Source organism: Glycine max, chromosome 1 (assembly GCF_000004515.6).
Source record: "Glycine max cultivar Williams 82 chromosome 1, Glycine_max_v4.0, whole genome shotgun sequence".
In the NCBI taxonomy this organism is placed as follows: Eukaryota; Viridiplantae; Streptophyta; class Magnoliopsida; order Fabales; family Fabaceae; genus Glycine; species Glycine max.
Window position 1 is genome coordinate 42,864,302 of NC_016088.4, and position 121,170 is coordinate 42,985,471.

A 121,170-nucleotide genomic window follows, 5' to 3' on the forward strand; every position below is an offset into this window, starting at 1 on the left:
TTGGACAATCAACCCTCAGATGTCCAGGTTGATTGCATTCAAAACATTTTGGTGTTTGGAATGACTCTTCAATTCTTCTTTTAGGTTTGAAGTTTGGTCTTCTTTGATTTCCTCTCATTCTAAGAAATTTGTTGAATCTTTTGACAAAGAGGCTAAGATCTTCATCTTCATCCAAGTCAATTGAATCTTCTATGTCACTTTCTTCTTGGATTGAGAATGAAGCTTTAAGCGTTATTCCCTTCTTCTTCCTATCATTTTCTTCATGTTGATTTAGTCTTTGCAACTCCATCTCATGTTCTTATAATTTTCCAAAAAGTGTAGCAAGAGACATAATAGACAAATCTCTAGATTTTGTGATGGCTGTTACCTTTGGTTGCCACTCTCTACTTAGACATCTTAACACTTTATTAATGAGATCCTCATTTGGAAATATTCTCCCTAATGATGCAAGATGATTCACTATATGTGTGAATCTTTTCTGCATATCTTGTATACTTTCATTTGTCTTCATCCTAAATAATTCATACTCATGAGTTAAAGTATGTATCCTAGATTGTTTAACATCAGTTGTGCCCTCATGTGTAACTTGTAAAGTGTGCCACATATCCTTAGCACTCCTACAATTTGAAACCCTAAAATATTCATCCATTCCTAGGGCAAAAGTAATGATGTTTTTAGCCTTTAAATTGTACTGCACTAATCTTCTTTCATCTTCAGTCCACTCTTCTCTAGGTTTTTCTATTGTTGCATTTCCAGCCACCATAGTGGGTACATAAGACCCTACTTCTACGGCTTCCCAAATGTTTAAGTCTATTGCCTCAATGAAGATTTGCATTTGGGTTTTCCAGTAATGGTAACCCTCTCCATTAAAAGTAGGAGGCCTATTAATTGAATTTCCTTCTATGAATAAGAAGTTTGTTGAGGCCATTATTCTTGAAGCTTATAAACTTTATACAAGAATGAAGCTCTGATACCACTTGTTAGACAAGTGGCCTCAGATATCTTAAGAAGGGGGGCTTGAATTAAGATATTACAATCTATTTTCCCAATTAAAATTCTACTTTGATTTTAATGCAAGTTCCAAGTTCCCTCAAAGATGAGTTTCTAAAAGATGATTCAAAATAAACAATCTGAACATAAGTGTAAAGCAACAATAAATAAAGGATTTGAAGGGAAGAGAAAGTGCAAACTCAATTTTATATTGGTTCAGCCATACCCTTGTGCCTACGTCCAGTCCCCAAGCAACCCGCTTAAGAGTTCCACTATCTTGTAAAAACCCGTTACAAGTTCTGAACCACACAAGGACAACCCTTCCTTTGTGTTTAGATTGCTTTACAACAAGAGGCCCTCGGTCTCTTAATCCCCTTTCAGAAGTATGAAGAAAAGAAGAAGAAATCTCTCTTGAAAGAGATAGATTGTACAATGAAGAACTCAAATAATTCCTTATTGAATTGCAAGTGTTTTGGCCAAGGAATGTTTTAGACAAATTTGCTTTTGAGAGAATAAGACTTTTTGTTCAGAAAAAAACTCTTAGCAAATTCGTGTTCCAAATCATATTTATATGGACCTTTGATGGTCATTCAAAAACCATTTGAATAGATTTGACTCTTGGAAACTATTTTCTGAAAATCTCCTCTAGTAATCAATTACAAGACTTGTGTAATCAATTACAGGCTTTAAAATTAGAATTCAAACGTTCAGTAACTGCTGGTAATCGATTAACATCCAAGTGTAATCGATTACATAGTGTAAAATTTGAATTCAAATTTCCAATAGCTGTTATAAATAGTTTTAACTGGTGGTAATCAATTACAATCCTTGTGTAATCGATTACATGTTTTCAAAAACATTTAAAAACATTCTAAAAGCATTCCAGGAAGCATTTTGGCCACTGGTAATCAATTACATCCTATTGTAATCGATTACCAGTGAGTAAATCTTTTGTAAAAACATTTTAGCTTAAATTCTTTGGCCAAACCTCTTGTTGTTTCAACTTGGAATTTCCTTCCTAAGACTCTAGAGATTATCTTGATCATATATGTTGAATTTCTTGGCTTCTTGTCTTGAATGAAACTTTGAGAAGTGCATGATCCTTTGGTATCATCAAAACATCAAAATAACTTGAGAAGCACATGATCCTTTGGCATCATCCAAACATCAAAATGACTTGCTTCTACAAAGTATTGTTCTAATGACTATCTTTGGACCCATAAAATTTTGGGCAGATTATCAATCAATGGAACATATGCTGTTAGAAAAATTCTTGTTTGATACTATTTATGGTTTGGATGTTGTTACATAGTTAGATGTTTTTGTTAAAATTAGTTGTGAGAGTTAGTTTGGATCCTTGTATAATTACTGCTTTTTGTATTGTAATTGAACACTTTTTCATACTCAGATCAATCGAATGGATAATTTCCCTCCCAAATTCTCTCTATTCATATCTCTCTAGTTCTTTCCATTAATAGAACTAACAAGCAAATTGCATAGGTCATCAATGGACAAACATCCAACTGGGAGAGTCCCAGCAAAGTATTTCATGTTCAACAGCATTTGTTACAAAAAGTATCAAAAAGCAAACTCAACTTTTTCCTAAACACTTGAACAAGAAAATAAAAAGTAGAACAAATTAAATTTATTTCATAAGTTAAAATCCAACTCGTGCACTTCTACTTTTAGACAATTTAGATGATAGAACTTTCATATTAGAGCCTACAAAGAAGTTTATTCAAACTTTGCCTATAACTGGAAGTTAAATAGTTATCAAAAAGCTGCCTCAACAATAAGATTTCTTTTTTCAAATTTCACAAAAGAAAAAATAATAACAAAATGGCCCAATTACAAGCATGATGCATATTTTCTTCAAGAATGCCTAAAGTACTCATAGTGAAACCTAAGTGAACAACATTCCCAACCACGTACCTCAATAGATTGTATCTTTGAGTGAGTGATGAAGAGGATTCAAACTTTTTGAGACCATGGAATGCTCAAAAGAATTTTCAGAAGTCCAAGATGCTCAGAATCAGAAAAGAAGCAGCCACGTACCTCAACAGATGCTCACAAGAATTTTCAAAAGTATAAGGAATGCTCAGAATGAGAAAAGAAGCAACCGTGTACATCAATCGTTGATGTCGGACTCCAACGGATGCTCAAACGCATGGCAGTGACAAACCCTAACTCGTGGAGTATTTGCAGGTTTAGCGGCGCCTATGGTGACACGTAACGACTAATGGTGAGGAGGAGACGGTGGTGACAAGTCACAAACTATAGTGTTGTGAGTGGCAACGAGGAAGGTCTTGCTGGTGAGGGAGAAAGGGTTTGCGAGACTGAGCACGCGGGGTGGAAAAGTGTAATAGTGAAGTGAATGGGAACCTTTTACCCACATAAATTTGTTGATCAGTATTTTTATATGTTTTATTTATTTATATATATGTCGAGGTAGAGGATGTCACATGATGAATATCTACAGGGAAATAAGAACAAATGCAGAAATTTACCTTAGAATAGTCCAAACCCCCGTAAATGTCCCCACCTAGCATGTCCATACTTCTATTATCTCATTTCTGACTCAGCACAAGCAACTCATCAAAACTAGATTTGATTTCAACACCTTGTCAATATTCAATAGTTCAAATATAGAACTACACCAAAATAATAACTGAAATGAAAATGACCTCTTGCACTTTGTTAACAATCTTCCCAAGCCCCAATAAGTACCACTAGCAACATTTGTCCCACTAACCCTCTCAAATTTTCCATTCCCGCAACCTATATCAACAGAAATTGGAAATACAAATCAGAACCTGTTAGTCTTTTGGCTCATTTTTGGAATTTGGATAGACTTCTAAATAACTACTTACAAGAGAAGAAAATTGGATGATAAAATGGTTCAAACTTCTCCCACAAGTTTAAATCACCATATGTAGATCGATCAACTTTTTTAAAAGAACCCTCATTTAACTTTTTCAAAAGCTAAAATTCATAAGTTAATTTTAACCTTTAGGAGAAATTTGATTCAGTTTACCTCATATTTTCTTCTCCTACAAGTGTTGGTTGTGAAGTTTATCCAAATTTACTTTTTAGTAAATAATATCCAAAAAAACCAAAAATTTTGGTTAAATTAGGAATCAATACAACATGTACCATGATCATACTAACACCATATCCAATATTAACCAGAATATAAGGGAATTGTTAGACAAGTGGCCTCAGATATCTTAAGAAGGGGGGGTTGAATTAAGATATTCCAAACTATTTCCCCTAATTAAAAATCTATTTCACTTTTTAACCAAGTTATGAATTCCCTTAATGACAATCTTCTTAAATATTAATTCAAATGAAACAGTTTGAATATGAATATAAAGCAATAATAAATAAAGGAGATTAAGGGAAGAGAAAATGCAAACTCAGTTTTATACTGGTTCGGCCACACCCTTGTGCCTACGTCCAGTCCCCAAGCAACCCGCTTGAGAGTTCCACTATCTTGTAAATTCTTTTTACAAGTTCTAAACACACAAGGACAATCCTTCCTTTGTGTTTAGAATTCCTTTACAACAAGAGACTCACAGTCTCTTAATCCCTTAGAGAATGAGAAGAAGAAGAAGAACAAATCTCTCTAGAAAGAGATGGATTTTACAGATTGAGCACTCAAATAATTCCTTAATGAATTGCAATTGAATTGGCCAAGGAATTCTTAAGAGGATAAAATGAATTTGCTTTTAGAGAGGATAAACACTTGTTGTTCTGAAAATCTCTCAGCAATTTCGTGTTTGAGTCACATATATATAGACCATTGGTGGTCATGAATAAAGCCTTTGAAAAGTTGTGACTCTTAAAATTATTTTTCTGAAAATCCTGTCTGGTAATCGATTACCGTAATTGTGTAATCGATTACAGCTTTTAAAATTTGAATTAAAACGTTCAGAAACTGCTGGTAATCGATTACCATATATGTGTAATCGATTACACAGTGCAAATTTTGAATTCAAATTTTAATAGCTGTTGTAAATCAGTTTTGGCCACTGGTAATCGATTACATCCTCTGGTAATCGATTACCAGAGAGTAATTTTGTTGAAAAACACTTTTTAGCTTAAAATTCTTGGCCAAACCTTTTGCTAATCCAATACCCTTCTATTTTAATATCCTTTCTAAGACTCTATAGACTGTCTTGATCATCCATCTTGATTAACTCTAATTGCTTTGTCTTGAGTAAATCTTTGAGAAGCATATGATTCATGTAATCCTTTGGCATCATCAAAACTTTCAGCTTGATCCTTTGTCTACAGGAATAAATCAATAGGTTCAATTTGAGCAAACTCTTTGTGCCCCTCCATGTGTGTCAAAGCTTCTTGACGAATTTCCTACTAAGTGGTAGAACTTGTAATCAGATATTTGGATACATAATAGTAAAACATGATTTTGTTGTTTCACTGTCTGTTGTATAAAAAGAAACAAAATGTATACTAGGTGTTCTTTTTTTGTAATTATTTGTTGAAGCAAGAAATAAAAACATAGAATGTTTTCTCAAACAAAGCAAGCCATGAACATTTTCCGTATAATTAATAGGAGAAATGAATTTTTTTTTTTTTACTTTGGTCCCTTAGTAAAATTCAGTCATTAATTAAAACTAGCTTTTATGGCCATACATTCTTCAAAGAATTGCAACTGGTTAGATTATCTCCTTTTTGTGAATGAAATGCATGCAGTTTTCTAGCAAATCATGGGATTTAGCTTTAGTAAAGTATAAAAAAATTGGAGTACTTTAGTGCTCCTTAGTCAAGGTTCTAAAAGTCTACTAACAATTGTTGTTCGCACTCTCTTTACACAGAGGAAGAACACACAAGCACACATCATTATTGTCTCATATTTTGCATTTTCTATGTTTCTTCAGTGAAGGTTCTTTCTGCTTTATTTTTACTATTGTGTAATCACTATCTTCGCTGCTATATGTACAATTGTAAAGATACCTCTTAATGGTAAGGGATTTTATAGTCTATCTTTCATAAAATCTCATCTTCTCAATTTATATTTTGATAGAGTGCTTTTGTGTTCTTTAATGTATTTTCCAATGATAAAAGTGTATCATTGTTGAAGCAGGAGGGACAAAGTTTGTTGAGTGCTATGTCTGTAATCAACATTGACACTTGAGTAAAAACTGTGCTAAAAATACTCACAACATTAATCCAAAGGTATTATTATTTCCTTTAGTGTCGTTCCTTGTAAAATATAAAATTATATTAGTTGAATCAACAAAACTTGTCCCCTGTAGGTCGTGTCTAATCTAATACAACTATTTATTTACACTACGATGGTTGTTGTAAAATATGTGGTGGTGTGACACATTTGGCAAAGAATTGTCCTACATTCAAATTAAATGTGCATCACAAAATAAAATGATTATGATGCCAATAAAGAAATCGAATCAAATTTCAGTTGCCCTTCATTTTGCTTCCTATAGGTTTATGTGTGGCATGTAAGCACTATTTTGTAAAGATTGCCTTGTGTTTTGTACGAGAAATTTATCAATAAGTTTTTGAACAGACCAATAATCATATATAAAATTCATGTTGTTACATATGATATGTTATTATAATTAATCTTGTTATGGCAATTGTTTTCAATTTTCAATGTTTAACAATTGGTTTTGGTTGTAGGTACAAGTATTGGACTGGCCTAGGAAGTTAAGTCTAAGTTTTATGTTGTTGTTGGTTCACTCAACAAAAAATCGTATATACCGCTGGCAGCACCGTAGTCGTTGTTTTTGTTAGTGAGCATCTTTCTAGATATGAGTGTAATTGTCATACTTATGTGCTTGTTACATGTTTGCTCTTCTATGTCTACTATTTAATAATAAAGTTATGTACATTGTGAGTGACCCATAGTTTCCTGTTTGAGTTTCAATACAATGATTTATATAGACAGTTTGGATTAATCGTTGTATTGAATCTTGAATTGTTCATTTGGACAGTTTGGGAATAGTCATTTTTTATACTTTATTCATACTTATAGGTTAAGTATGTTGTGTTAAATTTGATGCAATTTTAGTTTACTACATATTGCTTTGCTCTCTGGGGGCATACATGATGGTGGTGACTACATGTCACCGCTTTCATGTCGTGTACTTGGAGACCAATGCAAAATGCTATCGAAATTTCATCAAATTTAGCATAACATGTTTAACTGGTACGTATGAATCAAGTATAAAAAATATCTTCCTAAATGGGATAGGACCACACCTATTTTATGAAAAAGTGATATTTGCATGCATATTGGATAACATAGTCAATACCAGAAAACATCAAACATGGATCGAAGTTGGATGAAAGCATCACGCATAAGTAACCAATATGAGAATGGGGTTGAAGAATGCTTGCAATTTGCATAGCAAAATGCACCAGTAATAGGTGGAAAATATTTTTGTCCATGTGTACAATGTGGGAATGGGAGACGATACTCGATGAATGACATAAGATCTCATCTTATATGTCATGGGATCATTCCAAATTATATAAAATGGATATGGCATGGGGAATTTCCAGGAATTGCAACAGTCCCACAAAATGAGTCAGTTGATGTACAAATTGGAGATCATATAGAAGAAATGATTTGTGATCTTGGACAAGAGGGTTTTCAGCAAGCACATGCATCTTATTATGATAAATTACAATGTGATTCTAAGAATTCATTATATTCGGGATGCACAACCTTCACACGGTTATCGACGGTGTTAGCTTTGGTGAACTTGAAGGCAAGATTTGGGTGGAGTGACAAAAGCTTCACTGAATTGCTTGCATTGTTGAAGAATATACTTCTTGAAGATAACACGTTACCCAAAAAAGACTACCAAGAAAAGAATATTCCCTAATGATTGCATTTTGTACAGAAATGAGTTTGTCGAAATGCGCAAATGCCCACATGTAGGATCTCATGGTACAAAATGAATGATGACGCATGTAGTGATGATGCAACCGCAAAAAATGGTAGTCCAACAAAGATGTGCTGGTATCTTCCAATAATTCCAAGGTTTCAGCGATTGTTTACTAATGGACATGATGCAAAAAACTTAACATGGCATGCAATTTGTAGACAAACATATGGATTGCTCTGACATCCCGTTGATTCTCCCCAATGGAAGACAATCGATCATTTGTATCCTACTTTTCACAAAACCCAAGAAACCTTAGGCTTGGTCTTACTTCATATAGAATGAATCATTTTGGTAACTTAAGCACCAACCACAGTTCATGGCCTATTTTGCTGATGATTTACAATCTTCCTTCATGGTTGTGTATGAAGCCAAAATACGTTATGTTGTGTATGATGATAGCGAGTCCAAGAGAACCAAGAAATGATATTGATGTGTATCTTACTCCCTTGATTGAAGACTTGACAAAACTGTGGGTACACGGTGTTGATGTGTATGATAGGAATGTCCAGTAGACCTTCAGGTTTCATGCAATGATATTTTGCACCATTAATGACTTTCCAGCTTATGGTAATTTGAGTGGATATAGTGTCAAAGGACACCACGCATGTCCTATCAAAAAGAAAGAGACAAGTTACATCCAACTGAAACATGGAAAGAAGACAGTATATGCAAGGCATTGAAGATTTATGAAACCTTATCACCCTTATCGAAAAATGAAGAAACCATTTAATGGAATCCAGGAGATTGAAAGTGCGCCGAAACCACTAGCTGGACACCAAGTTTTTGATCGGGTGAAGGACATCATAGCTATATTTGGCAAGACACAAAACAAGGATGCATTTGAAAACAATTGATTGTTTGACATTTTATGGACCTAAGAGAATACCAATTCATTTGGTACCCACAGAGCAAGCAATTAAATTTTATCAGGTATTGTGATTCACTCTGTTTAGAGAAACTATAATAGACTAGACTCAATAATGTTGCTTACATCTGGCCTAAATTGTAGTTCACAAAACACTTGAGTTGTTTGTGCTTACAAAGTTGAGAAACTAAGTTTATTTTCGATTCTAAGAATCATTGGAAAAACAATTTGCATTTTTTTTCATGTAATTTAAAAAATTGAGAATGCCATTTTATATGGGTTTACTGCCATCAGGTTGTAGATTTTTTGCTTATGTTTACTAGAACATGATACCTGAACAAAAGAATAGTTAGGGGTGAAGAAGCTATTTCACTTCAATAATATTATATAGCCTGCGTCAACATACTTAGGTGGAATTTATATATACTTCTAGTTATGTATATGCGGAGTTGCATTAGACTCTGGATTCTCTCTATTTTCACTGCCTTGCCTCTTGCAAACTGACTTTATCTTTGTTTGTCGTGGGCAAATTTGGTCCTATATTCTGAATTCTCTTTCTATATGAAAAGTGTGGTAGTGATATGCAAAAATATTGTTATATGATAGATCTATTAATTTTGATTGGTCATCCATGAATATTTTTCTCCACTCATCTCTTTGTGTCACAAAAATGGACAACTATCTTGTTTGATTGTTGATGAATAAAAATATGATTATGATAGCCACTAAAACTTAAGGAACGAGAATATATATAATTTATATATGTATGTGCATGTTGGTATATTATTGCATGTCAATGAAGCAAGGAAAAGGTAGAGAAGCATTGAGGGGGTTGTGAGGGTCAAATATAGTTTAGTATTTACATACAATGCAATCACAAATCAAACAATAAGAGCTTACAAGGTTTAAGTTATTTATAGTTGTTGCAATACCTTCTACTATTGAAGTTGGGATTGTGGCTCCTATGACTGTCTTGGTTCAGAAGCTTCAAAATGCCTTGTCCTCCTTGGAGCGTTTCCGTGCTGTGCTGAGTCATTCATCTAGGTCATCTAGTGGGAGTGCACGCCTCTCCTCTGGACTAAGTGTTTTATCTCAGCCCTTCAAGTTGTGACTTTCTCAAGCCCGGGCTGAAAAGTCACTTAGGGATTATTCATCCAATATTGTATTGGTTGATCCATTGGGAAGTTTAGCAATGATTGAGGAATTTGTTTGGCCTCATATCCAATGAAGTGAATTTGGTCAAAAGTCCATTGTACCCACTAGGAATTCTAAATCTGGGACAACTCATGCAGAAGCTGGTGTATCCTTTCCTACTACCTGTCGCCATTCTACTAGATCTAGATCATCTGTTAATATAGGTGATACATCTAGAAAGGAAATAACTCAAGATAAAAGTACAAGCTCTTCCAAGGGTAAGGGAAAAGTTGTATTAAAGCCTGCACAAGAGGTGGCAAGAGGACCTCAGACCAGAAATGCTACTCCCAGAAGAGCAGCTTTAGATAAAGATGCACAAATGAAGCCTGTAAACGATGACTTTACTTCTAAGGTATACCGATGGAAACTGAGTTAGGGGTTGTTATGAAAATTATTTGTAGAGAATAATTGCTATATAAATCAATATTAGAAACTCAAATATTTGTCTTAGAAAACAGTAATGTATTACAAATTGCAGGATGGTAGTTATGTATAGAAAATAACTACTGGTAGTTATGTATTTGGAGTATATGTATTTTAGTATATGGTTTTAATTAGGCAGTTTAAATTTATTTTTAAGTTCATGGACAGAGAGTACTGTGTGGGAGACTTCTATCTCTGGGAAAGTAATTGTTGTTTTTGTATGTGATAGGAGACTCTAGTCTTTAGGACAGCAAGAGTATTTTTTTGTTTATATGTGATAAGAGACTTTTGTCTTTAGGACAACAAGTGTATTGTTGTATTGTGTGATTTAAGTGTCTTGTATATATTTTAAGCAAAGGCTAAGGCACTGTTTAAGGAAGTAAAAAGGGAAAGTTTTTTATGAGGATGCGTAAAATGCATTCCCCCTATGATTTTTAAATGTGCTCCCATATGATTTCCAATTAAAACTTTCCTCTTCATTTCTTAACTAGTGCCCAAAGGGCACTAGTGGACACTAGTTAGTAAGACCCTATATTTTATTTCATTACTTGATCATTCGATGTTCTATCATATACTTTGAAATCCTAATGATGAGTTTACAATGCTACAACTCTTTTCTTCTGTTAATCTATAACTTTCAATAATTTAGTTTTTGTTGGATGGTTTTCTTCTTTTGCTCTCCACTTCCTTCTAGCTATGTATGATATGATTATGAATGTTGTTGTTTTCATGTTGGTTTAAACATTGAAATATGAGGAGAATACTTAATAATGTCAATATAAGGTGTATAGATGCATTATTAGATTTTGCATCGCAAGCTAGAAAAGACATATGGAATTTCTCTGTAACTTTGGACACACTGAATTTTGTTGTTTGTAGATCCTTAAAATGTTTTACCTTTGTCATTTAGTTATATAAATGGCTTTTGGTTATAATTATCTATTTAGATGTATCTCTTATCAGAGAAACACTGCCAAGGTGTTCTTTTTATTATTATGTTGAACAGATGTTTTTTTGCACCATTGATTTCTTTACATACATTAAAATTAAGTTGTTATAATATTTCCCTTCAAAAGTGTTAAGTTACTAAAAATGTGAGGAACATTGTTGATCCTCATCCTTCTTGCATTAAGTGTGTATGTGTCATGAATTTTTGTATGGTGCCACTCAAAAAGTGAAAATCTATTACTGTTTACAGTTTAGTTTAGTTTTTGATTATTTCTTCCAACATTAAAATTTTCAATCAAGAAGTTTTAGTTTGTATGACTCTCATTTGGGAATATTTTAGATTATTTATGGGTGGGTTGCATATGTTTTCTATTTAGGTTATACTTTCTTGATTTGTTTTTTATTGCTTTTGATTATGGCTGTGTTTACGTGCACATTGTTTAGCTAGGTTCTCATGGTTGTTAAACTGGTGGAAGGATCTTTACAGTATAAAATACAAACCACATTCTATATGCAGTTGATAGGGCTCAACTTGGCTGCTAAACTCATCGTTTTGTTGTTATGCTTTGGACTAAATCATGAACCTAATCCAAGTATCTTGAAGTATGTATATATTAGTCATTTGTTTTTCGTTTCTATTTTTACCCTTCTATTGACATTTTTCATTGTCTACATTATAGGATGAAGATTTGGATATATCCCCTGTTGAAATTGATGAGGCATTGGTGATTGAAGATGACGATATTTCTGATGATGAAGATGATGACCACGAACATGTATGTTATATGTTATGTACTATTTTTTCTACTTTTCTTATTTCCTTGGTGATGAGTATCACATTTAAGTAATTATTGTGTTACCGTAATTTTTTTTTTGCTTTTCTAACAACACCCCCCCTAACTTTTTTACATTTAACACGACTTTTAATATATTAAAATTGTGTCTTTAATTTTTAACTACCAACGCGGGTGTCCTTCAATCTTGTTTACATTTTTTTCAAAATGATATGTTGATGTCTTTCTATCATTTCTTTGTTTTCTATTTTTTCTTCTTCTAGGTATAATGATGCAATGAAGTTTTAGTTTATTATCTTATGCGAACTATCCAAGCCTCTGACCAATAGCTCAATCTAGGTGTTTTGTTTCCAAAATTTAAAATTTAGCTACCATCATTATTGTTAACCAAGATTGAACGTTATAGTTAAATTCAATTGTATCTATTCTTAAAAAATTGGTGCTTGTTTTATTTTTATCGATGCAAGTACTGAGGGATGGTTCTCTTCCTGTTTGTTCACCCAACAACATACACGATGTGAAATTAGGCAACTTAGCGGAGGAGTGTAATGTTGCTCCTGCAACAAGTGATGGCCAGACTAATGCTGCCTTAGGTTCTAGTAGCACAGCTAGTACAGTCAGGGGATCAGACTCTGCTGATTTTAGGAATGACTATGCCTTAAGCTCAAGAGGTGCAATGTCATTTGTTGTTGTTGCTATGGTTGGACTTAGATCTACTAATAACAGAGGTATCAAGGGTGGAAGAGATCGACTAGGGCATTCGTTGTTTGGTAGTTCTAATGATCCTCCAAAGTTGATATTTACTGCTAGTGGGAAGTAGCTTAATAGGCATTTGACTATTTATCAGGCAATTCAAAGGCATCTTGTGCTAGATGGTGATGAGACATTTGCTAACAATAGTGACTATGTATCAAGTGACGGAAGCAGGTTGTGGGGTCATATTTATACTATAACTTCTCAGAGGGTCGAGAACTAGACAGATAGGACTCCCTCTGGAGGTTCAACTGTAGAAGCAAGCTTCATGATGATGATGAATCAAGATTGATTCAAAGATTTTTGATGATAACAAAGATGATGACAAAAAGCCCAAGAGAATGAGTTCAAGATTGAGTGAAGAACACTTCAAGAATCAAGAGAAATTTGATTTCAAGATTCAAGAATCAAGTTTCAAGAATCAAGAATTAAGAATAATCAAGTTGAAGATTCAAGAATCAAGAAAAGACTCAATCAAGATAAGTACTAAAAACATTTAGTAGCACATGAATTTTTCACAAAACCTTTTACCAAAGAGTTTTTACTCTATGGTAATCGATTACCAGTTTACTGTAATCGATTACCAGTGGCAAGTTTTGTTTTGAAAAAGCTTTCAACTGAATTTATAACGTTCCAATCAATTTCAAAATGGTGTAATCGATTACAATATATTGGTAATCGATTACCAGTGTGTTTGAACGTTGAAATTCAAATTCAAATGTGAAGAGTCATATCCTTTCACAAAAATGCTTTGTGTAATCAATTACAATGATTTGGTAATCGATTACCAATGATAAGTTTTGAATAAAAATCAAAAGATGTAACTCTTCCAATGGTTTTCAAGTTTTTCTAAAGGTTATAACTCTTCTAATGGTTTTCTTGACCAGGCATGAAGATTCTATAAAACCAAGACCTTAACTTGCATTTTACAACACATTGAATACATTCATTACAATCTTTTACAACCTTTGAGTCCCTTTGAACATCTTCTTGAATTTCTTCTTCTTCTTTATTTGTCAAAAGCTTTCTAAAGTTTTCTGGTTTTTCCAAACCTTGAAAACAAAACTTGTGCTATTCATCTTTTTCATTCCATTCTCCCTTTGCCAAAAAGAATTCAACAAGGACTAACCGCCTGAATTCTTTTTGTGTCTCTCTTATCCCTTTTCCAAAAGAACGAAGGACTAACCGTCTGAATTCTTTTGAGTCTCCCTTCTCCCTTGTCAAAGAATTCAAAATGACACAGTCTGAGAATTCTTTTGATTCTTCCCTTTTCCTAAAACAAAAGATTTCAAAGGACTAACCGCCTGAGAATTCTTTTGTTTCCCTTTCACAAAGTTTCGAAGGACTAACCGCCTGAGAACTTTGTCTTAACACATTGGAGGGTACATCCTTTGTGGTACAAGTAGAGGGTACATCTACTTGTGGATCAGTTCTAGTGGAGGGTACATCCACTAGGTTGTTCAAAGAGAACAAGGGAGAGTACATCCCTTGTGGATCTTTGCTTGTAAAGAAATTTACAAGGTTGAAAAGAAATCTCAAGGATCGCAGGTCGCTTGGGGACTAGATGTAGGCACGGGTTGTTGCCGAACCAGTATAAAACTCTTGTGTGTTTGTCTTCTTCTTCCCTACTCTTTTAATTTCTGCTGTGCACTTTAATTATTGCTTTTACTTTTGGTTAAGTTTTTATTTCTATTCTTTACTTTCTTAACAACATAGTAAAAGCCTAAGAAGGGTAGTTTTTTAATTAGTAAAGGTTCAATAATAATTAATTCAATCCCCCCCCCTTCTTAATTATTCCGAGACTACTTGATCCAACATCAACCTCTAATGCTTCAAAATCTTGCAAATTTGGGTTTGTATCGAATTCTAGTTCTGAAGTAAAGCTACATCAGACATTTGTACTAGATAGTATTTTGCAGGGAGAATCATCCAAGTCATGGTATACTCCATTTTTTCTTAATATTCAGCGTGTTAACTATCTATAAATTAAATTAAATTCACCATATCATAGAGTGAAGGTTAGCATGTGTGAACACTAGTCTCTAAGCTTGGAAACTGATTTATAGTTAATAGGCTGCAAAAGATCATTCTATTAGCATAAGCTTTTGTTACACCAAAAGGTTTAAGTATTTGATATTTCAGGTTTCAATTGTTTCTTTTTGGCTTAATTTTGAATTGTAAGTACATCAATTGATTCTTTTTAATTTTCAAATTGTTCTTTTTAAGATTTAGGTGCAATAAATTTTTTTAAAAAAATAAAAATAAAATCACATCAGTTATTCCTTGAAATCGTCTTAGAAGGGAGTCTCTTCTAAGATGGTTATATCAAAAGACCGTCGTAGAATGTTCAACATTCAAAGACAGTTATGGGCTCATATCCGTCTTAGAATGTAACACATTCTGAGATGGTTTTGACCTCAAAACCATCTTAGAATGTGTTACATCCTAAGATGATTATGACCTCAAAACCATCTTTAAATGTGTCACATTTTAATATGATTTTGAGGTCAAAACCATCTTAGAATATGTCACTTTCTAAGACGGTTTCCAACCCGTAACCATCTTTGAATGTTGAAACATTCTATGACTGTCAAAGAACCTTTGTCATAAATGGAGACAACATCTACGACGTTGGATACGATGACTATTAAAAAATCATCGTCGAATGCATAACATAACTGACGTAGAAGAGCGATTTTCTAGTAGTGCATGGTCCATTTTTAGATAAATATTTTCATTATTAGACTGAAATATGCAAATATCAAGTAACTTTGATATGTAGATATTCTTATTACAAGTAGTGGTGATATCCAAATATTTTCATTAAATCGGGTAACTAAATCTCGTGATTTGTTGCACATATCCATTGAGATTTTGTGATGGCCAAAACTCTATAAAAGGAGTGCATTGCTCTTTCTTTATGTCACTGAACCTGTTTCAATTTCAATATACATCATTGCATATGAGATAATGAGTGTTAGATATGGACGCTCCAATGTAATATATCTAGACTCCATTATTTTGATGATAACAAAGATATACATACTATAATACGCTTCTATGATAAAAATCCTATCATTATGATTTTACAAGTAATCATCCAAAGGGAGTTGGAATTTGTTTTTATTAATAACTTAATTCGGTGTCCAACACGCTATTATAAATCAAGCATCCAACCTTTATGAAAATCAATGTCAATACACTGAATCTTGCTTTGCACATTTAAAGGAAATAACCACTTACACTAAGTGTTTTATACTAAGCAAAGAAAAATCTATTTATGTATTGAGTTCGTGTAAGCTAGCACGATACGAATATTCTTATTCGTATCTTTATGATTTCATGTTGTCCCTTATTATTTGAATTTCAAGTATACAAAGACAAAGACAAAATGAAAGGATATCACAGTGATAAGAATCAAATCGTACAAGTAGTAGAACAAAGAACTGCAAACATAATGTATTGTTGTCCCTTCTTTCTCTCTTCCCGATGAGTTGCCACGTAGCAGAAAAGACAAGTTGTTGATAATGAAATTATTTGAGAAAGGCTCAGATCCTACAATGGATATTTTTCTGAAGCCTATATAAAGACTCTCAAGCCTAAGAGTGAAGCACGAAGAATTATTACAAGTTATCATATTCACTAAGTGCTCATCAAATATTTATTGGAAGAAAAAGTCTACACAAGCTTAATTGGTTATCCTTTGTTGTGCAAAGGTATTTTGTGTAAAACAATTGTGTACCGTTATATCCTTTATGAGAGAGTTGAATTGTTGTATTCATTCAAACCTTTATTGTTTGTGAAAGATAAGAGTGACTTATTAGTGTGTTAAAAAATATTTTGGTGTTAATACTAGTTATAGCCAGTAATGGTAGGATTGAATACTTGTTTGTAATTAATTTGATTAGTAGAATCCTTTACAAGTTGTAAAGGTTGAGTAAATCATTATAAATTAAGTGTTTCTACTTCGCTCTTTATTATTTAACTTATATTATTTTGAACATATATTTACACACTTGGACACACAAATTTGCTTTTGAAAACCTTTGTTAAAACTATTTTTTTATATCTATTGGAAACATTTGAAACCTGTTTTGACATCTTATTCAAACTCATTTGTGAAAATATTATCCATTTCAAAAAAAAATTACTTTCTTCTAACACACTATTCAACCTCCCTCCTTTCTAGTGTGATATATGTTATTTTAGTGAGAGTTTAAAAAAACCAAGTTAGAATACGGGTTACGACAGTGACATTGAATCAAGGAGTGAAGGAATCAAATAGCAATGGTTGGAGGTTAGTATTCTCATCTGATAATGTTTCCGCCTAAGTTTTTATTTGAACGTGTTTCTTTATTATTAACATGTTTAGATCGCTTTAGAAATTCTTACAAACTATTGCAAGGTTGTTCTAAGTAAAAGGCAATGAAAAGCTTCAAGCTAGATGGATTGTGGGGATAAGGAAAACCCTCCTCCAAAAAGTTTTGAAGATGCTTGCCTTGCCCAAGAGATTTAGACTTAAGAGTTTTGATGTGTAAGGTAAATAAGTGTCAGGAATATGCTCTATTTGTGGTCAATTAGAACACAAAAGTGAAGTTTGTCAAGGTAAACCTTGTCCAGTGTCCACTTTATTATATTCAGGAAAATGATAGGTCCTCATCAAATGTGATAAGTGCAAATTTACATCCTTCGCACAAGCCAATTTGGTTAATCCTAAATTTTTTATATCTTAAAGTGTTAAGCTGCTAAGCAATCAATAATGATTACTACTAAACGCTTAAATGTATAAATTTGATGCATTAGCAAGATAAGCCGAATTGTATAATTTGATATATGCCACTATTGAGGAACACAATGCTAGATTAGTCAATAGAATCTCTCTCGCAAGCATGAACATGCATCACCTATCCACATTCCATTAATATCAGATTGATTTCCAAGAGTTTAAATTCTAGAAATTAGACCATGTGTTTTGTTGACGAATTTAATCCATAGTCTTTATATTCATTTAAAAGTACATTTTTTTAACAATATATTATAAATAAACTTTTAATTTTTTATCAAATAAACTTTTTAATTTAACTGATAATATTTTTGGTATAATACTATAATATGATATTTTGAAACATATATTATAAAATATATCATACTTTAATGTTTAAATTTCATATTCTTTTATTCTACTATTTAACTATATATATTATATAAGTTAATAAATTGGATTGACTCAATGTTATCCTACATAAATTCAAACAAATGACTTAATAATATAGCTCATTTGGCAACACACTTGAATTTGTGAGAGAGAATTTGGATTCAATTCCCAAAAAATAACGTCTAAGAGAAGGACAATAAATTTTAAATGTGGTTATGACCCGAATTAACGATTATTCTCATAGTCTACCTAGAGAACTAAAATTTGTGAAAATACCTCATGATCCCACCGAAAAAATCAAATGTCTTAATTAGGGTGATTAAAAAAATCAAATAAATGATCCTGTCAAAATTTCAGATAAGATGAGGACAAAAAAAGAATCCTTCCACCCCGCTTTGAACATTAAATTTCTAAAAGAGCACAATGAGAAGCTCAGTTTCAAGTAATTACACCAGGCTCAATCCCCTTGCCACCACAAAAGGCTCCACTTGGATTAATACTTAGTTAATGCCTTTCTTGCCAACTCATCCAGTGGAAGTTTAGAGCAAATTGTGTTAGGATGTGCAAAGCCAAGCCATTGAAATTATCATGTCAATGTGTAGGAAATATTGATAACTTATCCATTGAATAATATTTTTAATTTGAATTAATTTTAACAATTTAATCATATTTAGGCTTTGAACTTCTCATATACCCATAGTTCCTTGATTAAGTAACTAACATTTAAATATATATATCTTGATTCTGGATAGTAAGTGCTAAAACTTCGCCAATAAACAGTCTAACCACCAAACACGTGCAAACTCATTATGAAGTCAATAAGTAGTTTCAACCATCCCTCCAAAGTGTAGGTGGATTGCTTAAATGATTAAACGGATTTATACAACGAAAGAGAGATGACAAAAATAAAGATCCAAATCTACAAGTGTACAATTGAATTCTTCCAAAACATTTTTGTAGAAACAAGTAGGCAAGTGGTTAAGAGAATTTTTTTTTCCATCAAGACCAGAAACTACATAAATATGAAACAGCAAACAAATATCAAACGTCCAATAGACTGTTCTAACTGAAAACCATCTCGCAAAGGGAAAGAATTTACATTTGAAAAAATAATTCCAATCTTACACGATTCGGTATGTGATAAGGAGAGGCATCACCAGAGTTTAAGATGTCAATAATCGTTTAATGCCAGTTTTCTGCTCGGATGTGAGTCTAGAGGGGAACTTGATATTGAACTTGATCCTCAAGTTTCCCTTTTTGGAAGGTTCCTTGGGAATTGGCATACCCTCTCCTTTAATAACTTCTTCGTATATCGGACTAATGACGGAGTTGGTGGAGACTGTAAGATTCCTCCCATCAAGTGTCGTCAGCTGTCCTGTGTAACTAGTCAGAGCTTCAACAAGAGATATCTTCTGTGTGACAACAAGATCATTGCCATCCCTTTTGAAGACACCATGAGGTTTCTCATCAATAATAAAAACAAGATCAGATGGTATAACTCCTCTTTGTTCATTTCCTTTCTCGGGAAAAGTTACTTTTGTTCCTCTCTTCCAGCCCGGCTTGATCTCAATGGTTAGAATTTCCTCTACAGTGATGGGCCTCCTACACAATAAGAAAACTAGTAGATTACTCGCTTGGTCACTATATCACTTTTAATATACCTAATGCCAACTAATAAAAACAGGGGGAATGACTTTTCCTTGTCTGTGTAAAGTAGTTGATTATAAAATAGTTTTACAACTGAGTCATTATTTTCTGGCACATGGATTAAGTCAATGACATGACATGCAATAAATATTAAATACCCTTCTATTTTCTGGCACAGACTAGTCAATGACATGAAGGAAAATTTCCATGAAACGAGAACCATTTATGATGAGAATTCACTGGTTGACATGAATTATCTGGACTGTTAGACATATATTAAAGAAATATGCATTGTAGATAAACATGCCAAACTCCTAATGTTTCTCAATTAACACAAATTTTAGTGTGTTTTTGCTTATATGCTCGCAACCTCTCAAACTTAAGTTTGCTCCACAACAACCATTGCTTCTTAGTTTTGGTGCATTGGAACTAGTATTAATCAATTTGTAAACACAGTTTTAATTTGCAAGCATAAACAAGAAAATTTGAGGTTTCAACAGACACACACACACATATTATAAGCCAAAGATCTCAATCAGATGCAATGAGTGACTAAAACATTTGCACCTATAATCTACTGAAAATACACATGTTTCACTAGAGATATGGGGCCTAGTAGAATGTTCTAAACCTCCTCATCAACCCTTAAACCAATATCTCTCAGCCAAGAGATTAATCTCAACTATCAATTGAATCCCAAAAAATTCCGTAACCTAATCAATGATGTCTTCGTCTAAATGCCCACTTTAATAACATCTGTAACAAGTTCTCACTTGATGGCTAAAACAGCACACAAAAGTGGCATTTGATTTCATAGTTATATTCAGATGCAAAGCCCAATTTCTATCAACTACAGTCACAAAGTAAGCCAGGCAAATACTAAGTTGAAAACTTCTCAACCAACCAAGTTCCAACAATTCAATCAAATTTCAAAATTCATTTTTAACAGTGTTGTTAAAAAGTGGCGATGGCTGTGCCATGGCAGATTGCGGTGGTGGATTTCTCACAGACTGCCATTCTATGGCCATCGCATGGTGGATTTCACATGGTGGCTGCTTTTCATGTAGTGGCCATGGCAGTAGCAACGGACATTGAAGAAATAGTGGAGTGTGAAGAAGATGAAAAAAGAGAGACAGCAGCAGAAATCAATGAGGGAAAAAGAAAAAAATGAATTTTGGGTCATTTGACCCAACCCAAACCAGACCTAAATTAAAAACCCTAAAACCCAATCCGCAAGTTGGCCCTCAACCCCTCCTTTTTTCCGTTGGAACTTTGTGACTACTCAACGCTACCTTGCAAGGAAATTTTATGTGTGTGTGTGCCCACCATGCTTCTGCGACGCAATCCGCAATATTTATATGGCAGATTTTCGGCTGACCACTATGATCCGCCTTCGATAACACTTTTTTTTCAATCATTTGGATACACATATTCTTCAATCATGCCTTAACCATGAGTCCAACACCATACTCTTTATCACAAGTCTGATAGATATAAAATCCCCGAGTCGTTATGAATAAGGAGAAAACTTAGATACAATAGTTTATTGTTTGTATTGTTCTCCAATCAAAAATGATGTTTTATCTCACTAATCAAAGCTTTCATCTTGGTAACTAAAACCAGCAGCGATTTCTGAGATAAAACACCGATTTTGATTGGAGAATAACACCACGAATACCTTTAGTAGTATTATGTATCTGAGTTTTGCCCTATCAATAATGGCATATGACCGTCAATGTACCCACCGCCAACAATATACTATCATAAATGACCTCTTCTTTTACTATGAATGGGCCTAAACTGAATATTTGTACATGGCTAAATTCCCTTTTATATCTTGAATGCCAATAAACAAATCATTTATCCCTATCCCAACTTTCCAAGCATGTTAACCTCTACATTTATGATTTAACATCCTCATTTTACTTGTAGATTCATTCACCTCAATATTTTGGGGTACTGAAACAACTAGCACAAAGTGGTATATACTCCAAAGAGTTAACAGGTCACTCTAGATTAAAACAGTAGTAATATGAGTCTTTTAACTAAGGACCAGTGTTATTTACGTGGATGGTGTCACATGGCAAAAGGCCAAAATTCCACCATATAAACACGCCACTGCCCCTTATGGTGCCGCCATGGCAGGCCTCCCTTCACAAATAACCTATGGGAGTTGGCAAAAAGTCCGCCATGACAGCTATTTAACAACACTGCTAAGGACAATCATATCTCCTCAACTTTTGCATTTATGGAACATAAATGACATTACTTTTGTGCTGATGAACATACCAAATAATATGGACCAACAAAGGCAGGAAGTTATAGGATGCACATGATCAATTGAAAAATAATAAGATAAATACACAGCACTTATATATATAGCAACAATTCCGCCTACTGAATAGAAAATGATAAAATATATAGTAGTAATAATCTATATCTGTTAGAAGCCACAAAAGGATTTTTGTATGAAAAATGAAAGGAAACAAATCAAACTCTGAGCATATAGTGAAAAGTTGATTACTTTGAGCCTACAAAACTGTAAACATATATTTCAATTTCAAATCTACCAAAATTATCAGTATCAAATACAAAAAGAAATATATAACAAAAGCAAATGATCAAAACTGAATTGGAATTTAGTAAGACAAGTTCATACAACAACAATCACATTTACAGCAAGCAACTTCATATGTTCTTCATGAAATTAAGAAAAGGAAGAAGAGAATAAGTTAAACAAGATAGATAGCTCACCCACTGGCATCAATCACATCCCTGGAAATCTTCATTTTTTTGGTAGTCCCTTTGTACAAATCCTCCAAACTGCATTGCAATGTTTTCTCAATCGGCGCACTTTTCCTTAGCACATTGCCAGGGCCTTCGCCAGCCGCACTCCTACTAAATGAAGCAAAAAGGTCATCCGCAAATCTGGGATAGCCAGATGGACCGGCACGGCCACCCATATCCCCCATTCCATAGGGACTTGAAAATCCAAAAAACTCCGAGAAAATATCATCAGCACTTCTTGGGTTGAACCGGAACATCGTGGGTCCGCCATCACTGCCACCGGAAAATCCACCAGCACCTGGGGGTGGCACCTGCCCTTTCAATCCCTCCTCACCATACTGATCATAAACACCCCTCTTTTGCGGATCACTCAAAACCTATTCACGAATCAAATCACCAGCAAAACCCATGATTCCAATTATCCAAATCACAACAAAAATTATTTAAAAAATTGCAAAATTGGACACCCAAATGATCAAATTGTAAGAAAGCATAGAAAAAAAATGGAAACTTTGATAAACCCATCCGCTTGTTTTCACAACCCAATTGGCAATACATTGAGATTGGATGGAATAAATATTGATGTAAAATCCACAATTCCAATTCTCCAAATCACAATTAAAAATAATTCAACACCTAAGAACTCTAATTGAAAGAAACAAACAAAAACATTGAAAACTTTGATAAAAGTTTTAACTTTTTTGCACAACCCAATCGGCATTACATTGAGACAAATTGATGGGTGATAAAAAACATACATCATAGGCTTCTGAGATTTGCTTGAATTTGGCTTCAGCATCCCTTTTGTTGTTAGGGTTCTTATCAGGGTGCCACTTCATAGCAAGCTTGCGATAGGCTTTCTTGAGATCCTCATCACTGACATTTCGATCCACTTGAAGAAGTTTGTAATAGTCCACACCCATTTTCCGATTTGCCTTGGCCGGAGGAACGTGCGCGTAGTTAAGAATCACAGGTGGAAGAAAGAGACGAAACAAGTCATATCACAAAAACTTGCCAAGATTCTTCCACGAAAGAAAATCTTTCACCCAACAATTTTTTTGAAATATTCCAAAATTACCCCGTTAGTTTCTTGTTTTTTTCTTTCATTATTTTCTTTACCATTTATTTCATTTTGGTTTCCTTTTAGCCGAGATCCTCCTTCCTTGTTGTGACCGGTCTTCGTGGAGGTGCATTACTGCGATGATTCGTTGGCAACTCATAGTTGTTATTGTGGTTGGTGTTGCAGTTTAATGATCGAAGTGTGTTTTTTTTTTTTTCGCAACTTGGGTCTGTCTATGTGGATAAACATACAGATTTGTAATAATAATACGGATGATGAATATGTATAACCAAAAATTTTAAAAATATATTTTTAATATTTTTTTAATAAATTTAGTTATAATTTTTTATAATATTTATGCAAATATTATTACATTAAATAAATTTCTGTTTTTAATTTTATTATAATTAATTTTGATTTAATAATTTTTTTTATATATATAAATTTTAAATAAAAATTATAAATTTAATAAAAATTTATATAAACCAAAATTAATTATTAAATTAAAATTAATTATCATAAAACTGTAAATATCAATTATTTTATAATATAATTAATCTATTAACTTGATTGATTAGAATGTTATATTAATATTATAAAAGTTTGAAATCTCATACTTATATAGTCTAACGGAAACAAGAGTCTTGTAGTAGTATTAGGGCTAGTTGTCCATCAACTTTGGAGTCATATGTCTTTTCCTTTTTTATCTTTTAGGGTTGATTTGCAATGTCAAATAAAATAACAAATAAAGTACAAAGTAAATTACATTAAATACTCCTAAGATTTCGAAAAATCATACATATATTCTATGTTTGTTAAATCTTTTTTTTAAGGGATGTTTGCATAATTATATAAAGTAGTGTTATGTGTGATTTAAAAAAAGTTCAGGAAATGAGAGTATGATTTATAGAATATAATATAAATTGGGTTCAAATATTAAGATTATTGATTTGTTAAAATTACATATAATTTTCTAAAAAATAAATTTTAATTTATTTTCTACAAATTATGAAAATTATAAAAATATATATATATTTTACTAAATTATAAAAAAAACTTATACTATTTTAGAGTAATATATAAAGAATGTGTTATGTGTAATTTGAAAAAAAAAATCAAGAGGTGAGAGTATAATTTACTTATTGAATATAATACAAATTAAGTTCAATAATAAGATTATTGTTTTGTTAAAATTACATATGATTTTCTAAAAAAAATGCTTTTTTACAATTTATGAAAATTATAAAAAAATATACTTTTTACTAAAATTGTACTATTTTATTGATGCAATTACTTTTATATATAAATGTTATATATATTTTGACATAATAACATTGTATATATATACTATATGCAATAGGTTGAATATTATAATGATTATTATACTATATTATATAATTTAATATATATATATATATATATATATATTAATATTCATTATATTGCATATATAGAGAGAGAGATTTATCAAGATGCTAGACAATCATCATAAGATAAGAAACATGTTAACTTATCATATCTCCTGATAGCACAACACAAAAAACTTAATTATTCTTTATGATATAATATGATTATCTTATTTTATTATATCATGACTACCAAACAAATCGATATGGAAAGAAATATTGAAATGGGTTAGATTATTATAAACCCCAAAAGTTTTGTTAACCAAGTTGACCTTGTAAAGTGGTCAAACTTATAAATACATCCTATCTATATATAGCTATCATATAAACAAAAATTTTAGCAGCAAGCTCCATGTACCACATGTTTTTTTCTTACAGAATCATGCACAACATGTTATGATGGTCATTTATTTTCTTTTAAATTTTTGTCTTTTAACATATACATATTTTTTGTTATATCTTTTAACATTTACTACTTACATATCTCTCAATATTTTGGCTTCAATCTCCGACACTTTCTTAGAGTTCAGAGTTGCATGGGTGTTACCATGTTGTTTGCATCATCACTGTCGGTGCTTCTCAACTCTCCTCTTTGATGGTGCTCTTGCCATCGGAATTGGTGGAGATTTCTTCACCCATCGGTTTTAAACGGATAGCCATATTCAACCCGAACCCGTCCAATAATCACCCCTTGTTATATGATATAGATTTACTAATTTCACTCCCCTATAATAAAATAACCCTCTCACCGATTATTCCCCGTATATATTCCCTTATAAGTTATATATTGTGAAAATGTTGCAGAGCAAACACAATGATATATAATAACTTGTGTATCGATTGGCGAAAAGAATTGCAGTTATTCCCATTTTCCTATTAAGGTTCAACCAAAAAATTGTCAAAAGTGACTAAAATATTTCTATCAAATTCACAATTGAATAGTTATTCCTATTGGCCAAATGATTACACTTAGGGGTGGAAATGAGCCAAGTCAAGTCAAGCTTTAATAGACTTGAGTTCGGCTTGAGTTGAATACGTAAGACTTGAGCTTGACTCATTATTTGCATAGGGTTTTTTTTTAAGGCTCGGCTCGGCTTACATAAAAGTCTGGCTTGGCCCACGAGCCTATTTAAAAGCTTGCTTAAAGACGTCTTTGATTAATTAATTATTTTAAAACCTAGTGAAATATTAACTAAAAAAAGAAACTTATAAAATTTTATATAAGTAATGTACAAATCCAAAAATAATTGATAAACAAAATCATATTGAATTCAAGTCGTTAAAGCACAAAGCATATCAAAAGAAAATAAAAAGAGCATAATATTAAAAAATGTATGGATTAGAGATGGTTTACACTAATATAGCCAAACAAAAATTATTATTAGTTAAATTAACAATTTTTAATCCAATTTTTGAATATATAATTATATTAAAATATTTTTAAAAAAAATATATCTACAATAATTTCATCTTAGTCTACTCAAGTTATATCTTATATACTATTGATCGAGGTCGTACCCGAATCAAATAAACATTAAAAATGCAGTATCTAGGAAGTGATCCTAGGTCGTCTCCCAACGAGCAATGATCAACCAAACGTTCATAACAGATAGTAATAAAACGGTAACGAATTGGGGGGTTGTTTGTTTTTGTAAATTAAACAGCAAGTAAATTTGAATTAGAAAACAATAGAATTAAAACATGTTTCCCCTTGATTCACAAGCAAGTCTCTTATTCTAGGTTACGAGAATTTATCTTTAATCAGTTCAACCACTTAATCCAACCCTAAATTAAATTACTAAGCGAAAATTAACATAAAGTTGTCATTATGTGATTCAATAACACATACATTAATTAATCATGAACGAAACTGATCATTAAGCATGAATGTAAATTAAGCGTAGAGGCAATTAATCAAGCACTAAGTATACATGGATTAATAGCAACAAATACAAAGTAATTAGTGAAATGGAAAAACTGATATGTATTCAATAGTAATAACAAAACATCAAAGAGAGTTGTACTTGATCCTCAAGAGAAAACAATGTTGGAGACTTAGCCTTCCATTAATCAATAGAAATGAAACTGTAGATTGAAGCCGAAACGAAATTGGAGAAAACGAATTTTATTCTACGTGAACAGTGTACATGAACAGTAATAAAAATTGGAATTCTAAAATCCTAGAATTATTCTCCTCTCCGAAAAAAACTCCATAAACTAAAACTTCGGTGTTGTTATATAGGTCTCCAACCCCAAAGCTCACAAATCTATTTTAAGTCCAAGCCCATAAACGAAATAAAATAAAATCTGGACAAGATAAGATAAGATTGGATGAAATAAAATCTAGATGAAATAAAATATGGATAAAATAAAATCTAGATAGAATAAAATTTGGATAAGATAAGATTTGATAAAATATAGTTATTATTATTATTATTGTTAGTTAAACAAGTCGGCTTATCAAGCTTAACTAGCTTTTTTTATAGGTTGAGCTTGGCCTTTTTATCTAAAAAGGTTTTTTAAAAAGCTTGAGCTTGACCTTTATACTAAACAAGCCGAGCCGAGCCAAGCCTTACATAAGCCGAGCCAAAAGCCTTCGACAAACAGTTGGGCTCATTTCCATCCCTAATTACAGCCTATCCAAGGCTCACTAAATAATACAAAAGTTATCTTTATTTTCTTTCTAAATTTTCAGATTTATTCTTAAACTCCTGATACATTTTCTAAAAATGCATGTGGATAATCATAATTATTATTGAATATATCATTTCACCACTGGTTGGATTTTACAAGTTCAATTACTGCATCTCCTCTATACGTCATTGTATTGCTACTTATCGAATCTTCAACCATATTTTCACTGTTCATTTTTAACTTACTGTTTCCCATTACAAATTAATTCATTACTACGTTTCAACTATTCGATGATTGTAACCCGAAAATAGTTATTTTTTTTCCATGCAAATCCTGCAAACAAATGTTGTCTTCATCCCTAAATGTGATCATCCATCCTGTATGAAAGACCTGCGCCTCATATCCTCTGAATGTGCTTTATAAAATCCTATCTAAGGTTCTGGCCAATCTCCTCAAGAAGGTTATTGGGGAGCGCATCTCAGGAGCAATCAGCTTCATTGAAGGAAGATCTATCTTGCACAATGCCCTCATAGCTAATGAGATTGTTCATCACATGAAGTGTAAGGGAGGTAAGCATGGTGAAGTAGCCTTAAAAATTGATATTTCTAAGGCCTACGATCGGGTTGATTGGCATGAGTGTATCTTATGTTGTGTGATTAGGCATGAGTGTATCTAAAAAAATTTGTTAGTGGGAGCAAGAAATAGTTTTAAATATTTTTATAAAAGTAAAATATCATAAGATATTATAAAATATATAATATTATGATAAAAGAAATTTAAAATACTCTACAAATTACAATTGATCTCTTTACATTTTTATACTTTTAAAATGTTCTATGGTTTTTTTATTATCAATATTATCAAAAATATCTTTTTTATGTATGTAATCAAACAATCATACAATCTTTCATCTCCTATACAATTTTGTATTCTATTCTTCACGAAATTCATTAGAGAGAAACATCTTTCAATTGTTACGCAAAATTAAAGTTATCATGACAAGAAAGTATATCATTAGATACACAATATGTTTTATAATTTTCACCAACATTTGAGAAAGATCAATAAAAGTTTCAAGTTCACTTTCAAGTCCCATAAGTTCCACACAAGAAAATTTTAATTTTCTTAAAACATATCCTATAGTCACAAGACATTTCCTTCCTAAGTTTCCATTTTTTTCAATTGTTTTTATTTCACTTTCTTCTTTTTTATACATCACTCTCTAGTTGTTGTTCTTTGATTCTTCTAATATTTAATTATACTAATTTCTAGTAATTTTAATTATCTACTATTTATTGCATCTTATATTATCTTATATATAAATAAAAAATAAATCTAACATCTTATATTATTTTATTTATCTTATATATAAATATAAGATAAAATAATATATTTAAAAAAATAGAAGATAAAATAAATATTCTATTTTGTCTTATCTAAATTATACATATATATTTTCTATCTTGTCAGTTTTTTATAATAAATATTATTATTATTATTCTTTTTAGATGTTACATTAAACATATGTTCTATGTGGTATTTTTTTTGTATTATTATAATAATAATGAGAATTTAATTAACTGATTTAAGGTTTGGGTTTAAACATATAATTTTTGTATTGAATGTCTTATTTTTGTTTAGACTTTAGGTTAAAAAAATCTAATAAAACTATTTAATTTTTTATGGGTATAATTATATATATATATATATATATATATATATATATATTAACAAATAAAAAAAATCTGGTGGGAGCAATTGCCCCCACGACAGAGAACAGCTTGGGCCCCCACAGCACATAACCTGCATCCGGCCATGCTGATGCTATTGTTCCATGCAGAGGGATTCGTCAGGGCGACCCTCTGTGGCCGTATCTTTATATTATATTGTGTTGAAAGTTTGACATCTTTGGTGGAGAAAATGGAGAGGAGGGATAATTTTCATGGTATTAAGGTAGCTCGTGGAGCACCGATTATCTCCCATTTACTTTTTGCTGATGATTGTTTTATGTTTTTTAGAGCATCTTCACAGGAAGCTGATCACATGAAGTTCATTCTTAACATGTACGAGACTACCTCTGGCCAGACCTTAAATCTTCAAAAATCTGAGGCGTACTTTAGTGGGAATGTGGACCAATCAACTCGCCAGGATATTCTGTCCCACATTAGAGTTCGGGAGGGCTAGTTGAATGCAAGATACTTGGGGCTGCCATCCTTGATTGGAAAGAATAAAAGATCAGCGTTTAAATATATCATACTCGTGGAGGGGTAGAGCCATATCTTTTCCCTCATTCGCTTTGTGACTAGCTCTAAAAGATGATGAATTCCTTTTGGTGGGGCTCAAGACGCAGTGATCATAAAGGTATTATTAACTGTTTGTCTTTGGAAACTTATATGGCTTTAATCTCACTCTTCTAGGGAAGCAAGATTGGGATTTGATCTCCACCCGAGAAACTATGATTGCTAGGATTTTCAGAGCCAAATATTATCCAAGACGGTACTTTTGGATGCGAAGGTTGGTACAACACATTCAGTAATCTGATGCTTGAGGGGGAAAGATCATGGAATGAGAATCTTGTCCAGATGTTGTTGTTGGATGAAAATGAAGCCAATGATGTGCTGAGAGCCCCTATCTATAATTGTATTCATTCAGATATCAGAATTTGGGGCCATGAGTCTAATGGTAATTACTGTTAGGAGTGCATATAAACTATTTATGAATAGTATTGTTAATTCAACCAATGCTCTTGTACCGGGCAATTGGAATCTCATTTGACAGCTCAAAGTGCCTCCTCGTTTGAAGCTTTTGTTGTGGCGAGCTTGTAGGGGACATTGTTCCTACACATGTCCGGCTTAGAGAAAACCGTGTTGACTGTTCCTCGGTATGTATTCTTTGCAATTCTGGTCTGGAAAATTTGTGGCATCTTTTATTTGGGTACGAGAAAAGTCAGTTGTGGTGACAAAAATTGGGTTTATGGAGTGTTGTTTTCCTGTTTTGAACAGCTGCCAGTCAACAAAAGAAGCTATCTTTGAGCTTATTGCCTCTCTTCAGCAGCCTAAGAAAGCGTTATTCGCTGCAGGGGTATGGAGCCTTTGGAGGTCCAGAAATGATCAATTATAGGACAGCAATTCTATGTATGCTAAGCAGACAGCTACCCGGGCGATTCAGTTTCTGCATGATTGGAAAAAAGCTAATGATATGGAGGATCGCAGGTGTGGTTTTACTCCATCAAACCATAACACTCGCTGGGCAGCCCCTCCCACTAATTTTTTCAAGTGTAATGATGATGCTTCTCTCTCTAGAGGCTATTTTGACTGCTTGGGGAAGCAGCCGAAAAGATGATTCGGGGGCTTTTGCTATAGCTCGAACTGGGTGGGAGACTCCCTGCATGAACATCATTGAGGGAGAAGCGATGGGAGTGCTTAAAGCTCTCACTTGGTTGACTGAGCTTAGCCTTACTCATGTTATTGTGGAATCTGATTGCAAAGTAGTTTTAGATAAAATTAACAACTTTGATACTGATGTTACAGAAATAGGATGTCATTGCTGAGTGTAGAAGATTTTTGTGCAAAATCCAACTATAGGGTAAAATTTGTAAAGAGACAAGCTAACAATGTTGCACACCTGCTTGCAAGGGGAGCAACAAATTAAGCTAGGCTCAAAGATTATCATTATATCCCTTGTATTTACCAAACTATCATGAATTGTCAAAAAAACACAAAAATAAACAAATTTGGATGACAGTATACATTTTTCAAAATGATGCTTATAAAATTAACACATTTTTGGGCAAACTTTATTTCGTACCACTACATAATGGAAAAATTAATAATAAGCGTATTTTCGTATTTAAATATGAAATCATAGCAAATAAATTAAACAAAGAGATTGTAGTAACTTTCGCAGTTTCAAAAGCAAACATAATGGTACATAAAATATGGGCAAAATTACTCCTCTGAACTGATCCTTGTCTTAACCAGAGATACAAGATGAGTCAAAACTAACGCAAGAAAGATATCCACTGGGGGGAATAAACATGTATATATACACATTTTAATAGGAACACAGTAAGTTCTAGCAGAAAAACAAAATTTGGGGCCAAAATAGGAACATATTTCATTCCAATATACATTATTCCACCTATACATTTACACGCCAGGCTGTTGCCTAATGCAAAGTTACAAAGAAGGGGTCAAGAGCACATGGCCCAACTATTTAGCTATCTGAATATGTTAAATTCAGCAATATTGGCTCTTCATTCCTTTGTCTGGAGAGAGCCCACCGCAGTTAGTCTAGGTTAGGTCTAGGCTAATTCAACCTGAGACTGACAGTTGATTAGTAAATCACACCACTCCATGGTTGCTTACAGTTTAGCTCGCTGTAGATGATTCTTTAGATTTTTCTGTCGCTGTGTCCTTGTCTGAATTGCTTGTCTCACCAGTCTGTGTCTGACTAGTTTGTGTCTGACTAGTTTGTGTCTGAGTAGTCTGTGTTTGACTAGTCTGTGTCTGACTAGTTTGTGTCTGAGTAGTTTGTGCTTGACTTAAAACCTGAGAATCGGAAGCAAGTCCCAGAACAACCAGCATAGCCCTAAACACATTCAAAAACAGAGAATCAATATTGTTGGCAAACATAATAAGCACGGTAGCTACCCCCACCCAAAAAAAATAATAATAATAAAACAAATTCACCCTCAAAGAAATAGAGTAGAAGGGGAAGAAAAAGGTAAATTCACAGCATTGTTGTGCCTAGTGAAATCTTGAACCTTGGAAGTTTAGATTGTATATCTGGCTGGCTTGCATGCGCAATCAATGGTGCCTTCAAGGCTGCAATTCTATTTAATGTATTTTCCAATTGTGCTGGAGGCAGCTGCTTGCAAGAATACACCACCAGAAAACGCATTAGAAATTTAGAACAGACATTTTAAAATCTAAAAAGCTCTCAGAGATACCATCCAAAAACCAGAAATGCTAAAAAGAATAGGGTATATTGGTACCCCAAGAAAAATAATAGAAGGGTATATAATTAATAAGCATTTTTTTCTTTATTCCTTTTGGGTTCACTTAATGTGATAATTAAATGCGAGCAATTATTTAAAAAACAAATTAAAAGCAACTGCCTTTTTCATTTTATTAACTCTTCTCAAACCCATTTGGTATACAGAAGTGAGGCGTCTAGCAGAGAATCAAGCTACCGCAGTCATATTTCAATATTGTATCATTAATCTAGCATGCATAGAGCTCCCTCAATAGTCACAAGGAAATGTAAGAAAATCTTACGATTTAATAGAACAAAGTAAAATTTGAACGTAACAGCAACATAGTATGATGTCACTCCATTATGTTGTGTCCATGTTGGTGCTTATGGCTTGGAACAGAATACTGATTACAATGGAAGCAGCATTATATTCTTAAATAATATACTTATGAAAGCTATTAGGATTGGGCTAGTGGTGAGCAGCCCAGGGAATTTGAATGAGGTTATTATAAGTTCAACTCTCATTACCACTGTTATACCCAAAAAAGGTAAACACCATATTTATGTTGTTTTACAGTTAACCCTAGAAATCAACAGGAAAGTTTCTCTGTTGCTACTGTTCCACATATTTCATGTCAGCCACTTGATGAATCTTCCTATATGATACTAATAACTGATATTTTTGTCCTTGCCTAAGTTATCCATTCATCATATAAAATAGATATGGTATGTAAGGGTGCAATGATGAACTGAGACAGTGAAAACTAATTTGGAATGTTACATAATGCAGAATATAGATTACAACTGTGCCATAAGTTAAAAAATAATAATAATAATAATAATAAGTTCCTGATAAAAGGAGTGAAGAGAGATAATACCTGAAGCAAAATGCCAAATGACTGTGGTTTTGTCAACTGCACACACTTCAAGAATCCCACCCATAACTTTGGGTATTTCCATATCTGCATCAGTTCATTTGATGTAAGTACACTGAACAATTGAATAAATTACAAAAACAGATAACAATAATATATTCACCTGCTTCATCACAAGGCGAGAAAGAATCCCCATTATAAAGTCCACCTATAGCAATTTATATAAGTCAATAATTCGTACAAATATATCAGATTCAAACCAAACAACCGAAACAGATATAAGGAATGATGGTAAAATCTTGTCAGTCAAAAATAAGGAATTAAATCGAAGGTAGCATATTAACAGGGAAATAGGTAAAATATAAATGGCTAAGCTTTGATGAATATATATGTGGGGCTTCAAAACTAGAGCTATATTTGTAAGTTGTAAACAATCAACTACCAGTTGGATTCCTAAATCCTGGCTCACAATAACAACCAAACGTGTTGCTTAGCATTATTACATTTCCAAGGATAAGTAAGCTTCTTACCAGTGTCGGAAAAGCACCAATTGCTTGTAATACTGTACGCATGAACAGTAAAGGAGGAGGAATCTGCTCAACCTGCAGGGAACATCATTTGTCTTGTGAGATCAAATAAGTTGAACATGCATTCCAAATATATAAAACAATTTCCACAAAACACACCAACTGATTCAATACTCTAGCAAGAACTTCTTGAGTAAAAGTTTGCCACTGCTCAAAGCAAGCATTGCATGCGTCTGTGACCTGCATATAAATAACCTCAGTTGTGCAAAATGTGTCTTTGTTTAATAAACCCGATGCATAAAACCAATCACCATCAGATACCTACCTTTTTCAAGGGAATTCCATCCTTTTCAGGATCAATTCCATGAATTGCAATTAAAACTTCAGCCGGAGTAAGCACTGGACCAGATTGTGATGATCCCTGTAAAAGAACTCGGCAATTAATTCAATTACAAAAATGTACTCAACAGTTCAGAACTAATTATTTATTAAAATACGGTGGAGAGTACATCCCACAAACTTTGCTGATTATGGAAGTTAAGACTTCAGTACAAGTGCTAAATTTCAAGAGTGTAGGGCCAATCCTAACAAATGAGGTATTGTTCATTGGATTTTTATGACAATTCAATACAAATAACAGTACTTTCTAGAACTATAACCATTATTGTGCCCCAAACACTACTTTGGTAGGGACCAAAATAGCGGTTATCCTGCTACCACTATCCTGCTATAGCATTTTAGGGGGGCAGCCACTCTGTGCCACTATCCACTACTGTGGTTGTTGGACCTATCAGACCGTTATCAAACCACCCGCAAATGTTTAGTCCTGCAAACTTCACATTCAAGATATCTGGCCCTTGGTGTGAGGGAGTGTGTTGGAGATCCCATATCGGCTAGTGATATGGCCAAAATACTGTATATAACTGGGGGGACAACCTTCACCTTACAAGCAGATTTTTTAAGGTTCTAGGTCCACTTAAGCTTTAAGGGACACATGTCTCCTTAAGTCAACAACTCTGACTAATGACTGTAAAGGAATAAATAATACCTGTAATATGCGCCCAAGTGCTGCTTGGAACTTCTCCAAAGGAAGATTCACAATGTGAGGAAAAATGGGCATTACCTGTCAAAAGAATTGTTAAAATATGTCCACCAAATGAAAAGCAATACCATTCAAGAAAATTAGAAAGCAAAAGACAAAGATATGCCTAAAGATAAAAAGGTCTTGCATAAAATCCATCAATGAATTCAATTTTTTTCTTGATATAAATAAATTATAATTTTAATTGAAAAAAAAAACGCAACAAAATTGACATCCAATTGAAAGAAAAATAGGGAGAACCTCATCATGCGATAGGAATGGTAATATCGGAATAAGAACCTCTGCATCCTGTATAGAATCAACCAGTTATTAACCATAATCCTAAGTTTCAATGTGAAACTGATAAGGCTAACACTTTAAAATACCTTGAGTTTTGAATCATGCAACCTTTTCACGGTACATATTAAATCCTTAGAAGGGACCGTACCATCTGTAAGTGTTTGCAATACCTGACATGGTCAACATAAAATTCACAATATTCAATGTATTCAAAATTCCAATACTCATTAAAAATTATATAAGGCAAGAAAATAAACCTGCATTAGAAGATTCTCGCTTCCATTTGGGGGATCTGAAATAATTTCAAGTAGATCTGAAGATGAGCCCATAGTACGTACTAGTATTGGAATTTGGCAACGTACTGCCTGCAGCATACAATTAATGATATAACCCAGTGACAGAACAACAAATAGTTGACAATATTCACTAGATCCCATATTCCAAAAACTGAAACCTGCTTCACTGCCTTTGATGTGCTTCTATAGATGACAAATATTTGGCGAAAGAGAGAATGTTTCTGTCATCATAAAGCATCAATATGTAGTATTTTTAATCAAATAACAGAACATGTGTTACAGAACATAAAAGCATGCATACTGGGGGAAATAAAGCAATACCTTTGTACACAAAGCAAAATACAATGACATGCACCTCTGAGCCTCAGAAACTGAATCTGGAGAAACACTCTCAGATGTGCATGATTGACGATTATCTGAGGGGACATCTTTAGTACTGCCACTCAATGATGATTGTTCGTTTGGAACCTTTTCAACATCAGGTCCCTGAAAATGAAAAGGGTGAAAAAGGAAAAAAAAAAACTATCATATCAAGTTCAACAACAAAACATGACACAAACTTACCATCCAGAGGACTCTAATTTAAAAAAAAAAAAAAAAGTAAATCCACGGATATGTGAATACCTTTTGTGAATCAGCAAAGGAACCTTCAACATCAGTAGCTTCAGTTGCATCGCCACTCATCACGGAGAAAAGCATTTCCTTTGAAAAATCTTCTATTTGCTTAGAAATGGATGACAGAGGATAAAGCTTATTTGCCACCTGCAATAAGAGCTCAAGTTGTCAGACATTCTGTTATGCAGTCAAATAAATGTTTCAACAGAAATTTAATGCTTAATGTACCAGACGTATCGCCTTCATACGCACTTCTTCCAGGTGATGCACTGCACTCTTTAATTGGAAAAGGAAAAAAAGTCAAAATTAAGGAAAAGATCAGATGTAAGCCAAAAAAATTACAATTACAAGAGGTCGCAAGGTTTGAAAATTCAGTTTCTACAATTCACGGAGAAAAGCAAGGGACAGTATCATTAAGCCATCCACTTAATGTTCAATTTATACATATGAAGAAAGAAAACCAATGAGGAATTATGACCAGCAACCACAACTAAACAAACATCAAAGTTTGTATGATAAAAGTAGGAGAAAAAAACCTGTAGAGCAATTTGTAAGCAAGTATCTCGAATGGGAGGCCTTAGAAGAATCAAACTCCATACAGTACTTAGACCTTGAGTAACTCTATCCGCATTCAGTGAGTGCAACTCCTTTTCACCTTTATCCCCATTTCCAGGAGAACACATATTTTCTAAAATTTTCAGAACTGATTTTGGTAAATAAGGAGATTCACCAAGCAATTTACTTAATGATTTATCTGAAGGTGGAAAGGAATCTCTAAGTGCTTCTGCCTGCAATTGAAGTAAACCAAAAGCTCAACTCATGCCTTGCTAATGGACAAAATCAAGAATAAAGAGGCACAGACCACTGTAAGTAGGAATTTTTCATATACAGAAGCTGCAGTTGTGGAAGAAAAGAAGTCAGGCTCCTCTTCAGCCTCACCAAATAATCTGTAGAGGACACGCAATGTCAACTCATGTCCCTGAGACGTTAGGTAACCATTGTCAGCATTTATAAATAAATGCACCTTGCACATAATAGCCACTAGCTTATCGGATTTATTTAAACCAAACAGCAATGTCCATCAAATCTGTAACATATTATATGTCCAACTACAAGACAGATAAACTCGATTTATACTCATACCTGATTTAGCTCTATAAACAACAGTGCCCATTACACTTACAGAACAATACATATTAACTCTAAATCTAATACAACTGAACATGTATTTGACAAGTTGAAACCATGTTGATAATGTATCTCTAATGACTATAAAAGACCAGCTCCCCAACTTCAGATTTGCAAAATACTATTGACCCAAGGAAAAACCTACGTGTTCAAAACCAGTTTTTAATTGATTTTAGAGAAATGTAAATCCTCTTTCTAATGACTATAAGTACTATCGTCGGATTCAGAAACAGGAAGTAAAGGAAGCGTTGAAAAGAATGAGTAATGGTAAGGCGGTGGGGCCAGACAACATACCTATTGAAGTGTGGAAAACTCTTGGAGATAGAGGTCTTGAGTGGCTCACCGAACTCTTTAACGAAATTATGAGGTCAAAACGCATGCCGGAGGAATGGAGGAGAAGCACGTTAGTGCCAATCTATAAGAACAAGGGGGATATACAAAATTGTGCAAATTATAGGGGAATCAAGCTCATGAGTCATACCATGAAATTATGGGAAAGAGTGATCGAACGGAGATTAAGAAAGGAGACTCAAGTTACTGAGAATCAATTTGGTTTCATACCGGGAAGGTCGACCGTGGAAGCGATTTATTTATTACGGCGGGTGACGGAGCAATATCGCATGGCCCAACAAGACTTGCACTTGATTTTTATTGACTTGGAGAAAGCATATGATAGAGTGCCTAGAGAGATTTTGTGGAAAGCTCTAGAGAAGAAAGGGGTTAGGGTTGCATATATTCGAGCTATCCAAGATATGTATGATAGGGTATCGACTAGTGTTAGGACACAGGGTGGAGAGTCAGACGATTTTTCCATCACAATTGGTTTACATCAAGGGTCAACCCTTAGCCCCTACCTTTTTACCTTAATTCTGGATGTCCTCACGGAACAAATCCAAGAGATAGCGCCGAGATGCATGCTTTTTGCAGATGACATAGTCCTCCTTGGAGAGTCGAGGGAGGAGTTGAATGAGAGGTTGGAAACTTGGAGACGAGCTCTAGAAACACATGACTTTCGCCTAAGCAGAAGCAAATCGGAGTATATGAAATGTAAGTTCAACAAAAGAAGGAGGGTTTCTAACTCAGAGGTGAAAATAGGAGACCATATTATCCCTCAAGTCACACGGTTTAAATATCTTGGGTCTGTAATACAGGATGATGGGGAAATTGAAGGGGATGTGAATCGTCGCATTCAAGCAGGATGGATGAAATGGAGAAAAGCATCGGGGGTGTTATGTGATGCAAAGGTACCGATCAAGCTAAAGGGAAAGTTTTATCGGACTGCGGTAAGACCGGCGATTTTGTACGGAACAGAATGTTGGGCGGTCAAGAGCCAACATGAGAATAAAGTAGGTGTAGCGGAGATGAGGATGTTGCGGTGGATGTGTGGTAAGACTCGACAGGATAAAATTAGAAACGAAGCTATTAGAGAGAGGGTTGGAGTAGCGCCTATTGTAAAGAAGATGGTGGAAAATAGACTTAGGTGGTTTGGGCATGTAGAGAGAAGACCGGTAGACTCTGTAGTGAGGAGAGTAGACCAGATGGAGAGAAGACAAACAATTCGAGGCAGAGGAAGACCCAAAAAGACTATAAGAGAGGTTATCAAAAAGGATCTCGAAATTAATGGTTTGAATCGAAGTATGGTACTTGATAGAACATTATGGCGGAAGTTGATCCATGTAGCCGACCCCACCTAGTGGGATAAGGCGTTGTTGTTGTTGTTGTTGTTGTTGTTGTAAATCCTCTTTCTCAGAAAGGAAAAACAAAAATTTATAGGCAAATTAGGATGGTCTATCTTTTTAACATTAAATTGATAAAAATGAACATAAACAAATATGAAAAAAGAAGATAACATCCATTACTCTTTATTTCTTTTAATTATGGGGCAAGGACCTGGAAATAGTGTCCTTCATTGTTTTACTCACGTCAAAGCTAATAGTTAAAGAAATTGACACAAACAGTAACACTTGAGACAAGAGCTCACCTCATGACCAGTGTAATCAATCAAAATATGCTTCTGTAATAGTTTCCATGGGTCTAAATCCAAGGGAAACTGCAGGAACAATAAAAAAGAGTGCACAGTATCAATTATAAAGTGTCCGTAAGCAAATACACACAGGTGCACGCACACACATGCACATACTATTAAATGAAGCTAGCATTGATTTTGGGATCTTAGGGATGTCTATATTACACCATTGGAAAGTGAAGAAATCCATGGAGGTGAGAGAGAAAGAGAAAAAACTGAAAAGTTAAGAAACTGTTATTGTATTATGAATGAGTTAGTTACAACTGAATACACAGTGGCGTATTTATAGAGGATTCTAACTACAGAAGTAGTTAGTCTAAATAACTAACTGTTATGCAGAGTCAGCAATGACTCAGCTGCTAACTAACTAACCGTCTGTGTCTATTAGAAAGCATTTAAGAATAGAGAGAGAAAAAATAGTATTTGATTGTAAGCAAGAAGAAAAAATCAAATATGAACAAATAACAGTAACTATGCATTAGACTAGTGATGAATGAATATCTAGATCATATTTAATATGCTTGAAATTAAGAACTGTAAAGCAGTTAATATGAAAACATTTAATATTTAAATCAAAGAATCATGGTAGACTATAACAGTAAAAGCTTAAGGCAATCATAAATCATGATCAATCCTATTTGTATTATAAAAACAGAAATTAGAGAAGGGGGTCTCCAGATCACATGTTCTCCATTTCTCATGGCTCTAAGCTATTATAGTAAAAATATATATATATATATATATATATATATATATATATATATATATATATATATATATATATATATATATATATATGAAGACTATTGTAACCAAGAAGCCTAAATTACAATGATCTCCAGAGAAGTTTGCTCAAAATCCACCCACCACCCTATCTAGCTTAAGAAGGCTATAAAAAGGGGGTATATGTGTTTGAAAAAAATTAAAGAGATATGCATCTGATGCAAATGTAAAGTGGGACAGGTTAGTGAAATTTCTGAAACTAAAAGGCAGGTCAACGTCATATCAAAAAATTTCCGAGGTCATTGTAGTTTCCCCTAAATGTACCTGCAACAGAGGGGAGCTTCAGAAATTAAAACCATCGTAAATTTTATCAACAGGAAACAACAGTTACAGAATACCAAAGAGAATAAATTGAGTTGGATCTTCCACGCTTCTAATGACTGAAAAAAGGTTTAAAATATACAGGTTCCTATACAGATCACTTAAATATTTGTTATTATACAACTGAAATATAAAACTGGGAAGTTTCAAGAAGCTGGAATTTTCACCTCAACTCCTAAATAAGCAAGTATCGAAAAACGAACGTTGGAGCCTCCAGCTACAGCTATTTGCTTATATGCATCAATAATACGCATAAAACATGACTGTTGCAAACGATCCTTTTGTTCATCTTCAAGGTCAACAACAGGAGCAATCATCTTTGGCAAGACTAATCGGGGAGGCACAACTGAAGTAGCTGTTGAGGACACCAAGCTATTGGCATCTCTAACAGCCGCTTTTGGGCTCAGCTCCTCAGATCTATCTGTTGATATTGATGGAGCTAAGTTCAGAGGTGACCTCTGATCCAAACTTGTATCTTGCTCTTGACTGCCATCTTCTTGGCATATTTCAGTGGAAACCAATAAGGAAGGAGCAAAAGTTTGTGACACAGCATCACTACGACCAAAAGAATCCAGGCCAGGGATTCCACTCTCTGAGTTTCCAACATCATGGATGTCAGGATCAGGAGGCACAGTTGTGCAGCCATTCTCTACTCCAGGTATACTGGCATCAGAAGATGGAAAATCAGGAGGCGATGGTATATTTTCAGACTCAATATTCATGCCAGAATGCACAGGACCAATATTTGTAGCAGTTTCAGCAATTTCTTCCTCCACTTGTGACTTCTGCAATATTTGTGTACATCAAAGTGTTGCTCAAAAGATGATTCTCAGAAATATGATGTATAAAAATAGACCAATTAAACCATTACAAATGAAAGGGACTGGCAGTAAATTGAAAAATAAAAAGGTAAGGCCTAAACTAAAAAACCAAAAATACCATATAAATAAATTAATAATTATACCACTACCTCTTTGGACACTGATTGATGTGCATCAAGAAGGGAAGCTATTGGCGGGAAAGTACTAGAAAGTGACATAACAGCAGCAACAAATGATGCTGGATATTTAGCCTTGTCATCAGAACCAATCATACTAATGTCTTGCAGCTGTTCATCATTTCCTTCAGCATTAGGGTAATACGTAGGTAGGTTTTGCATATTTGCCATCACCACCTCAGCTAACAAGTCAGCAGAAATACTTGAGATGAGAATTTCCAAATGTCCAACAGCTTTTTCACCTTGAGCAATCAAAGCACCAAATGTGGCAACAAGTTGCCGTACAGGCCCATTATCCACAACTCCTTTTGAAGGAGCCTCATCCTGAGAGTAGGCAGTGGTACATACATCTAACTCCTTCTTAGGTTCTTCCAAAGCAACAATTGTTGTCCTGACACGTTTTCCAGGAGTTTCTTCATCTTCAGATAAATCACCTCCAATTTGTGATCCTGATCGTTTTCTTGCCAAAGTATTCTGCACTGAATCGCCAGAATTTGTTGCAGGTTCCTCTTCCTGAGAAATAAAAAAATAAAGAACACAGTAAGCAAAAAATGAAGAGCAATACCTCTTCCTGCAGCTGGACAGTTTCATTATATATGAAGATTACACTCAATGCTTTTCTTTTCATTCCATTTTATTGGAGATACCAGGAGACTATAATAAAGTTGGATATAAATAACTAATGTCATCTTAATTTTCTAAAGCAACAAAAAACAAAAAATAATGGAACAAAACCCATTCTCAAAAAACAACCAGTGTTGTTAAATGGCGGCCATGGCGGCGCCATGGCGGATTTAGGTGGCGGATTTGCGAAAAAACGCCACCGAATAGCGGTGGCGTGGCGGGTTTGGGATGGCGGCGCCATGGCGGCCGCCATAGCCATGGCGGTCGTGGCGGTTATGGCGGGGTGGCGGAAAAATGGCGGGATTTGCTTAGTTTTTGTCCGCGGTAGGAGTTGGGCCGACCCGACCCAACCCTACCCGGTTATATTTCCATTAAATGTTGTCCCACGCCGCACCCAACCCTTCCCTCACCTCTGCGTCCTTCCCTCACCTCTGCGTCCTTCCCTCACCCCGCCGCACCCAGCCGCCGCCGCGACAGGCGACACCCGCACAGTCCGCGCACCCAACCGCCGCCGCCCGCGACACCCTTACACGAAGACGAAGGCCATCTTCGCGCGAGCCCCGGCAACGCAGCCTCCCGCGACCGCGACGCCTCTTCTTTCTGTCTCGTGAAGAAGACGAAGAAGACGAAGACGCAGACGCGGGTCAGCCAACCTTGATCTTTTTTTTTTTTTTTTGATTTGGGCTTTTTGCTATTTGACACACCCCATTTTTCTGTTTACAACTTTTTTTTTTCCTTTTGCTATTTGACACCCTTTTTACTGTTAACAGTCCCTTTTTTTTTTTTTTTTTCGTATTTGACACCGTAATTTTTTTTTCCTGTTCAGTCCCTTTTTAGTGATTTTAAATGGCTGAACCATCATCCGATGCTGCTACTGCAAGTGCAACGAGGAAAAATAAGGCAGACCCAGGCTGGAAATATTGCCATTCACTAGTGGAAGGAGATACAAACACCATTGTTTGTAATTTTTGTGGAAAAATCACTAAGGGAGGAATAACCCGAGCCAAACAACACCTGATTGGGAAGTCGGGCAACGTTGCAGCTTGCAAGAAAACTCCCCCAAATGTAGTTGAAGAGTTGAAGGAATATATGGCTACAAAAAAAAGCGGGACCACTTACAGTACTTCTGGCAGTGGTAATATGGCAAATATAAGAGATTTTGAATTTGGTGAACCGATTGGATGTGATGGAAGTGAAGAAGATGAGTTTGCGGATTCTTGTAATGCTGCTGCAAGTGCAAAGACAAAGTGTGGGACTAAAAAAGGACCAATGGACAAATTCTGTAAGAATCCAGAAAATGCAATCAATCGGAGAAAAATGGAGATGCTGAGGCAAATGAACATAAGAGAGTCAATGGATAAGAATGAAGTATTGAAGGTGCATCAACATATTGCTCGCTTTTGGTACCAAGCAGGTTTGTCATTCAACCTCATTAAATTGAAAAGCTTTGAGAACATGGTTGCAGCCATTGGTCAATATGGGCCACATTTGCCCATTCCTAGCTATCATGACATCAGAGTTCCACTCTTGAAGAAGGAAGTTGAATATACTGAAAATTTGATGAAAGGCCATAGGGAGCAATGGGTCAAGTATGGTTGTACTATTATGTCCGATGCATGGACTGATCGGAAACAAAGATGCATCATTAATTTTTTGATTAACTCTCAAGCTGGTACCATGTTTTTGAAGTCTGTTGATGGCTCTGATTTTGTGAAGACAGGTGAAAAGCTTTTTGAGTTGCTTGATGCCATTGTGGAGGAAGTTGGAGAAGAGAATGTTGTTCAAGTTGTAACCGATAATGGGAGCAACTATGTTTTAGTGGGTAAGTTGTTGGAGGAGAAAAGGAAACATATTTATTGGACTCCTTGTGCAGCTCATTGTATTGATTTGATGCTTGAAGATATTGGGAAGCTTCCCTTGATAAGGAAGACCATTAGAAGGGCAATTAATCTAGTTGGGTTTATCTATGCCCATTCTAGTACCTTAAGTTTGTTGAGAAATTTTACAAACAAGAGGGAATTGGTGAGACATGCTATTACTAGATTTGCCACTTCTTATCTAACCTTGGAAAGGCTTCACAAAGAGAAAGCCAATATTAGAAAGATGTTTACTTCTGATGAATGGACCTTGAACAAGCTATCTAAGGAGCCTAAGGGAAAAGAAGCTGCAAAGGTAGTGCTCATGCCTTCTTTTTGGAATAGTGTGGTTTACACTCTTAAAGTCATGGCTCCACTTGTGAAAGTGCTTCGTCTTGTGGATGGTGAAAGGAAACCAGCCATGGGCTATATTTATGAAGCAATGGACAAGGCAAAAGAAACAATTATGAAGTCTTTCAACAACAATGAAAGCAAGTACAAAGATGTGTTTGAAATCATTGATAAAAGATGGAATTGTCAGCTTCATAGGCCATTGCATGCAGCTGCCCACTTTTTAAATCCAGAGTTCTTTTATGACAACACTGACTTGGAGTTTGATTTTGAGGTCACCAATGGTTTGTTTGAGTGCATTAAGAAGTTGATTCCACAATTTGATGTGCAACAGAAAATTCTAACCGAGTTGCATCTTTACAAGATTGGTGCTGACCACTTTGGTTCCGACTTTGCAATGGCTCAAAGGAAAACCCATTCTCCTAGTAAGAAACTTTTATCATACTATTTTTTTTATGTATTAGTGTTAGAATTCAGAATTCTAAGTTATGCTCTTGGTTGGTAATTGGTATTGCAGCATATTGGTGGCGAATGTTTGGGTCACAAACTCCAAATTTGCAGAAGCTGGCTATTAAGATTTTGAGTTTGACTTGCAGTGCTTCAGGATGTGAAAGAAATTGGAGTGTGTTTGAGCAAGTAATTGTGACAAAACTCTAACTATACTTTTTAATTTTATTTAATTTTGATGATCAAGTTATATTTGGAGTATATTTGAGATTGAAATCAACATTTATTTGTTATGTTGTAGATTCATTCCAAAAAAAGAAATAGGCTTGAGCACAAGAGGTTGCATGATTTGGTGTTTGTCAAATACAACCAACAATTGAAGCAAAGATATAATGCAAGAGATGAAATTGATCCAATTTCTCTTAATGATATTGATGTATGCAATGAATGGCTCGTGGGAGAGATGGATCAAGATGATGATAATGATGCTGGAAATGATTTGGTATTTGAAGATGATGATGCTCTAAATTGGGCAACTGTGTATCAGGCTTCGGGGGTTGGAGAGTGTAGGATGTATACTAGGCGGAAAAAGCAAAAAACAAGTGTTGCTGCTGCCCAAACTTCTAAAAAACAGGCAATGGTTGTTGGATCTTCATCAAGGAAGCAAAAAGCAGTCCAAGAAAATGATGAGGATCTAGATGTTGAGGAGAATATTGATGTTGAATCTGAAGAAGAAGAAATCATGGTCAATTTTGAGGCGTCTGATGGGGAAGAGGGAGAGGGAGATGCTCCATTACCATATGATAACAACGAAGATGATTATGTTGGGATTGGAGAAGATGATTAGAGCCTCAACCTTCACTTTGCACTTTGCATTATGTTTTTATCATTTTCTTATTTTGAACTCTTTAATGAGTTTATTTGGTGTTGGTACTTGATTATTGTATGAACTTATGAAACTTTTTTAGTTTATTTGAATGCAATCCTTTGTTTTTTTCAATTTCAATGAGTTTATATATATGTTTTTTTTTTTTTTTTGTGTCCGCTATGACATCCGCCATTTTCCGCTACGCCATCCGCCATATTTTTATGGCGGATTTTTGACTTTCCGCCATGAACCGCCATCCGCCATTAACAACATTGAAAACAACAGAAATTTTGAAACTGAGTACCATCTATCTCTTCTGTAAATAACAATAATAATAATAATAATAATAATAATAGAACTATCAATTCAATTGTCTATATATACAGGCATCAGTGTTGTTAAGTGGCGGTGCCATGGCCGCTATAGCAGAATGGTGTGGTGGATTTTTTGCCAACCCCCCATAGGCAATTTGTGAAGGAAGGCCCACTATGGCAGCGCCATTGGCCGCAATTGTGTGTCTATATGGCGGAATTTTGGCCTTCCACCATATTCCGCCATTGATAGCATTGATAGGCATACAGCTTGGGGTGGAATTGAGCCAAGCCAAGTCAAGCTTTACTAGGCTTGAGCTTGGTTTGAGTTGAATACGCAAGACTTGAGCTTGGCTCATTATCTATCATAGGCTTTGTTTAAAGGCTCGGCTCGACTTACATAAAAGTCTGGCTTGACCTACGAGCCTATCTAAAAGCCTGCTTTTGACCAATTAATTGTTTTAAAACCTAATGAAATACTAACTAAAAAAAGAAACTTATAAAATTTCGTATAAGTAATGTAAAAATCCAAAAATAATTGATAAACAAAATCATATTGAATTCAAGTTGTTAAAACACAAAGTATATCAAAAGAAAATGAAAAAAAAGAGCATAATATTAAAAAATATATGGATTAGAGATGATTTATACTAATATAGCCAAATAAAAATATTTAAATTGTCTGAAAATGTCTTTACAAAATATTCTTTTCTTTGGAAGTATTAATCTGGTTGCATTATCCTTTTAACTTAGTCTTTTTCTTTTTGAAAATTTTCCACATGCAAGTGAACTCTCTAAGCACTTTATGTCGCTTCATCCTGTCATTCATAATGCTATAAAAATGATATAGATAATAGTTACTATTATTATTATTATTATTATTATTACTTAAACAAGTCGGCTTGTCAAGCTTAACAAGTTTCTTTATAGTTTGATTTTGGTCTTTTTATCTAAAAAAGCTTTTTAAAAAGCTTGAGCTTAGCTTTTATAGTAAACAAACCGAGCTGTAGATAGGCCGAGCCAAAGGCCCTTGACAAGCGGCTCATTTCCATCCCTACATACAGCTAATATTTCATCCAGCTTAAAGAGTGCAAATATGTATGTAAGAACCAAAACAAATGAAAATAATTAAATTAAATAAATAACCATCCCAGGAAGAGAGGGTGGTTACCTTGATAACAGGTTGAACATCTTTCTCTCTCTCTATGGTTCCATTGCTAGCAGAGATTAGGTGGAACACCTGATCTGCCTTTCCTTCTGACTGCAATTCCTTCAAGGCCCCTGCCAAACGATCTCTCCACTACCAAAACAAAAATGAATTAGTTTTCTATAACACCATATCAGACAAAACCTCTTGTGAGTATGCACTTGATTAATCATAAATTCATTTAAGGAAAATGTCATCAGTGTTGTCAATAGCAGATCACGGAATATTGGAAAAGGCTGAAAATTCGCTATATCATATAGTGGATAGAGTCACGGGCAAATAGCAGAAGCCACATAGTGGTTGAAATATAATATAATATAATATAATATATATAACAATTATATATGTGTATTAAAAATTGGAAACGTGATGGAGACGGAGAACAGAGGAAGAACACACCAAGTTGATGGAGAACAGAGAAGTTTTGATTGTTAAGTGATTGCCAATCTTCTTGATAGGCAATGAATTGGAAACATGAAGAATGAAAAGAGTGTAGCATCCGAAACTAGAAGGCTATCTGTTTGGCTTTATGGTTTAAAATTGCAGCTGAATTAACTATTCAGAAAACAAAATAAAAAATAATAAACAGAGGATGGGTTTTTAAAACTCACAAAAAGCCATCCAGGTTTTGAAGGCAACCCGTAAGGGAAAATAAAAGGCTATTTGTTGGGCTTTTTAATTGAAAATTGCAGTCCAATTGAATTGACTATTCAGACTAAACAAAGTAAAAAATAATAATAAAAGGAGTTTTGAAGTCTCACATGGCACAACTAAACCATATGCACATGAGTTTTTAAGAAACCCATGTAAATTTTGAACACAACCCCCACAAGGCCTGTACCTGAACCCACACATGACCTGGTTTCTTTTTTCTTTTCGAATGCTGAACCCTAAACACCACCTTCTGTCCCCAACCCACTCACCAGATTCGATGTCTACAACACATCGGTAAATTTTACCGCTGTGCTGCGCCTGACTAGCAACACCCATGATGTGACACAAAGCTGCAATGCATAAGGCAGCCATGATTGCCTTTATCTTATCATGGACTCCGCAACATAATGATGTCGGGATCATGTTTCCACTGAAACCCATGGTGCAATAGCGAGACAGCGCTGCTATGCCCACAATTTAAACAACGCTAAATGTCATAATATTCAAAGCTATGTTGACATTTTCAACTCTCTCATGAAAATAGTAAAAATAAGCAATTGATTCTCTAAAATAAGCTAGACCAAACCAGTCGACGTAACATTTGTGGATACACCAAACATGTATCACTCGTGTTTGTTGTTCTCAGCTAAACCAAACACACAACAACTATATCGATCATAAAGTAAACAATCAAGATGTCAAGCACACTTTAGTCTAATAGAATTACCGGAGCAGCACTTGGATGTGTACATTTCGAGCAAGTAAGAAAGGCATTCTTCAAAGCAAAATGTGTAGCTGATACAGAGACCCCATTAACAACAGAGCTGGAAGGTTCCAAACTCAGCAAAACTGGCAAGATGCGGCCATAGAATGCAGGCCTGTCAATTGCAATGGCTGAAAGACTGGAAATATTCCAATAAGGAAGTCAATGGTAAGAAAGTAACAGTCAGAATAATGGACTTTTACAAATGGCATTAACAGTTAGTAGTAATTGCAGGTAATAAAAAATAATTGATTAACAGTCTTAGAACAATCTTCAGATTTTCAAAACGAGCATCAATTTTCTTCCAAATAAAACCCAGTCAAATAAGTTGATTATCTTGGATTGAAAGATGTCTTCATTCTCTTTCTTTGTACATGTGTGCACATATGTGCACATATGTGCAGAGCAAAAAAAAATAAAAAAATGTGTGCACATATGTGCAGGTGTCATCGGGAAGAGTCATCTAATCATCACGGAAGTCTCATTGGGAAGTTCGAACAAAATAAAATCCTGTATGTGTGAGATTATGCAAGCAAATACTGGCCATCTGATCATCATTATGCATGTGTCATCAAGAATAAAATATGAAGTCATAATTTTTAAAGCAGTCACATTGGACAGAAAATCATAGGGTGTAAAATAAAAGATCAAATACCTTTTAATCAGCACAATGATTACTGAGTTACCAAGAGACTTCACAGTTGGAAATCTGAGTAGATCAAGCAAGAGACCCAAACGATGGCTGGCTTCAATTGACAAATCTCCAATGTTAAGTACAGGATGACCCCGCCCGAGCCATGATATATTAAATTCCACAGGCCTTCCTATAAAAAGAATGAGAAGCCATAAAAGCAACTGATTTAAGGATTATGATAACAACAGATTGGCACAATCATCTTTTTACCCAACCAACCTCAATGTAATACCTTGATGAGAAGTGGGCTCTGAGGAACCATTGGGATCATGCGTGTAAAGACAAATAACTGCCTCAACAAACTTCAGAGCCAGCAGCTTTGCACCACCACTTCCATGCTTTCAAACATGTTACCAAGTACAACCATCAAACAATAAACCAAAGCAGGTAACTTTATACTTTCAATAAGAGCAATTACTTACTTGAAAAGCTATTGAGTATACTTTGTCTTTGAATTTAAGCATCCATGCCCAAGCGGATTCAAGTGCGCCGTCTAAATCACTAGAATATAGACCCTAAAAATAAAACCAAAATGGGAATGTTGATATCATAAAATGTATACCAAGTATAAATAAAAAGATGAGACATGAGGTAATAAGATGAGAGATAACTGCTATAAGATATTTAAAGTTATAAAAAGTTAGCAAACCTACCAAATATTTGCCTGCATTTTCTTATTCATCTCCTGAGTTTTTTTAGATATGAAATTATGAATAGAATACTTGCTTTATTACTTTCTATAAGATGTTCTAGACTTCTAGTTATAATGCTGTACCAAGAAGGGCCAAAAAACACAGGTTGATAGAAGTTAAAGGCTTTCCAAAAGTTTGAAGCTTAGAACCAGATTTGGACAGTTGGCAGTCCCTGTCAACATATCAGAAACCCAAGAAAAAATTATGTTGGTATTAACACGACACCTTCCCTCACTTTTCCTGTTTCTTGATTCATAAATAAATCAAATTCACTAACCAATGTTTCCCCCACTTTACAAACAGGTTTTTTTAAATTACAGTTGCAGTTTCATCACAATCCTGAACATTGCGGGAAAATGCGGCCACAATTGTGGTTACAATGTGATTACGGAAAGCCCAAAAAACTTGGAAGTTCTGGTCAATATCGTGGTCGCAAACCATGTTTTAAAACCATGATTCCCTATAGAACATTAACTAAGTTACATCTATCCCAAAGAGCGGAAAGTCTAAATAAAACTAAGTTCTCAAATTGACATTCAGTTGCACAACTTTCAGAACAAACCCACATAACACTGACACACCAAAAAATCACAAGTCAAGTAACCACACTAAGACAGTCAAAACCAAGAATAACTTGTAACACCACAACTACACTCATCACCAATTTTGTCACATAACAGCAACGCACTCACCATTCAAAACAAAAAACTCACCTGAACCGCAATTTTCTCAAGTGTGGCACGAAACAAGTCAATTCCGCACAGTAGAGCTTGACGAACAACCGCCGGCGTGTCATCATCCAATAAATCAATCAGCACAGGCACAATGTCGGACAAGAACTCTGTGTTCTTCAATCCAATCTCCCCAAGCATCCTGAAACCAAAAAATAAAATTAAAATAAAAAGAGGTCCACCTCAAATTTCAATTCCGTGCACCAATTCAATATATTCAAAGTTTGGGAGTGAATTTGGTTTCATGGTGGAAATAACGAGAATTGATTTTACAAAAAATATAGATGTTTGGTCATTGCCAGATAAAATTGACTTTTCCTCAAACCCTCAGTTTGACTATAAGTAATAAAAAGTAGTTTTGACGTTGCTTTGAAAAATTTACACTAAATTTTATAGCAGGTTTGCTTTTAAGATATAAATTACTGCACTTGAAAATCAATTTCATTCAAAATCAATTGTAGAACCACTCATCGAAACACACACTGAGAATAACGAAGAGCCCAAAGGGGGAAAAGGTGTCCTCATTGACGAATTTGCAAACGGGGCCGAAGCGTTGGAGCGGAAGAGGAAGAGTAAAGGGAAGGATAGCTACCAGAATCAATCCTGGCACAAAAAACATGCTAAAAATTTGAAAAAATGGAAGCAACTATATGTTGCTTTGGCTTTCAAGGTGGAATTGGAATTGGAATTGATTATGGGAAAACTGAATCCAATCCAAACACACTAGACCTCGTATAAGTGATAAAAGGTAGCCTTTGCATCGCTTTGAAAAGTTCACACTGAAATTCTACAGCAAACTTGCTTTCAAGATAAAATTAAAAATTAAAAAAAAAATCCAAACATAAACCGCTTCGCGCGAAAATCAATTTTAACCAAAAATCAATTTTTCAAATGCTGATTAGGGGGAATAGGGGTACTTACTCGGTGAGGAATTTGCGAACGGGGCCGAAGCGATCGGAGTGGAAGAGGAAGAGCGATGGGAGGAACTCGGTGAGGAGGACGGGGTCTTCGGGGGGAAGTTCGTGGCGGAGTTGGCGCAGCGATTCGAGCTTGGAGGGGATGTCGATGGCCAGCTTGGCGGCGTTCACGAGACTCGTGAGCTTTTCACGGGAAGTCGCCGCCATGCACATTGTTTTTCCGACCATGACTGAGAGAGAAACACGCTAGTTTGGGAGAATTTGCATGGGAATGGAGAGCAAGAGAGGATCAGTGTTGTTGTGTTTTTTCTAGGGTTTGGTTTGGGGTGGAAGAAGAGGAAGAAGACGGATAGATTCGTTTGAAATTGGTGTTGCACAAAGCAAACGATGTTGCCCAAAGGTCATAAATTTTTTAAATATCTATTTTTTTAAGTGAAAATTAAATTATTTTAATAATTAACCAGGAGTGTCTCTTTAAATTTTTAAATAATAAAAAAATAAAAGCTAAATATAGTTAATATAAAATAAAATAATATAAAAATAATAATATAAAAGAATTAAAAATTTAATGTACTAAAAAAATTTAAAAATATAATTATCCACTGAAATGTGTTAAAAAAATGAGATAAATCTTATTATTAATAATTATAGATTATACCTATAATCAATTAGTGTTATGATTAACTAGGAAAGATGGTGTCTAACTATTTTTTCATGTTTTTTTTAAATAAAAAGAAAGATAATAGAAATTAATAGGTGATTTGCAAAGGTAATTAATTATACTTATGGATTATAGATTATATTCAGAATTAAGTTTTATATTGGATGCAAAAAAAAAAGCAACTTTTACGTAATAAATAATAGAATATGAAAACAATCGAAAAGGATCAAAATTGTTAAGTAAAAATAATTTACTGGAAATCATATTAACATCTAAATTAAATTAAGAAGATAAAAATATTTTTTTAACTCATTACTATAATAATAATTACTGTAATAATAATAATTTCTATTAACAAATTTTTAAGTAAATCATTCTTCATTTCTTTTTTACATTATCTAAAAAAAAGTAAATTATAGAAGCACCCTTTGTGATTTTTTAAAATTATATGCAAAAGAAAATTTATGACGAAATTTTTGACAAAATCAAGTAGAAAAATTTATATTCAAATCATTGAAAAGAAAAATTCACTTGAAATTTCCTTAAAAAAGCAATTTACATGAAAGTACATTAACATTTAAATAATTATTAGGGTGAAAATAATTTTTGTAACTCATTCCTATAATAATAATAATATTATTTTTTATAAATTTATATATGAATGAAACTAATGTCTATAATCAACTTTTAAGTAAATCATTGCTTATTTCCTTTTTACATAGTCTAAAAGAAGCAGTAAATGACATAAGCACCTTGTATGATTTTTTGAGATTATATGCAAATAAAATTCATGGAACAACATTTTTTTTTCCAAAATTAAGTACGAAAATTCACACTCAACTCATGGGAAAAACAATTTACCTGAAATCACATCAACATTTAAATAATTATTAGGGTGAAAATAATTTTTGTTACTCATTGCTATAATAATAGTAAGTTTTTTTATCAATTTTTCTATTAATAAAATTAATGTCTATAACAAATTTTCAAGTAAATTATTGTTCATTTTTTACATCATATAAAAGAAGAATTAAATTACGTACTTAAGCACCCTTTATGATTTTTAGTAATGATATGTAAATTAAAATTCATGGGAAATAACACTTTTTCCTCACAAAATCAAGTAAGAAAATTTACAATCAACTCACGGAAATAAACAAATTACTTAAGATCACATTAGCATCTAAATTGTTAGGGTAAAAATAATTTTTTAATTCATTTTTATAATAATAATAATTTATAAATTTTTATATAACGAAATTAATATCTATAATTAAATTTTAAGCTGATCATTGTTCATTTCTTTTTTACATGATCTAAAAAAATAATCAATGATTTTTAATAATTTATTTACAATAATAACTATAATATATATGTAAAGTCAACCCATATTAGTATATAATTGATTAAGAAGACATGAATTTTTCCTTATTTTACTTAAATGTTTATTTCTAACGAAATTTGATATTATTATGTGTTACTAAATTAAAATATCTTCTATTAAATTGATTATTTGTTGAATACTCCTAATAAAAATATATTATTAATATTTTAATAACATCATCATTAATATGCTCCGAATGAACTATAATATAATATTAAGTCTTTATTGTTCATAAGAAAAAAAATATCAAGAATTTAATTAACTACTAAAAACAAATTCATTAAAGAGTAAAAAAGAACAATTAGTTAAAATCTATATGTGATTCATAAAAACTGAAAGAAGTAGTATGTGAGTTCAGATTAGGCAATATGTTCATAAAAAATAATGAAAACATATTTGTAACCAAAGGAATAATACATTTTTAAACAATTAAACATTGAATAGTGAATAAAAAGTTGCATTTACAACTCCTGAATGCATATGAGCAATGCCATATATGAGAAAACCTTATTTTTCTATTGGGATATTTGCCTTTTGGACCCGAGGATAGTCACCACCACCATTTGTTGGAATGATATACTCTGCCTCCAAGAAATAAATAATTTATTTTTTGTTCACTCACTCTAATAAAGATTGAAAAATCTTTTTTTTCACCAAGTACTATTTGAATAACTTATCTACTTGAAAATCATGAATTATTTTGAAACCATTTGATCTAATTTTGTCGGTGAAATGAAGAATATAAACTTTATCTGGTACTTGGTGTTTGTTCCAATCAACCCAACTTATTTTGTATCTTAAGGAAATCATTCTCCTTGAACCTTGAAAACCCTCTATTTGTTTGCACTGAAAGTTGACATAACAACAAAAGAGACCTCTTTTATAATTTGTAGTCAACGTTTAGTTATGTATATCCCTTGTAACATTATAAAAGTCCTTTGAGAGATTCATATGGTCACATCTACAATTAGTGTAGACTTTCTTATCTTGTGCACCATGTGTATCAATGACCATGATGTTGAACAACCATTTTTCTTCATATACATTTTTTTTTTATTTTTGTTATGTTACCTTGTTTTATAGCAAAAGGATTAGGAACCTTCAAGGTTGTTCCTCGTGATTCAACTCCAAATCCCTAATAATGTGGAAGAATGCTACCGTTACATGTGCCTTCATTTCTTTGGAAAAAAATCCTCAAGATGATGAAGCTTAGGATTAGGTGACAATAATATTTTCATGGTACTTTATTGCAAACCAATGATGAAGGTAAGTTTCATATGAAGGGTATAAAGTTTCCCTCTTGATCAACTAGTTCGGCATCAAAACTCTTAATTATAACACGACCTTTTAGAAACTTTATATTCTCAAATGTTTTTGTTGCAACTAATCCCGGTCCCATTTCAAAAATCTTAGATACCAAAGTAGTTGTCTTGATATGAGTTTTAGTCTTTTCATATAGTGAATATGATGCAGTTGGTAGCAACAATAGTACTAAGAATGAAAGTATCATTACATTAGAAATAAACTTGATATTAACCTACACATAACAAGTAGTGTTACAAAATTAGCTATGAATTATGTATGTGGTGTTATTCTTTTAAGGTAAGCTTAATAACATATAAGACGGTGTCTAGGGTGCGAAAGTGAAACTACTTTTGCACCCAACGCAAGTTGTTGGAAAAAAAAAACAATCGTTGTCATCCATTTGTAAAATGAGAAAATCAAATGGTGGAGATGTGTTTAGGCTACCGGTTCCGTTTCGCAATTGAAGGTTAGGAATCCTCGATTTTTGTGTGAGCTTTTCCCTTTCGCAATTGAAGGTTACCCTCGCATACCCTAGCAGAGCCCTCTGGTGTAAGCTTCGGTCCTATTGTCTTCGTCGCCCTCCCTTTTCACTTTACCTTACCCCAGCAGAGGTCACGATTTAGCGATTGAAGCAGAGGATGAAAGAAAGCCTAGGTTGGTGAAGCTATGAGGGCATATATGCCACTACCGTTCACTCTTTCCTCCTAAGACGTCAATAACCTTGAGAAGGATATGTCATAATCGATTGAAGTTTACTTTAAAAAGGTTGAATCTCTCCTTAGGCTTATGTTTCTGTTTTTATGTTAGTTTTTTTTTTCTTCATGTGGTTGTTTGTGCCATTGATCTGAATTCAATAATCTGATTATTTTTTCTAGTCACATTCTTTCACTGAGTATTTGAGCACATTATCAAGTTTATTAGAAGCGAATGTTCGAAATGGGTCAAATAAAGTTGGCTAAGTTTGTTGGATTCTAATGATCGGATCTATTAATTAAACCTTTCTCTGATTTAGAAAATTAAATGGTGAATTGAGATATTTTGGTCTAGCTTGTAGCCATTCTTGCCATTAGAGTAGGTAACGCACATTTACAACATTGTGTTGGTTTAAAATAGGTATGCGAAATTTAATTCAATATAACTGCATTCTCCTCCTAGTACCTGCAAAACCCACAACTTTAGCACTCATTCTTATTCTGTGCATGTATGCTATAATTCGTCATTGTGAGCTATCAGCATCACCTTTTTGTGGAAATGAGTCATATCACCACAGGAGACCCAAGTATCTATTGTCTTAGAATGAATAAACACTAGTAACCTACTAGTGTTTTATTAGTAACCTACTTAGCTCATATAGATCTTGTTTGTGCCATTGATCTATTTTATTAGTAACCTACTAGCTCATATAGATCTTGTTTTTGGGTTAGAATAGGTTGAAAAGAAATGAACTCTACATCCTGAGAGGCCAGATGGTCTTCACGCCATTGCCGCTAGTCTTGCTAGAGCTGGTATTTATCTATTACCATCAAAATTTACAACTTAGTGCTACTACTGATTTCATTTCAATTTAAATTTATATTTGATATTGTTATTGATCATGCAGGCATATTTCCTGGAAGATGCTATTCAATTCTTGCTAGAGAAATCAGACCAGAAGAACTTATTACAGTAACTGATTTCTATGTATCTTGAATGAATATTCCCATGATATGTATCATTCAATTCTGCTTTCATTGATTTTGAATCTCAATGAAAGCACCAATGATACATATTGTATCTAAGAGATGCTGCAAACTAGGTGTGTTAATATCACTTTCTAGGTGTGTTAATATCACTCTGTCTCTCTCAAATGCATATTTTGTTTCTTCATTTTTGCGTGTTTTTTGGAATGCAAACACTCATTAATCTTTGTTAAAAAAATTAATTTGAAACTACAAAATCATGAGTGAAACTCGTTAAATAAGAAATAAGAAGTGAGATATACAAAATTGTGATTTCTAATAAATTTCAGTTGATAATAGTGTGTTGTAAGCATTTCTTTTTTTTTAATACTTGTACCCTGTTTGGTCTTCTTTGCTGACTTTTATTCCTAAGCAGAAATCTCACGAACCATTACCTGGATCCAGATCCTCTATTTGGATATTATATACTTTATTTAATTCCATTCAATGCTTTAGTGTTAGGATGCTTTAATGCTTTATGTTTTATGTTGACATGATGTATTCATTATGATTAATGTCTCTGATTGCAGTTATTTCACATCTGATACATATGCCAATGAGCATTAAGCACTTGCTGCTAGGTTGGCCACTGGATTATGTGTTGATCTAGCATTAGCAATTATTTTTGGGCGAGCCAAAAATGGATTTGCTTTGGTATGAATCATTGAGTTAACTATGGAAACTATCATCATTAGTTAGAATTTAAGGTTGTTATCTATTAGCTATTAATTTTATTGTTGGTCCTCTATAAATCAGGTTAAGCCTCCTGGTCATCATGCTGGTGTAAGATAGGCAATGGGGTTCTGCCTTCAGAGTAATGGAGTTGAAAGGAAGCATAGACATTGGAGAACGTCATGTATGCACCAGTATTAGTTGCTAACCTAAATAATTTAGGTGAATTTTCATATTTTGATCTCCCACTTGTAAATTTAGAATTTGGATGCTTCAATAACATTTGCGGGCTAATAGAGTGCATATAGCATTTTGTTTACCAACTTCAAGTTTAGCCCTTGAGCAAAACAGAAGCTATTAAATTATTTTCATGTTATACATGTTTTGGTATAAAAAAGTTAATAGCTTTTATTTCTTGACACAACATGTGAATAAATATTATTGTTGTGAATAATATGATTATCCGTATTATACTATTATTATTATAAGGGACTTATGATTTGGTGAAAAACACGTATATTTAAGTTAAATTATTTTCATGTTATACATGTTTTGGTATAAAAAAAATAATAACTTCTGATTCTTGACACAACATGTGAATAAATATTATTGTTGTGAATAATATGATTATCCATATTATACTATTATTATTATTATTATAAAAACACCGGTATTGTTGCATTTGTGCTTCTGTTTTTTTATTTATTTGGGTATTGCAGTTTTCTTATAAAAATTAATATTATTTTTTAATATTTTTAGTATCAGCATTATATAACACATAATATAATAACAAAAAAATAAAAATAATAATAACATATAACACGTATTTTTCAATTTTATGAAACTTTACTTATATTTATAATTTACTTTATTTTTTCCACATTATAATACTATGTAAGTTTCTTGATGCAAAAATACACTGTAACATTCTATTTTTAAAATTATTTTTTGTTTTAAAAATTAATTTTTTTAATTTTGATTATAAAAATTAAATGTTGAATAAAATAAATTTTCATGTTTCTTAATTTATTTATTATGTTTAATTTGATCTCTTTATTTTTAGTAGGTTTAATTAGGTTTTTATTTTATTTTTTTAAGATAAATTAAATTGGATTTCTTTAGTTTTAAAAACTTTAATTTGATCTTCTGTGATGTAAAACTAGCGAAAACCATGTAGTAGCATATGTGTGTCTTCATCTCTATTTTGCTATTACATTTTTTGATATTAACATTTTTTTTATTTTTCTTTTATTGGAATAGGAGGTTTTTTAGAATCATAATTATTACTTTTAAAAAATAAATGGTGATAAATTAATTTTTTACTATTGATTTTAACATTATAAAAAAACCATTTTTTGAAAAAAGGTTTATAAATATGTGGCCTTTCAGCAGTTCTTTTCTGCTTTACCTTTTTTGAAATTTACTAATTTCTTTAAAACAAATATAAAAAAATAAAAATAATTATTCTTATATTTTTAAAATTTTATCATAATTTTAAAAAAACTGAATACTTTTAAAAACCCTAAACCATAATTTTAAAAAAACTGAATACTTTTAAATTATCACCATTCAATAACCAATTAAGCAACTATAATTGCACTTAAAAATATTTATAAATTATTTGATAAGTTTTACTTGCATTAAAATTAAGCTTATAATTTTTTACTACCTATAAAAGATGTTATTTTGATTTTGATATTCAAATTTTAAAATTTTCAATTTTAGTATCCCATATATTTTTTTATTATATTATCGATCGCTAATTGATGATTTAACTAACAAAGTCTTTTGAAATGAAAGTTTATATCAAATTATAAACTTTAAAAATATTATCGATCCCATATAGTTGTTATCTTTTTCATCAACTCTAATTATTTTAAATATTTTCTAAGAATCCATAGAATCTTTTAAAATCTTATAAATACATAAAGTCCTTTCAAATTATATCAATTCATATTTTATAAATTCATTAAATTATATATAAATACAAGGAAAATGACTTTTACCTACTGTCAAAATCTAGCACTAGAAGTCCAAAATCCGTAGGTAGATGTATAAAGGACTTTGTCCTACAGATGTTTTTTGCGTCAACTTTGAAGGGTATACAGTGACAACTAATAGTTTGTCACTATATGCTTTACCTACGGCTATATTTTTACCTACAGTCAAATTTAACTATCACTATAGGTAACACCTACTATTTCAAATGTGTAGGTAAAAGATATTAATTTATACTTATAATCTCTAACTGTATGTAAAGTCAACTTACTTGTACCTACGGTCTTTTGTAGGTAAATGTCATATAATAATAATAATAAAACTAGTTCCTAATTACACTCTTTGTTGATTATAATTTTTAATTAAATATACATGAGCTTATTATTATGCTGCACAAAGTTAGAGATCTACTACAACATGGCCTTTGAAAAGTTACAACAACCTGCTACATACAATTAAATTTTTGTTAGCCTAATTTGTGATTATTGTAACTAGATTGTGTGCTTTTTAACATATTGCAGTCCTTGATCCATTGTCATTGTGAAATGATCTAACATTAGTAGTGCTATAGAAAATTTTCCAATTCACTTTGCCTTGTTTTTTAGTACCATGTGTATAGTCCTTCCTAAGTGTATATTTTTGGTGCACCATGACCCTCTGATGCAATCCTCCCTAGGAAGGGACCAGTCACTAGAACCATGAACAAGAGGCTCCAAGAAGATTGGGCTAGAGCTGTTGAAGAAAGCCCTAGGGTTCTCATGAACCTTAGGGTAGATTTCTGAGCCCATGGGCCATGGTTGGGTCCAATTATCTTTGTACATATTAGACTAGGATGTTATTATATTTGGTCCTTGTATTTAGGGCTCCATATTGTAGGTAGGGTACCCTAGAAATATAGGCTTTTTCAGCCCTTGTATTTTAGGGCACCTAGACTAGTTTTTGTATTAGGGGTAGTTTTGTAATTTCACATGCACTAAGTGGATATTTGATGTGTGTGATTGGAAATAAATTTAATTGAATTGGTAGAAGCCCAATCCAATTAAATTTTAGAGGGGGAGGTGAGCATTTGCTTACTACACCCCATTGCCACATCATATAGTCACACTTTATGCATGTCCTTCATGTTTTTCATGCCTCATGACAACTAAGCACACTTAGTGGAGAATCTTGGAATTGATCTTGGATTAGTAGGCTGAACCATAACTAAAATTCACTAATCATAATTAGTGAAATTTTGGCTCCAAAGTTTGGCTCCACAAATTCAATTTCAAATTCAAGTGAAATTTGAATTTCTCTCCAATTTTGTGTGACACTTAGACTATAAATAGAGGTCATGTGTGTGCATTTTTTTCAACTTTGATCATTTGAATATTAAACTTCAAATTTCAGAGCTCTTTTAGAACACAAAATTTCATGCTCCTCTCTTCCTCTCCCTTCATTCATCTCCTTCTTCCTCTAAGCTCTTATCCATGGTCTCCTATGGTGGTGAGCTTCTTCTAGACTCATCTTCTCCTTGAAGTGGCATCTCCTCTCTCCCTTCCTTCTCCATTCCGCTGCCATTCATCTTCCAAGAAGCAAAGGAATCCATTGATAAAGAAGATCCTAGGCCTACAAGCTCAAATGGAGCTTACATCACCCTCTTTACATGGAAGGAATCATCACTAAAATGTAACAAGTTTCTAAATTTCTAAATGTATAAAAGAGTTAATTCAAATTGCTGGACAAATAGACAAAGTAAAAACCAAACACTTGAACATTTTGTCGCCGGCTCACATCTTCATTACCATCTAAATCATGTTCCTGAAATAACATTTTGTCGCCAGCTCACATCTTCATTATCATCTAAATTTCAACTCACCTCTAGTTAAGATTGTTTGTAGTTTGATGATCTTTACTGGTAGAACCATTTGTAGGTACCTAAATTAAAAGTATGTTTTTTCTTTGTAAAGTATCATATCATAGTTAAATCGTTGAATAAGTAGAATTATGAATTCATACCTCTTGATCTATAACTTCTAAGACTTGATTAATTTGTGGATCTTCTGCAAATCGTACTTTAAGCACAACTACAAGGTTTCCAAGCAAATTCTCTAACTTTTGAATTCTATTGTTTGCATAAGAGCTTTGAGATGAACTTGCTTGATGTGGAAGCTTGCCAAGACAACGCACACGTCCTCTTTTTTCAGGTCCTTTGACTTTTGAATATATATCATTTGTCCAATTAGTAGAATCTTGGGTGCTTTGTAAATTTTGCAAACTCTCTGCTTCAACCATTTTCTTTTTTAGTTCATCCTACATAAATACACCTGATAAATTATTATCATACATCAATATCCTGAATACTTCAATATCACTAAACAAAACTCATCTCCACATTAGTTACTCCCCCTCACCCCATAACCTTCTATTAGAAAATTGAGCAAAACAAAGAAAAAGTATTGAAATAAAAATTAAAATTCTTACAATTACAATAGCAGCCTTTTCAGTAACAATGCTTCCATCTTTTCGAGTTCGAGTGTCAATATAAATTTCTGCCCTAGAAGGTTGCATTCCCTTAGCCTTTGTTGTCTAACATTAGTTAAAAAAAATCAATCATCCTATTTGTATTAAGCAATTTAATAATAAAAAATATAAAAAAGACAAACCATCTCATGAATCCGTCTTGGAAGATTATTTGTTCCCATGCAATGCAAGTCCTCATATTTTTGAGCAGCTCCTTTTGTTGATGTTGCTTATTTTCTATAACCAACAAATATAAAAAGTCAATAATAAAAATAAACATATAATATATAATTGTTATGTTAGCAAAAGGTTGGTGACATTGTCATGTATACCTGTCCTTTCTCAGAACACCAATAATGTACTAAATCACGATATTGAGAAGGATCAACCCTTGGATCTGGGATGTGAGCAACCATTTCCTCCTTAGTTTTGCTCTCATCATATCCTTTTGATTTCAGTTCATATTTAAATTGCCTCTATTTCAGACTCATGTCATCAATCAATATTTTCTTTGTTTGTTCAGTTAATTCAGGAACAAATCGAAACTTACTCTATTATGAGTATCATTAACAAACAAAAAAGATCATTTTGTTAGACATTAGAAGGCATAAAATTTTACAAGAAGCAAGATGAAACAACACTTATAAAGTTTTGTACTCGAGACAAGTGAAGAATCAGATCAACTGCATCTTTTGAACCCGCTTTTTTTAGTAAAGAAAAAAAATGACAATTTTGTAAACTTCTTACAACCTTTATAAAGACTTTGCTCTACCTCCCTTAACATCTGATAGAACTTATCCGAATTATTATTGTCTTCAGATTGTTGAACACTAGGTCCATTCATGAATTCTCTAGAATCTCCATCCTCCATATTTATATATGTGTCATTACTCTCATTAGCTGCATGCATTGTGAATGCATCATGAACCAATGTATCCATGTCATGATCAAACTCCCCTTCCACTTGGGATGTATCTAAAGAACTAGATGGGCCAACTTGTTCACCATGAAAGATCCAAGTAACATATCCTTTTAGAAACTCATTACTAATAATGTGCTCATAAACATTCATCGTAGAGCGCCACTTGCAATTGACACATTTGGTACAAGGGCATAAAACTTTTCCATCCTTTGACGACGATTTCGCAAATGCAAAATCTAAAAAATTTAAAACTCCTCTAATATACTTCTCTTTATTAAGAGAATTGTAGTTTATCCAACTCTTATCCATTTGATAAAATAAAGTGAAAAAGTAGAATGAAATAGACATAATAAATTAGTGCTTAGTATAACTAAAATATCCAGGTATAAGTCAATCACAGTCGTGTTAGTAACTATAAAATTAATAATGTTAGCAGTGAAAAGGACAAATTATTTTAATTGACCAGCTGGAAACAAAATATGAAAAATAAAACACAAGAATACAAGCATAACATATATATGTTAACAAGATTAATTTAATGACAATTAAAAAAACCTAACATGATGGCAAGTAATTTTGAAGAACCAAATTGAGAGTACTAGATTACTTACTTGCTTAAAGAGGCATCATAATCTGACTTCTTGTTGTAGTTGAATCCATCATCATACCTAAATTCCTCTTTATTGAGCTTCACCTGAGAAGCTAACCATTATTCTGTAAGTTGTAAGTAAATTTTTATTATAAAGTAGTAATTGTTACCTTCGTATTGAAATCATTTAATTATATATTTCTGGAAATATGTGTGGACAAATACAAATACACATATTAATTGGACAACTTAATGCATTTTCAAGGGACTATTAAGTTCCTAAAAAAATATTGTCATGTATATTGATATTTAATGGGGATAATTTGTATGCATAGTTTTTTACACATTTTCTATGCATGTACGAGGCATGTTTTTCTATGCATTACTTAAAATTGAAACGATACAATAAAAAAAGAAATGATGTAAAAATAAACATTGTTATCCAATTTGAATAAGTGCATACGGCTAATTGGCTAACATTGCTATCCAATTTGAATAAGTGCATATGGCTAATTGTTATCCAACTTCAAGATGTGTAATAAGTGGTCCTCCAAATATGTCTCCCGAATGATCCCACTCACTATAAGTCCTTGTGGCTTTTAACTTTCATGATTATTCTTCCTATCATTTTCTTTTCTTTTTTCTAATTGTTGGTACGATCTAATCATCTTTGTGCTTTGTTTAAGGGTTATATATATTTGTCTTTCAACTTTTTTAGATTTTGATTTTAGTCTCTCCTCATTTTTTTAATAAATTTTGGTCCATCTTTAATTTTTCATTAGCATTTTCATTCTTTGAATTTCTACTGTTAAATGCAGAGAGTGCGATATTAAAAAAATAAAAAGTACAAAATACTCTTACATAAATTAATATTAAATATTTAAGAAGTTAAAAACATTTTAAAAAATATAAATAATCAAAAATAATATTTTTAAATTAGGATAAAATATAATTTTGATTTTTTTATAGTCTGTAATTTCAGTCTATATATTTTAAAATAGAAACATTTTATTCCTTATTTCAATAAATTAAGGATGAAAATATTAACTTTTTAAAATAAAGGATGGAGTGTCTCTATTTAAAAATATGAGATCAAAATTATAGATTATTAAAAATAGGATTATGAAAATTGTATTATAACCTTAAAATTATTAGGCCTCAAGAATCAGCTAAACTGGGCCTATGATGGGCTACATACGCCGTACGCCTACACTCTCCTGTGCTACTAGTTGGATTCAATAAAGAATTGACGGAATTGTTATTGGCACCAATAACATTGTTATTGGTCTTATCAATATTAAAAGAAGAAGAAATATCTGGTCCTGATATTCTAGCACTGACGAGATGATCAATGATCAAGCGCATTAGGTCCAGTACAGTAATTGAGAACGTGGCTCCACACCCACTGAACAAAATACAACAGGGTCACTTGTTGCTGAACACAGAATGAACAAACTACTTTATAATAAAAATTTACTTACAACTTATAGAGTCTCGAGTAAAACTACAACAGGGTCTCAGCCAAACAAAAAAGAAAAGCAAAGCATAGACAGAAAGGCACGGGATTGGAGGATAGGAGAAAATAACAGTGCGGGTATCTATTATTGAAACAAAACATGTAATACTAGCTGATTGTGTAGAGATGGACTCCAATACAGAAATTGGTTTTCTCTCTCTTGTTGCTGCACTTATTTGTTTATTATTAATTGCATACTATATAATGTTAGTCTAATTATAACTGACACGGGAATACAAACAGGACATACCAATCCGTTTATCCTTTTTAAAAATTTATGGCTAGCCATCTAGCTGGCATATATTAACAAGAAGTGCTCGTATATGATCCAGCTTCATAGAAATTGGGGAAAGGATGAAACAATCCTAATTATTAGATATGGAATTTTTGCAATAAGTGACTAACCAAAGCAAAGAACTCTCACACTTATCTCTCAACTAATAACTTTCAGGCTCAGTATATATTTATTAAACCTAGTATGACTAAGATTGACTTCCTATGTAAAAGGTGGCCACCACTTCCCATGTATAAAATCAAAAGTTGTGATACTCAAAGGGAAAAAGAACATAATATCTTGACAGAAAAGAAAAGCCATCTTATGGTGTAGAACAAACCATGCAGAAACTATCATCACTCCTAGAGTAAATAAGATGGTTAGTTTCATCAGCAAAACATAGTGTTCACATCAGACTGCGACATAAAATGAAAACCAAATGTTAGAACCTCTATGGATTAATATTTTTGAACCATCAGAAGTAAGCACAATAGGAAAATAACTTCTGCACCGAAATGAAAAAGGATTTAAGTCCAATCTAATTCATATGTTTTGGCTTGGACATTTTATTTTTTAATTTATTTTGGTTGCTTGGGGTGAGGTAGGGGGTACTAAGAAGCAGTGTGATTCTCCAGCAAGATTATTCGTACCAACTTTGGATTATCTATTCCAGATATTACAAAGGCAAATAATGGATTAGACCTTCAATGTACCCCTCAGCCAAAAAGATAGTGCAAAAAATCTGTTCATTACAAGTAGTAATTCCATATTTGATTACCAAAGTTATTCTCTCAAATGATCTTGATTTTGCACTTAAGAAAACATAGACTTAGCATTGTAGCTGAAAGAGAATCTAGGAATAAAATCAACATTCCTCCTTAGGATATGAAAATCTACCCATGTTCTCCAAATTTATTGTATATTTTAACTTCTATATCTAAATATATCAATGAAGCACGATCTCAAATAAAATTTCACATGCATTGCTGTAAAGGCACTGCCAATACATAGAGTGGTTCATATTCAGTTGAGCAATCTATCAAACAGAATATAAAACTGCCCCTTCATGTTGCATAATCAATTCTATATAGCCTGTAGAGACTGCAATTATATCATGAAATCAAGAAATTTAAATCCTTCTGCAACAAAAATACATAAACCAATAGATATCAAACAATAGCCTAAAGCACACAAATCCAATAATTTACTGGGGGCTCCCCTCTTCAAATCCTGTACGCTTTTCAACTTTGAGAAAAGAAAATTTGAGAAACGAAAAGGAAAGAAAAGTGAAAAGTGAAAAAAGAAAAGAAAAAAAATGGAAAGGGGAAAATCATAGAACGAACACAAACACGTATTACAGCAAAGAAGAACACAATTGAAATGAATGAACAAAGAATCATAGATTTACTCAATCATTGGAAGCACGAACAGCGGAAACGATTAAATCGAACGAGAATAGGGAAATTGGAAAATAAGAACGCGTGATTGAAGCAGTAAGAAGAGAACCATAGCATTCATATTTAATGGAGAATAAAATATATTAAAATAAATTTCTAAAACCTGAAAGTGTGAACGAGAAGGATTGTTGAAGAGAGCTGAGAAAATGAGTGAAGAGGAGGAAAAAAATTTCTACAACTCCAATGAGAAAGAGAAACCACTATCTTTGCTGTACGGGCAATAAATTTTTATTAATTTGGTTGGCTTTGAAGGAAGCCCATTACTTTTTCTCAACAATTCCTTTCTGGAGGATTGGTTTGCAAGCCTGCACAGAATTTGAAACTTTCACCTCACTTTTTTCTTTATCTACCTTTTTTAATTATTTCCTTTTCTTGTAATGTTTTGTTCTTTATTAATATGTAGTAGCTTAGCTAGCTATAGCTTCCTTAGTTTCTAGTTGTCCATCTATAAATTTTTGTTTTTGTTTAAATGGTGTGTATCTTTTATTAAATGTAATCTTATTTGAATTAAATAAAATTATTATAAATAGAATTGTTGTACGGGCAAGAAACTTTTATTTTATATTTTGAATATTTCGTATTAAATAAATTAGAAATCTATATATTTTCTCACTATTTTATTTTTATCTTCATTTTTTTAAAAGCTTCTCTCTTTCTATTTTTTTAATCAAACAAATACTAATGTTGCCACGTCATTTAAATGTCTTTCGCAATTTTTTTGTCTACACTGTGCTTTTGTCTACATCAAATAATTATTGGTACAAGTGGTTGAGTTTTACTTACATTAGTCAGTTGTAGGTAAAAGTATTTTTGAGATTTACCTACACTAATTCATGTCTGTAGGAAAAAAGCGTTTGTAAGCATAGGTTATTTTTCTTGTAGTGACACCAATGGATTGTAGGTACAAGTTTTATAGGATTTTACCAACACCAAGTAATTGTAGGTATAAGTTTTTTTAAATTTTATCAACACTAAACATTTGTAAGTAGAAGTTATTTTGACTTTTACCTACACCAAATAATAGTAAGTACATATTTTTGAATTTTACCTATGACAAACAACTGTAGGTATACGTATTTTTTTACTTTTACCTACACTAATTTATGTGTGTGTAGGCAAAAGCCTCTGTAGGCATATGTCATTTTTCTTGTAGTTAAATACACAAGAAGTTATACTCTACACCAAAACTATCTCTATTTCTTGATAACCTACAAAGTTATTAAAAGTAACATGTATTATTCAGTGTCACTCCTACCTCTTACAAAGACAAGCTCTACCATAAGCTTGACTTTAACCTAGTATTCTTTATCCTACCAAGTCCTTGTTGGCTCTAAAAAAAATAACAAGATTCATTGAAAGTTTACACCATGACTAATACATGATCGTCTTACATATAAATATATCACTCAACACTTTAGTCTTTTTCTCTGAAGATTTACAAGGTATTTTGAGAGCTTAGTATCTATACAGAGATTTACAAAAGAAATTTCACAAGAAAGAAAAAAAGAATAAATTGCGTAAGTTGTTCGTGTTTTGTATCTTCAAAGCTTATTCTATTTATAACCTTCTTCTTTAAATATTTGTTGTCTCTCAACTAATGGATTCTCCACTATGTTTTTCACTTGAGGCTATTAAAGCATTTAATGCTTGCATTAAATACACGTTCATTCTTCATGCAAAGTTGATGATAGGTTGACATGTCTTATACTTCAGCAGAAAAGTCACTTCTTCCATCGGATCAAGTCTGCACCAACAGAGTGCGTCTTCTGATAAAGATCAACACTGCTAGATTGTAGACTTTATTTATTCTTCATAGGATTCAATAGATTCTAGAAGAATGCTTTCTTCAACAAAGAATCTCAGATATAAAGTATTAAATGAAGGTTTTAAAGGGCTACTTAATGTTATGTCAAATTGTCTTATATTGATGTATTTTCAAAAAACTCAAACGCAGAAATACAGACCATGATCTGATAACACATCAAAAACAACTTTTATCATTTATATTTATTTGCATCTAATCAAAATAATTAGAAATCATGATTTGTCTTTAAGACATAAATACCTTTTAACTTAACAATAGTTAAATAATTAAATATCATACTTAAAAAATTTGTACTTTAGATATATTTTAATGGATTTATAAAATATGAATTCATATGGTTCGAAAGGACTTTATGTATTTATAAGATTTTAAAAGATTCTATGAATTCTTAGAAAATATTTAAAATAATTAGAGTTGACGAAAAAGATAACAAATAAATGATAAGGAGTCTTTTCTTAAGTTGAAAAAAAAAATTGATTGAATTACACGAGTTTTTATCAAATAAAAAAATTTAAAATATTTTCAAATCCTAATTAAATACACTCCTCTTAAACTTTATTTTTGTTTGATTTTTGACAAATTTTTACTTTTGATAAAGATATCCAAAGTTAATAATTTTTAAATGATATAAACTTTCATTTCAAAAGACTCTATTAGTTAGATTATCAATTAGCGATCGATAATATAATAAAAAAATATATGGGATACTGAAATTAAAAATTTTAAAGTTTGAATATCAAAATCAAAATAACATCTTTTATAGATAGTAAAAAATTTTAAACTTAATTGTAATGCATGTAAAATTTATCAAATAATTTATAAATATTTTTAAGTGCAATTATAGTTGCTTAATTCGTTATTGAATGATGATAATTTAACAATGTTAATGCCCACAAGCAGCAATGTACTGTGAGTTCTACCCCTGTTTACTTCTATTTTCAATTAATTTATATTTTATTTGTCAACTTTCATGGTAACTTAACTTTGTCATTTTTTATTAATTTATTTTTAAATCTATCAATGTTACAATAAATTTAATCTTCAACTTTAGAATGAATAGATTATTTGGTAATAAAATTGTCAAACGAAATTATATAACCTAATGTAATAAAAAATTATATAACCTAATTTTTTTAAAATAAGCTTATGTTTAGAAATTCAATTTTCTACTTCTAAATGTATGTAAAGTCCAAAACTTACTAAATAATTGCCACAGTTAACAAATATTAAGAAATGACTTTGACTTGGGTTTATGCGTATGAGGTCCAAAATTCCATATTTTAGGAAAGAATGTTATTATACACCTCAATTTCATGTGTTGTGAAATGCAAGCGGATTGGTGGTCCTTCTTGGAACAAATACAAATATCTCCCAAGCCGGTAAACATCAATAAATCATGTCCATTCCTTTTTTTATAGTTAAATCTAATGGTGTACGTCCTATTCCTTTTTTTTTCTCCCAAACTACTTTCGCACCCTAGACACCGTCAACATATAATTCAAAACATGATTAAAAAAATTGGTAAATTAAGTAAGTTTGAAAAAAAAAAGTTATAACTATTGCATAGCACATGAGAAGAAGATGAAGGGTTGGCCATGCTGTAATTTTTGCTTTGTTGAAAATCAAAACAATTGTTCAAGTAAATTGGTGTACATATTTGGAGGTCTTATTTATTGTTTTTATAATTGAAGGTTTTGTAGCGACATAACTGACGTAACTAAATGTAGATTAAATACATGTGTGAAAAGTTTGTTTCTATTGGTTGTTGTAGCAAGTTAATGAAATTTCCGGGTAAGTGGTTTGAACAAAATTTGTTAAGAATTGACAATGACTTATATCAAACTATGTACCAAAGTAGGCAATTGTTTGGAGTCATTTATAGGTATAACAAGTTGGAGTGAATTGAGACTTTATGTTAACAAAATTCTTATAACAATTTCAAGTCCTTTTCATGGTATTATATTTTTAGTTTTCTTTTTCGTGTTTATGTTATGATTTTATCCAAAAGCCGAGGTAATGTGTGCTCATACATCACATACTAACCAACACATACTAACCAACATACCAATAAAAGTTCATTTAAAGAACATAATTATTTACCTTAGGATATTATGCAATGTCTCACTTTTTAATTTCAAATAAAAATTTTAAAAAAATGTTTCAACTTACGATTTATTAAATCAACATATGTGAGACTTCTCTCTTTTAAAGAACAAAACTAAAGAAATTTTTTTTCATATGAATAAAAAGTTGCTTCCATATATTTTATCAAATATCATCAATGATGTCTTTTTCCATCATAATTAGAATAAAACACACATATACTTATTATTGAAAAGTTTTTGATTCATTAAAAATTGAATCAATATTAAATATTTCTTAAATAAATATTTATGTATTAAATAGTGATACTAATATATTTTATTTAACATTTTATTTATAATCCAATAATAAATAGTTAATAAATTTACACGAGTAAAGAATATCATAATTGTTAAATAAAATGTGAAACAAAAGAATTGAGAAATAAATTGGTTAACAACTTATAACTACAACTGCTAACATAATTAACTAACTTTTAATGACTGATAACAAAATATTGAAGTATTAAATTAATAATCAAATAAATTCAATATAATTAAGAATTATTTAGTTAAAAAATTATACACAGTTAATAAATAAATAATTAAATAAAATTTACTAAATTAATGAATATGTTAAATAAATATATAAAGATGTTGTTTTATATAATTATAAGAAAATTGTGACAGTAATTTATTCTCATTATTTATTTTATCAATAATAATAAATGATAGAAAATTTGTTTACAAGATTAAATGAATATAATAAATATCAAAATAAAAAATAATTTTGTTAGTGATTTATTAATGAAAACCAATAATGAATTTAATTGCATTAGTAGTCAAAGAAAATATAAATATCTTAAATTAATAACTAAAAAATTTCAAGCAATGAGAATAATATTCTACAACAAGTAATTCATTTATTTTCAAACCAACCTATTTACTATCTATTATTTAATCAATATATAGTTATAAAATATGCATAATTAATATATTATTAAATAAATAAATAAACAAAATCTAATAATAATAAGATTTTATATAGTTAATAAATTATTAAATAAGTAAACAAATAACAATTATTGTGCAATACAATATCAAATAAAAATTTAAATAATTAATTACATATTAGATGATATTAATTATTAATTGTTGTCTTTAAATGATCTTCTTTTTTTCTTAGTTGATCATCTAAAGATGGAGATATTCATTATATGTTGTATTTAATGCTTGTGACCAACTATCATTTAAGATTAATAAAATATTTTATTTATCTTGTAGAGCATTACATATCCAAGGTTAGAAAATGGGTAAACTTTTGTACTATAAAATACATTGTCATTTGATATGACACATCTTTTGAGGTTAGAGATAGTTTTTATCTTTGACTTTTTTTCTTTTGTTTTTGCTCTTTGGTAGATCATATGAAGAATGTCTTGACATTTCCTTGCTAAGAATCACATATACATGCATTACCTTGGTCTTAAATGTTGAATACTTCATTATAAGTATGCTACATTTGATCCATCAGACATAGACTCAACACTTTTCGTCTATATGTATTTTTCAAACGTAACTTTTAAAATTAATATTTATTTGTATCAAATCAAAATAATTGAGAGTCTTAATTTGTCTTATGACTTAATAGGAAAGGATTTTATTGGGAAAAAAACAAAGAGAAAAATGAAAAATGACCTTAAAAGGGGGGACTGAATAGATTTTTTTCAAAACTTTTACCTAATCATTTTTTAGATTCAATTAAAATATACTCCTTTATGTAATCAAGGTTTTCTCAAAAAATTTGTTAAGAAAGATTATGAAACAATGAATACAAAACATATGGAAAATAGAGTTTATGACCCTTTTACATCAATTCCATTACCAAGATTGATTTACAAAACTAAGGGTCAAAGAAAGAGAAAATCACACAGACAATTTATATTGATTCAGTCCTCAAGAAAACTTACATCTAGTTGTATTAAGATCCCTTAGAATTTTCACTATTAGATAACCAAGTACAAACACTATGCACATGTAATTCCGTAAAATCTATCTCTCCCTTGAATCCTACAAGATTTGAAACCCTATCAACTAAAAAGAACTCTTGATAATCCTAATCAAGATTAAGAAAGTGGAAAGATACCAAAACTGAATTCAATACACCTTAATGTATATATCATAACATCTTTAAGCTCTTCCATAGATGATCAAATCTAGATTAACTTGAATCTCTTGAAGAAATGTAAAGTAATTCCCTTATATGACTCTCAAAAAATATTTTCTAAAGGCTTAATTGTAAAATTCGTCCCTCTATTTTGCCTATTACACTAAATTGATCCCTATATTTCAAAATACACTGTTTTAGTCCCAAAGCTGATTTTAACCATTGACCATTAAATTTTAAACGTTGACTAGACTAGAAAGTTGACCAATATTTTCTTAAAAAATAAGAACTTAAAAAAATAATTAAGGAATGACTAGAATCATGGTCTATGAAGTAAGAAACACACTCTTTTACCACTACACCCAAATACTCATTTGAATATTAGGTGCAAAATATAGTATTAATATAAGTTTTATACAAAAATAGTTCAAATAAGTACTTGGATGTAGTGGTAAAAGAGTGTGTTTCTTACTTCAAAGACCATGATTTTAGTCCTTCCTTAAGCATTTTTTTAAGTTTATATTTTTTAAGAAAATATTGGTCAACTTTCTTGTCTAGTCAACTTTTAAAATTTAACGATTAATGATTAGTCAACAGTTAAAATAAACTTTGGGGACTAAGATAATGTATTTTGAAATATAGGAAAACTCAAATAGTGAATTAAAAAATTGGGGGACCAATTTAGTGTAATAGGGAGACAAATTTTGCAATTAAGCCTTTTCTAAAAGATAGGATCGTATCAAGAGTCACTCATGAGAAAGAACAAGTGAAGATATTTTATATTTTAACAGTCAAAACAAATTTAATTGATTATCAAATACAATAATTGATTAATTTGTTAAATACCTCTTTGTTCTGCATTTTCAGAAACATGGTAATCAACTATCTCATTTCACAAAGAGCTTCTCAAGCTTATGAGGTTCTAGAATAATCGATTATCAAATGTGGTAATCAATTATTTCGTCACACGAAGAGCTTCTAAAGTTTTCAGACACAATCTAATTGATTACTAAATATGGTAATCGATTATCTCGATCTACAAAGCATTCCTTCTTCTAAAACTAGCTTTATAATCGATTACTAAAACTAATAATCGATTAATTTGATGACTTTAGCCAAATTTCAAATAGAAGTGAGTTTTGTTGCTTGTTCTAACACTTTGCCATTGATAACATAACCTTGTAATTGAGTATACTGTGTTGAACTCATTGCTTCTAAGAAACTTTAGGATCAATCCATCTATCTATCATGTTTAATTCACCCTAAGCATGGATAAAAAAAAAACTAAGACTTAATCTACCACTCATGCATAGACTAAAAACATTCAATACAAATGCCACATCTTTTAAAATGTGTTTGACATTGTAAAATCATAAAACCAAAATGCTAAGACTAATCTTCAAGTCTTCAATCTTTGATTCAAAACAAAGATGAGCTATGTAGGAAGAAGGAAGGCAACAATTGCTCTTCCTCGGTTCATTTTTGGGTTAGGGTTACATAAGACATGCTTTTGATATAAGATGTGTTCGTTTTGAACCCATAGACCATCAACACATTATGCCAACAAGCCACTTGGGAATTTGACAACATGTAATTAATAAGACATGTTCATATTTAATTTTTAAAAAATTACATTTTATTTTATTTAGAATAATTTAAATAAAAAAGACTTATTAAATGAGATCAATGCATTCCAACACATTCCCACATGTACGTTAGAATAGGTCTGAATGTGATTCCCATCTGCAACTAGAGTTTCTAGGGTGAAGGCAACCCTCAAGGCATGCAAGGTTATTTCTACTTGGGAAGAACATCTAGCTCATGATGCACTTTTATCAAGATGACACTCATGACATTTTTCATTAGTAAGCTTCTAATGAATCTGCCATAAAAAGAAGGCCTAATATAACTTTAGGTCTCAAATATATATTTGATTTTTATTGAGTCCTTGATAAATTTTTTTGTTGTTCTGAGTCCTTGATATATTAAAAGTTTTTTTTAAGTTCCTGTCATTAGTTAAGTGATGACGTGACACAATCCAAAGTGGCTAATATAAATTGGAAAAGACATTGAGATGTTGTCACATCATAGCTAAACTAATGATGGAGACTCGGAAAAAAAACCTTTTAATGTATCAAGAACTTGAAACAATGAAAAAATTTATTAGGGACTCAAAATAAAAATTAAATATATTTCAAAGACCTCAAACATATTTAAGCTTAAAAAACACAATTTTTCATAAAGAGGTGCACACCAAAACCAGCGCCAAGTAGGGCCACTGCATAATTTCTCATCAAACTCTATAAAACTCCTCAAATGATTAAAGTTCCACATGTCATCCTACCAAAAATTCCCCACTGTTGAGTGAATCAATAATATGGACTAACACTTTTGGACTTACTATTGCTTTAGTATATAACAAACTAAAAGAGAGACATGTGCATAACACAATCATTTTTCAACTAAATTTTTAATTCATAAACTTTTTTAAAATCATATTTTTAGTCCTTAAATTTTTATTTGATTGGTCAAGGTTCCTCAACTTTTTTTCTATTAATATTTTTAGTCTCTAAACTTTTGTTTGACTGGTCAATGTATGACCTTGAAATTTTGATAACTAAAAAACAAATGTTTAATGTAATTCTTGCATTGTTTGATTAATTGGCAAGAGTTGAGGTGTTGTGCGAATTATCTTTGTGCGATTGCTTGGTGTGAGTGTTAGGTTATATGGAGTTTGTTTGACCTGTGTTGGATATGTGAGAGGTCAAGTTTGACCCAAAAACCAATTTTAGTGAAACCATGATTCTGAACTTGTTAATCATTGGATCACTTTGAAATTTGAACTATAGGTTCGTGACTCACATTTGCACGTTTTCACCGTTTGGATTTTCCAAATGACATCTTTGAACAACTCACATAGCGAGACAAGCACTCTAAGCGTAATTCCCAACTCGAGAAGAAAATTCACGTACCGAGACAAGCACGCTAAGCACAATTCCTAACCCGAGAGGGAAATTCGCTTAGCAAGACAGGTGTGCTAAGCACAATTGTAACCTGAGGAGGTATTTCACTCAACGCGAGAGGTCATGCTCAGCGCAAAAAGTGGATTTTTGCTTTGCAAGATGAGCTTGCTAAGTGATATTTGCATGTTATAAATAAGTCTCAACATAAAAACACGCGTTTTATCTCTCTTTCTCAAAACTTCCATCCAAAAACCCTAACATCTCCTCCTCCACCACCCGCGACCACTGGTGGCCGTCATAAGCCTTTGTGGCTTGCCACCGGACCACCACACGAATATGAATACTTTAATCGAAGCAGAATCTTCAAAATTCATCTCAAGGATTCAGTACAGAACGGAGTTCCCAACCTTTTCTTTCATAGTTCTTTGAGGTAACCTTGATTTTTATACCTTTTCCTAGTTAGTTTAAGCTTTTCCTAGTATCTCTTAATATCTGGATACCATAATAGGATGCTTTTATACTTTCTTTGAAAATGAGATGTTGTAAAAGTTATCATTTATAAAATTGATGTTGTTTTCGTGACCTATTCTGAATCCCAACCACATTGGCATGATCAGAATTTCAAAATGACGTCTCTTTGATGTAAAACCCAAAAACACCATTTTAGTCCCTTTTAAAACTAAATGGATATTTGACCAAAATTTTGAAATTAACCTTGTCCTTGAAATCTATATTAAATTGTCATCGATTTGGTATATAGAGCTCTGCGTTTGGACTGACAGACGTGAACGTGAGAGACCTCCGAGTGATGCAGAGAAGAGATAATGGAGATATATCAATAGGTGAGGGGAGTTTATTTTGGTTTACCACTTTGATACCGTAGTTGTGGTCAGGGAACCTAACTATGGGGATGTATGTTTGCTTTGTTGCATGCTGATTTTCACGAAAATTGTATTTTTTACTAATGGGATGTTGTTTATTTGTTATTGATAATTGGAATTGTGAATGATATTGTTGTTGTATGAGACTTGTTTTGTTTGAAGACATAGGGAGTGTGAATCCCAGGCATGAAACTTATATGTATATATGCAGAATGCGATTACTGATGATGTTGATGTTTATAATAATGATGATATGAGATGATGTTGATGTTTAAGATAATGTTGATATGAGATGATGTTGATAATGGTGATGATGTTTCATACTTCATATTGCATGAAAATAGTATATAAACTTTGTCACTAAGTACTTGTAGTTTTCCATGAGGAAAAATACTTGTACTTAGGGGCATGTCACTCACACTTGTTGCCTAATTTTCTTAAGTGAGAGTGTCGGGTGAACATGCTTAGGCTATTTCTTGACGAATGATACCACATTGCATTTGAGAGTTGAGTCAGGTGCATGCATCATTCTGAACATAATTGATTCAAATTATGTAAAAGTTGATGACTAATTTGCTAAGTGTATGCTGGATGGATGAGTTATTGATAATGATTATGATTATTGTTATTATTTTCTTGCTTACCATTGTCATCATATGCTTGTTGATTTTCTTTTTATATAATAAACTCACCCTTGCAATATATTGTACCGAGTGGTTTGTACTTATGATGATTGCGAACCTTCATTTCTGGGAGCAGATGAAAAACAGTAGATGATTTGGAAAAAGATTCTTTTGTTGGAGTCGCCAAGCCAAAGTAATAACGTTATGATTATTTTGAGAGAGAGTTGTGTTTTGTTATCAACTCCTTCGTAGCTGGTTCCTTGATTCTTTTTTATTGGGACATATAAATCCTAGGTTTAGATACATGTATAAACTAATTAATTACTTTCTCTCATGTGAATGATGTACACTGATTATATATATATATATATATATATATATATATATATATATATATATATATATGTATTTATTTAAGTATTAGTGCATTGTTTAGTGGATGCATATCGTAAAAAATTTATCCTGTTTTTCATAATCAAATTAATGAAGATTTCATTTAAAAATCGAAATTATGCATTTTAGAGTTATCGATATCGTAGCGACGAGGTAAGTCGTTACCGTCAATGTCTTTCAATTTTTTCCATTAAGGTTTTTAGTCCCTAAACTTAAAAAAAAATTCATTTTGTAGTCCTTGAAATATTATTAAATAAATAAAAATAATGGATTCAAACTTTTGTTCGGAGACTAAAAACTAAAATTTTTAAAAGTTGAAGAACCTTAACCAGTCAAACAAAAGTATAGGACTAAAAACTCCAATGGAAAAAAGTTAAGGAACCTTAACGAGTAAAACAAAAGTTTAGAAACTAAAAATTGAATTTTGGAAAAGTTTGAGGACTAAAAACTTAGTTAATCATTTTTTTTAAGGTGTGCATAACACAATCATGAAGGAGAAAAAAAATAAAATAAAGGAAAAAAGATGTGCTCAAATTGCATATATAACAACAAAATGTGATTAGGAATGATGATTGATAGGTTTGAATAAGGTGGGTGCTATAGTACTCATCTCCGTAGAGTTAAAAAAAAAATTTATATCCATTTTCATGCTTGTGTTTAATAAAGAAATATTTGTATTTACTCTATATTTACACAAAAACAATATTTACACGATAACAATTTTAATCTTCATCCTCGTATAGATTGGATATCTATGATAAACTTACATTTTTCTTATATATAAAGTCAAGAAATTAATATATTAATTAAAAATTACTAAAAAATAAACTGAAAAGTTACTCTTAAATCATCAAAACATAATGTTAAAAACATTCAAACATAATTCTACAGCAAACCATTATAATAGGTGGTTCAGCGGTGGAGAACTAATGACAACAAATGTATGTCATTAGATATAATAATTAAATAATTAATGGTCAAGTATTTAGCAAATAATTTAATTTAAATTAAAACTTTAGTATTTAATTATTATTAATTTAAATTAAAAATTTAAAACTGTAAATTAATTAGTTGTGATTAGCCCTAAAACTCTGTAAAAACCTAATCTCCCTTCTCTCTCACTAAACCCCATTGCTCCCTCCGTCATCACTACCGGCCAGAGCTTCGACGCACCATTGTTGTCTTTCGCAAACACTATCAACATCCACCATGTCTCTGACGGCTAACTAATTAGCAGCCTAGCCAACTTTGTCATAGATTTCATCATTGCAGGTCAGTAGTTTTTACGGTGGCGACTTGAGGAGTAGGGAGGGAGTCTAAATTGATTGTTGTGGAGTGAGAGTTGGAGAGTCAAAGGAGTGATGGGATGGAGGGTCAGAGGGAAAGGCAATGACGATGATGTTCATGGATTCCCATGGTTGTGCCATCATGAGAGTATGGACAGAGAAGGAAGACAGGAGACGTGGAAGGGAAAAATTAATAAAAACATTCTAACATTTGTTTAGCTTAAATATTTATTAATATTTTGGTTATTGTAACAGTTTCTCTTACTTAGCCATCGGTGGACCACCTATCTAATAGGCCCACTTATACTAAGTTTTTGTGCATATGTATTTAAGTTTTATATATAGTTGTGTTTTATATACTGAATTTTATGTAGCAGTTAATTTAGTTCCTAAAAAACCAAAATTTTATGATGATTGATTGATGATGAATATAAATTTACAATTATGGAGAACTAGGACAAAAGCATAGAGCTTAAAAAAAAATACTTCCTCTAAACTCATATATAAAAAAATAATTATTTTTAGATTAATTAATAAATAGTAAAAATCATTTAATTTTATTAATATCAAATAAAAATAAAATTATTTTTAAAATTTCCTTCATTAAAACTTGAAGAATATTTTAAAAATAATGTCATTAAATATAATAAAATTAATTAAATTTACTTATATTTGAGTTTACGATACCCAATAATTTTTTTACTCATATCTGAATCCAACTGAAGTAATTTTTTTATATTTTTTTTTTCATAAACAAAAGTTTTCATTGAAGCCTCAATTAATTGAGCATGGGGTGTGCCTAATTGAGATCATAAAAGAAGTATACAAAAAGCTATAAAGTTTCACAACAACCTCTCACAAATAAGCTGCCATTCTTACAAGTTATTCCAGCTCAAAACCATTCCCTATACCCATGATAAGCAAAATTACTAAATGAAAAATTACTAAATGCAAAATGACATGTACAGGGAAGTCGCAAAAGAAAATTTCTATTATTTTGGCACTCACGATCTGATGCACCTCGCGTCAAACCTACACTACATATTGAGATTACCAAAAAAACTGCTAAAATAACAAGACTTCTCTAGTGAAACGGCACCATCCAAAATCCAAAAATAAGCTTTAATTATAATAATTAGCTAGTAAAATATTAATTATTTTTGTATGTAAGATATTATATATATATATATATATAATAGGTGCGACAGGATCGTAAAACAGTACACGCATCCATTTTCATCAAAATTTGAGGGTGAACACTCTACTCATATTCAATAAGTCAGGTATTTATCTTACTAATTTTTGAATACTTTATACGCTTAGGATTTGGGTACACTTTGCATGTGGAAAGAAGAAGAAAATAAAGAAGAAATTGTACAAATTCCATCTGGGTCTCACATTTCCTATATTCTACTTTAATTTTAAAAATTATCTTCTATTTTCACCCTCTAATTTATTGATCGTTTGAATCAATTGTTATGTTTATAATTTTACTTTCTCTTGTTTTAAATCATTTAAGCTCATTAAAAAATAATTTTAGCTTGTCAATACGTCTGGATTCAATTTATTTGTAACCAATTTCCAATATTTTGTAATTTAATTTCAGATTTACAAAATTTATTAAAGCCAAGTATAAACTCATTCAACTCAGATATTTTTCTTCGGAAACTTTTTTATTTTCCTACCACAACAGTCACAAGACAATAAAAATTTAATGTCTGATAATGCATATTTAGCAAGAATAAAAATGCCTAAGCCTTTTCTTTTTTCTTATCTTATCCTTTTCTTATCTTTGTAATGTCTTTGACTCCTTGTAGATACACAGATGCAAAAGTAAGTGGGAAAAGACAAAAAAGAAAGCTCAGAGAACCAATGGTTTTGATCCTTAACAGATTTTTATTTTATCATCCCAAACAACTCAAACCAAGTCATTCATAGCAACACATTCTTACAATCTTACATGTCAAAACTAAACAAAAGTGAGAGAAACATCGGAACATGGCAACCCAATTAAACAATGTGTTCAGAACTTCAATTCTGAAGCACAAGATCCAATCAGAGACCCCTTTGAAAACCACAATAAGAACCACAAGATTTCAAGTGATCAATGCTACCAGCAGTGCAAGGCAGCTCATAGAGTCTGGCACAGTGAGGCCAATATTGCCAAAAGATGCTTCCACAGCCATAAACTCAGAGGGATTTGTTCTCCTTGATGTTAGACCAACTTGGGAGAGAGAAAAGGCCCGTGTGGCAGGGTCTTTGCACGTGCCAATGTTTGTGGAGGACACGGATAACAGTCCCATAACTCTGCTTAAGAAGTGGGTGCATTTTGGGTACATTGGCTTGTGGACTGGCCAGTACCTCACTACTTTGAATTCTGAGTTCCTTAGTCAAGTGGAAAATGCCATTCCTGGTAAGGAGGCCAAGCTTCTTGTGGCGTGTGGAGAAGGGTTAAGGTGAGTACACGGAAGAAATTTTTGTTTTCAGAAAATATGGTTAATTGGTTATAGCAAATTATGATTGTTTATGTAGCTTAGAATTTTTAATGGACATTAAAATTTTGTTTCCTTTTTTGCACTTAATTGAAATGGAGTTGTTCCTGTTCTTGGTGAGAAAGTTTGGTAATTTTTATAGTTAGCATTCTAGTTTATATCAAGGAACTTGAAACTAGATCTAATTAACTTTCCTCTAGAAATAATCTATTTATCTTTCTAGTTTGTTTTCCATGTAACACTAAGATTTATAAGCTTATAAAAATGTCACACCTGATTTCATAGTTAATAAGCTCTAACATTCCTTTTTTAATCAAGAAAATTATTAATGACTTTGAATTGGAGCTTTATATTAGTTTGTATTGTAGGTATGACTTTTTCCAATTCACAAAATCAGAACTTAAATTCATCACAGCAAGAAGAACAAGTTGATTTTGACAATAAAGGAAAATGTTAACTTGTTGGCTTTGGTGAGTGATTCAGGTCAATGACAGCAGCTTCAAAACTGTATAACGGAGGTTACAAAAATCTGGGATGGTTGGCTGGAGGCTTTAATCGTTCTAAGAACAACGACTTCCCAGCAGTAGAAGGAAAAGAGAAGTTGCAGCATGCAACAGTTGGGGGTGTTTCTTACATATTCCTTCAGTTGCTCATATTATTAAAGGCTGTTGATTAAGGAATTATTTTGATAACTTATTAATTTTCATGTTTGTGAATCTTTTGAATTTGTAAGCCTCTGTAGCCTAGTGACAAGTACATTTTATTAAAATTCCATTTAAATTAAGACTATGCAATTTTGTAGATAAGCAGGCCAGGTTTCCATACTTCACACAGATCATGCATTTCGTGAAGTAGTTTTATCAATTATCACATCAACATTAAATTTCTTTTTCTAGTATCATATTTTTATAGGATGAATCCAATTTATTTCCTGAGTCAGAATTTCCTATTCTTTGTATATAAAATGGCTCATTATGAAAGTATTGGTATACTGACCCATATTATTTTGTATCAAATTCAAGAGAGTGAAACGCCACAATAGTGGTTGTTTACTACTCTGCCTCTTAAAATGGTTTACATAGTTCAATCTTGAGTAAGAGATTCTCTAGGCAGCCTTTGGTGAATTAGTGGATGACCTTCTCTTGCTTATTTTTGTAACATAATGCATTTCCTTTTCTTTGGTAGTAGTAGTTGTTGGAATATCTTTAATCTTTATTATTTATACGGAAGTTAACAATTCACAAAAGTTCTAGGATCTACAACAAGCTTGATTATTAAGGATTAGATAAAATACATGGATCCATAGTTGGTTCTTGATCTAAGCGTTATTTGATATTTGTTGTAAGATCTTTGTAGCTATTCATCATGATCACGAACAATGATATTATGGTTGTTCCTCAACCGAACCTCTTTATTCCTCAATAGATCTTTTATAATTCTTCAGATGGAGAGAAGAGAAATTATGTGTGACGGCTCGGTATATTAGTGACGAAAGTCTTCTTATAGCGTGTTAATCTAATAGGATTCTCATTATCCTCTCATGGGTCAACATTGACATTTGTTCATTTAAGTCCATATTATCTTATTTAGTTGTCTAACATGTTTACTTAATTTGACCACATAAAATAAAACTCACTAATGATAAATAATTAATATAATTGTCTTATAATATTAACCCACATTAATTATTGGAATAAAAAAATTCCAACAATCTTCTACTTGGGCTACATATTGTAACAATTATATCAAAAATTCTTAGGCGCACATCCATACACTATTTATCTTTAGACTTCCACCTTAACAAACCGACTCATCTCTTGTATCAATAATGAAATCATTGCGGCTTTCGTCACTACAACAAATGTGACTAGACCCCAATGACCACCACATCAATACACTCAATGACATAGATCAATAAGGATAAGCAACATGGAAATTACATGCAATGTGATCTCAGTCATGCCTATTTCCAATTGGTCCAACTTAAATCTTTAGTGAGATCAATCTTAAGTCCTTAAGTACAATTTAAATAGTGCATTTAAACAAACAAGTTTCATAATAAACTTATAAACTCTAATCTTTATTTATGCATAAAATCAAATACATGAAATTTGAATCCAAACATAGAACATAAAGACTTCCACTAAATCAAGGCAACAACTGAAACAACACCATTCAAGCAACGTATATGCTCATGTTTTAAGTGTTAACCATTAATTAGTGGGTAAGCTAGCATACTATCTTTTCCTATACATTATAAAAATATCTTTATTTTTCTTAATTCTTTCTTTAATAACCATAAACTTTGTGTCAATAACCTCTAACCTGGTTGAACTCTTGTTCTTGTTGGAGTATAACACTATTGAGTTATTATCACAATAAATACTTAATGGTCTCTTAATATTTGTAACAATAGGAAAACCAATAACAAAATTTAGCAGTCATATCATATGGTTTCTTATTAGAGTCAGAATACCTTATAATCTCTAAACTTCTAGACTTTCGATATGTAAGTATGTAGTTTCTTATTCTCTTCAAATAACGCATTACATGCTTTACTACTTTCTAGTGCCGCATACCATGATTACTCACATATCTTTCTAGGACTCTCACTAAAAAGCTATATTAAAACGAAAACAACCTTAAGAATTGAATACATAAGACTACCCACGACTAAAGTATAAGGAATCATTTGCATCTATTCTTTTTTCAAGATTACTAATGGGGCATTGTTTGAGACTAACTTGTCTCCTTTACCCGTATATGTATTTTCTAATTTACTATCTTTCATGTTGAATATATCCAAAGCTATGTTATGATTAGAAAGTTGTCATCAACATATATAATACCAAAAGGATAATTTTACTCCCACTAAATTTTTTGGTATGTGCAATCATCAACCAAAATTGCCTCAAAACCATAAGAGGTAATAACTTGATGAAATTTATAATACCATTGACGGAAAGCCTATTTAAAGTCATAGATGAATTATTTTAGTTTGCATACCATAAACTTTGAATAACCTTAACAAGTTTTTCTAGTTGCATCATATTGTTTCATCAATGTTATCATTTAGAAACATAAGTCTTTACATTAATCTAATACAACTATAAATCAAAACGAGTCATCAGTGTCATTATAGTCGTAAGAGAGTCTTTCTATGAAACCAGAGAAAAGTCTCTTTATAATCATTGCATTCCCTTTAAGTAAAGTCTTTGGCAACAAGATGATCTTTATGTATCTTAACATTACCTTTTGAATCCCTTTAAATTATAGATATTTGTTTACAACTTATGGGGTTCGCACCTTCAGGTAATTTGACGATATCCCAAAAGTCATTGTCAACCATTGATTTTATCACATAATTAATGACTTGACTAAAGTTGATTAGATCTTCCTCGATGAACCTAATGTCATATTGATGTTCTTAAAGAGATGCACCAAAATAATCCAAAGTTGCATTTTTCCATTTTCTAGTGGATCTTCTAAATGACACTTCTTGAGGCGACTGAGTTTGAACTATAGGTGGTGCTTAGGGAGAAATCCCAATGTTGTCTTGTCCTTAAATGATGTCATGAATAACATCATTATGAATTACTAGATATGTTTCTTGAACAATGGAAAGTACAAAGACTTATCCATTGTCAATAATAAGTTATTCTTTAAGGACAACACTCATTATGTTTCCTTCCCCTCCAAACTCAATTTTCTCAAGGAATTTGACATTTTCATCTCAAAGAATGATCTTATAGTGGGATTGTAAAACTTATACTCACGAGAGCGCTCAATCTAACCAACAAAGCAGTAACTATATTGTTGAGTCTAGTTTACCTTGTGACATATAAGGCCTTGCTTCGGCTAGACATTCCCAAATGTGCATGTGCCTAATGATTGGCTTATTCCCCGTCCATAGCTCATAGGGAGTTTAGTTACTACTTTAATTGGTACCTTGTTGAGGATATAAATTGTAATATTTAATGTTTTTCCCCAAAGTGACTTTGGTAGAGAAAAATCATATTTCTTGCAATATCCTTAAGAGTCTAGTTTCGTCATTTTGCAACTTTGTTCATGATAGGTTTGTCTAACATTGTATATTGCAGAACAATTTCACACTTATTGAAGAAAGAGAAAAAACATGAAGAGTTCTAAACGTTTCTCACCTTATCTGTCATATCTACCATAGTATTCACCATCATAATCAGATTTGTCAGTCTTAATTTTCTTTCATAATTGAAGTTCAACTTCAACTTTGAAAGACTTGAAAACATCTAGAGACCAAGACTTTTCATCAATTAAAGAAATAGTAATTTTCTATAAACATAATAAAATATATTTGTCCATTCTATGAATCCCTAGGGAAGGGACCACAAACATCTGTATGAATTATTTCTAAGACATTCTTAACTCTTTTGACACCTACATTCCTTTTGTTTGTTTGTTTTTCCTTAATACATTCAATACAAACTTAAAAATTTGACAAATCTAAGGGTCAAAGAATTTTCTCTAGCACAAGCTTTTGAGCTCTCTGTATAAAGATGTGGTCTAAGTGCCTATGCCACAAAGTGATAGAATTCTCATTTAATTTATGTTTCGTACCATGCGAATCCTTCACAACATTTAATTACAGGAACACTCAATATCAATTAAAGACCTATAACCAACATCATTTGAATCAAAAGAGAGATTAACTTTATTATTTCTAAATGAACAATAATAACTGGATTTGTCCAAAATAGAAATAGAAATTGAATTCCGTCTAATAAACAGTGCAACATAAGTCTCAGCCAAATCCAAATGGTAAGTCTTTAAAAGCAACTTAAAAGTTCATATAACTTCATTTGCAATTTTATTTTCATTGCTCCATTTAGATGATTTTTTCAGCATCACTTGGCAAATAACTCCACAAGTAACCTTGCAAAAATATACTTATGTGAGTAATAACACCAAAATCTACCCACCAAATGTCCTTGGGTACGAAAACTAAATTATCTTTAGAACAAACAAAATGAGAAGTTTATCCTTCTTCGCACATCTTGTACTTAGGATATTTTTACTTCATATGTCCCAACTTTTTACAAAAGTAAAAGTGAATTCTTTATCTTGCTCTTGTGTTTCTACTCTAATAGAGAAAAACTTTATACAATATCCTCGACTCTTTTTTTTGTTATTACAAAAAGGACCTAGTTTGATCTAGTATCATGATAAATGAAGTCCCATTAACGTTTTTCGTAGTTAAAAAATCATCCAATTCCATGCAATTGAAAAAAATTTCTCAATTAACTCTTTAAACTAACAGTTTGGAATTTCAAAGAAATATGAGTAGTGACAAAAGAGTGGTAGCATCAACTACTAATGAGAGAAATATAAATATACAATGCACAATTTATATTTATGGTAAATTTAAAGACCCAAATATGATACCTAACACACCATTAATCCCCAACCTTTGGATTAAAAGGACTAACTGCAAATGATACTCTCAATACAATGATCAAACACGGGTGATAAGTCTTGTCAAACAATGTTGTCTTTGGACATTCCATTGTTCACACGGAAAACTAATATAATGATAAATCAAGTCAAATAATGATTGTCTTTGAACACTTCATAATTTACATGAAAAACCAAACCTTATAATCACCACACATTTATCATCATAGGCATATAATTATTCGACCAAATTATGTCTTCTATTGGGCTAAACATAATTCGTAAGAATAATTTCATACAATATCTATGTAAATTCAATTAGATTAACCTACGCAACAAAACTTACTTTGACAACATATTTCAATTAATCCAATAAAAATATTAGACAGTTTAATTAAAATGACGAGATCTTAAATTTACACAAATTTTAAACATAAGCACAATATCCAAAAGTGTACATGTCTATCACAATCCAACGATTAGATATCAGTGCCTAAGAATCTTGAAGTGAGATATATCTCATAAATTATTTTTAATTTCACACACATATATATATATATATATATATATATATATATATATATATATATATAAATATATAAACGAAATATATACTTACCGATTTTAAATAAATGATTTACTAATTCTCAGTCCAAATCAATATCCATTGATTCCATTGCCTTTATTCAATATAAAATGGAAACAATCTCTATGCATGGGAAATCAATAACTTTTATGAACGGTGTAAAAAGAAGAAAAAAAAACTCGTTGGCTAATTGCTATACCACCTGAATAACAATAATACTTACGCCAACCATTCTTTAATATGTAAAACATATACAAAAGCCACCAACCAGGAGCCTATATTAGCCATATATAGATATATTAATTAATCCTGTGGTGATCTTAAGACAATGACCTTATGACTTAAAAAACCAAATATATTCACATTTGATTTAACAAGATATGTCACGTAAAGCCTGAATCCTTAAGAAAAGATGTCAAATAAGACAAATATCAAAGAAACTTTCCTTATTCACGGCCAAAATGAAGAATTAATTCAAAAAGATAATATGTTAATACACACATATATATTAATTTGCAAACACCCATTCTATCATTCTCTTGAGTATATTTCACTTTTTCCTTCCGGATCCAAAAAACAAAAACTAAATGGTGAAACCAATACAATGAACGGGATCCAATATTTGGAACGAATAGAAAATTAATTATCTAATATCAATATTTCAACCAACAAAACACGATTTGAAATAATAAATCCAGAGAACCTCACGAATGAAAAAAAAAAAGCATCTTGATAAAATATTTCTGGGTCAAGTTGAATTTCTGCATCGAAGAAATAATTTCCCCTCCTAAAAAAAAGGGTTCATTTAAATGGGGGAAAATAACCAAAACTCCATGCATCAAATAAATAAGAATACTTTAATCCTAATAATCAAGCATTGGGGATCTCCTTTGATACCACTTATTAGAATATCTTTAATTTTTTATTTTTTATGCGAAAGTCAAAAGTTTACAGATTTATAATGTAAGTCAATTCATCAAAAGTCCTATGATCTTTAACTTGTTTGATTAGTAAGGAACGAAAGATTTTTATTCTTCAGTAAAATCTTTATAACTCTTTAGAGAGGGAGAAGAGAAATGATGTGTGACAACTCGGTATATTGAGAACCATAATTTTCTTATAGCGTGTTAGCTTAATAGGGTTTTCCTTATCCTCTAATGAGTCAATATTGACATCTACTCATTTAAGTCCATATTATCTTATTTAGTTGTCTAATAAACTCACTTAATTTGACCACATAAAATAAAATCCACTAATGATAAATAATTAATTATCTTATAATATTAACTCATATTAATTAGTGAAATAGAAAATTTTCCACGACTTTCAAATCAATGGGAATTAAGGCGATGATTTGATAATGTTATGAGATATGGATTGGTGCCTATTGACTTATGAGTTATGTCAACTGGCTTGATTTGTTAGGTCTTCATTGGATGAGTGGTAGATTTTGACCAAATATTTTTAGGGGTTAAAAAAAATTAAACGATACACTCAATCATGAGAACATGCAAATTCTCTCAATTGAGAATTTCGCTAGGATTTTCTCTAGTAAAAATGTTCACCATCAAAATTCTAATCTTTTGTTGTTATTTTTAGTTAAGGGTTGAGATTTTCCTTGACAAAAATATTATATAAGGGATCCAAATCCCAAATGTTATACATAAAATATTGGAAAATTTCCCAAATTACACATTCTCTTTTCTATCTTTTCCCAAATTACACAAGTTTGTCAAAAATTTCTCAATCTACACCACATTCTATGTTCACTACCCCATCTTCCGTACGGGTCTTTTTTTTAATTAATTTATATGTTTAAATTTTTATTTTCATTTAAACTATTAAAATAATACAAATATTATATTATATAAATATATTTTTAATTGATTTTAAAAATAATTTTTTATTAATATAATTTTTTAATATGAAAATAATATTATTAAATATAATTACTTATCTTGTATTATTTAATTTATATAAGACATTTTGTAGGTGAACATTTTTTTAAATATAAATTTTTTCTAATAATATATTTGCTTTAGTAAAAAAAATTAAAACTTTTAATATTATTATGTTACTAAATATAATTAGTTTGTTTATGTCATTAGATTTTTTTAAAATTGATAATACTTTTTGTTTAACAATTTATTTATAGTAGAACATTATACTACATTATAAATAAAGTACTTAAACAATTATATTTGGTCAAGGAAAAACTTAAGATGAAAGCATGTTGGAACAATTATTTCTGTTATGGTCATGTTACTGAAAAATTTCATATTTTCGTTCATTTTTGTTTTCGTCCATCTCATCTCGTATGAATTAGAGTTGAAACCGGACGACCTTTTGTGGTCTTCTTTCTCCTTGGATCAGAACCCCATTGATCTCCTTCATATTCTTATCACATTAATTTGTGTATGACATTAAAGTGAATAGCAACGACACATAGTTCATGGGATTCGACAAATTGATGGGCACACTCATGACGTGAGAACATGACAAGTGTTTAGCTTGGTATTAATTCCAATTACACTTTTGAGATTGTAATATTACTCTAAACCTTGGTGGTGAACATAAATTTAGCTAAAAAATATATACATGTAACTAAAAAATTATATTATAATTTTCTCAATTTTTTTTTCTTTATCTATATATATCTCTTAACAAATTATAAAAATTATTTTAATAAAAAATTGGAGAAAACAATTATTTTAAAAAATTTTAATAAATAAAATATATTATTAGAAAATTTTAATAATTTTTATTATTAAAAGTTTTAATTTTTATTTGTATTATTAGAAATGTAGTGTATATTAGAAATTTTTTTATAAACTTGTGTAGTTTGAGAAAAGATACAAGAGAAAAAGTGTAATTTAAGAAATTTGTCAAAAATATTACCTATATTCATTTAGGTGATCCCCTGTAACAGCTAACGCTATCTTTGTTTCTCTGTTCTACACCCCTCAAACGGCCGTTCAAGCAAAAGTAAAAAATTGTTGCTTCTTAAATAACGTTACTTTGAAATGTGAGTCCATCCATTCAAATAGTAAACCAAACACACACTAAGAGGCTTGCCACTGCGGATGAGATACAGAGAACAAAGAAGGTGTTTGTTTTTTGTTCGTGTGATTGAGAGAGCAGGAATATGAAGAATTGAATGATTACAATCTTCAAATACAAGGGCAATTGGAAGTGAATGTGGCGTGTAAGTTTCCATGGTCATCAAAAGTGCCTCTAGAGGTTAAATCTTTTGCTTTGAAGATGTTCTATGACTGGATTTTCACTAGACAGAATCTAATTCGTAGAAATGTTATTCCACCAATAACAATCTGTGTCTAGGATGTTTTAAGGCTAAAGAAAGAGCCTTTCATTATTTGAATGTGAGTTTTGCTCTTCAATTTGGAGGGAGTGTCTGAGCCTTTGAGGTGGTGGTGAATAGTTTTTCTTATTCATTTTCCTCTATTAGTATTTTTTAAAATTGTTCTTTTTCTTTTTCTCTGGTATATACATAAAGGGTCTTGGAGGGAGGGGTTGATAGATGGGGGATTAAAAAAAGGTTAGGATCTGGCAACTGGCAAGTAATTTGGTTCGCTGTTATATGGTCAATATGGAAAAGTAGAAAAGCCCTTGTTTTTTCAGCAAGTTGGTGGGAGGTAAGTGAAGTGATGGAGGGGTGAAATTGTTATCTTGGCAATGGCTTAAAGCTAATGGTGATTTTAATTTTCCTCAATCATGCAGGTTTGATTATCACAGGGATTGTTTACAAGCGAGCTGAGAAGGTGGGGGAGCGTGAAGAGATTCAGGTGAAAAGAGTGTGGTTAAGTACAATGGATTCAAATTGTGGATTGTGGGGAAGATAATGTTTTGTAAACTTTAGAGTAAAATAAAGTTTTGCACCCGACAAGTTACAAGTTCAAACGTCTGCTTATCTCTTTAAAATAAGAAAAATATAGTGTTCTCTGAGTCTGAAAAATTTGTTCAGTAGCATAAAATTTCTTACAAAAAATTAAATTCATTCTAATTTATTTTGAATTTTTTCTCTCCTAGATTCAAAGAATTCCTCCCTAAAGTTACCGTTGCTACGTACCCTTCTTCATTCTTTTATCTTCAATATGTGTGTTGCGTGTCAGAGGGCGAGCCCTGGTGCAGCGGTAAAGTTGTGCCTTGGTGACTTGTTAGTCATGGGTTCGAATTCGGAAACAGCCTCTACTAGTTTTATGTGTGTTGCGTGTCAGTTGTAGATACTATTTTTGAGTGTGTGACACACCACTTTTTATTTCTAATTCTAGATACCTAATTTTCTCAAATTCATCTAAATTATAAAGAAGAAAAACTTGTAAAATTTGATACAGCATATAAGACGCCAACACGTCTAGAACTCGTATGTCATTAGCCAAAATTAGAAAAAAGGGCCAGCCAATACTAATTAATCACACAGAACGGAACCTAGCAAACACACTAAATAAATACGTAATACTACAACAAACAGATCATATTTCCTTGTCAAGGAAAAGATATGCACTCCTTTACCATCCATTTAGCAAACAAATATAACAGCCCCATAAGGCATCACATAAAACAACAAACTAAACTAGAAGGTACAAATTACGGAAAGAACTTCTCATTCCTTAAGGAAAACATTATTGTCCCAAAACAAAAAGTTAAGAGAAACATATTTAATCAAAGACCTTCACTTAGATTTCACATTGCTTATTTTGCATTGAATGCAGAAGATGTCTAAATGTGCTCCAAAGCCAGAAGAAAATACCCAGATGAGGAGCTCTAAGAGCAACGGATTTTTAATCAGGAGTGGATGGACGTTCGTGGGGTGTTGCAAGAGAGCGTGGTACAAGATCCGAATGCATCTCTATTGCGAAAAAAAGTGTCACATTCATTGACAAGACACTAATGCATGATAAACTTGTAAAGTTTAGACATTTCACACTTTACACATTTGTCTTATAGGTACGAGTTAGGCGTACAAAATATAAAATCTGCACGGTTAATTGTTATTATTATTAATTTCTGGTTTGTTATGCAATTTAAGTGTTCAGCAGGTGTCATCTTTCTCATGCAAAATTTGTACATTTTCATCGTTTGCTCATTGTTGAACTTATTATTTATGTAGTGTATATATTATGATTAGCAAGGAATCTATCAACCCAACATCCAATTAGTATTTGTTTCAAGATATATATCAGCTTTCTAATTGATAAGTAGATATTGTCGATCTCTGTGAAATAATATTGACCTAGGAACAATTGTTCCAAGATAGATATTAATTTTCTATTCGATAAGCCGATATATATATATATATATATATATATATATATATATATATATATATATATATATATATATATATATATATATATATATTCTCTCATTTTCTGTCAGTTTATTTCATGCTACACCATCCAAATCACCCTCAGTATCATACACCATAACATTATCAAAGTTTATGTTAGCAAAGCTAGTTATATAACGATAACAAAAGTCCTATCCACTATCAAGTTATAGTGGTGTAAAATCGAAGTAATCAGATAATAGTTTAAAATACAAGCATTTATTATTTATTACAAATTACAAAGAGCAATGCGCTCTTTACATCAAACCTTAATATTTTTCATAATAAGAAAAAAGGTCTGGTTGTTTTGATGTTAGAAAATCATTTTTTTTTTTGCATTTTCTAATAAAAATACACATGTGGATATAAAATTATGATTGAGATAAATTTAGATATATATGTCAATTATATTTAACATTTTAAAATTAATTCTACCCAACTATAACGCAAATAAGTCTTTTAAGTGTTTTTTTAATCAAGATTTTAATTGAGCTATGGGTTTTAATTGAAGATTTGCTCAAACTAAGTGCCCTGCAAGGCTGATGGAGTTTGGTTTATGGAGTTAGGCTATTGGTTTTAAAATGGAGTTTTTTTTATCATGTAATTGTTACGACGTATTCACTAGATTGTCGATAATTAATCTTTATTAGAGAACTTGATTCATTACCTTTAATGAAATTTTCTTTTCTCAATTATGTATTTTTTTCGTTCTCAAGATTTAAACTTGACACCTTATTTAAAGAGATAAAGTATATTATTATTCAAACCAACAATTTATTGATTTTTAAAACCAAGTTTGGGTGATAGAGAATATATTTTTTTTACTTTGATAAAACTTTCCTTCAAATGTGTTTCCATTTGAAAATTGTGGAAATAAAATAAATAGATCTTACATATATATTGAATGTTTAAGGCAATAGAGTTTGAGGACTTAATTTATAATATTGATACAAATTGAATATGTATAAATATGGTTAGTTGTTGTTATTTCCTAAATTAGTTGTTGTCCCGTGTGATATATGGGATAAACGGTTTGTTTATGTAGTCATCGGTTAAATTTGTAAATTTTAAAAATATTGAAGTTATTTTTCTTATTCTTTAATGTATTTTGACATGTAATAAGAAATAAAATCAAAGTCTCCACGTGCAGTGGCAATCTCTTGACAATGTACGACATGCATAACCATTTAATAAAATGGAACAAATGATATGAGAACATGGAATAAGTAGATAGAAAAGAAAAAGTTTGGGTGTTAGAAAAGATAGGATCTGTAATTGAAAAAATTATATATATATATATATATATATATATATATATATATATATATATATAATTAAGTTTTTCATATCTGTAATATAGTTTATTTTTAAAAAGTTATGTAACATTCATTTTTTTTCAGATATCTAAAAAAATTTTGTGTTTCATTTTTGTACATGTTGTTAGTTTGCATCCGTTAAGTGATGACATGACAGATTAAGTATTACGTCATCATGCTTAGTTACTAAACACGTAGGCACAAACATCCACGTCAATAATTTTTGTTTTTTTTTTATTTTAAAAAAATGAAAGCCAAAAGAGAGGGAGAAAGTTGTCTATGGTGGTGTGGGAGGCGGCGACCACCATCGTCTTGAACACTCTTTGGAACTTCGCCTTCGTCGTTGTAACACCCTAAAATATTGCTAATTATAAATCGATGTTTAATTGTATTTATTGTGTTATTTGACTATATGGTTGACTTGAATGAGTTGAGGTATGACTTGAATTAGTCATATGTGATTTACTTGATGTGGATGTTGAGTTATGTTGAGTTTTATTGAGCTAAGTTGAAATTATGAGATTTCAAATTTTACCAAAACCTATTTTAGTAAAATCGCAATCCTGGATTCATTACCCGTTGGATTGTCTTCAAATTTGGCTGGAGGTTCCTAAGCCAATTCTCCATAGTTTGACTATTGAGATTTTGAAAATAACAACTTTTGATCTCTCGCTTAGCACGAGAAGCGCGCTAAGCGCAATTCCAACCCGAGAGGGAATTACGGTGTGCGAGAATTAGTGCGCTAAGCGCAATTCCAACCTGAGAGGGAGTTGCACTGAGCGAGAATTGTCGCGGTAAGCACGAAAAGTGGACTCCCTCTTAGATTATAAATACGTTCTTCAGTGTGAAAAACACAAATTTTTACTCTCCTCCTCTCCAAACGCCCACCCAAACCCTAACACCTTCTTCTCCACCACCCACGACCACCGGTGGTCACCATGAGCCGTCGTTGCTTGCCGCCGAACCCCCACACCAAGAGGAACATTTTAATCAGAGCGGAATCCTTAAAACCCACCTCAAGGATTCGGTGGAGAAAACTCCCTCAATCCTTCCTTTTGTAGTTTCTCTGAGGTAATCTTGACTTCTAAGCCTTTCTCTTAGTTAATTTGAGTTTCTCTTAGTGTCTCTTGTGTTTTGGGTACTGTAATAGGATGTTTTTACACTTCCTTTGAAAAACCCTTAAAAATGAAACATTGTAAAAGTTATCTTTTTATAACATTGATGTTATTTTCGTGACCTTCACTAAACCCCGAATGTTGTGACAGGGGTATTTGACTCCGAATGTTGTCATTAACCTTGTTTCTGAAATCTATACTAAATTTCCTTCAATTTGGTCTATAGAACCTTGCATTTGGACTGACGAATGTGAACAAGAGAGGTCTCTGAGCGACGCAAAGAGGAACTGACATAGAGCTTATAGTAGGTGAAGGGAGTTTATTATAATTTACGGCTTTTGATACCATAGTTGGGGTCAGGGAACCTAAATATGAGGATGTATGCCTGTCCTTGTTGCATGCTGGTTTTTAAGAAAAAACAATGTTTTTGACTAATGGGATGCGATACGTCTATTATTGATAAATGACATTATTGTTTTTGTTAGACTTGTGTTGTTTGAAGATTTGGGGAGTGTGGATCTCAGGCATGAACTATATATGTATGTATATGCAGAATGTGACTTACTAATGATATTGCTATTGATGACATTAATTGATATGAGGTGACGTTGATGTTTATGATAATATTGATATGAGATGATGTTGTTATTCATGATTATGTTAATATGAGTTGATGTTGTTATTGATGATTATGTTAGTATGAGATGATGATGCTGTTGTTGTTGATAATGTCATTGAAATGAGATGATGTTGATGTTGAGAATGATATTGAGATGAGATGATGTTGATGTTGAGAATGACATTGAGATGAGACAATGCTGATGTTGATAATGACATTGAGATGAAATGTTGATGATGTTGAAAATGCATTATGATGATGTATGTTATGTATGTACATTGGGGGTGCAGTGACGTTGTGGGGTATCCCTGATGGGGGAAATAGAGTGGTTAAAGAGTTTTAAGCATCTCAGGAGGGAAATGGCTTAAAATCTTTAATTATATACGTCAATGCATTGATGGTGCCCATGTTTCATACGATGTATGTTGTGTATGTACATGGGGGGTGCAGTGACCTTGTTGGGGGAAATAGAGTGGTTAAACAGTTTTAAGCATCTTTGGAGGGGGATGACTTAAAATCTTTAATTATCCACATTTAGTGCATTGATGATGCCCATGTGTCATACTTCATATTGCATGAAATAACATAAACTTTGTCAGTAAGTACTTGTAGTTTCTTATGAGGAGGAATACTTGTACTTGAGGGCATGTCACTCGGTTTGGAACTCCCTTGAGACTCAGGCTGATCACCGTGGGAGGGGAGTTGCCTGTGCACAACAGGGTGACCTCGACACTTACTGCCTAGTTTTCCTAAGTGAGAGTGTTGTGTAGACACACTTAGGCTATTTCCTTGAGAATTGTACCACATTGCATTTGAGAGTTGAAGTCAGGTGCATGCATCACATTGAGCATGATTGATTGGAATTGTGGATGGATGATGACTATTTGTTGAGTATGTGTTGGACCAATGAATGTTTGTGTAAGCTTATGATATTTGTTAATGTTTTCTTACTAATTGTGGTTATTTGATTTTTGTATTAATTTCTTTTATAATAAACTCACCCTTCACAATTTTTGTACCGTGTGGTTGGTTCCTGTGATGATCGCGAACCTTCGTTCGTGGGAGCAAAATGACGATAGTAGAGTACGTGAAGTGAGATTCTTTTGTGGAGCCACCAAGCCAACGTGATGACGTTGAGATTATTTTGGGAGAGAGTTGTGTTTTGTTAATCAACTCCTCCATAGCTGATTCTATAATTCTTTTTGTTGAATTGAGGATGTAAAACACAAATTTAATTATATGTATGTACAAATTTACTTTTCATTATGTGAATGATGTGTACTGAGTTACTATACCTATATATATATATATATATATATATATATATATATATATATATATATATATATATATGTATGTATCTATTCACTTAAGTCATGGTGCGTTGTTTGGTGAATGTATATCGAGAAAAAAATTACTTTCATTTTTCATAAGCAAATTAATGGAGTTTTCATTTAAAAATTGAAATTTGCATGGTTTAGAGTGGAGATATCTATTGGATCAAGTGACCTCAGAATAATTAAGAAGGGGGGGTTGAATTAATTATTAATGTGCCTTGGCTAATTAAAATTTATTCTTCTCAATGTTACTAGATTCAATTAGGCTTTACTACTAAGTTATTAGAAAGTAAAGAACAAAAACAATAACTTAGACAAAAGTAAAGCGGAAATAAAAAATATACAGCGGAAAAGTAAAGAGTGTAGGGAAGAAGAAAACAAACACAAGTTTTATAATGGTTCCGCCATAACCCGTGCCTATGTCCAGTCCCCAAGCAACCACCAGTTCTTGAGATTTCCTTTAACCTTGTAAAAACATTTACAAGCAAAGATCCACAAAGGATGTACCCTCTGTTGTTCTCTTTGAACAACCAAGTGGATGCACACTCCACTTGAACTGATCCACAAGAGATGTACCATCTCTTGTTCTCAGTAATACAACCCAAGTAGATGTACGCTCTACTTGTACCACAAAGGATGTACACTCCAATGTGTTAAGACAAAGAATTCTTAGGCGGTTAGTCCCTTGAATTCTCTGTAGGGGGATACAAAAGATATCTCAGGCGGTTAGTCCTTTGAAATCTTTTGTATAAAGGGAGGAGGAAAAAGATATCTCAGACGGTTAGTCCTTTGAAATATTTTATGCAGAGGGAGAAAGAAAGAATCAAAAGAATTTTCAGACGGTTAGTTCTTTGAATTCTTTTGGCAAGAGGGAGAAGGAAAGAATAAGAAGAATAGAACAAGTTTTTTTCAATGAACTTTTCTTGACAAAGAAAGTATTGAATAAAAACTCTTAGAAAGATGAATGAATGAATGAAAGAAATTTGTTATGCATTCTTTTAAATTCATGCCATGGTCACATATTTATAGTCATTTGATGACTCAAGTTAAAAGTTTATGACTCTTGGCAATTTCTTCAAAACTAGTCATTTTTAAAAGTTGTGACTCTTTTGAAAACTAGTCACTTTAAAAATTGTGACTCTTTTGAAAACTAGTCACTTTAAAAGTTGTGACTCTTCAAAATTTTCATAAACAAGTCACTTTAAGAGTTGTGACTTTTGGTAATTTATTTTTTCAGAATGAGTCACTGGTAATTGATTACCATTATAGTGTAATCGATTACACATCAATAGTTGTGACTCTTCATGTTTAAATTTGAAAATCAAAACGTTTAGAAACACTGGTAATCGATTACAAGTATTGTGTAATCGATTACACAAGTTTGAAATGATTTAAAAATGTTTTATCACAAGTTGTGACTCTTGAAATTTGAAAGCTAACGTTTTAAAACATTGGTAATCGATTACATGATTATGGTAATCAATTACAGCTTTGTAAATCAGTTTGAAAAGAATGTTGGCTACTGGTAATCGATTACTGCCTTCTGGTAATCGTTTACCAGAGGGTAAAACTCTTGGTAAAAGATTTTTCTTTGAAAAATTCTTTTGAACAAAATTGTGCTATTCAATATTTTGAAAAAACTCTTTTAATACTTATCTTAATTGAGTCTTCTCTTGATTCTTTACTTGAACCTTGAATCTTGATTGAACGAATCTTTGATTCTTGAAACTTGCTTTGATTGAACGATTCTTTGATTCTTGAAACTTGCTTAACTCTTGATTCTTGAATTGAGTCTTTGGTATCATGAAAATAAACTCGGAGAGCTTTGTTTCCACAATATCGTAGTGACGAGGCAGCTCGTTACAGTCGCCACCGCCGCCACCATCTTGAATGGCAAAACCAAACAAAACCCGTGCCCTTCAAATCAACACCAAATCTCACCTCCTCTTTCACTAAATCCTCTTTCCAAAGTGCTCCCTTACAGCCATGATCGCTGATGTCGGCTTCCCGCAGTGGAAGAATCTCATGGCCGCCACGAAAGTAGAGAAGCAACTTGAAAAAAATAAAAAAATAACCCTTTGTTGTGAATCTCATAAACTTTCCCAACTCCACCAAGCAAGCTCAAAGAACTAAAAATCCATAAAACCAATGATCCCCAATTTTCTGAAAGCACTCTCAGTCCCCAATTTACTAAAATCCAAATAAAAAAACTAAACCTACATTACGCGTTCATGCCGTTTTTGGCCTTTGGGCTTATTATTTCTTAAAACTACTCCAATTAGTGATTTTCTCTTCTCTTGTGCGTCAAACTTGCTACTTTGGGCTTTGTTGGAGGTTTGCTGATGCCGGTGATGACCATCATGATGAGGTAAGTTGTTCTTTTCATTTCTTCTTTTAGTTTCACTTTTTGTTCCTCTTTCCTTTAATTGCTGCAACCAACAACAACCTTCAAATTTGGATTTTTTTTTTGTTTTGAATGAAGGTATTGCTCTTCACTTTAATTGATTTTTTTTTTGTATTTGATCAATTTATAAGAAGGGGAGAAGCGGTTGGATGGCGCAGTGGTGGCGGTCGACGGTGGAAAAGAGGAAGAAGGTGATGACGTAACACTAATGTGGAGGTCTACGTTTACGTGGTTAGTAACTAGGCGTGATGATATGACATTCCATCTGTCACATCATCATTTAACAGATGCAGCCTGACGATAGGTACTAAAATGAAATGGAAAAATTGTCCAAGTATTTGATGGGAAAAAATGAATGTTAGATAGCCATATATATATATATATATTAAAAATGGTCATTTTTCTTAAAAAATAGTTTATTGTTAATTGGTATATTTATAGTTTTTATGTTTAGATTAATCACTCAATTTTACAATAGTCAATCGAATTTAACTGAATTTAATTTTCCTAAATATATGTAATGAATAATTAAGTTATTCACATTAATGTTATTTATAATATAATTTTGATAATTAAAAATACAATTTTTATTATTTTATAATAGGTAGCAATATTCTATTTCTCATACAATTTTCTTTTTAAATTAATAATTAAGGATAAAATTAAATGAAAATTTATTACGCTCGAACTGATGTAGTTTTGATTTTTTTTTTAATATTCATTTTGTTGTAAATATCTTAAACACCACTAATTGATTTTGAAAACTTAAACATATATCTAAAACTCACAATGCACACAATCTCCTTCCAAGACTTTTTAAAAGGAACAAATGCAATAGACTCTTATTAAGTGTTTGGCTAAATAACTAAATTAGACTTTTATTAACTGTTTTTCATATAAATATGAATGTACCAATTGTTTATTAAATCGAAGAGAGAAATAATTAAACTGTTCCCACACAAGTTGAATGTTGTTTTTAGTTAATCCAAACAACTTATTGAAATAAGCTTGTGCTCGTATCATAGTTTCATTTCATTAGCATTCTAAAAGAAACACTTTGAAAATTAATCATATATCATTAGCAACATGCTTCTTTTCTGTACTAGATACTGCGTCATGGTGTTGAGCAACAACCAAAGCTTTAGCCAAAGAGTTATTGTTGGGACCTAAGGCACTCTTCCCTTTAAAATATTCCAACTGCCTCGCTGCTTGTTTCAATATTGAAGAACAATAAGATGCCACTTGTAGAATTTAGGTAACATGTGAAAATATTCCAGTGGAATGTGAGGTTGTATCAATTAAAATGTTCTCAATCACAACTTTCAAAAATGAAAATGAGGATTGCAAAATACCCCTTCCTCTTAGAGCATTTCAAATATAATCAATTACTTAATTTCTTCAATTAAAAGTTAGAAGGTGTACCAAGTAGTAGTCACTCATCATTCGGACATCACCTTTGATTGTTGGCCTACTTGTAAAATACCATGTCCAATAGGCATTTACACGATCTGCATACTAATAGAGGATATTTGTAGTTAGTAGTTTTTTGAATGTTTCAATGTTAGTTCCTAGAGTTGTGTATGCTGTCATTTACGTGCCATATTTGTAGGGGTAGTTTCTCATACGGTTACATCTTTCATTGTCTATATATATTGTATTGTAAACTCACACTTGAATATATGAGAGTTTCATTTCTTTATGGTATCCAGAGCCACAATTTTTTTTTCACGTTCATCTTCATCCATGGCCAACTCAAGCTCTTCTCTCTTGCCACTTGCTAATAACAACACCTTCAACCTAAGCCTTCAACTTCCACCCATTACCATAAAATTAGACAGAGACAACTATTCACTGTGGAGATCCACAATAATTTCTGCTCTTGAGACCTTTGAACTTGAGTCTTTCATCCTTTCTCCTGCACCTCCGAACGAGACACGCATCACTACAACCTCCGATGGTGTTTCAATACTGGAACCCAACCCAGATTTTCTTCTGTGGAAAAAGAAAGATCGCCTTGTTTGTAGAAGCAAAGCTTCAAGGTGAATCAAAGGTGATTCAAAGGTGTTTTGATGATAACAATGATGATAACAAAAGATGATGACAAAGGTGATGACAAAAAGCTCAAAGATCAATCAAAGAACAACTCAAGTGAATCAAGAACAATTTAAGAATTCAAGATAAGAATCAAGAAGAATTTAAGACTCAAGATGAAAGTTTAGAGTCACGAATCAAGATTCAAGGTTCAAGATCTCAAGAATCAAGATCAAGATTCAAGACTCAAGATTCATGAATCAAGAGAAGGTTTAATCAAGATAAGTATGAAAAGTTTTTCTAAAAAATTGAGTAACACATGATTTTTCTCAAAACATGTTTACCAAAGAGTTTTTACTCTCTGGTAATCGATTACCAGATTGTTGTAATCGATTACCAGTAGTAAAATTGTTTTGAAAAAGTTTTCAAATTGAATTTACAATGTTTCAATTAATTTCAAAAAGCTATAATCGATTACAATGTTTTGGTAATCGATTACCAGTCCCTTTTAACGTTGAAATTCAAATTCAAATGTGAAGAGTCACATCCTTTCACATAAAAGCCTTGTGTAATCGATTACACTGATTTGATAATCGATTACCAGTGACTGTTTCTGAATAAATCAAAAGATGTAACTCTTCAAAAAGGTTTTGACTTTTTCAAATTGGTTTTAAGTTTTTCTAAAAGTTGTAACTCTTCTAAATGGTCCTCTTGGCCAGACATGAAGAGTCTATAAAAGCAAGGCTTTGATTTGCTTTTCATTAATTCATTCATTCAATCTTGAACACTTATTTCATACAATCCTTTACAAGCCTTGAATCTCTTTGAACTTCTTCTTCTTCTTTGTACCAAAAGCTTTCTGAAGTTTTCTGGTTTTCCAAACCTTGAAAACTTTTGCTATTCATCTTTTCATTTTCTTCTCCCTTTGCCAAAAAGAATTCGCCAAGGACTAACCGCCTGAATTCTTTTTGTGTCTCTCTTCTCCCTTTTCCAAAAGAACAAAGGACTAACTGCCTGAATTCTTTTGTGTCTCCCTTCTCCCTTGTCAAAGAATTCAAAACGACACAGTATGAGAATTCTTTTGATTCTTCCCATTCCCTAATATAAAAGTGTTCAAAGGACTAACCGCCTGAGAATTCTTTTGTATCCTCATTCACAAAGTATCAAAGGTTTAACAGTCTGAGATCTTTGTCTTAACACATTGGAGGGTACATCCTTTGTGGTACAAGTAGAGGGTACATCTACTTAGGTTTGACTGAGAACAAGAGAGGGTACATCTCTTGTGGATCAGTTCTAGTGGAGGGTACATCCACTAGGTTCAAAGAGAACAAGGGAGGGTACATCCCTTGTGGATCTTTGCTTGTAAAATGATTTTTACAAGGTTGAAAGAAATCTCAAGGACCGCAGGTCGCTTGGGGACTGGATGTAGGCACGGGTTGTTGCCGAACCAGTATAAAAACTCTTATGTGTTTGTCTCCTTCTTCCCTACTCTTTTACTTTCCGCTGTGCATTTAATTTCCGCTTTTACTTTCTGTTAAGTTTCTCTTCTACTCCTCATTCTCTTAACAATTTAGTAAAAACCTTAGAAGAGTAATTTTTTAATTAGTAAAGGTTTAGGAATAATTAATTCAACCATCCCTTCTTAATTATTCTGAGGCCACTCGATCCAACATTGTTCTCCTTTGGATCAAATCCACACTGTCCGAGAGGGCTCTCTCCATCGTGGTCTGTGCATCATCTTCTCACATGGCATGGACTGCCATTGATAAAACCTTTCAAGCCCAAATCAGAGCTCGTTGTATGGCTCTAAAAGCACAACTCCAAACCCTTAATAAAGGTTTTCTTTCCATGATTGAGTATATTGAGTGTAAACGCTCCATTAAAAGGTCAAAGCATATTGCCTTGGACTTTCATTTCATTTGAGACCTTGTTGACTCTAAGCTACTGCACGTTTCATATGTCTCCTTGGTGGACCAAATGGCCGATATCTTCACCAAGCCTTTATCAAAGGAAAGGATGAATCTCTTACGTTTTAAGCTTCAAGTTCGTCCCAACCTTTTGCTTGAGGGAGGCTAATAGAGAATATTTGTAGTTAGCAGTTTTTTGAATGTTTCAATGTTAGTTCCTAGAGTTGTGCATGTTGTCATTTACGTGCCATATTTGTAGGGGTAGTTTCCCATACGGTTACGTCTTGCACTGTCTATATATATTGTATTGTAAACTCACACTTGAATATATGAGAGTTTCATTTCTTTATGGTTCTCTTTTTCCCTATGCCACCCAACCGCCACCTATACACTCTACTACACCACCAATTTACCTTGCCACGACCCCACATCTTCTTGAACAAGCCGTAATAGTTTCCACTATAACTACTCCACCGACCCCACCACTTTCACCCTCTCCCTCTACTGTACCTAACACACCAACACCTACCACTCCTTCATACCAATAACCCACAGCTTGCTCACGTGCAAAACACACTCAACCTTCCCAATCTCACTTTCGGCATGCGGAAGACACAACCCATCCTATGGTCACACGAGCTCGTACAAACTCCCTCAAGCCAAAAACATTTTCGGCTACCATTATTTCTTCTCCCACTGTTGAACCCCGTACGTATCAATAAGCCAAGCAACATTCCTGCTGGAAACAGGCAATGTCCAATAAATTCCGTGCCCTACTCAATAACAAAACGTGGTCTCTTGTCCCACGTCCTCCCCATGTGAACCTTGTGGGTTGCAAGTGGATTTTCCGTATTAAACAGAGATCAGATGGTTCTCTTGAGCATCATAAGGCACACTTGGTTGCTCAGGGTTATAGTCAGGAACATGGTATTGACTATTTTGACACATTCAACCCTGTTATTAAGCCAACTACAATCTAGTTGGTCATTTCACTTGCCCTTTCCAATGGTTGGTGTATGAGACAACTTGACATCAACAACGCATTCCTCAATGGCAACTTGACTGAAACTGTGTACATGCGACAACCACCAAGTTTTGAAGATCCTACCAAACCATCTCATGTATGCCGCTTACACAAGGCCATTTATGGGCTTAAGCAATCCCCACGTGCATGGTTCAATAAACTCAAGCACTTTCTTGTCACCCACGGCTTTACTGCATGCAAATATGATATTTCCCTCTTTGTTCACTCTTCTAGAGGCTGTCTTCTCTACATCCTAGTGTACGTGGATGACTTGATCCTCACTGGTACCCATGCAGCAAAAATTCAACAATTTATCACTCAACTCCATGCAGCCTTTGCACTAAAGGACCTTGGTAACCTGCACTACTTTTTGGGTATCCAAATTCGAAGGACTAAGGATGGTGAAACTCTATCACAAGAGAAATATATTCATGATATCCTTTGCCGCAATAATATGACCGAGGCTGCTCCAATTTCTACACCTTCTGTTCCAGATTCTCATCTTACAAGTCAAGAAACCCTATTTCATGATCCAACCCTTTTTCGACAAATAGTTGGTTCTCTCTAATATGTCACCATCACTCGCCCAGATATTGCCTATGCTGTAAATCGGGTTTTCCAGTTCATGCATCCTCCCACTGAACTCCATTGGCAAGCAACCAAGCGTATCCTACGGTATTTAAAGGGTACATCCAACCACTATCTTCATTACCAACCCACAAATGCTTCTTCACTTTTAGCATACTCTGATGCAGGATGACTCTCCAACATTGAAGATAGCAGGTCACAATATGGCTATGCCATATTTCATGGATCAAACCTTATTAGCTGGACTTCAAAGAAGTAGTGTCTAGTTGCACGGTCTAGCACCGAAGTTGAATATCGGTCAATGGCTTATACTTCCACTGAGCTTCTATGGATAAATCAACTGCTGCAAGAACTTCATGCAACACTGCCCCATCCTCCACGAATGTTATGTGACAATGTTGGAGCCATCTTCATGACAAATAACCCAGTCATTCATACAAGGTCAAAGCATATTGCCTTGGACTTTCATTTTATTCGAGACCTTGTTGACTCTAAGCTACTGCACATTTCATATGTCTCCTCGGTGGACCAAATGGCCAATATCTTCACCAAGCCTTTATCAAAGGAAAGGATGAAGCGCTTACGTTCCAAGCTTCAAGTTCGTCCTGACCTTTTGCTTGCGGGGGGCTAATAGAGAATATTCATAGTTAGCAGTTTTTTGAATGTTTCAATGTTAGTTCCTAGAGTTGTGCATGTTGTCATTTACGTGCCATATTTGTAGGGGTAGTTTCTCATACGGTTACATCTTAAACTGTCTATATATATTGTATTGTAAACTCATACTTGAATATATGAGAGTTTCATTTCTTTATATACCTAAGAAATGCATGGTCCAAATATAAAATAACAAGTTAGAAGAATGAAAAATAATGTTAATATGAAGTGATTTCCAGTGCAGGCAGCACAACCACCCGAATGTTATTTTCAAAATCATGTTGTAGACATAAACCACAAATTGCAGCTTCTTCCCGAACATGATTTTGAGTTGGTAGCTCATATACTGTATGTTTTGAATTTGGAACTCACGGAAAAAATTCATCGGTCTTGATTGGCCAAGCCTCGTTGGCAGCATGTTTTGCATCAGTATATATTGATGGAATCGAGTATAAGGCATGAACATGACCATCCTAAATAAGCATTAGTATGCGAAACCACCAAAACAAATTGAGTTTGATTTAAACTCATGAGAAGATGGATTATGGAAAATTAGGCAGCCTAAAGAAACATATAAAATGTTATTTATATGACAAGTGAATATTTAACTTGGATTGGATCAGTCAAACTTAGCAGGTCAAGGAGAAGATGTTAGACGACTAAAATGCAATAGTTAAGTAAACAGCCAAAAAAGAAAATTGTCAATTGAGAAAGGAGCTCAAGATAAGTATCTTGATTAACATAGTGAATAAACTTGTCCAATTTCCAAAACCAAGTTTTGTACATATTGGTACTTGAAATATGTCCCCATTGTCCATATTATATGATTTGTATTTTATAATATTGGCTTGAAATAGGAAAGCCAATGAAGTTGTTCACTCAAATCTGTTTCTAAGTGCGGCTAACAAGCTTTAAATCATTTTTCATTTGGAGCATTTCCATATTGATTGCTCAAAATTTTAGAAACATCAATTCTATTTCTATATTGTAAACATTTTAAACCAAGCAAATTACATAGTATGTAGAACCAACCATTCATTCTTAAGATAAATTTCATATCTGTGATATTGCAGCTACCACAAACTCATTTACTCTTTCAGGGACATTGTAATCAAATAAATTGACATCATCCTTCAAGGGGGGAAAAGTTTACTTAACACACAAGAAAAAGTAATTGGCCATACAAAAATAGTTGACTTAGATTTTACCTGAACAATGGGAGAATTGTCATTTACTTCATAGTAGAAATTACAAGGAGGTTCATAACTCTCAGGGAATGCACCAAAATATATTTGTATCCATCAACAATTTTAAGGATTCGTACCTAAAAGCCTATTAGGGAGGAGGAAGTGTATCCTATAGGATGTAAAATCAATATAAAGTTATAAACATAAAACACTTTGGATTACTCACCTGTATTGATGAACCAAGGCTCTTGGAGCAGCCCCACAAAACTTCAAGAGTTTTTTCATATTTTCTCTTAGCTTTGTCTTGGTAATCAATCCTTGCAAAGAATAAAGTGTCTAATCCAACCTATTCCTACATTAGATCTGATTGTTTTCAACCCCAGATCTACCACGAACAAGAAGCACTACTAAAAAATAGGATTCCAACATTGGTTATTAAGGACTTTCAACATCGGTTAATAACTGACGTTGAAAGTATTATTGTTAATATCAGTTTTCCAAAATCTGATGTTAATATAAAATTACAACATCGGTTATTTAAATAATCGATGTTATATAATAAGAATTATAAAAAAAAAGTTATATATCTTCACATCAACATCGGTTTTAACCAAAACCGATGTTAATATATATATGAAGACAACATCGATTTTTAGTAAAAACCGATGTTGTATGTCTATATTAACATCGGTTTTCCTACCAAAACCGATGTTCTTGGTAATAAAACAACATCGGTATTTATTAAAAATCGATGTTGCTTTCTTATAATAGACATTGGTTTTTGGTAAGAACCGATGTTATTTTATTACCAGCAACATCGATTTTTTTAAAAATCGATGTTAAAATGACATACAACATTGGTTTTTCTTTTAAAAAACTGATGTTCTTTTTAGGATTATTTTAATATATCTATTTTTTCAATAATCCCAAAATTAACCTATAAATTTTAAAAACAGACCACACAACATATAACTTTCATTCTGTTTTGAAACAGTTTTAACCAGAAATTCCATGAAAAATTTATTAATTACTATGAATAAAAAGAATATTTAATGTTAAGGAGACATAAATTGTAAAAAATGTAAAGTAACTAAACTACAATTACAAAATTGCCTAAACATCCTAGGTTTCATTTTTAACTTTCAAATAATACTTTGTCCACTGGATGCGAAGTGCCTTCAATCTCTCTGGTTCCAATGGTCTAGCATCATTGAAATACTACATAATATAATAAAACATAAGTTAATAATATAATACGTACCAATCATAACAAAATGAAATTTATTTGAATTAAACAATTACCGTTTCCCAATTATTCTTGAAATTTTTTAAGATTATAGTTGACATCCAATGCATGACGTAATACACACACTAAGTGTTTCCTTTTTTATCTATTACACTAAATGCATTATGAAATTTAGATATTCAATATTAAGTACAAATTAGCCTACACAGTACTAAAAACTAGAAGCATTGTTTAAATAACTTATTTTAACAACAATTCACCTAGCAACAACCTTGGATTTACTTTGTGGAGTATCGTCAAGTCCTTTCAAAACACTGTTGAATACAAACATTGATGTTTATTTTACAATTAAAATATCGATGTTCCCAACTAATGATAATGCAAATGTATTGAAAAACAACACTGACCTGTTAATTATTCCTTTGAGGTAGTTGTCTGACTTATTATGCAACGAACAAAACCAGATCACAAAGGTAATTCAAATCTAAAACTATCAAAGTGGATAAGAAAATAAGCAGTCACATACCTCAATTGTAGCAATGACAAACCCCAGCTCGTTTGCAATAGTTGAGTCGAATTGACTTGTGAAATTGAGTTCATTTTGATAGGTCTGATTACTACATAAAAATGCATAAAGCGTATGATTACATATATGTCCGTAGATCAAATCAGATGTATAATTATTTGAATGATTGTTGTAGATTCAAATGGAGGATATACAAGCATGATTGTACTTATATGCTTGAAGTATAGTAAAAGTTAAAAACTAATGCAACGATTTGTTAAAGAATTTTTTTTATAAAACAATACTATTTTATATGGTAAAACAAAATTTTTAACCGGTAAAAAAAAATAAAAATAAAACTAGTTAAAAATACTTATCAAACACATTCTTTCTAACTAATAAAAAGCTTGCCTATAATAATAGTGAATAAATCACACTTAATGAGAAAGAAGTGTTATGAATAGAAAATCTGTCTCTTAATTATAAATCACACTTATAATTTTTCTTTGCTCAGCATAAATCACACTTATAATAATTGTAGGAGGAGGACAAGTTATGATTAAGAAGATACGAGTTTAAATTATAAAAATTAAAATATCTCCCAAGACTTATGGATTAGTCTTGTCTTCTAGATTATCCCTTCTTTAATTTTCTTTATACTTTTTTTTGACAAATAATTTTCTTTATACTAGGAGGTTCTGGTCTTTTTGTTTTTATAGGCAAAAAATATATTAATATAAATTTACTTGAAACAAGGTGTGACAAGCACATGGTAATTACAAGTATTGCCTATCTAGGTAAGACCCATCAATGCACATTTGCCACCAAAGTGTTTCGAGTATACACAGGGAACAGAACATCCCTCAATAAAAATTATATTGACTCCCCCATGAGTGGTTACTTTACATTTAACGCATTTAAATCACACCAAATATTAGGTAATCACTGATATATCCATGTGCCAGGCATTAAAAGCAGTCCTCAAAGTCACAACAGACTTTGGAGCACCAATAAACAACATTCTCGTCTTTAACTTTAACAATAGACAACACTTATTTTTGGAGTTGTAAACTATATTAGCATAATGGTCAAAACCAAATAACAAGGGCGACAACAAAACGTAGGTTATAAATAAGACAGATGGCATGGGTATACTAATTAATTGTTGATTAAATAGGTTATTTGGACTTTAACTTACTGCCAATTAGGTAATAATTAACGCAATAACGTTAAAATGGTAGGCTGAGAGGCCTATATATAGCTAAACTTTATTTAAGGCTAACCTTCTAAATATGCCCCACGAAGACTAGGTCAAGGGGGTGTCATTCTAGGTTGGAACCAAATACATGCATGTGTTTTGAGCATATAAATACACAAGAACTTCGTATATCAATAATTTTGCTAAGGCCAAAAACTGCTCGAGCGTGTGCTCGCTTACCCTTGCAAATTGCCCTATATTGAATTCGAATTATTGAGAATTCAATATGGCAGAGTTCGAAGAGAAAGTGAAGGTACAAGCAAAGAAGGCCAAGGCTTCGGCAAAGAAGGCCAAGAAGGCCATAGTCAAACATAGTAAGAAGGCTTATGGTGCGTGCAAGAAAGGGTGGGCCAAGCTAAGGCAAAGCATCAAGGACCTCAAGGAGAAGAATAAGAGAACGGAATATTTAGGTAATCGTCATTAAACTTAATAATAACATATTTGTTAATTGTTCTTGAGGATTGACCAATGGAAATGACACTCACACGTTACGCAGCATATATAGTTATATTACTTGTTGTATCGCCCTTATAGAATTTATTGATTCAATGGAAATTAAAGAAACACAGAATTTCGATGAAAGTTGCGTTCTTTATATTTATCTTTGTCTGGTTGTGGTTTCTTTTCCTCGTTATTAGTTGATGTTGGAGCCTTTCATTTCAAGTTTTTCTTTTGGTACATGACTTCTATGAAAAACTATGATGCAGTGATACGTGGAATCCTATCCGATATGGTATAATTATTTTAAAATTATATAAGATAAGATATCATACGTGTAACATCCATATCTATGAAAATCCATAACAATTAATTCTGAAAATATAAAAGAACATACTTTTTGGATGTTACTATATAAAAAATATATAAATCATTGTCATCTTAAATCACTTCCTATATATCTACAAGGAATAGTACTATCAATTTCGTAACTCATCATTTTCTTAAGATCAACCATAAAGAGGATAAAGTTCATTAAGAGGCAGTGCTTCTATGTTTCTATATTATTCATGCTTCTATATATGAATGTCTTGTTATGTAACTGTATATAGGAGTGGCAAATCATAGTTGAAGGGAGGGGAGCCGTTTGGCATTTCCAATTTTTTAAAACAATTATGTTTTCAAATGTGTAAAAAATTAATTTATCTTTAATTTTTTCTATTAATTCAAACAGTTGTTCCTATTTAACATTATCGGTGACAATTGAAGTGGTTGTCTCATGTCATTCGTGTGATTGTCACATGTCATCCATATGGTTGTTACATCTCAAAAAGTTAATTTTTTATTTGGTCTATGAACTTAATAACTTAATTGTTTACTAACATTTTTGTCCTTGAACTTAATTTCGTTTAGGGTGATAATAAATGACATTTGTTTACGGTGATAATAAATATTTACGGTGATGAAACTTAAAAGAAAAAAAAAATTATCAAGTATAGATATCATAAACATTATATTTTATATTTATAATCAATATTAATTTATTTATTATATTTTATTAAGTTAAAATTCTAAAAAAAATATTATAACAATGACAAACAACAATATAACTGAGCTGAAAATAAATAAACATATGAAATTAAATTAGTTTTTTCATAAGAAACAAATTAAAAATGTATATTAAGTAAACATATAGATACTAACAAATAATTTGTTTTTGAACATTTATTTAATTAAGGAGGAAATTAAAAGTAAAGAGATATAAAATTAATTATTTTATTTATCAGAATTTAAGATGAAATTAATTATTTTCGGTTTTTCATCTTTTATTGTATTTTCTTTTATTTTGTATATTGCAACATGACTAATGTAATGAGTGAACTATATTTTATATTCTAACTTTCTAGGTTGTATATATATTGTATACTCTAACATCACAAGAGCCCACTACGTCCTCCAATGAGAATATAATTGGTGAACTATATTTTCAATTTATAATGGGTCATGTTTTCTAATACTCAACCTTTGAATAACGATATGCAAAGTGCAAAGACAGGGGAAAAAATAGGGTCAAGATGGGACCAAAATGACATAAGATAATAACTTAATTTGGGTAGAAGATCTAGGACGAAAAATGATAGTACATGTTAAGTCCAATGATCAAAATGGTAGTACATGTTAAGTTCAGGGATCAAAATATCAGTAAATATTTAAGTTGACGGACTAAAATAACAAGTAGATAAGTTGAGAGGCCTAGTTGAAAAGTAAACTTTTTAACACGCGACAACTACATAGATAACACATGACAACCGTCCGCTGCCACGTAGGCATGATTGTTAGAGTTAACAAATGAGACTTAACGGTTAAATGAATTTGTCGTACTTTTTACACATTCAAAAATAAAATTTAATTTTTCATTTTTGAGGGATCTAACTATTAGCGCCTAACGAAGTCAAGGATAAATTTGGGTGCTTTCCCTATTTTTAATTAATAATGTCACAGCTTTAAGTTTTGGTCCAAAAATACCTATTGAATTAAATGGTTTAAATGATAGTTGCATTTTATGATACTACTCATATTTTAAGAGAATTTTTCCTACCCGTGAATGTGATATATATTGTTGATTAGAAATACACTTAAATGGAAATGAGTGAATATTTCATTATAGATTTCACAATAAATTAAGGATATAAAAGAAAATCAATAATTAATACATTTAAAAATTGATCTATGCTTAAAAATGAATCAATAATAAATTTTATGATGTTATTTGTAAAAATAAATATCACAATAAGGAATTTTAAATTGTAATTTTAGAAACTTTAGAGCTTTTTTCGTGAGAAATAAAGTTATTGCCTGATGTATAACTAAGCAAAGCAGATAATAGATTTCCGTAAAACAAATTCAAATGATAGACTCATATTTTGTAAATCAAAATATGTTCTCAAATTAAAATTAAATTCAAACCATAGGTCATTCAAAAAGAAAGGAGAACAAGAAAATAACCCAGAGAGTTTATACTGATTCGCTGCTTCTACCACTGAGATTATATTCAGTTTTTTGACAAAGCATCAAGTTTCACTAATTTTTAACAAGTTACAAGTATTAGTCACTACGAGTTCTGACTCTACAACTCAAGCTCTAGCCCAAGCTTAATACAACCCAATATTTTTTGTCCTACCAAGCCATTGTTGACTCTATACAAATAAACTTATATTTGTTATTTGATTGCACAATGACTAACCCTTACTCGTCTTACAAACAAATATAAAATTTCAATGCATAGTTTTTTCTCTCAAGATATTCAAGGTGTTTTGAGAATTTTTCTATCAATATTTAATACTTGCATTAAATGCATAGATTTTCATGCTGAAAACCACTCTTAACTATCGTGTTGAACACTTTACCAGGGAATTACTTCTTTTTGTGTCAGAGCATGTCCATACAATAGAATGCATTTTTTGATGAAAATTAATAAGTTTCAAATCTTGAATTTCATCTATTCTTTGTAGGATTTGACAAATTCTAAAAGAATATCTCTGCAAAATATATCTCAAACACAGAGTGTTAAGTAAAATATATATTAAAGGACATCTCTTAAATGTTATATTAGATTATTACTTTAGCCAACTAAATATAGGCTGGTGAAGTATGTTCTGATATCACATAATACACAACTTTAAATATTTATATTTATTTGTATCTAATTAAAATAATTAGAAATTTTGATTCATCTTACGACATAAATATTTGAATTTGACACAGTAACATTTTATTTAATACTAGTTTAGTTTTTGTTTTTTTGTGATTGTTATATTGATATAAAATATGTGTTATTGATAATTAATTTTTGTCAAAACTTCGTTGGTTACTCTCTTTTCCATTACACTTTTTTATCCATAATATTTGAATAGAATTTTTTGTTGTTAAAGATGTCAATTCTAAATCCACTCAAACATGTTATAAAACATAGTTTCCCACGAGTTGATCCTTCCAACCCAGTCCAGAGTTTTGTTTTTTATGTTATTTTATTTTACAAATCCCAAGTCCAGAATTAGTTATATGAAATCATTTTGAGAGCTACTGCTAACTCTACCAAAAATGCTATTTACCCTGTGTGGGTGAATTTTTTAAAATAATTCCAAAATTATCTTTTCCATAAAAACATGATTTTATTATATTAGTCTATAACAGAATAGTGTTTCGGTTACAAACTTAAGCGTTAAAAAAATAATACAATAAAAGCAATCACAATTTTATTATGGGTCAAAATTCAAACAACAACAAAATTATGATTATGATATTGTTTAACATAAAATAAAATCATGATTTGGTTGGTTATAAATGATGAAAAGAAAGAAACTCACCAAGTCTCAAGATTATCGCACGAAAGTAAAGGAAAGAGAAAAATAATGTGAGAGCTTGGGAAAGGATGAGGTGTCGTGAGAGGGGAAGTGAGAGAAGAAGTAAGAAGGGTTGGGGTGTAACAAAATGGCAAATTTCCCAGTTTAGGTCTGTTTTAGAAACTATTTCCCAATCTAGGGTTGTTTCTAAACATTTTCCCTAGAGGTGTTGTTTGTACGTAGTTTGCATGGGAATTTTCATGCAAAGCGCCAACATGAATAGCGCCTCACTCACGCACGCGACACGTGGCTGTGTCGCCTCTGCCACTGGCGACACCAGTGGTATCGCCACCTGCAATGACGCTTTGGTCATGCAGAGTGGAGTCGCTGGTCAAACCAGCGCTTTACCCCTACGTGTAGCTTTTCAGGCTAGGTAGCAACAGTCTGCTTTTTGCAGAAGGTGAAGGCGCCATTGGTGTTGGCGAGGCCAGCTGAAAGCAGTCTGCTTTTCTATGACGGGAGGCGTCCTCTTTGGAGCCAAAGTCGTGCATCGTTCCCATGCCCATATTTGGATTAAGATGCACATACCTCTGATTGATTTAACTTTGTAATCGGTGGCGCTGCACATCTCTCTATATAAATACGCAAGCACGACAAGTCCCCACGCATACGTGCTGCACTGTTCAAAGTCACGTAAAAATTGTAGGTACCTTAAGGAAACTCTGCTACTACTTTTGTTAACAAAGAGGACACCTCCTATGAATCGAAGGATCCACGCACGGGTAAACCTTTGTAATTGTTCAACGTTACCCTCATCAATATTTATGTGAGAAAAATGGTGAGCCAGCCAACTTAATTTGACCACACTGCCTTCAATTTCGCCTTCCTGTGGTCTGACTCCTAATAATTCTTCACACAAATCGGCCTAAGATGTCATTGATCCTACAAAATAAAATATAAAACAATTAATTGATGATAAAATTTATACATTAATTATACATACACAAATTAAGTATATTTACAAAAAAACTTAATTAAAATAAGGGAAATTTAAATGTATTATACAATCACGAAAATTTAAATGTATTATACAAAATAAATTAAATCACATCCAAAGACAATTTTACATAAATAAAAAATTATATTTTTTTAATTTCAATAACAAAATATATTATACAAATAGCCTACTTCATATATATTCTACAAATAAATTAAATTACATACAAATATAAATTTAAATATATAAAATAATATTTATATTTTCGACTAAAAATTAAAATAATATATATACAAAATTAATAATTAAATTTTCGACTATAAACTAATGTAATATAAAAAACTAAAAATTAAAAACTAAAACTAACGTAATATAAAAAATTAAATTCTAACCTAATTTAAAATTAATAATTTATACTACATAAAATTATTCTTAATCTATCATATCAAATATTTAAATTAAATATAATTTACCATATACAAAATTAATGACTTTAAATAATTACGAGTAAAATAATTTAATATACAAAATCAATAATTTTAAATACGTAAAACTATTATAATTTAAACATAATATATTTTGTCTAATAATAACTAAAATTAATGTAATATAAAATATTTCATTCTAACCTAATTTAAAATTAATAATTTCCAGTACATACAATTTTTCTTAATCTATCATATTAAATATTTCAATTAAATGTAATCTATCATATACAACATTTAGACTAAAGCTAATCTAAAATTAATAAGTTACGCTACTTCAAACTATTTCTAATCTATTATACAAAAAATTTCAACTAAACCTAATCTATCATATAAGAATTTAAACTATTCCTAATCTACCACATAAAATTAATAACTTAGAGTATGTAAAACTATTCCTAATTTATCATATAAACCTAAATCTAATCTACCATATAACATTAATAATTCAAACTAAACTATACAAAATTATTATCTTATAGTACCTAAAACTATTCATTTATCAAAATATAAACATCTACATAAATAAAACATATAAAATATATTGAATATATAACTTACAAGCTTTTAGAAAATGGAAGAACACAAAGTGAACAGCACCACCAGCTACCTCTCTCAACACAAGCAAGCACCTTCTTTTTCACCACCTTCACGACACAAATTTTACAAGGAAGCACAACCACCACCCTCTCTGCACTTGGGTTTTTAAATCCCACCTGAAGCTGAACGTGCTAACCCCACTGGCGCCTCCCTCTCAAGCAAATCGCCACCTCGAGTGGCGCCTTCCAGCTACGGACGGAGCAGCTGCAGGTGCTGCAGCCTACGCTTGCAGCTCTGCAAAACTGAAGTCGCTGGTCAAACCAGCGCTTCCATGCACCTTTGGAGTGGCGACATGCAGTCCTTTGTCGCCAGTTGTAGTGGCGACATGCCACGTGGCTCGTCCCTGTCGAAGATGCCATCAGCATTGGCGCCATGCATGGCTGGTACATAAAAAACAGCACCTGGGGGGAATAACTTCGAAAACAGCCCTAGTTTGGAAAATTCTTTGTAAAAGAACCCCAAACTGAGAAATTTGTCTAACAAAACAGGAGGGTAAGGTAATTTGGCCAATGTTGGTAGTGTAAAAGAGCAAATTAGGTACGGACAATAATAGTTTCCAATCATTTTATAACGATATAAATATACCAGTACACAGTTTACAAGTGTCCTATGCATGCGTTCATCAGATTAATTGAAAACAATGATTTTTGAGTTAAAATTAAACTGGGTTAAGATCCTCATCTCCATTTCATGCATTACTAAAATTTTGGACAAATAAATAAAATTGACACGATACACATCAAATGAAGAGTAACATTTACTTTTTCAAACCATAGAAATGGAAAGAAAAAGAAACGGAGATCTTTTTCATAAACTAGTGTCTTATCGTCTAATAAATAAATGCATATATTTATATTTATATGTATATGTATATATTTAAGTAAATTACTATTATAATTAGAATTTATAAAAATAAATATATTTTAATATATAAATTATATTTAAATTTAAATTAGGATAAAAGATTACTTTTAGTTATTAATATTATTTTTCAAAAACTTATTAAAAATTAATTCTAAAATAGAGATAGAAGAAGAAAATTAGAGAGGAATGGAGTAGACACTTAAAAAATTAAGTATACATATATAGATAAAACTAGTCTGTAACTTTGCATATGCACAGGTCATTTGTAATTTATTTTGCATGAATGATTGTTTGTCTTGTAATTCAGAATTAAAATGAAAGATCGTGTGAAAATTAAAATATATGTAACATTGATAATGGTTATATTGTTCAGGTAAACCAAAAATACAAAAGAAGGAATATAGGGTGTTTGATCAAAGTAATCTTAATAAACAAAACAAACAACATAAAGTTAATTTAGTCACTATCATTGTCATCCCAATCTTTTTGATGTCTGATGATAAGTTCCCAAATTTGGTCGTGACGTCGGTAGTAGAATGAGATCTCATCGCCATGGGAGAAATCACTCTCGACAAGGAATTCATACCAAGGTTAGACGACATATTTCTCCCCAATTCCAATGTCAAGGACGATAACATTCCACTGCAACGAAGGTCCAAATCTTCTAATGATCATCATGTGTTGATCACATCCATTCAGATGTGTTGTTACACAGGCTGGAAGCTTCTGCAAAAAGTCAAAAACATAATTATATTTAAGTTGGTATTTGTATAAGTTACAACAAATAGATTGTCATCATTACCAGTGGGTATGGTGCATCAATCATCGACTGTGTGATTTCAACAGTCCAAATATGCAGCCTTGATATCATCCATGGTCTTCCGCAGGTCTGTTGGTCCAATGGTGGAGTGAAATGAAGGTCGAATATTGAGATGTGGTTGCAGACAAATAAATTAATGGTGATAGACTCATAAATTCCTAATTCTTTTCTAAACTGTTTCAGTCCTTCAGCAAAGAAGACTTTTCCCCGATGCAGTCTGACTCAAATTTGGTATGCAGCTCCATCATATTTGAAGCAGACAAATTCGGGATATTCTGGTGCCCATTGTATGTGGTAAAAAGAAGGGACTTCTATGATGTCCTGCAAGAAAAAATTTTCCAAAAAATGAAATTAAAGCACATGCAAGAAAGAACAAAGAAAATATCAGTGTGGATGCAATATTACCCTATTATTGTGGAACGTCACTCTAAACTGCATGATTGCTAGTTTTTTGATAAATGGAAATTCCAGCTACAATGAGATAGCACATAAAAAGCAAAATTACTGTGTTATTGAAATAGACAATAACCAAACATCTGGACATAGAAAGAAACAGGGGAATTAAACTTAATGTATCATTTCATTGCTAAAAGAAAACATTCTAGCATTAAAAGGTTGTGAATGAAACAGGTATAGGGATGTTATACTGAAGGATGAGCTGCTCCCTCCTCCAGTTAAGCACCACCATCCGGTCAATATCATGATACAATACAAATGAAGATATAGAGTGTAAGTACGCTAAGTTATTTTAGAGGTACAAAGAATTCTAGATAAGGAGTAAAGTGTTATAAACTATATTTTAGACTGAAACATTTAGATCCATATACCTTGCTGTAATTGCTGCATGTGGCAACCATCATAGGGTTAAGTATGAAAACAGAGAAATCATAGGCAAGTTTCTGTATTGCTTTGGTTTGGGAGAGAGTAAATTTCCTACGTTGGTTACCCCGTAGATTTCTGATGTGATTCAACATATATAGAATCTATTTGGAAGTCTACTACACAATAGACCGGGATATAGAAAAGACCTACGATAAAACAGAGATGATGTGTCTTTTTTCTTAAATGGAAAAGACCACAATGCAGAACAATTAGAAATCCTATGAAAATAGGAAAGAAAAACACAACGAAGAACATGCATCAGTTATCATATCCAGTGAAAATTCTGAACGTGGTCAAAAGCTTTGTTCTAGAATTATAATGTCCAACTATTTTTAAAGATGTTAAATCAATGTAGTCCCTAACATGGAATTAATTAATATGGTTTAGTAACCCAAAAAATGGAGTTAAAGTATAAGTTGTCATATGGCAGCTTTAAATATACAAAATGAACATGAAACTTTAAATATATCAAAATGCGTTAGTGAGTTTTTAATTTATCAGTACCATATTGTAAATTAACATTAATAAATAATACTCAGTTGTAAATGAATATTGATAAATAGAAAAAAATGATCCCATAGTCGTTGTGTGGCAATGTGTTAAGATATATTCGTGCATGCATTGAGAAACAAAGCCAACATGCATGAAACAAAAGAAAAACCTCATAAGATAGACCAACATGCACAAAATCAACATGATATGAAAACAACACCCCAAAAAATCCAGATTCAACCGAACATGCAGAAAAGCAAACACAAAATGGAAGACCATAACAGCTGGCAAACTCAATTGGAAGTGAAAATAGAAAAAATGAAGAAAAAACCAAGCAAACCGAGGAAGCAAGAACAAAAATGAAGGAAAGAAAACCCCTCTAAGTATGCCACAAGCAACCCATAAAATTGGCAATCTAGATAATAACTTTCATGACAGAACCATAAACAAAAGTCGAAATTGGAAAGAGCAATGCATAAATTAGGTAATGCAATTTGGGCACGAATTTTACAAAATTCCACATAGCAACAAAGTTTTTGGTTTTACACTGACCTCGTTTGAACCGATTGATGAGTCTGGACTCATGGTGGAACGCGACTGAGTCTTGCTTTTTTTGGAAAGTCTGGAGAATTGGATGTTTGGAAAGAAATGGTGTTTGCAGAAGAAATGGTGGAGTCAGGTAGTGGTTGGCGTAGAGGTGTGACTGGAGGCATACAAATAAATCGGGAATCGTGGAGCATTGAATGCTGGCTCTAAAGATTGGACGTGTAGAGGCAGTTGAATCATTGTGGATGTTCCTCTGGTGAATGTGATTACCAATATATATATTTTAAAAAATGCAGGGAAGAGAATGCATTCTTTGTAAAAATGCTGATGCTTATATGAAAAATGTGTTAAATCCTAGAATTGATAATAATTAGATTTGCATGACATCTGACAGGGCAAATGAAATAGTATGAATGAAACTACTTATAGTTATAGTTCATGCAATAAAACTGCGCTTGTTAGAAAAGTTAAAACATTAATTTTTGGTGAATAAATTTAAAGTGCATTTAAGAAAAATTTAGTACTCTTTTTACATCTATATTAAAATTGAAGTATCATATTTTTTTATACATTCGAGTATAGTTTTTGATTTTTTTTTTAGTTTTTAGTTTAGAATTCGAAAAAAATCGTGGTATTTTTAAAAATGGTATATTACAATCTATTTAGAGTATTTCATACTATATTTATTATTCTAGAAATGATTAAATATTTAATCAATCAAAAGTTTTAAACAAAATAAGTGATTGTTTAACTCTCTCTCTCTCTCTCTCTCTCTCTCTCTCTCTCTCTATATATATATATATATATATATATATATATATATATATATATATATATATATATATATATATATATATATATCTGTTATCTGGCATATATACTAAGAATTTTTTTTTTTGTGTTGTAGCCATTAATTACGATTGTATGTTAGTGACAAAACATTCAATCAATGAGTGTTGCTTAAAATTAACAAACCACTGTTAATACAAATCAGAATTTGGTGGGATAACAATTAACCAATGATGAGTATTGAATAGTGGATCATATAGTTGTTTTGTCTTAAATTATATTGATTTAATCATGTGATTAAATGCAATATATATGTTCATAAGAAATCCAAAGAATAAAAAAATTATTATGACCGACATTATTTAATGTGGTGTTTGAGCTGTTTGAGCAGGATATTGGTCAATTGTGATGTTCTATGCCGAAACACATAACATAAAAACACTGTAAATAACATGGT

At 32.0% G+C, this 121,170-nt stretch overlaps 5 protein-coding genes across 8 annotated transcripts; 2 read left to right on the forward strand and 3 right to left on the reverse strand.

Moving 5' to 3' along the window:
• Positions 1–19,038: 19,038 nt before the first annotated feature.
• On the reverse strand, positions 19,039–23,707 carry LOC100794182 (dnaJ homolog subfamily B member 1). The gene is made up of 3 exons (XM_003516918.5): positions 23,253–23,707; positions 22,462–22,871; positions 19,039–19,662 (listed from the first exon to the last, which is right to left on the reverse strand). The coding sequence occupies exons 1-3, from the start codon at positions 23,415–23,417 to the stop codon at positions 19,224–19,226; spliced, it is 1,014 nt and encodes a 337-aa protein (XP_003516966.1). The 5' UTR covers positions 23,418–23,707; the 3' UTR covers positions 19,039–19,223.
• Positions 23,708–31,616: 7,909 nt separating this feature from the next.
• Positions 31,617–52,083, reverse strand: LOC100776979 (uncharacterized). Of its 2 annotated transcripts, none has more exons than XM_006573312.4 (27): positions 51,700–52,083; positions 50,761–50,920; positions 49,778–49,870; positions 49,588–49,693; positions 49,317–49,485; positions 48,626–48,800; positions 47,209–47,337; positions 41,554–42,093; positions 40,751–41,368; positions 39,435–39,503; positions 37,128–37,244; positions 36,802–37,053; positions 36,494–36,541; positions 36,275–36,412; positions 35,972–36,136; positions 35,809–35,871; positions 35,612–35,719; positions 35,441–35,524; positions 35,316–35,363; positions 35,022–35,096; positions 34,299–34,394; positions 34,133–34,213; positions 33,977–34,048; positions 33,610–33,654; positions 33,450–33,533; positions 32,360–32,463; positions 31,617–32,184 (listed from the first exon to the last, which is right to left on the reverse strand). In XM_006573312.4, the coding sequence occupies exons 1-27, from the start codon at positions 51,921–51,923 to the stop codon at positions 31,965–31,967; spliced, it is 4,083 nt and encodes a 1,360-aa protein (XP_006573375.1). In that variant the 5' UTR covers positions 51,924–52,083; the 3' UTR covers positions 31,617–31,964. The 2 variants fall into 2 exon arrangements, with proteins under 2 accessions (XP_006573375.1, XP_006573374.1); XM_006573311.4 differs by having other exon boundaries at positions 41,551–42,093.
• Positions 44,904–45,803, forward strand: LOC121175215 (uncharacterized). Its single transcript, XM_041017703.1, has one exon. It carries the CDS (start codon positions 45,322–45,324, stop codon positions 45,703–45,705), a length of 384 nt encoding a protein of 127 aa, XP_040873637.1. The 5' UTR covers positions 44,904–45,321; the 3' UTR covers positions 45,706–45,803.
• Positions 52,084–60,957: 8,874 nt separating the features above from the next.
• On the reverse strand, positions 60,958–67,033 carry LOC102669672 (uncharacterized). Of its 2 annotated transcripts, none has more exons than XM_041015517.1 (6): positions 66,797–67,033; positions 63,469–63,551; positions 62,079–62,172; positions 61,897–62,001; positions 61,432–61,725; positions 60,958–61,350 (listed from the first exon to the last, which is right to left on the reverse strand). In XM_041015517.1, the coding sequence occupies exons 3-6, from the start codon at positions 62,115–62,117 to the stop codon at positions 61,294–61,296; spliced, it is 495 nt and encodes a 164-aa protein (XP_040871451.1). In that variant the 5' UTR covers positions 62,118–62,172; positions 63,469–63,551; positions 66,797–67,033; the 3' UTR covers positions 60,958–61,293. The 2 variants fall into 2 exon arrangements, with proteins under 2 accessions (XP_040871451.1, XP_025984040.1); XM_026128255.2 differs by having other exon boundaries at positions 63,469–63,571.
• A 13,712-nt stretch (positions 67,034–80,745) lies between these two features.
• Positions 80,746–82,233, forward strand: LOC100795945 (rhodanese-like domain-containing protein 10). 2 transcript variants are annotated; one of them, XM_014774772.3, is made up of 2 exons: positions 80,746–81,368; positions 81,773–82,233. In XM_014774772.3, exons 1-2 carry the CDS (start codon positions 80,911–80,913, stop codon positions 81,834–81,836), a joined length of 522 nt encoding a protein of 173 aa, XP_014630258.1. In that variant the 5' UTR covers positions 80,746–80,910; the 3' UTR covers positions 81,837–82,233. The 2 variants fall into 2 exon arrangements, with proteins under 2 accessions (XP_014630258.1, NP_001304390.2); NM_001317461.2 differs by having other exon boundaries at positions 80,843–81,368; positions 81,888–82,233.
• Positions 82,234–121,170: the final 38,937 nt, after the last annotated feature.

What these genes read in the sequence shown, in the direction of transcription:
- LOC102669672 (XM_041015517.1), bottom strand. Translation starts at nt 62,117, where the DNA reads ATGGGAACAAATAATCTTCCAAGACGGATTCATGAGATG. An exon ending in CAAGACGGATTCATGAGATG is followed by an intron (nt 62,002 to 62,078) that starts GTTTGTCTTTTT and finishes AACTAATGTTAG; the next exon opens with ACAACAAAGGCTAAGGGAAT. An exon ending in AAAAGGCTGCTATTGTAATT is followed by an intron (nt 61,726 to 61,896) that starts GTAAGAATTTTA and finishes GTATTTATGTAG; the next exon opens with GATGAACTAAAAAAGAAAAT.
- LOC100794182 (XM_003516918.5), bottom strand. Translation starts at nt 23,417, where the DNA reads ATGGGTGTGGACTATTACAAACTTCTTCAAGTGGATCGAAATGTCAGT. An exon ending in AAATCTCAGAAGCCTATGAT is followed by an intron (nt 22,872 to 23,252) that starts GTATGTTTTTTA and finishes ATTCGTGAATAG; the next exon opens with GTTTTGAGTGATCCGCAAAA. An exon ending in GATGTGATTGATGCCAGTGG is followed by an intron (nt 19,663 to 22,461) that starts GTGAGCTATCTA and finishes CTTATTGTGTAG; the next exon opens with GAGGCCCATCACTGTAGAGG.
- LOC100776979 (XM_006573311.4), bottom strand. Translation starts at nt 51,923, where the DNA reads ATGGTCGGAAAAACAATGTGCATGGCGGCGACTTCCCGTGAAAAGCTC. An exon ending in TATACTCAATAGCTTTTCAA is followed by an intron (nt 49,694 to 49,777) that starts GTAAGTAATTGC and finishes CATGTTTGAAAG; the next exon opens with CATGGAAGTGGTGGTGCAAA. An exon ending in GCTTACAAATTGCTCTACAG is followed by an intron (nt 36,542 to 36,801) that starts GTTTTTTTCTCC and finishes TTCCAATTAAAG; the next exon opens with AGTGCAGTGCATCACCTGGA.
- LOC100795945 (NM_001317461.2), top strand. Translation starts at nt 80,911, where the DNA reads ATGGCAACCCAATTAAACAATGTGTTCAGAACTTCAATTCTGAAGCAC. An exon ending in GCGTGTGGAGAAGGGTTAAG is followed by an intron (nt 81,369 to 81,887) that starts GTGAGTACACGG and finishes TGAGTGATTCAG; the next exon opens with GTCAATGACAGCAGCTTCAA.
- LOC121175215 (XM_041017703.1), top strand. Translation starts at nt 45,322, where the DNA reads ATGGATCAAGATGATGATAATGATGCTGGAAATGATTTGGTATTTGAA.